Source organism: Carya illinoinensis, chromosome 15, assembly GCF_018687715.1.
Source record: "Carya illinoinensis cultivar Pawnee chromosome 15, C.illinoinensisPawnee_v1, whole genome shotgun sequence".
NCBI lineage: Eukaryota > Viridiplantae > Streptophyta > Magnoliopsida > Fagales > Juglandaceae > Carya > Carya illinoinensis.
Genome location: NC_056766.1, coordinates 40,879,993 through 41,024,171, shown reverse-complemented (window position 1 = coordinate 41,024,171; position 144,179 = coordinate 40,879,993). Strand labels below are relative to the sequence as shown.

The 144,179-nt window shown below is 33.9% G+C and overlaps 9 protein-coding genes, 1 long non-coding RNA gene and 1 other non-coding gene across 113 annotated transcripts; 3 read left to right on the top strand and 8 right to left on the bottom strand.

Annotated features, from left to right (window-relative positions):
• Nucleotides 1-29,272: 29,272 nt before the first annotated feature.
• LOC122297703 lies at nt 29,273-30,207 on the bottom strand. The gene is made up of 2 exons (XM_043107843.1): nt 29,909-30,207; nt 29,273-29,869 (listed from the first exon to the last, which is right to left on the bottom strand). The coding sequence occupies exons 1-2, from the start codon at nt 30,030-30,032 to the stop codon at nt 29,316-29,318; spliced, it is 678 nt and encodes a 225-aa protein (XP_042963777.1). The 5' UTR covers nt 30,033-30,207; the 3' UTR covers nt 29,273-29,315.
• Nucleotides 30,208-37,694: 7,487 nt separating this feature from the next.
• Nucleotides 37,695-54,005, bottom strand: LOC122295761 (SAGA-associated factor 29 homolog B-like). 35 transcript variants are annotated; one of them, XR_006238263.1, is made up of 9 exons: nt 53,683-54,000; nt 52,766-52,819; nt 52,420-52,573; nt 51,645-51,710; nt 39,810-40,056; nt 39,562-39,746; nt 39,317-39,388; nt 38,599-38,935; nt 37,695-38,135 (listed from the first exon to the last, which is right to left on the bottom strand). XR_006238263.1 is itself a non-coding variant. In XM_043104981.1 (7 exons), exons 2-7 carry the CDS (start codon nt 52,913-52,915, stop codon nt 41,732-41,734), a joined length of 516 nt encoding a protein of 171 aa, XP_042960915.1. In that variant the 5' UTR covers nt 52,916-53,008; nt 53,098-53,643; the 3' UTR covers nt 40,523-41,731. The 35 variants fall into 35 exon arrangements, 15 of the variants coding, with proteins under 15 accessions (XP_042960925.1, XP_042960924.1, XP_042960926.1 ...); XR_006238250.1 differs by lacking the exon at nt 53,683-54,000 and adding exons at nt 52,236-52,249; nt 52,890-53,627 and having other exon boundaries at nt 39,562-40,056; XR_006238261.1 differs by lacking the exon at nt 51,645-51,710 and adding an exon at nt 52,236-52,249 and having other exon boundaries at nt 39,562-40,056; nt 53,683-53,995.
• Nucleotides 41,015-42,281, top strand: LOC122295771. Its single transcript, XR_006238269.1, has 2 exons — nt 41,015-41,250; nt 41,557-42,281. It is a non-coding gene; the product is annotated as an uncharacterized LOC122295771 (long non-coding RNA).
• LOC122295759 lies at nt 47,073-51,460 on the top strand. 4 transcript variants are annotated; one of them, XR_006238246.1, is made up of 4 exons: nt 47,091-49,915; nt 50,054-50,133; nt 50,733-50,813; nt 50,925-51,460. XR_006238246.1 is itself a non-coding variant. In XM_043104980.1 (3 exons), exons 1-2 carry the CDS (start codon nt 47,824-47,826, stop codon nt 49,803-49,805), a joined length of 525 nt encoding a protein of 174 aa, XP_042960914.1. In that variant the 5' UTR covers nt 47,073-47,823; the 3' UTR covers nt 49,806-49,915; nt 50,054-50,318. The 4 variants fall into 4 exon arrangements, 1 of the variants encoding a protein (XP_042960914.1); XR_006238245.1 differs by having other exon boundaries at nt 50,922-51,460; XM_043104980.1 differs by lacking the exons at nt 50,733-50,813; nt 50,925-51,460 and having other exon boundaries at nt 47,073-47,850; nt 49,308-49,915; nt 50,054-50,318.
• A 10,214-nt stretch (nt 54,006-64,219) lies between the features above and the next one.
• LOC122295754 (disease resistance protein Roq1-like) lies at nt 64,220-78,119 on the bottom strand. Of its 44 annotated transcripts, none has more exons than XM_043104945.1 (19): nt 77,977-78,119; nt 76,482-77,595; nt 75,832-76,122; nt 74,880-75,722; nt 74,190-74,772; nt 73,201-73,791; nt 72,974-73,053; nt 72,249-72,594; nt 71,934-72,013; nt 70,870-71,053; nt 70,061-70,230; nt 69,804-69,931; nt 69,279-69,346; nt 69,112-69,225; nt 68,446-68,814; nt 67,327-67,919; nt 66,778-66,946; nt 65,277-65,356; nt 64,220-64,702 (listed from the first exon to the last, which is right to left on the bottom strand). In XM_043104945.1, exons 2-5 carry the CDS (start codon nt 77,472-77,474, stop codon nt 74,209-74,211), a joined length of 2,691 nt encoding a protein of 896 aa, XP_042960879.1. In that variant the 5' UTR covers nt 77,475-77,595; nt 77,977-78,119; the 3' UTR covers nt 64,220-64,702; nt 65,277-65,356; nt 66,778-66,946; nt 67,327-67,919; nt 68,446-68,814; nt 69,112-69,225; nt 69,279-69,346; nt 69,804-69,931; nt 70,061-70,230; nt 70,870-71,053; nt 71,934-72,013; nt 72,249-72,594; nt 72,974-73,053; nt 73,201-73,791; nt 74,190-74,208. The 44 variants fall into 44 exon arrangements, with proteins under 44 accessions (XP_042960879.1, XP_042960878.1, XP_042960887.1 ...); XM_043104944.1 differs by having other exon boundaries at nt 69,112-69,207; XM_043104953.1 differs by having other exon boundaries at nt 69,112-69,346; nt 70,047-70,230.
• LOC122295756 (disease resistance protein TAO1-like) lies at nt 77,665-81,107 on the bottom strand. The gene is made up of 4 exons (XM_043104974.1): nt 80,968-81,107; nt 79,873-80,166; nt 78,636-79,763; nt 77,665-78,543 (listed from the first exon to the last, which is right to left on the bottom strand). The coding sequence occupies exons 2-4, from the start codon at nt 80,131-80,133 to the stop codon at nt 78,445-78,447; spliced, it is 1,488 nt and encodes a 495-aa protein (XP_042960908.1). The 5' UTR covers nt 80,134-80,166; nt 80,968-81,107; the 3' UTR covers nt 77,665-78,444.
• Nucleotides 80,158-81,933, bottom strand: LOC122296941 (disease resistance protein RUN1-like). Its single transcript, XM_043106737.1, has 2 exons — nt 80,968-81,933; nt 80,158-80,166 (listed from the first exon to the last, which is right to left on the bottom strand). Exons 1-2 carry the CDS (start codon nt 81,931-81,933, stop codon nt 80,158-80,160), a joined length of 975 nt encoding a protein of 324 aa, XP_042962671.1.
• LOC122295758 (disease resistance protein RPV1-like) lies at nt 81,830-84,577 on the bottom strand. The gene is made up of 2 exons (XM_043104979.1): nt 84,045-84,577; nt 81,830-82,087 (listed from the first exon to the last, which is right to left on the bottom strand). The coding sequence occupies exons 1-2, from the start codon at nt 84,575-84,577 to the stop codon at nt 82,045-82,047; spliced, it is 576 nt and encodes a 191-aa protein (XP_042960913.1). The 3' UTR covers nt 81,830-82,044.
• Nucleotides 84,578-115,079: 30,502 nt separating this feature from the next.
• Nucleotides 115,080-118,210, bottom strand: LOC122295766. The gene is made up of 2 exons (XM_043105003.1): nt 117,613-118,210; nt 115,080-115,297 (listed from the first exon to the last, which is right to left on the bottom strand). Exons 1-2 carry the CDS (start codon nt 118,097-118,099, stop codon nt 115,176-115,178), a joined length of 609 nt encoding a protein of 202 aa, XP_042960937.1. The 5' UTR covers nt 118,100-118,210; the 3' UTR covers nt 115,080-115,175.
• Nucleotides 116,271-131,301, top strand: LOC122295747 (disease resistance protein Roq1-like). 23 transcript variants are annotated; one of them, XM_043104868.1, is made up of 11 exons: nt 116,271-116,929; nt 119,662-120,766; nt 121,310-121,600; nt 121,710-122,618; nt 122,726-123,332; nt 124,785-124,933; nt 125,026-125,136; nt 127,166-127,737; nt 128,836-129,080; nt 129,950-130,029; nt 130,639-131,301. In XM_043104868.1, exons 1-5 carry the CDS (start codon nt 116,409-116,411, stop codon nt 123,302-123,304), a joined length of 3,405 nt encoding a protein of 1,134 aa, XP_042960802.1. In that variant the 5' UTR covers nt 116,271-116,408; the 3' UTR covers nt 123,305-123,332; nt 124,785-124,933; nt 125,026-125,136; nt 127,166-127,737; nt 128,836-129,080; nt 129,950-130,029; nt 130,639-131,301. The 23 variants fall into 23 exon arrangements, with proteins under 23 accessions (XP_042960802.1, XP_042960801.1, XP_042960792.1 ...); XM_043104867.1 differs by having other exon boundaries at nt 127,157-127,737; XM_043104858.1 differs by having other exon boundaries at nt 125,213-127,737.
• Nucleotides 123,895-124,000, bottom strand: LOC122298024. The gene has a single exon (XR_006239081.1). It is a non-coding gene; the product is annotated as a small nucleolar RNA R71 (small nucleolar RNA).
• Nucleotides 131,302-144,179: the final 12,878 nt, after the last annotated feature.

Below are 144,179 nucleotides of genomic sequence, written 5' to 3'. Positions count from 1 at the left end.
AATTAATAAAATAAAAATTTGAATTTTTTTTTCCTTTCTTTTCTTTTCTCTTCTTTTATCAACAATTCAACCACAAACAGAAATATTCAATTGTGATAATCAAGCAATTGAATTCAAACACATAAAAATTGACAAGGAAATAGAAGAGAATCAATGAAACCCTAGAAATTTCAAACACTAGATGGTGCAAATTTTGGCAGCCCTCAAACAAGGGATTTAGCCACCCTATGATGATGAACATGAAACCCAAATGATAGAGTAATTTGGCAGTCCTAGGGAAAAATGAATTTCTGCACTTTTTTTTTTTGCAACCCTAGAACAATGAAACCCTAGAATTAACGATAAAATAAATAAAAGATAGAATCAGACCTGATTGGAAACCTGGCTCTGATACCAAATGATGTGAACCTCAATCGACTCGCTTTGAGACCTAACAACAATATTGGAAAAACAAATCCAAGAAAGCCAAACTCAAGTCTATGAATAGAGAATCTAGACCCATTGAGATCTCGTTTCAAGAGCCTAGATTATATTAAAATTTAGACTCGTTGAAGAACCCGTCTCAAGAACCTATATTACAAGGAAGAACAGCACAAAAGTTGTGATTTACCTTTGATAAGTTTAGAAGTTCAATCAAGAACAAGAGGAGTAAACTCAACTCACAATGAAAATTTAATATTGTCTAATCTTCTCAAATGAGGCTACAAGTAATTTAAATAACAATCCCCAAAAATTCTAAGTGAATAGTACTGCAGGTACTGTAGCGTGAACAGTGCCGAGCTACAGCACTTCTAAAACCCTAGTTCACATAAAATAATAACTTTTCAAATATACCCTTGGCCAATATACAAGGCCTACCCAAAAACCCTAACTCATTAGAAATATGACGTATGTGGGCTAAGCATCCTTAAGCCCATTTATTCTAAACTAATAATAAATTGAAAGCCTTAACAAAAATAGGCCCTATCTCTAAGTCATGTCTTCCACAACTTGTATCAAGTAGATCAAAACTGGTTATCCTTCCTTCAAGCCCATCTTGAGTGTTTGGCTCTTCCTAACTTCATCCCAAGTGGTTTACACCAATCCTTGCATTACTTCCTTGATCTTCTCAGCTCTTAATCTTGTAATTAGCCAATCTGGAACTTGCAAAGGATCTTGAAGGCTATCTCCACTTGTTTCCCATCATTAGACTATATAATAGACTAATAGTATTAGTAAAACTGTATAAGTATACTGTATACCTATATATTAGTATTAATTATAGTGCTTAGTATAACTATATAATAGTATTAATAGTAGAATATTAGCATAGCTATATATTAGTATTAGTTATACTGTTATAGTGATTTAGTATATTATAAATTCTATATTATAATTTATACTATAACTCTTATAATATGTTAATATATTAATATATATTAGTACTATATATTATAGTTATACATTAAAGAATATAATAATACATTCATACTAAATATATAGTTATACTTATAGTGATTTAGTTATTAACTTATTATGATTAGTACAACTATATAAACTATAATAGTATTAGACTATTAATATAGCTATATATTAGTAATATTAGTTATGGTGAATCAGTAATTTAATATCACTATATAAGTATTAATTATAGTGATTAGTATAACTATATAAGTTATAGTATAGTGATAATTATAACTGATAATATAGTAATAGTCTATTAGTATAGTAATATAGTAACAAATTATAATATTATTAGTCTATTAGTATATAGTAATAGTTTATTAACTTATTTACTATAAGTTTATAACTATTAAATAATTTAATATATATACATATAGTATACTACGATATATATATATTAATATATATATATATATTAGTATAAATATAATACTATTAGTCTATTAGTATATAGTAATAGTTATTAACTTATTTACTATAACTAATAACACACTATTAACTTTTTTACTATAACTATTAAATAATTTAATATATATATACACACATATAGTATACTATGATAAATATATTAATATATATATATTAAGATAACTGTACAAGTATATTGTATAGTTATATATTAGTATTAATTATAGTGATTAGTATAACTATATAATAGTATTAAATATTAATAGTAGATTATTAATATAGCTATATATTAGTATTACTTATAGTGATTTAGTATAACAATATTACAATAGTCTATATCAAACTATTAGACTATTATTAATAGTATAAATATTAATATTAGTATATAATTATAAATATTAGTATTAGTTAATAATTATATAATTAATTTATATATAAATAATATATGAATATATAAATAATTATATTTTTTATTATTTTACACTCGGTCCAGTCCGGTCCGGTCCAAATTTCAATGGACCAAATGAGTTCGGTCCATTAATTTCGGTCCGATCAGGTCTGGTCCCAAAAAAGCCGGTTCGGATCGGCCAAATCTCACCCCTAGCTCTTACATGATATTATTGCCACGAAAAAGTTGCCAATCAGTTTTTTGTTAAAAAAAAAAAGAAAGAAAAAAGAAAAAAGAAATGAAGACAAATTGAACTGTTTTAGTTAATTTATTAATGATTTAGGATCTTGTTTGACAACCGAGCTGAATGTCTCGGCATAGTCGACACCTTCTTACTGGTGGAAACCCTTGCTGACGAGTCTTGCCTTACTTCTTTCGATGGAGCCGTCATCATTGTACTTAATTCATAACACCCACCTACAACTAATAACATTAGAGGAAAGGGGAGGGGGAACAAGGGACCAAGTGTTGCTCTAAAGAAGAGCTTGAAACTCCCTGCTCATGGCGTCACGCCACTCAGAAAATCGTGAGGCAATGCTTTATGGTGATGGTTCTTTAGGGACATCAATGGTGAGAGTAAGGTAGTGATGAGATTTTGGGTAAGGGATTTGGCCATGGGTGAAGGATTTCGGACGAGAGTTATTGGTTTTAGATCGTGTAATGATTGGTGAGCGTGAAGGAGGAGGTGGAGGAGAAGGAGGAGGTGGTGGTATGGGAGGGTTTTGAGTAGACGAAACTAGTTGAGAGGATAAATCTGGTGGAGGAGATGAATCTGGGTGAGAGGATGAAGTTGTTTGAGGGTTAGGGTTAGCGTGCGTCGGGGTTGAGGTAGCAGATGAGTCTGTTTGAGAAGAAGAAGGTGATGAGGGGCCGACTAGAGTGGGGCTGGAATGAAGAGACAGTGGGCTTAGAATATGTGTTGGATTTGGGCCCATGGCAGAAGGAACGAAAATAGGCAAAATGGTATGGGTTTGTTGAGATGGACTAGAGCCCGAATGTGAGTGAGAAGAATAGGGAAAAGAATTCTCATTAAAAATGACATCTCTCGAGATATATATATAGCCAATTTGTGGGAACATGTAAGCACTTGTATCCTTTGTGTATCAGACTATATCCAAGAAAGAGACAAGAGAGGGAGGGAAAATGGATTTTGTGATTGTTATAAGGCTGAAGATTGGGCTAGCATTCGGACCCAAAAACTTTGAGAAATGAGTAATCTGGGTCTTTGTTAAAGACAAGGAGATGCGATGATTTGTTGTGAAGGGAAGGTGAGGGGAGAAAATTGATGAGATAAGTTGCAGTATGAAAAGCATTGGACCAAAATTGTATGAGAGAGATGCCGTTAACCATAAGCAATAGCTTATAAACTTTCCTTTAATTCTCTCTTTCCAAAATAATTCATAACTTCCAAAACTAAATCCCAAAATATTATTAATGATAAATATAATATATATTATTTTGAAAATATTTCCAACAATCCCCCACCATTTTTCAAAATACATCCTAGTTAGAATAGGAAAACTTATACATAAATGAATGTCTCTTTTGGACTTGAACCTTCACATAGTGAAAATACATCAAAGCTAACCAAAATGGCATAGTAGACATGCTTTGAACGAGCGATTCTATACGATTAGCCGGATATATCTCACATATAAATTTTATTGTCTTTGGGTAGTTCATATAAGTCGACACATGGATTGGCCTTGTGTCTATATCCTGGTTTCATGAGTGCTCTAGTGACAAAGCCTAATTCGCATAGGAGGCGGCACCACCCCCGACACTCATATAGGTAGACTTATCAAAAGTGTCCCGTAATAAAACACTTTAACATAACCATGTTATAAGTCTATTAAGAGCTTATTGCTCAGCCTCTCCTTTTCATTACAGTACCAAGCACTTAAACCTTGGGATGGTAAATTAGTTTGAAAAACTAATTTAATAACATGGTGCTTGCAAACCACGAGCATATAATGTACTTTATTCATTGAACTCAAGTCATGATATATTCAAGAGTTGAGTTGAGTTTCCATTATTATTGATTTTATTGTTTTGGCTTTAAACACATCCCTTTAATGTCCCACATCAATTCTTTTGCAAGTTCTTTAGTTAATGGATGTGCTAGTTCTGGCATTATCTCGTAAAATCAGTTGTAATTACTCCATCTGTGAGTAATTTCCTTAACATATGTGTAGACTTGCCACTGCCATTATAAATATGGCTTAGGCCTGTGACAATACAACCTAATTGTCACAATGCAAAGATATTGGTGGTATTGATTTTGGCCAAATCCGATATCTCTATCAATATTTTCTTAGCCACTTTGCCTCTTTGCTATAAGAAGCCAATGCTATAAACTCAGTCATTGAGTTATGCATGCTTGCTTCTTTGATCTCAGGAGATTACTCCTCCACCAAGGGTAAATATCCACCCACTGTTTGATTTGTGATCATCATGCTTAGTTCCCAAGTGGCATTTATATTCCTTCTATAACCGAAGGAAACCTCATTCTATAACCGAAGGAAATCCGCTGTACTCAATACCATAATCTATGATATTTCTCAAATATCATAAAATGCTTTGTACAACTATCCAAATAGCTTGGTTCTTTGAAGGCATTATATAAACATAACAATATATAGAAAAATCACATAGAAGTCACACATTTTTTATTTGTTTGCATGCATATTCATAAATAAAATCTAAATTATCCATATCAACTAGATTTTTAGCATTCGTGTGTTCTAAACAATAATGTTGTAAATTAAGCAAAACCTTAATTATTAATAACAAGTTTGAATATCCCTTCGCTTAAATATCTCTTCCACACGAAATTACCCTTTTTGGTCTTACAAATTTATCTAACCTAAAAACCAATTTAAACCCAAACTTATTCAGACGACTACCAGATATAAGATTCTTTCTAATTTCTGATACATAATACATGTCATTGAGAGTAAGAACTTTTCCGGAGGTAAACTCCATTTTTATTGTCCCTTTGCCTTTAACTACGGCAGTGGATAAGTTCCTCATGTATAGAACATGTATATCTTCTATTGGCTCATACCTCTTGAACAAAATCTTGTCTTTATAGACATGCCTCGTTGCTCCTGAATCAATCCACCAGGAGTTATCTCCTTCAAGAGTATCGGTCTCAGAGATCATAGCCTCAAAATTATCTTTAGAACCAGAGTCATGTTGTTTCTTTTTAAGAAAACGACATTCCCTTTTGTAATGACATTGTTTGCCACAATATAAGCAACTTACTCCTAGATTCTTCTAATTTTCATTTTGGAAGTGACTTTGTTTTCTTCCAAAATTATTCTTTCTCTTCCAGTTTTCATATCCGAATTCACTGGGTTGTTTGGGTTGGTGGGTCTTTCTTTCCTCTACCATGTGCATGTTGGAAGTCAAATAGTCATGCTCTTCATTATTGTATATAAGCCTTATTTCTTCTTATATACAAAGATGTTGGCCTAACTCTTCTAGAGACATTTCTTCCCTTCTATGTTTCAAACTTCTTTTATAGTTTTTCCGTGATTGAGGAAGTTTATCAATAATGGATGAAACAAATATGGACATCCATTTTCATGTTATGTTGAGAGAATTGATAAAAAAAAATATGCATAATCTCACTGAATTGTTCAACAACATGCCTAGAATCTATCATATTATAATTTAGGGGTGTACAACAAACCGGGAAACCGGCCGTGACCGACTCAGACTGGCCGCCGGAGGCCGGAACCGGCTGAAACCACCAAGGAACCGGTCGGTGGGCGGCAACGTTTTAGCAAAACCGCCTATCGTCGGTTCGGTCGCGGTTTGAGGCCGGCTCAAACCGCTGAACCGGCCGATGTAATATTCCTCTTTTTTTTTTTATCAATATGAAACGACGCCGTTCCACTTAAGTTTAAGTAGAACGGCGTCGTTTTACTTTTAGGTCTGTGTTTTACACAAAGATTAAACGACGCCGTTTGTTATTAAACCAAACGGTGTCGTTTTGTCTATAAGGTGAGTAAAAAAATTAGAACGGCGTCGTCTGGTATTAAACCAAACGGCGCCGTTTAGATATAACCCATCGTCTTCTTCCTTTCTCCTTTCCGTTTCTGCGTTTCTAACCCTCTCTCTCTCCTCTGCAACTCTCTCTCTCTCTACTCTCTCAGACGAACGACGCCGCCGGAGGGGAACCGAGAACCGACCGTAAACCGCCAGAAAACCGCCGTAGTCGATACGGCCGGTTGTTCTCCTCCCCGTCGACCGGTTACGGTCGGTCCGTCCACCGTTTTCCCTTTCATCGGTCGGCGGCGGTTCTGCCCAAAAACCGCGCCGAAGGGGTCGGTTTTCACCCCTATTATAATTGAAGAATTTTGCAGTCAAAAATTTCTTACTTGTAGCATCTTCTTGGTCGAGGCCAATAATTTTTCTCTTTATTTTTTTTAATAAAAAAATCTATTTCATGTTGTAAACCATATTATAAATCAAATTAAGTGAAATATTATTATTTATTCTTATTTTTGTCTTCTCTAATCTTATATATTGGTAATTAAATTAATAATCACTTAAAAGTTAAGATTTATATCTTAACTATATTTTTCTTTATTTTTTGCAGTAAATGAATTTAATTTTGATCTAGAAAAAATTTATTTTTGATTTAAATTTTATCATTTAATGCAATTTGATGTAATGCATTGAAGATATTCATTTAATTAGAAACATATATGATTAGAAAAGATTAAAAATAAAAAGAACAACAATATTTCTAATTTTAAAGGGTACTGCAACATCCCAAGGAATGTAGCCCGAATACCAACCGAATGAAGTCATTTTTTATTTTTTTATTTAATTTTTTATAAAATATTTTTTTAAAAATAAAAAAATCACAATATTATTAAAAAGAATTTACTTAATTACTAAGTAAAAAACATAGAGAGAGATTCGAGACACTTTTTGGATCTCAAATTTGGATCCAATTTCTAGAAAAAGCTTTCAGGAGGGAGGAGGTGGAAGATGCTTTGAAAATGATGGGACCTCTAAAATCCCCAGGACCAGATGGGTTTGGAGCTTGTTTCTTCCAATCCTTCTGGCATATTGTTGGTGATGATGTGTGTAGTGCTGTGCTTCAGTTTCTTAATGGAGGAGAGATGGATCCTGCTCTAAACTATACCTATATACCCCTTATTCCCAAAGTGAGTGATCCAAAAACTGTCCATGACTTTAGACCAATAAGCTTGTGCAATGTGATGTACAAGCTTATAGCCAAAACACTTTCCAACAGATTAAAGAAAGTAATGGATGCTATTATCTCTAGAAGCCAAAGTGGCTTCATACTAGGGAGATTAATTTCAGATAATGTGATTGCAGCCTATGAGGTACTTCACTCTATGAATTTAAGGCAAAGAAGTAAGGGTGGGAGCATGGCTTTAAAACTGGATATTTCTAAGGCCTATGATAGGGTAGAATGGTGCTATCTTGAGGTAATAATGAGGAAGATGGGCTTCGGTGAAAGGTGGATTGGGTGGATAATGAAGTGCATATCATCTGTCACATATGTTGTTTTAGTTAATGGCAAGCCAGGGGAGACTATTGTGCCTTCAAGAGAATTAAGACAAGGAGATCCATTATCTCCTTACTTATTCCTTTTGTGTGCTGAAGGACTAAGTGCTTTGCTTAATAAGGCTGAAAGTAGTTCAGAACTAAAAGGTGTGGCAGTGGCTAGAGGAGGCTCAAGGGTTACCCATCTGTTATTTGTAGATGATTGCATCATTTTTGGGAAGGCTAGTTGGGTGGAATGGAGGAAGATAATGGATATTCTTGGGACTTATGAAGCGGCATCAGGCCAGAGCCTTAATAAACATAAAACCACAGTGTTTTTTAGTCCAAAAGTCAAAGCCTCTGTGAAGGAAGGAATCATAAGAGAGATGGGGGCCAAGCAACAGAGTTGTTGTGAAAAATACTTGGGTTTGCCAATTACAGTTGGTAGATCAAAGTATAACTCTTTTAGAGTCATCAAGGACAAAGTGTGGAAGAAGCTTCAAAATTGGAAAAATCAGTTCTTGTCTCCCTCAGGGAAGGAAGCATTGCTAAAGGCAGTTATACATTCCATCCCAACTTATTATATGAGTGTTTTCAAGCTTCCAAAGAAGTTATGTAAGGAGATAGCAGCACAGATGGAAAAGTTTTGGTAGGGCTATAAGAAAAAGGATAGTAAAATACAATGGAGAAGCTAGACCAAGATGGGGGTTTGGAAACATGGTGGTGGATTGGGATTCCGAGAGTTTGAGAGTTTCAATAAGGCTCTTTTGGCCAAGCAATGCTGGAGAGTGTTAGTGAATCCACAATCTTTGGCTGCAAGGATATTGAGAGACAAGTATTTCAAGCATGGGAATTTCTAGATGCAAAGTTGGGTTACAGGCCTTCAACTATGTGGAGAAGCTTATGGGGTTCTTTGGATTTACTAAAGGAAGGATTGGTGTGGAGAGTTGGTGATGGGGAAAACATCAATATATGGGGTGATAGGTGGATACCTAAGCTATCTACTTTCAAAATTCAAACTCCTAGAAACTCCTATCAGTTGATGCAAAGGTTAAAGATTTAATTGATGGGGTTACTAAGACATGGAAAGAGGAGATGATAAGGGAAATTCTTGATGAAGAAGAGGCAAAACTAGTCTTCAGTTTACCAATTAGTCCTTCTGGTAAACCAAATAAGTTAATATGGGCCCCTACAAAAAATGGATAGTTTAATGTAAAAAGTGCATACCACCTAGAGATGAGTAGGAAACATAGAGGAAAGGGGGAGGTATCGAAAGGTGTAACAGATATTTGGAAGAATATGTGGAAACTAAACATTCCTGGAGTAGTTAAGATGTTTTTATGGAAAGCACTGAATAATTGCTCACCTACAAAGTGGAATCTGGCTTGCAGGAAGGTTGTTAAGGATTTTTTCTGTCCAATATGCAAACTACAGAAGGAAACAGTTACACATGCTCTTTGGAGTTGTGGTGGGACTATGGATGTATGGGCAGACAAAGCAAGTCCAGTACAGAAATGGGCATCTACTGAAAGAGATATGCAAGATCTATGGGCAAACTGGTGTGAAAAGATGCAGAAAGAGGAACTGGAGGTTATGGCTGTAGTGTTGAGGAGGATATGGTTAAGGCGAAATCTCTTTGTTTTTGAGAATAAATTTGAAGGGCCTGATGTGATATTTAGGCATGCTGCAAACAGTTTATTTGAGTTTCAGCAAGCTCAGAAACAGAATGCAAGGTGCCAAATGGTTGGAACAAGGCAAAGAGACTTTTGTAGATGGAAAGCTCCTGCAACTGGTTAGATGAAAGCAAATTGGGATGCAGCATTAAAATTAGAAGAAGGGAGAATGGGAGTAGGTGTAGTGATAAGGAATGAGAATGGGGACCTTATGGTATCTATGTGTTATCAAAAGTAGAATGTATGCAGTCCTTTGGTAGCTGAGCTTCAGGCATTATGGTGTGCCTTGCAGATTTGTGAAGATCTTAATTTGACAGAGGTAGTTTTTGAAGGCAATGCATTGAATATAGTTAAGGCTGTTAATAATCCTGAGACTAATTGGGAATGGCATGGTCAACTGGTTGAAGATGTCAAGGATATACTGAGGAACAGACAATGTGGAAGGTTATACATACATATAGAGAATGTAACAGAGTAGCTCATTTTCTTGCTAAATTTTCCTTAACTGTAAATGAGGAGCAAATATGGATAGAAGAAGGTCTTGCAGGTATTCAATACTATGTAATGAAAGACAAAACTGTAATGACTACAGATGAATGAATATAAGATACAAAGGTTTGTTTTCAAAAAAAAATTCGGATCCAATTCATTTTCCAATTTGAAAATATCTTTTACACCATTAAATAGATAAATAATAATAATAATAATAATAATGAATGATTGACTTGAGAAGAGGCCCACTACAGTGCGTGCTGAGAAAGTTTGGCTGCGTTAATCTTTGACCAAGGCATATGTTTAATTTCTTGTACAGGTGTCAGCCTGTCACGCGTTCTTTACGCCAACAAAAGGGAGTTTTTTTGGTTTGTAGTTTTCTCAAATAATTAAAACAAAATAGAGGGAGGGAGGGGGAGGAAAAAATAAAAAAAGATTCAATTTTTAAAAAGTTTTCTACGATTTAAAAGAACTTTTCATTTTATCAAATAAGCGTAAAACCTTTTTAATAAGGCTAAGTGGGGTTACGCTTTTTTATGTTTACATGATGCCAAATTATACAAATATAATTTATAAATTTTTCTTAAAAGCTTTTAAATAAAATACTGAAAAATTCCAACTTTAAAAACCAAGAGATATAAAACAATAAAAAAGAGGTTATATCTATGGAGTGATGTTATTAGTCTTCCTACATGCATCAAAAGTGTTTTTGGACTAAAGCACCTTGTGATGAAAGATTGCCTTCATCTTAAAGAAATTCTGAGCTTCCACCCAATATAGAGTAGGTGCATGCTAATGGATGCATCTCATTGGATTGAAGCACCTTCTATTGACGGATTGACTGCAACTTTAAGAAATTCTAGAGCTTCCATCCAAAAAAAAATTCCAATTCAAAATCAGCAACTTAGGAGAACTAAGATAGATTGAATTGTTCGAATATCATGACATGTCTCTGTTTTTTTTTTCTTTTTTACATGTTTGTATGTGTTTTGATTTATAATTTTATGATTGAGACTTTGTGATATATGTTTGACAGGGACATCTAAATGGCTATTTTGGCAGCATTATATTTCTAGGAGATATGATTCTTGAGCGGTTCAACCACAGTAAGAAGGCTTCAAATAATTCTAAATCATGTGAAATAGATATCAATGGAAGTGATCTAAATTTGGATGAGATCAGAGGAATAGCTATGTGTGGTGTTATTAAAGCAAATTTTGAAAGCTCTGCATTCGATCTCTTTCATTTCCTAGTGTTGAGATCACTATTAATGGTGTGCACAACTATTACAACGAGAAATGCTTGACATAGGGATTTCAAAATCTAGAGATCATGTATAGTTGAAGTACTTTGCTCTAGATCAGCCTTTTAAGCTAAACAGGTAAGGTCTAAATATTGAGTTTTCTTGTAATTCAAGCTCATTATACATTAAAAGTTGCAGAGTCCATTTGCTACATAAGCATGTAGAGAACACAAAAAATCATTCAGATGTCCTCTACCTATGAACATGATTACGACTTGAATCTGACTACCATCGAAAACACAACATGAATGATCAAATCACTCATAATATGAATGATCAATCTACCAGTTTTTCTTCATTACCCAAAATGCTTGATTTGGTCTTGATTAACTTTCAAATCGCGCTCCCAAAACTAAAATATACAAAACTAGTTTTGTTCCAAAGTTGACAACTCAATATGGTGGTGTGAGGTCGATATGTGATCCTACTTTGTGTTGGCATGCATTTTAATTATGTACAAAATACTAAAACACATGCACTCTTTATTTTTCCTTATTTCTTAGGAATATTGCTCATCATATATACCACCATTTGCTCAGAAACACAGCTTGATCTTGGCCATTTTCACTTGAGGATGGTGAAAGCTAATTAGTCTAGACAAGTGGCACGACCTTCTCGCATGGAAATTTTGTTATCAAAGACGTAGTGTCGGATGGATATTGCACATAATGTTCTAGTGCAGGAACATGATCTCAAAGATATTGTTCTAATCACAGATCAAGGAGTTTCAACTCCAAGATCTACAAATTGCCTTCAAGGAACGTGTACCATAACCGATAAAGGGTTGATCATACAGAGTTTGATTCATTTTGAGCATTTTATTTCAGCATGCTTTTCGGTCTAAACATTCATAAAATGTTTCGTCTGTTGATTTTACATCCTTTCATAAATTTAATACTGGTTAAAAAATTATCAAAACGTATGAAAATTATTCTACTCCTTTCTATTCCATTCCCTCATATGCTCCCAAACGAAGTAGATATGATCATGATCTCCTAAAAATATCGTAAATAAAAAGGTGATAAAAATTATGATTATCGTAAACAAGTTGAACCATTTCATTATTATTGATATAATTCCCATGTTATCTCATTATCCAAACATGTCCAAAATTTAAGAGAAATATTGTTCTTCCTCTTACATTTTTTCTCTAATCATACGTGTTTTAAATTAAAGGAATAACTACTTAAAATGCATCACGTCAATATGTACATAAAGTATGATGCACTTTCAATTAGAAAGTGATATCAAGTGCAATGTTGGTGGAACAATCTAAGGTTTAAAATTGAAAGTTATTCAGAGTAAGCAATCCTCAAAAGTGGTAGAGTCCATTTGATATACAAGAATGATGATTTCATGGATCGTATTCAATCTTTAAAGAGATCGGTGCCGAGATGATGGTGATCCACATATTGTACTTTAAAAAAGATACCGAGATTGGAAGCCATCTTCAAAAGCGTAGGACATATATATATATATATATATATATATATAACTTTACTTGAATTTGCATCATAGAAAGGTGAGATCGACGTTCCACATTTTTTTCAATGCAAGTCAAAATAAATGAAATTGCAAATTTTGAATAGATTAATATAATGATTAGAGTCAATGTGAATGGTGCTTAATTTGTTTGTGGATCCATCTCTGGTCACAAATCTCGAGTGGACGTACACGAATATTTAGAGGAATATTGATGCGGAAGGGATGCTTATGGCTCTAAGCAAACTGGAACATGAAGTGAGTGATCAGGTGAGTAGTATAAATATAAGTTTTAGCCACGATGAGATGATTGTAGATGGCAATACAGATCAGGATTAGGGAGAAAATTACATTATTCATTGGGCTTGCAATTAGGAAATTTAGATTTGGGCTAAAAAAAAAAAAAACCCTTCCAATAATAGTCTATGAAACTTTGCTGAAGTACCTTCAACTTGGTGGGAGTGAAACTATTTCTTAAGATGATATTGTGCTTTCAAACAATAATTTAGATTTGCTTTTAAACAATATTTTTCTTTTCTTTTTGGTTTCTTTATTGTTAATTAAAATAAAATAAAATTTTTGTCTCTCATATTGAAGGTTGAGTCTTCTCTTTTTACGAAGGGTGAAATTAAATCTCTATTTAAGTAGAGTGATGTCTCTTAGACATTCCTGTAGACAGTATCAACAATAGTAAAAATTAAACCCATCACGAAAAAAAAAAAAAAAAAAGATAATGTAAAATAAGAAACTACGCATGAACCAAGAGTTTAGTTTAACATTTATTTTTGTTAGATTTAATTGTTAGATTAATATCTTTTATACCATTAAATAGATCAATAATAATAATGATGATTGAATGATTGATTGACTGACCTTGAGAAACGACCCACGGTGAAAAGTAGGGATGAGAGTCAGTAGGTTCGGACCGGCCAAAGTCCGGTCCGGTCCGGTCCTCATTTGGGAGGACCGAATGAGTTCGGTCCGAGGGTTTCCCACCCCAAACCGAATCGGACCAAATGAAAAATAAATAAATAAAATATAATTTATATAAATAATTTTATAAATTAATTATATAATCTAATATGGTATTAAAAAAAATAATACTAATAGTCTAATATTATAATATACTATAGTTATACTTATACTAATATAGACCATATAGTTATATTAAATACTATAAGTAATACTAATACTAATATAGTTATAGCTAAATCACTATAAATATAACTATATATATTTAGTATGAATGTATTATTATATTCTTTAATGTATAACTATAATATATAATACTACTATATATTAATATATTAACATATTATAAGACTTATAGTATAAATTATAATATAGAAATTATAATATATTAAATCACTATAACAGTATAACTAATACTAATATATAGCTATACTATTAGTCTACTATTAATACTATTATATAGTTATACTTTTCCCTATAATTAGTATTAATATATAGCTATACAGTATACTTATACAGTTGTACTAATACTGTTAGTCTATTATATAGTCTAAGACTCTTAAGTCTAATATAGGTTATATGGTTATAATTAATACTAATATTATTAATACTAATAATGTAGAAAATAGTTATGCTAACTGATTGATTTAACATAACTAATATTACTAATATAATATAGCTATACTAAATTACTAATAATCTAATACAAATACTATTATATATATATAGTTATATTAATCGTAAATTCATAGTAACTAAATCATTATAAGTATATAACTATATATATTTATTATCAATGTATTATTATATTGTTTAATGTATAACTATTAACTATAATATATAGTACTAGTATATATTAATATATTAACATATTATAAGAGTTATGGTATAAATTATAATATATCATATTATGTATAATTTATAAATTTATAATGTATTAGTATAGTTAACTTAATATGTAATATGTTAGTATTAAATCACTATAACTACATAAAGTATTAGTAATCTAGTACTTAATATAACTACATAAAGTATTAGTAATAAGAGTATTACTATTATTTAATATAGTATTACATATAGTACTAATCAATGTGTGGTGTTTGAAGAGATATAGTAATACTAGTATATTACATATAGTATTACTATTATTACATATAGTTATTAGTTATAGTATTAGTACTAGTATATTATTAGTTATAGTAAATAAGTTAATAACTATTACTAATTTACTATATACTAATAGACTAATAGTATTAACATATTACTAATATATATATATATTAATATATATAATAGTGTTGAACCCAAGGTTTCAAGTTTCGTAAATCTACATATGGATTTTGATGATAGCAAATGAATTCAAAGAATAAATGAGTCTCAAGCTCAATGTGTCTACATAATGGATTCAAGCACATCAAGGAACCAAGTATGAGCAAGAAGGGAACAAGTTCACATTAAAGTCATAGAGTAATGTTGTAAATTTCTTAAAAATTAGAAATTAGGATTAAGGCTCAAAATTAATATTTTATCATAAAGCATTAAAATACATTTTTCACATGTGTATGAATATTTTAAAAATTAAATTTAAAAATCTTGAAAGATGATTGATTGTCATCTTTCACATGTGCATGACATGATTAAATGTTTGAACTTTGAAAATATTAAAGATGATTGATTGTCATCTTTCACATGTGCATATTTTATTTGAATATTTTCAAAAGTGATTGATGCTTTTTTTGACATATGCAAAAGGTAGATGATTTTGTTTGAAAAATTTGAAAAGTAAAGTGTGCTCCTTTTGTCATATGCAAAAAGTAAAAAGATTAGGTTTGAAATATTTGAAAAGTAAAGTGTGCTCATTTTGTCATATGCCAAAAGTAAAAGATTAGGTTTGAAGTTTTTGAAAAATGAATGATGTTGTTTTTTACAATTGAAAAAGAAGAACCTTTTATTTGAATTTTTTGAAAAAGTGAATGATGTTGTCTTTGACATATGAATCTTTTTAAATTTGAATATGAAGTCTCATATGCTAATAAATAGATCATTTGAGAACTTCACATTCATAACACCAAGAGCATACAACATTCATTCAAAACTTTCATTATCTTTTCTCTAAGTATTGAGCCTTAATCCTTATTCATTTTGAGAGAGATATAGTTTGCGCTGTATTGTTCTTATTTCACTCATTGATGAGTGTTTTCTGATAACCTACCCACTATCAGCTCTTGTATCAGTAAAAGGATGTGTATAACCCTTGTGCGTGTAGAAAGTGTTCTACATAGGGAATAGTTGAATTACTATGTGTAAGGTGATTGCAAGTGTAGAGGGTGTTTTGTAGTGGTGTTATTCAAAAGTGTAATAGGTTTCTATCTCCACCTAAAGGAGGTTGAATAGTGAATTTGGAGATCCTCAAGGGGTAGCTTGAGGCGAGGACATAGGCAGTGGGGCCGAACCTCGTTAACATACTGAGTTTGCTTCTCTCTTACCCTTACTCTTTATATTTATTGTTATTTCGTATTTTGTTTATATTTTATATTTGATTTATAATTGTTATTTTTTTTAAATACAACTTAATTCACCCCCTCTTGTATTAGTCATCTGGGCAACAATTGGTATCAGAGCTAGCTGACATGTACTGTTCATACAGGCAGATCACTCATGGGAACTCTCGCTTATGACTGTGTCACCGAAGAGTCACAAGCAAGACTCTCCGACCATGGGTGACTGTGCACCGAGAGAGACGGTGGCCAGCTAGTCTGGTAGGTACAATTGTTAGGTGACATAGGTGCTGCCTATGATCAGTAACAATTGGTATCAGAGCTGAGAGCTCTATTATAAGATTAACTATCTTTTGAGTTAAGATTTTATGGCTAACATTGTGAAGGTCAATCTAGCAGTCGGCTTCCACTCTTTTGTGGAGACAATTTGTGACGCCCCCAAATCCCCACGCACGGACACGGGGAAATCGAGACGTCCGGATGGTGACAACCCGGGTCACCACCCTAACGACGAGTGCCAAGTGTGTGCAAAAGCAACATATGTGCACAAAGAAACACGCAGCGGATAACGAAAGCCATATAACTAAGTACCAGAATTTTTCTTAATATAATACAAGCTGTTTAAAACATACATAAATAAAATATTACAAGATACAAACATAGATTTAAAACCAAATACAAAACATAACATCAGCAACCTGGCAGAGCCGCATCCTCGGGCTCAGCCTCCTCTTCCTCATCCTCAAAACCTGCACCAAAATCTACGGAACCAAAAATGGTACCGCAGGTAAGTAAAATCCAAACACCACCAGATAAAAACATATAGAACTCAAACAATATGCATGAAGTATGCCCAATGCACAAAACCCATAAAACCATATTTTTCCACACACGCCAAAAATCCCATTTGGCCCAAAACATATCCTTTCCAAATATCACGCCAAAAGTCACATTTGGCCCATATCCATCTCAAACCATTATCCATTTTATCCGTATGCACCATGACCTCCCCTAGGGGTCATCCGCACACCCTGGCTCCAGTGCCACACCGCAGAGTACCACCACGCATGTGACACCTAACGAGCGATGCCCAGTTCCACGCCCCGCGTGTTCGTAGCCAAGCATCCTCTAGCCCTCGCTAGCATAGGGCCACGGAGTCGGTGAGTAGAGCGATGCCCGGTTCCGCGCCCGGCGCGTTCGTAGCCAAGCATCCCCTAGCCCCGCTCCCGTCGTCGCCCAGCGACAACCCAGGGGACGTCACTCAGTTTATTCCGCTCCCGAGTGACCAGAGGAGCTCCACCGAGATAATACCTCATCCCGGCTTGGGGTCGTGATACACACGCACTCGTAAGTCCACTTACGCCAATAAACAGGCTTTTCACACTTAAACAAAAACACACGTGCATGCACCATGTAATGCCATATCAATGCACAAAAATAACCAACCAACATAAATCAATAAAACAAGCAACTCCGTCCTCCATCCATCCGACCCCCGAACTCCTCGGACTCAGTCCGGAATCAACCAACCAGCAGATAAATTATTGAAAGAGCAATATATATTTAAATCTGAAAATAGGGTTTGGAAAATACTTACAGCGCTATACGGTATTTTTAAAAAGCTTGCGGCGTTGCAAACGGCGGAGAAAAAGCAACGTAACAGTGAAAATTCACTGTGGCCGTGGGTTGTAAAATACCCACTTTTGAACGGGGACAAACCAGAGCTTGGGATTGATAGGGAAAGGTCTTGAGATATTTATGAAGCTAAGGGAAACGAGTTTTGGCCGTGGGTGGAGGTGGAAACGGCGGAGGAAGGTCAAAAAGGGCTAAACGGAGTTGAGCTCGTGGGAGCTGCTCCGGCAACGGATCGAGGCCGGAATTGGGTGGGTTAGGTCGGCAAGAGGTAGGGGAAGAAACTGTGAAGAGATGGTGGCCGGAGGTGGTGCGACGGCGCCAAAATCGGTGAAAGACCGTGTGGCTTGGCGGAGCTTGTGGTGGCTAATGGTGGCTCGGATGGAGGTGAAACTTGGTGGGGATGTTCACCGGTGAGAGGGGAAGAAAACTGGGTGGGTGGTGTAGGCCACGCCGCTGGCGAGCGGCGGTTCTGGGCTGCGAAAGCAACCGGCGACATGCGAGAAAAACAGGGCAGGTGCCGTGACTTCCAGGGGCTCGTGGCAGCTAACGGCTGGTCCGATGGCTCTGAAAATTGGTGGGGATGATCTCTGGTGGAAGGGGAAGAGAATGGTGGTGGTGGTGCACTACACGGTGGCCGGACGGCGGCGCACGGTGCTGGTAAACAGGCAGCGACGGGAAGGGGAAAAGAGAAGGAGTAGCGCGCGGGGAGAGAGGAACCGGGGAAAAAGAAGGAGAAAAAGAAAGAAAAGAAAGAAAAGAAGGGAAAGAAAAAGGAAAAGGGAAAAAGAAAAAGAGAAGAAAAGAAATGAGGTCCAATCCTCACTCCGGAAACCAAAACAGATCCGCCGAAAACGAGATTAAAAACCGTAAAACGACTAAATAAATAAAACACAACATCCAATAAATTAAAAACCAATTAAAACGCATTAATTTAAAATAAATAAACCAATATATTAATTAAATTAAAAACACTCCTTCAGTGAAAATACACGTAAAAGCGGGTCATCACATCCTCCCCCCCTTAAAAACAAATTTCGTCCTCGAAATTTGCAAGATCAACCATCAGCGCCAAACGGATACAGGATACAACTCTGAACATAATTGAGAGATACATATCATCGACAACTCCCAACAAATCCAATGGTTATTATCTTCACACCATAAATTGCTAATATCGACGACACCTCTGCTTTACCTTCCGAATTTTCATCCTATACCAACCTTGGTAACCTAATAGCCACTTCCCAAAATTAACCATCAATAAATAAAATTTGCACGACCAAAAGATTAATCTCCCATTAAAACTTCGAATCATTACTAATTCCTCAAAATCAACACAAAATTTGAACTTCTAAGAATCTCCAAAAATCATGCTTTCGCGCGCACTCGGATAACTCACCAAAATACATAAAGGCTATATCCTCAAAAATTAATATCATGAAGAACAAGCTCAATCCACACCTAATCACAAGAAAACTTTTACCACATTTCCATAGAAAATCATATACTTCCAAAAACCACAAATCTCCACTCATTCTTCAGTTGGCCATCACTGCCCTAAACGAAAACCAACATTCCTAAAAAATACATCCATTGATTGATGACGGAAACCAGTACTAATCAACCTCCAGGCCCCAATTTGAAAACACATAATATCATCCCAAAATACACCTGTCTCTTCTAAAGATAAGGAACATCTCCAAAAGGCCCAAGTCCTTCCCAGCCAACCAACGAGAGCGCCTATAACCTCTATCCGATATCCCACACTTCAAGCTCATTATAAACTACCATTGACATCACCTAGACATAATCGAAATGCTCTTGGTAACTCACCCACCTACTTGTATTCTCAAAAACTCTAGTTTTAGCATAACTAATTCCTTCAATATTACATCACAAATAAAACTCAAGACAGGCCATACTGTTTAAATCTCCAATCCATCAAAAACTATTAAACAACATTCATGGATCCTACTGCTTTATTACTTCATACATATGATCATGCTACCCACCTTTGATCCATAAGTTTCAACTTCCAAGATTTATTACTTCATACATCACACATGGTGACCTAACGATCTCTTTTCAAGTTAAATAACCATATCCCCAATTCTCCCAACTGGATACTTGATCTCCAAAGAAAAGTATAGCCTCACCAATTTAAATTCCTATGACTTCAAGTCGCAATTAATTCTCAAGATAAACGCAACAGTCGTTTCAATCCATCATCCCAATGGTAACCCGCTTCGACTGCACATTCCGTTCAACTTACCAAACGACTCAAAGCCAAAATCTCTTGAATTTAATATTACCACACAGGTTCCTCTTCAACTCCTACCAAGCCAAAAATAGATGAGACTAGAACCCGCACTCCCCGAAATCCATACGCACTTACCATTACTACTCATCGATCTCATGTACTCTTAGCCAACACCACAAATCATTCAAACGTACAAGTGATCCATTATCACATTTCCATCACCTGAACTTATATCCTCAACTCAGCAAGAATCATTCCTGAAATCAGCAACTAGCCATTGCTTAAAATTTGATACCGAGAAGGACCTTAAACCTACTAAGAATCCATTCCCAAAAGTCTACGGATCATATAGCCTCAAATTCAATCGTATTCAATACCAACACAAAATCTACTATTTCCAACACCCTGATGGACCTATATCTTTTGAATCGATAAAAATCATTTCCTAAAATCTGCTACTACAACCTCGAGTTAACAATAATTATTTTCTAAACTAGCTCGATATCTTCAATCCTCAAAGAAATACACGAAATAGATCATTACCGCCAATCCTCAAAGAAATCTACTCTAGAAAATTTTCATATCAATAACTCAACTCTAATCAACCCCATTTTTAATGATTACAAACTAATCACTCACTAGAGTAGATCAAGCTACAGCACTAAGTCTGTAAAACTAAGAACTCAATTCTTATTATAAGTCAGTCCTTCGACTCTGCAATTCTAAAACCTTAAATCAAATAAGAATCATCTTCCGGAACTTCTAAGATCAAAGAACTTACATCCCATAATAGAACAATCGACTCCCAAATCTTTCAAATTCTAAAACATTAATAGATAATAAATCATTTTCTGAAATTCTCAAGATTGGTAACTTTAATCCGAAACATTCACCTTAAAAGCTTGTAAAATCTAAAGCCCCAAACTTTAAAACTTTGCTGAAACTTCATAAAATCTATCCTTGAAATTGTTGAACTTATAACCTACTACGTTATAGACCATTTCATAAACTCCACGGAACCAAAGAACTCAATTATTCTACTTCCCTAAAAGATCACCCAGATCATGCCATTCTCTCCAAGCCTCGATAAAAAAAAAAAAAAAAAAAAAAAAAAAAAAAAAAAAAACCACACAAGGCGTTCATCACTAAAGATTAGATTAGACCCCTACCTGCCATGACTCTAGCATTCTGAGTCTCCGCAGCCTCGCCTCCCATGGTACCAAGAGTCACTGCATACATTCGAGCCCGACCTAAAAGCCTCTGGTTAGATCTATCACTGCGACGAGCTCCACGACTTCCTTGAACTCTAACGGGGCACTCACGAGCAATATGTCCCACTTGGCCGCATCGGTAACACTGGGGTCCACCACTTAGCCGACACTCGCCCTCATGAGCTCTATTACAAATTCCGCAAATTGGCACCCGTCCTTCCATATGTACACCTGAGGACGCTTGTGGTCGAGTCCCGGTCCGCTGAACAAATTTCTGAGGCGAACCCGAATTACTTCCTTCACCAGAAAAACTCCGCCTCTTATGTCCTGGAGGGGAGCCCATACTCAAATTATTCTCTCTACAAGAGTGGCCACATCCACTAAATCTTGAAAAGTGGATATCCGGTGGCTGACCATCATTCTGCGCATATCAGGACGCAGACCCTCCTGGAAACGCTCGGCCTGCATTTCCTTCGAGGCGATGAGGTGGGGAGCAAATCGCCCCAGTTCTATAAATCTCCGGGCGTACTGTTCCACAGTCATGCTCCCTTGGACCAAGCTTGAGAACTCTCTTGCTTTTTGCCGCCTCACGGAAGCGGGAAAGAAGTGATCATTAAATTCTTTCTTAAAGCGCTGCCAGGTCACAGCAGCAAAAGACCCCAAACCTTAAATAAAATTCCCTTAAACATATCCTTAAAGTTCGTTGAGCCTACCCTATCCTATACTATTGCCTCGTTACATAAATTCTACAAAACCTTGACCTCAGTCATCTTAAGCGACTTAAAGCTAATTCCTCTCCTCATTGCTACGTGAGTTCCCACCTTACAAAGATTGCCTAAACCATGACATTCCCTTCAGACCTCAACATCATACAAGCAAACCACATCGCAAAAATTTCAAGCCTACTACACTAAATGTTCATGCCTAATAATAGTATCCTCGATTATATCGCATTCCTGCCACAACACAACCTTTGACCCCCTTTAAGAAAAACAAATAAAACCAACAACATAAAACCAAAAACCAAAAACACAAAATCACATAGCAAGAAACGAAAGAAACCAGCATGAAATAACACAACTAAATAAATAAAGACAAGCAAACAAGCTCAAATAAATAAAACAGATAAAACATGTCAAATAGAAACTATACTTAAAATAAATTTTAAAACACAACTTTAAAAATATTCTGGTACTACCTACGGGACATGTGGTTTTACCCAGAGCCAAACCGCTCTGATACCACCTGTGACGCCCCCAAATCCCCACGCACGGACACGGGAAAATCGAGACGTCCGGATGGTGACAACCCGGGTCACCACCCTAACGACGAGTGTCAAGTGTGTGCAAAAGCAACATATGTGCACAAAGAAACACGCAGCGGATAACGAAAGCCATATAACTAAGTACCAGAATTTTTCTTAATATAATACAAGCTGTTTAAAACATACATAAATAAAATATTACAAGATACAAACATAGATTTAAAACCAAATACAAAACATAACATCAGCAACCCGGCGGAGCCGCATCCTCGGGCTCGGCCTCCTCTTCCTCATCCTCGAAACCTGCACCAAAATCTACGGAACCAAAAATGGTACCGCAGGTAAGTAAAATCCAAACACCACCAGATAAAAACATATAGAACTCAAACAATATGCATGAAGTATGCCCAATGCACAAAACCCATAAAACCATATTTTTCCACACACGCCAAAAATCCCATTTGGCCCAAAACATATCCTTTCCAAATATCACGCCAAAAGTCACATTTGGCCCATATCCATCTCAAACCATTATTCATTTTATCCGTATGCACCATGACCTCCCCTAGGGGTCATCCGCACACCCTGGCTACAGTGCCACACCGCAGAGTACCACCACGCACGTGACACCTAACGAGCGATGCCCAGTTCCACGCCCCGCGTGTTCGTAGCCAAGCATCCCCTAGCCCCGCTCCCGTCGTCGCCCAGCGATAACCCAGGGGACGTCACTCAGTTTATTCCGCTCCCGAGTGACCAGAGGAGCTCCACCGAGATAATACCTCATCCCGGCTTGGGGTCGTGATACACACGCACTCGTAAGTCCACTTACGCCAATAAACAGGCTTTTCACACTTAAACAAAAACACACGTGCATGCACCATGTAATGCCATATCAATGCACAAAAATAACCAACCAACATAAATCAATAAAACAAGCAACTCCGTCCTCCATCCATCCGACCCCCGAACTCCTCGGACTCAGTCCGGAATCAACCAACCAGCAGATAAATTATTGAAAGAGCAATATATATTTAAATCTGAAAATAGGGTTTGGAAAATACTTACAGCGCTATACGGTATTTTTAGAAAGCTTGCGGCGTTGCAAACGGCGGAGAAAAAGCAACGTAACAGTGAAAATTCACTATGGCCGTGGGTTGTAAAATACCCACTTTTGAACGGGGACAAACCAGAGCTTGGGATTGATAGGGAAAGGTCTTGAGATATTTATGAAGCTAAGGGAAACGAGTTTTGGCCGTGGGTGGAGGTGGAAACGGCGGAGGAAGGTCAAAAAGGGCTAAACGGAGTTGAGCTCGTGGGAGCTGCTTCGGCAACAGATCGAGGCCGGAATTGGGTGGGTTAGGTCAGCAAGAGGTAGGGGAAGAAACTGTGAAGAGATGGTGGCCGGAGGTGGTGCGACGGCGCCGGAATCGGTGAAAGACCGTGTGGCTTGGCGGAGCTTGTGGTGGCTAATGGTGGCTCAGATGGAGGTGGAACTTGGTGGGGATGTTCACCGGTGAGAGGGGAAGAAAACTGGGTGGGCGGTTCTGGGCTGCGAAAGCAACCGGCGACAGGGGACAAAAACAGGACAGATGCTGTGACTTCCAGGGGCTCGTGGCGGCTAACGGCTGGTCCGATGGCTCTGAAAATTGGTGAGGATGATCTCTGGTGGAAGGGGAAGAGAATGGTGGTGATGGTGCACTACACGGTGGCCGGACGGCGGCGCACGGTGCTGGTAAACAGGCGGCGACGGGCAGGGGAAAAGAGAAGGAGTAGCTCGCGGGGAGAGAGGAACCGGGGAAAAAGAAGGAGAAAAAGAAAGAAAAGAAAGAAAAGAAGGGAAAGAAAAAGGAAAAGGGAAAAAGAAAAAGAGAAGAAAAGAAATGAGGTCCAATTCTCACTCCGGAAACCTAAACAGATCCGCCGAAAATGAGATTAAAAACCGTAAAACGACTAAATAAATAAAACACAACATCCAATAAATTAAAAACCAGTTAAAACGCATTAATTTAAAATAAATAAACCAATATATTAATTAAATTAAAAACACTCCTTCAGTGAAAATACACGTAAAAGCGGGTCATCACACAATTACTCATTCTGGAAAGTTAGAATAAGAATATTCCTTCAGGCTCAAGTTCGAGAAATCTGGAAATGCATTGTAAATGGATCTTATATTCCAACAAAAGTGGTTGATGGAGTAAAGGTCATAAAGGAAGAAGAAGAGTTTGATCATGAAGACAATAGACTTTATACTTTGAATTTAACTGTTGTTGCGACTAAACTCTGACTCAAATTAATGAACCAAAAATTAAGTGCAGTTTTACCTGCAAGTATACAGGTGTTGTAGTATCTTACAGGATCGAATCCACAGGGATTGACTTTTGTGATAAAGAAAATAAATTCAGACAATGAAACGAAATTACTAAAAGAAACGTACTATCGAATATAAAGATGTGGAGAAAGACTAAGGTTTCGAGGATCCGTCTAATAATTTATGATATTGTTTCCGATTGATTTACTTCAATTAAACTAGAATAATGATTCCGTTTAATTGGAAGATTTAGCATTTAAGATCAAGAAAAACAGACGCTTATGATCGAGTGTGAACGATTGATTGATTAAAACATTTACAAATCTATTTGAATACCACAGGGATTCCTCAAGCATTCACTGTATTCGAAAATCACAATGAATCAAGACGAGTATATAGATAATCAAAATATCCAATAATAAAATCTTTCAATCGATCAAGCTCGTAGAATAAATTTTACGTGGATTCGGAAACAATATGTAAATCATTAAACTTCACCTCTAACCTTAGTATGAAAATTTAGCCAAACATATTTATTACAAATACTATAGAAATTAAGTAAACATTATCCATGATAATATTAAAATAAAACTCAAGCTAAAATGAAAACAATTTAGATCATAAAACAGGAAATTGAATAAAAAAAAAAACTCCCCTAAAGACCAGTCCGTTCCGTAGCTCTTCTTCCGTCCAAGACAGTCCGTTTGCTTCAAACCAGCTCCTTCTTTTTCGTCTAAAACCAAACTAGCTCCTTCCTTTTTCGTCTAAAGCCAGCGGAAGACCCCATTTAATCATGCACCGACCACTTCTCTCACATCCAAGTAAATCCAATGAAATCAGAAAATATACCAGCTTCTAATCCCACCGACTTTCCTCTCTACTTCCCTCTGCAATCATCCCAACTCTATCCTTCTCTTTTCATCCTACGTACCCCACGTTCCCTTCTCTCAACAGCCGGTCTCACTCCAGCTAGAAGGATTCTACTCTCCTCCTTTCTTTCCTTTCTTAAACCAATCGGCACTTTCTTTCTCTACCAAACCGACCCCACACATCACTTCTCACACTCACTATATTCATGCACTACTTTCTTTCACTTTCAGCACAATTCTACTTTAGACCGACCCCACTCCTTTCACTCCTTCAATCTCAGCTGCACCTTCTACCATCAACCAAGAAGCCAATCAAATTATTCCATTCTCTCATCTCACCTTCTTTTCTTTAATGAGGGCCCACGTAAATTCCTATCTCAACTAACACAATTCCCTTCCACTCATTACTCTCCCTCTCTACTCACTTTTTCTCCTTTCCTATCTCTTCTTTCCGTGTCTCTTCCCCCACCTCTCCCCATGTGTCCGTCCCTCTTTCTTCTCCCTCTTTTGTCGTCCTTTCTTTTTATAGCAGAAAAATCAATAGCCGAACCTCTTGAAGAATCATTTAATTCCACTAATTCCACCGGTTGGTCCCGCTCAAATCATGCACTGAATATTTAATTAATCCCAGCTAACTACTCCACTTAGCTGCCTCTTGAAAAATCATTTAAATATTGAATCAATTTCCTTCAATTCCGGTTCCACTCTTCCACTAACTTTGTTGAAAATTCATACACACTCATCCACTCTCCTATCATTTTATTCCACAGCCTTTCTTCTTTCAACTTTTGCACCCCTTTTTCCACACGTATTTCCAGCTCATGCACCGATTCCTCTCTCCCTTCTTTCACTTCTTTCACTCACCTGCACTTCACTTTTCAGTAAAATACAATCTCATCACTTTCCAGCACAACACTTCCTTCTTTCTTCTCAGCACATGTCAACTCTTTGTATGACATTGATTCTTCATTTTGTGTCTTCCTTTTCAGCTGCCAAGCTTCCTCTCAATTAGTATGCATTTTTTATCATAAGTTCCAACCGGATCTCTTTTGAATTTTATTTAAACTGAAAATAAGAAGAAAGAAATAACACTCAAAAATAAATTATCAAAAATAGACTATATATGTGAGGAAATATTGTCTCATTAAATCATAATTAAGCATAAACATGATATCAATCAATTAAAAATCACAACTCGTATTTATGCTTATTAATCATTTTTTTATCTAAAACCAATAATAGTGTCACGAAGAATTTAAAATATATTGGTTTTAAATAGCTAAAACATGCAATATTTCAGCTCAATCACACCCTCCAACTAGCTTTTTGCTAATCCTTGAGCAAAATAGTGAAAAATTAATTGAGATGAAAATGTCATAAAGCTCGAAATTCAAACAAAAACAATCAAACATAATTCTGAATTCTCACAAAAAATTGATTCGTGACTATTCAACACCAGGAGTTGTATAAGGAAAGTCTCAACAATTGTTCACATAGAATTAGGGCAAATGTCTCAGAACTCGGATATGTGTGTGTGGCTAAACTTCTGTGTGTTCCTCACTAATAAACATGATTTATCATAGGATTTTTCAACCTTAAGATTAATCATTATTGATTCTAACTACCTCAAAGCCTAAGGGACTAGCAGTTTTCACGCCAACTCTGTTTAAAGGTTGAACATTCAACCCCCAAAGTTTTGGGTAACTGTTTCTAGCCCTTTATTCAGGAAAAATTACATGATTTTTTTTTCTTTTTTTTTTCTTTCTTTCTTTCTTTCTCTTTTTTTTTTTAATTATTATTTTTTTTTTATTTTTTATACGGCTCGGTAGTCCTGCAGTTTACTTCTCCTGTTTTAAATCAATGAACATTAATGAGGAACACTACAAGTGTAAGCATGTGCAAAATGTTCTTTCAAAACTTGCCCTTCATTCTATATAAATCATACTAATTCTCATTTTTGTAAATATCGCATCCCGGTGTTTCAAGTCACTCTTCAACAAAATATGATGCATCATAAGTCATGTTCTATGCTTAAGGTTGAAAATAAATCTTCACAAAATAATTCCGCTCAACTACTCCACCAAGATACTCAAATTTCACAAAAATGCCAGAAGTGTGTGTTAATTATTTTTGTTTCAATGTCCCTCACAATTTATTTTTTATTTTTTATTTTATTTTAATTTATTTATTTATATATATATATATATTTTTTTTTAGGTACTAATAAATTTTCAACAGAAAACCCTCCCCCCAACTAAATGTGACATTGTCCTCAATGTTCAGTAATTGAATGTTTGATGATGTATGTTATACAGACATGAATTGGAGCAAGATAAACACTGTAGAACATATATTGAGATGAAAATGATTAAACAGAGAGGAAAAAAAATTTCACCTGAGATATTCGAGTGTACACAAGGAGTAGATTTCTGTCAAAGTTAAAAACACAAAAAGCAAAAGAAAGAAAAACAAAACAAACAAAATGCAAAATGCAAAAAGCAAGCAGGATCCTCCAGAGTAGTGGACTCAAAACAAAATAAACAAAATGCAAAACAAGCAAGAAAGAATTTTTTTTTTTTTTTTTTACATAAACTTGAGGTTCTTAGCCTCCTGTTTGAGACGCTCATTCTCTTCATACAGTATCATGTCATCCCTATTCATGGGAACTGGCAAGCGGAATGAAGAATCTAATAGAGATTTCAACCGTTTATTCTCCTGCCGAATGATTCCTTCCCTTATGTGAGACTCTTGAACAATTCGTTGAAGTACAACAATTTGTTCTTTAAGCCTTTCAACCTCATGGTTTTTGGCTTGTACCCGCTGGGAAAAAGCAACAATGGAGGATGAGTAGCGAGTCCCAAGACTCACCAAGTCATAGATAGCATCGGAGTCTGACTTATTAGCCATACTCGTATTCTCTTGTTGCAACATGGCACCAATGGTAGCTGCAGAAAGGACAAGAGGTTGAGATGCAGAATGCCTCATGGATGGATCTAGAGAAATGTTAGAAGAATGAGCCATTGACAAAGGAATAGAAGGCTTAAAACGAGAATGTTGACAGAATGCAGATGAGTTATAGAGATGAGAAGAAAACTTGATGCGGATTGGATGAAGTTCAGGACTGATTTTATAGAGATAGCACAAAGAACCAGACGAGCTATCATCCAAGTCAAAAAGTAATGTGATTTCGGTGAAAATGACATTTCTTAGAAACTTGGAGCCTCCAATCTCGTTTGTCAACAACATCAGGCGATTTTTTTCAAATCTCCAGCTACACTTGTTAGGTCACGGACGGATCCGATTATTTTTTCAACTATCTACAGTGTCTACTAACGCACCGTTTTCTTCAGTCCACACCCCCCAACTAGTGAGAGACATAGTCCTCAATGAATCGAACGAAAGAAAACAAGGTGCACAGAACTCAGCAAGCAAAACAAACAATCAACATGAAATATAAAATCAAAGCAAATAAAAACAAAGCAAGTAAAGAAAACTGTAAAGGAGGAAAAACAAATCAAGACACTTCCCTGGGATTTACAATGTACGGCCCACTCCATCGGGATTTGCAAAATTTTTGAAACTGTTTTCTTTGCTCGGAGAGAAATCGACGTTTATTTTGGGTGGACCATTCAGAAGGCATTTGCTTAGTCTCTTGAAGTGGTAAAGAAGAATCTGCAAAACAATCAAAAAATTCAAAGTCATCTTTATGCAACGGAACCAATCGCTGAGGAAAAGGAGCAGGTATAGGACAATGAATTTTCTCATGCTCATCAGAAACATGCTCTCCATCTTTATTAGAAGGGTTAGAGACCTTACCAGAATTGTATGGCTCATGTGCTGGAATGTCTACCACCTTACCGCTTCTTAAAGTAGTCACCGCTTTGACCGACTTTAAGGTAGGATCCTCACTTATTGCTTGCACTTGATGAGGCTGCCCTTGTGGATTTGGTTGTGACTGTGCAGGAAATTTACCCTCCTCTTGGGTACTTAAAGATGTAGTTAGCCTTGTGAGGGAACTCCGTATGTCATTAATTGCCAATGAATTCTGATTGTTGAGTGTTGCTTGAACTTGCATGAACTGTTGAAGTGTCATACTCAGATGCTGAACTGTATCTTCAAATCCCTTCTTTTGCATTGGAGGTGCTTGAATTGCCAGTTGAGAGGGCTCCGGGGCCAAGGTTGCTGAAGTTACATGTTGGTCACCCCTCCAACTGAGATTTGGGTGGCTCATCCATCCTGGATCATAAGAATTAGTTTAAGGACCAGAATCATTAGATTGGTCCAATAACACTTCCTTGAAAGCAGGGATCGTGGGATATTCATCAGTTGAATGCCCACGATCCTCACATATGTCACCCTTCTCAGAAAATTTAGGGACAGCATGCACTTTATTTACTTTCTTCAATTCCACGGCTTCCACTTTTCTAGGCAACAAAGTTAATTTCGCACACAAATCTTCATCTTCATTTAAAGTATATTTTCCATGACTAGACTCAACTTGCCTAGACCTATCATGCACATCAGTTGTGTCCCAAGTTTGGGCATTTCCAGCAAGATAATCAAAATATTCAAACGTCTCCTCAGGCTCTTTGTCAAAAAAATTTCCATTACACATGGTTTGTACAAATTGGCGCATTTTAGGTGTCAAACTTTCATAAAAAAAAAACTAATCACACGCCAATGTTCATAACCATGGTGTGGACATGAATCTAATAGATCTTTGAATCTTTCCCAACATTAATAAAAAGTTTCAGAATCCTTTTGAGAAAAATTCATGATCTGTCTTTTCAAAGCATTTGTCCTCTGTATTGGGAAGAATTTTTTCAAAAATCCTGCTTGCATCTCTTGCCATGTACGTATGGTTCTAGGTCTCAATGAATTCAACCATGTTTTAGCTTTATCTTTTAAAGAAAATGGGAACAACTTAAGCCTTATAACCTCCTTAGTGCAAGTCCGGTCCATGAATGTAGAACAAACCTCTTCAAACTCTTTGATATGCAAATAAGGGTTCTCAGAATCCATGCCATGAAAATGTGGAATTAATGGAATCATTCCAGGTTTGAAATTAAAATTGTTTGCATTCAAAGGTTGAATTATGCATGAGGGTGTGCTAGTTCTAACAAGCTGAAAATATTCTCTAAGTGTCCTGTTTGGATTCCCCATTTCTCTATCATGATTCTCATTTTCAGCCATGATGCTATCAGTGTCTGATGATGATTCTACAGAAGATGATGCAGAGCTAAAAGATGTCAATGATTCTGTCCTAAACAGTCGAGATGTATAGTCTCTAGTCCAACTAGTCATACAAACAAGAGCAGATAATCAAAGACCATGAAAAATAAACAGAGAGAAGGGAAAAAGATTAGATGTCACCCAGGCTGTGAAAAGGTTCACAGCTCCACAACGTCCTCTCTTCTCAATCTACCCGTTTGATCACGTTGCCACGAGATCATTCGTCATAGAGGATCGAGTACATTCAAAAAGTAAAAGCAAAAATGCAAAACAAGCAAGAAAGTAAAAGAAAAAAATTTTTGGAACGAGATTACCAAATGGTATGAATATGGAAGCAATGTTACATGATCTGTTTTCCGTAAAAAAAAAAAAAAAATTGTACCTGCAAAAAGAATATGAAAAACAATTAGCAAAAGTTTACTAAAAATTTTTTTTTCTAAAAAAAAAAAAAAACAATTATCACACGTTACAATCCCCGGCAACGGCGCCAAAAACTTGTTGCGACTAAACTCTGACTCAAATTAATGAACCAAAAATTAAGTGCAGTTTTACCTGCAAGTATACAGGTGTTGTAGTATCTTACAGGATCGAATCCACAGGGATTGACTTTTGTGATAAAGAAAATAAATTCAGACAGTGAAACGAAATTACTAAAAGAAACGTACTATCGAATATAAAGATGTGGAGAAAGACTAAGGTTTCGAGGATCCGTCTAATAATTTATGATATTGTTTCCGATTGATTTACTTCAATTAAACTAGAATAATGATTCCGTTTAATTGGAAGATTTAGCATTTAAGATCAAGAAAAACAGACGCTTATGATCGAGTGTGAACGATTGATTGATTAAAACATTTACAAATCTATTTGAATACCACAGGGATTCCTCAAGCATTCACTGTATTCAGAAATCACAATGAATCAAGATGAGTATATAGATAATCAAAATATCCAATAATAAAATATTTCAATCGATCAAGCTCGTAGAATAAATTTTACGTGGATTTGGAAACAATATGTAAATCATTAAACTTCACCTCTAACCTTAGTATGAAAATTTAGCCAAACATATTTATTACAAATACTATAGAAATTAAGTAAACATTATCCATGATAATATTAAAATAAAACTCAAGCTAAAATGAAAACAATTTAGATCATAAAACAGGAAATTGAATAAAAAAAAAAACTCCCCTAAAGACCAGTCCGTTCCGTAGCTCTTCTTCCGTCCAAGACAGTCCGTTTGCTTCAAACCAGCTCCTTCTTTTTCGTCTAAAACCAAACCAGCTCCTTCCTTTTTCGTCTAAAGCCAGCGGAAGACCCCATTTAATCATGCACCGACCACTTCTCTCACATCCAAGTAAATCCAATGAAACCAGAAAATATACCAGCTTCTAATCCCACCGACTTTCCTCTCTACTTCCCTCTGCAATCATCCCAACTCTATCCTTCTCTTTTCATCCTACGTACCCCACGTTCCCTTCTCTCAACAGCCGGTCTCACTCCAGCTAGAAGGATTCTACTCTCCTCCTTTCTTTCCTTTCTTAAACCAATCGGCACTTTCTTTCTCTACCAAACCGACCCCACACATCACTTCTCACACTCACTATATTCATGCACTGCTTTCTTTCACTTTCAGCACAATTCTACTTTAGACCGACCCCACTCCTTTCACTCCTTCAATCTCGGCTGCACCTTCTACCATCAACCAAGAAGCCAATCAAATTATTCCATTCTCTCATCTCACCTTCTTTTCTTTAATGAGGGCCCACGTAAATTCCTATCTCAACTAACACAATTCCCTTCCACTCATTACTCTCCCTCTCTACTCACTTTTTCTCCTTTCCTATCTCTTCTTTCCGTGTCTCTTCCCCCACCTCTCCCCATGTGTCCGTCCCTCTTTCTTCTCCCTCTTTTGTCGTCCTTTCTTTTTATAGCAGAAAAATCAATAGCCGAACCTCTTGAAGAATCATTTAATTCCACTAATTCCACCGGTTGGTCCCGCTCAAATCATGCACTGAATATTTAATTAATCCCAGCCAACTACTCCACTTAGCTGCCTCTTGAAAAATCATTTAAATATTGAATCAATTTCCTTCAATTCCGGTTCCACTCTTCCACTAACTTTGTTGAAAATTCATACACACTCATCCACTCTCCTATCATTTTATTCCACAGCCTTTCTTCTTTCAACTTTTGCACCCCTTTTTCCACACGTATTTCCAGCTCATGCACCGATTCCTCTCTCCCTTCTTTCACTTCTTTCACTCACCTGCACTTCACTTTTCAGTAAAATACAATCTCATCACTTTCCAGCACAACACTTCCTTCTTTCTTCTCAGCACATGTCAACTCTTTGTATGACATTGATTCTTCATTTTGTGTCTTCCTTTTCAGCTGCCAAGCTTCCTCTCAATTAGTATGCATTTTTTATCATAAGTTCCAACCGGATCTCTTTTGAATTTTATTTAAACTGAAAATAAGAAAAAAGAAATAACACTCAAAAATAAATTATCAAAAACAGACTATATATGTGAGGAAATATTGTCTCATTAAATCATAATTAAGCATAAACATGATATCAATCAATTAAAAATCACAACTCGTATTTATGCTTATTAATCATTTTTTTATCTAAAACCAATAATAGTGTCACGAAGAATTTAAAATATATTGGTTTTAAATAGCTAAAACATGCAATATTTCAGCTCAATCAACTGTTATGAATTTATTATATAATGCTCTCAATGGAAATGAGTTTAATAGAATAATGACTTGCGCTATGGCAAAAAAATTTGGGATAACTTGGAAGTTACTTATGAAGGAACTTCGTAAGTCAAGGAATCAAAAATTTATATTCTTACTCATGAATATGAAATGTTTAAGATGAATGATGATGAATCTATTTCTAGTATGCACACTCGTTTTACTAACATCATAAACAGCTTGACAGCTCTTGGCAAAGTTTATTCCAAGGTGGAGATAGTAAGAAAAATTCTGATCAACTCTCTACCAAAACGCTGAGAATCAAAAGTGACAACGATTCTTGAAGCTAGAGACCTCAAGAAGCTCGAAATGAATGAACTCATCGGGTCACTTATCACCCATGAGTACACATTGAAAAGAGGAGTTTTTAAAAAAAAAAAAAAAACAATGCTTATTGCATCTTATAATTTCTATATATATATATATATATATTTTTGTGAGTTAAGCGGCCCTCTAAATCTTTCATTTCAAAACTTCGATAACTATTTAGTCTCACGTAGCAAATTTAAATTATTTTTTTAAAAGAAATTGTCAAAATTCACTCATCAAATAAACTTACATCCATAACCGGATACATTCTGGAATGTAATTATATAAAATATTACTCATAAATTAAAATAATACATTTAGAGCTCCGCTAATATAATATTTCCTTTTGTGATTGGTCTTATCTTCATTATTGTTGAAACTCTCTATAAATAAATGTCTAAGAGACATCATTCTGTTTCAAATGTCCAAGAGATATCACTCTGTCTAAATAGAAACTTAACCTCATATTTCATAAAAATAAAAGATTTAATCTCTACAGATAAACGTCTAAGAGATAACGAGTATTGTATAATAATAACTTATGACAGTTTTACAAAAATCTTATACTTTGGTCATAAACTTCTTGGACAACTTCTCTTTTATTCATGGTGATGGCCCTCTTCTCGATTAATATAATTTATATGAAATATTAAATTTTTTTTATAATAAATTTTTTTTAATAATATAATATATTATATTAATTTATAAATTTGTTTTTATATTATATCGTATTAATTTGCAGTCGTTTGCATTCCAGCTGGTCCTCAACTGTCGGCAGTAAGGGCCAAGAGGACAACAGGACTTTTGTTGGGTTTGGAACTTTGGTGGCACGTTGCTTGGAAGGGGTGTAGGCCCCTAATGTTCATAATTTTTATTTGGAAATTTCGAAATAGTCCCTTAATATATATATATATATATATATATATATATTTATATAATGTCTTTCTTTTGACGCCTTGAAAACATTTTGTGTGTGTACACATCTAGTTTCCCTTGAGAATCTTAAGGGATGGTATATATCAAGTATATATCAATTTTAATAACTTATTGGTAAAGGAATGAATGAGACCGGAGAACTTCTTGGCAACTTCCTTTCTTCTTTTTATTTATTTGTTTATTCATTTTCGATTTGTTATTTGGTAGTCTAATGCAAATTTAGAATTAAGTACTTTTTATAACTTTTTTTATAAACTAAATATTTCCCTATAAAGAATACCATAAACTAAAACATTATGCAATGAAGCTTAACGAAGCTGAATCAACCAACTAAATAGTTGTAATCAAATATTTAGATCAAAGCGTTTAAGCATATTTGTCAATAAATAAATAGAGAAATGATTTAATCACAAAGATATTCTATAAAAGTATATTTATAAATTAAAGTAAATCTAATATAACATATAAAATTATAGCAGTTTGTGAATTTATTTTTGTGAATCTTTTTATAACTGTAACACTTCTCAAATAAATATAACTCTAGTATTACTATATTATAAAGTTTCATAGGCGATGGAAAAATAAAAAATAAAATCCAAACCCTTCCAAGTTTTAATCCATGAAATATTTACCTCAATTGACAATATAATTTCTGTATTATATTTAGTTATTATATTAGGGGCTGTTTGAATTCAAAAATCATTTCATATCATCTCTATTTTAACAAATTTTATTTAAATTTCATCTAAAACTTTCTTATCTTATCTTATCTCACTATCCAAACAATGTAACTCTTAATAGAGAGACATAAAGATAGCATAGGAGTTGAGAAAGCTGAAATGAAAGTAAGAGCTCAAATAGGTTATGGAATGGTGCTGGCAAATGATAATGGCTGGAAGGGGCCAGAAGGTCAAGCAGACTTGATGATTATAATGAGGACTGCACAATAATATCGCACGACAACTTTACAAAAGAATAATGATACATTTTCACATACCTTCGCTGTCACGGTGTTGGCCACAAGCTTCTTCAGCAATTTTCCTTTTATTTAGTATGCCTCTTCTCGCTTTCATTCATTCATTTCTAATAAGTAACTAGAAAATTAAATTTATAAATTAATATAATTTTTATGGTATATTAAATTTATTTTATAATAAAAATAATTTTATAATTTAATATATTTTATTACATCATATTAATCTATAAATTTATTTATTTTTACATGTTAGAATCCGAGAACTCAAAGCTAAGCCAAAGTGGCTGAAAAGATTTGTGTTGATAAGAGTGGATATGGTTTGCATTCAGCTTATCCTCAACAGTCGTAGTAAGAGGACAAAAGGACTTTTGTTTTTGGTTTTCTTTTTTAGATATAAGGACGTTTGGTTGGGTTTGGTGGTATGTCGCTTTGAGTTTGAAGGGGTGTAAGCCCCTCAATGTTCACAACTTTTATTGGCAAATCTTGAAATAGTCCTTTAAGAACAATCAAGAAAGATTATGACTATTTTTAACAAGAAACTGAAGAATGTTATTTGGCAGATGCATATAAGGTTTTACCTGAAGCCCAGTAGGAAAGGTTAATGTATTCTATAGATTCCATTGTACAATCAAATTGAGAAACGCTTTGATAAAGTGATTCCATTGTTTCTAATTGCGTTCAAACAAATATGGAATGTCATATGTTTAAATTTATAGATTAAGAAAAAAAGAATCTATAATAAAAGTCCAGATCATTATATTTTAAATAAAAATAATTATAATGTTTCTAATCATATATGTTTCTAATTAAATGAATAATCACTCAAATTATTTTCTCATGTACTATATTTATATATTGGTATAAAATGAGAAGATCAGAATTAAATTATTTTCTCATAGCTTTTCGATGCTACCGCAAAATATATACCATGTACATAAAGTAAAATAAAATTTTTATTTTATTTTTTTAATTTAACAAAACTAAAATTAGCATTTTTAGTTTACGTAGAGATCTCATAATACTAAAGTTTTTAAATTAATTAATATGCTTTTTTGTTGTATATTATAATTTCTTTTATTTTACTTTCCTTTCAAAACATTTTAACATATCACATCAAATCACAATAATTGATAAATTATAAGATTTATTTTTATAAACTTAACAATTAAAAAAAATGAATATCATGATATCTTATTGAAAGTCTCAAAATGGATAAGTAATAATTGTTTTGACACAAATTAACCATATTGCTAAAATTAAATGAAGATATATACTTGGTTTGGGATTGGAGTATATGAAGGAATGGAATAGAAAGGAATAGAGAAATCATATTATACGTTATATATATAAGAGGATGATAGGACGATGATAAATAAAATATTATTTTCTTTAAATATATAAATAGCTCTAGAATGTGCTTTTGGTTTTTATTTTTAATTTTTGAGTTTTTTTAATTATTATTATTTTACCTTTTCTCTTATTGAAGATTGCTAGAGGTTTGACTATTATTATTATTATTTATCTATTTAATGGTATAAAAGACATTAATCTAACAATTAACTCTAACAAAAATAAATGTTAAGCTAAATTCTTGGTCCACACATACTTTCTTAATTTACATTTTTTTTTTTTTTTTTTTTTTTTGTGATTGGGAGTATAGGAGGGAATGGAATAGAAAGGAATAGGATGATTTTCATACGTTTTGATAATTTTTTAATTAGTACTAAATTTATAAAAATGTAAAATCAACAGACGAAACATTTTATGATTGTTTAGACCCAAAAGCATGCTGAAATAAAATGCTCAAAGTGAATGAATCAAAGTCATGTAGGATCAACCCTCTATTGGTTATGGTACATGTTGCTTGAAGGCAATTTGTAGATCTTGGAGTTGAAACTCCCTGTGATTAGAACAATATCTTCGAGATCATGTTCCTGCACTAGAACATTATGCGCAATATTCATCAGACACTACGTCTCCCATAACAGAATTTCCATGCAAGAAGGTCGTGCCACCTGTCTAGACTAATTAGCTTTCACCGTCCTCAAGTGAAAATGGCCAAGATCAAGCTGTGTGTTTATGATCAAATGGTGGTATATATGACGAGCAGTATTCCTAAGAAATAAGGAAAAATAAGAAGTGCATTTGTTTTAGTATTTTGTATACAGATTTAATATGCATGTCAACACAAAGTAGGATCACATATAGACCTCATACCACCATATTGAGTTGTCAACTTTGGAACAAAAGATGAATTATTACGGTCCGACCATGTGAAGATCAAAACTAGCTTTGTATATTTTAGTTGGGAGCACGATTTGAAAGTTAATCTAGAACAAAACAAGCATTTTGGGTAATGAATGATGAAAAACTTGTAGGTTGATCATTCATGTTATGAGTGGTTTGATCATTCATGTTGTGTTGTCGATGGCAGTCAAATTCAAGTTGTAATCATGTTCATAGGTAGAGGACATCTGAATGATCTTTTGTGTTCTCTACATGCTTATGTGGTAAATGGAATCAACTTTTAATGTAAAATGAGCTTGAATTACAAGAAAACTCAACATTCAGACCTTACCCGTTTAGCTTAAAAAGCTGATCTAGTGCAAAGTACTTCGACCAGCATGATCTCCAGATTTTGAAATCCCTATGTCAAGCATTTTCTCGCTGTAATATTTGGCATGCCATTAATAGTGATCTCAACACTAGGAAATGAAAGAGATCAAATGCAGAACTTTCAAAATTTGCTTTGATAATAGCACACAGAGCTATTCCTCTAATCTCATCCAACTATAGATCACTCCCATCAATATCTATTTCACATGATTCATTATTATTTGAAGCCTCCTTACGAACCACTCAAGAATCGCATCTACCGGAAATATAATGCGGCCAAAATAGTCATTTAGATGTCCCTGTCAAACATATATCACAAATTCTCACCCATAAAATTATATATAAAAACACACAAACATGTAAAAAAGAGAAAAACACGGACATGTCATAACATTTGAGCAATTCAATCCATCTTAGTGCTCTTAAGTTGCTGATTTGACTTCAAACTTTTTTTGGATGGAAGCTCTAGAATTTCTTAAAGTTGCAGGCAATCAGTCAATACAAGGTGCTTTAATCCAACAACACTTTTGATAGATGTGGGAAGACTAATGGTATCTTCCAAACTACAAAGGTAACATATTGCCTTAAGGAGACCTGATTTTGATTCAAATGTAGCAATGAGAGTGATTCTCCACTTGATGAAATTTCATATTCATTTGTAGACAAAGCAGAATGCATACCACTTCCACCTTCTTTCTAAGCACGCCAAGCCCTGAATAAGCTCCAAGAGAAAGTATCTTTAGCTGCTGCAACTGAAGAATGTAGTTTAGATGTCCCCGCCAATTTCAAACATATATCACAAAGTTTCAACTATAAAATTATAAATCAAAACACAAACATGTAGCAAAAGAAAGAAACATCAGAGACACAGAGAAAGGGGCAGGGGAAGATATGGAGAGAGAGAGAGAGAGAGAGAGAGAGAGACCTCAGTCAACGAAGGATTTTCCACATGATTTGCTATATTCACCAACATTTCATAGCAATCGAGCAATTCAATCCATCTAAGTGCTCTAAGATGCAGGCAATCCGTCAACACAAGGTGCTTTAGTCCAAAAACACTTTTGATGCATGTGGGAAGACTAATAACATCACTCCTCGATTGATATAGATCTTCCAAATTACAAATTAAGTAATATAGTGCCATAAGGAGACTTGATTTTGATAAGAGGCTACCTTCATAATTCAAATGTGGCAATGAGACTGATTCTCTGTCACTTAATGAAGTTTCAGATTCAATTGTACTCATCAACATGATACAAACCCCACCAAGTGCCCACCACCAACTAAATCCCACCCATGCTGCGGAAAGGTCGGTCTCATCTGACTATGAACACCCAAGTCCAAGTTCTAAATCCCAATCTTCATTTTAAATCATCATCAGCCTCCTCCAAGTCCACAATGCTCAAGGTTGAAGATCGATCTTTGTGGGTTTAGAAAAATCATGAATAAATAATGATCTTGGAATTAGAATAGTAATAATGTTGCAAAAACATTAACAATTTGCAGTGATTTATATCGCTGCAAATAGTCTTCGTTGACGTCACAAATGTATACATACCAACCATGGTTAATTATTGTCGGTAAAATTTTTCTCGGCGATTTTCTCTCTGGAAAATCTCAGTTATAATACTGAATTTTGGTTGGAAAATCTTATTTGCAGCAAATATACCACAGCAAATAAATATTTGAGGTGGTAAAAGCGACCCAAATAATAATTTGCAACCAAAAAAATGATATTATCCACTGTTATTGCCGCAAATACTATTTGCGGCAAAATAATTTTGCCGCAAAAGCCAATGAAAACTAAAAAAAATCTTACAAATGAATATAAAAGAAATTTTTTCACTAAAAAAAATCTTACAAATGAATATAAAAGAAATTTTTTCTACTTTTAATAAAGGGAAGCACGCGATAACAAATATCAAAAAATTAGAAACAGTTTATAATTAGTAATACATAGAAACCAAGACATGACAATAACAAATAAACATCCCCAACTTGTGGGTAAGGAGGGAGGGAGGGAGGGAGGGGGGTAATATTGTCTCTACAAACATGCAATTACATCTAGTTTAAAGTTCGAAAAGCTTATTCTAGGAGAAACAAACTTTTTTTCATGAAGAGCTCACAATTCCCATGAAAAAAAAAGCAAGAGGAACAAGCCAATAGTTTATGGTTTATAGTTTAGAGTTTGGCCTAAAAAAAACATGAAGGCCTTATAGTTTATAAGGAACAAGCCAATAGTTCCTTACAAACTATAAGGCCTCAAAGACTCTGTTTTTAGACCAAGACCAGATCTGTAAAGGGAGATTTAAGTGCCTTGAAAATTATGTTTTACAGACCTAATGACCATAAAAAGGGTAAGTTGAACAAGGTTAGAATTGTACAGCATTACATAAAAGGAGTTATAATTTTCTTGGATTCTTTTTGGGTTAACCAAATTGGATATGTATTGCACCTGATTTCTTATCCCTTTTTCGCCTTTTCAGCTTTCTATGAGACTATCACCTCTTCCCATATTGGAAAGGATGCTGGATGAATTGTTATATTAGGCATTAGAAGGTCACCATTAAAAGGCTGAAGTTAATGACCTAATTTATGTGTGGAGGGAAGAAAGGTAATGTGCGTGGAGCTGGTTTTCTTAACATTTGTGGCAAACACATGCATTGAGATGAAATTAATTAATTTCTGTGCAAGTTAAGGGAACCTTGATTTTCTTTTTAATCATACTCTAATTGTTGATCTTCTTGGGCTGCATTTGTCAAAATAGAGGGTAATTGCTGAAAGTTCTTGGTTTGAGAAGTGACACAAATCAAAGGTCCTAAAACTCTGGATTGGATTATTATCATACATTTGTACCTGTCTCAACATTATAATGAACATTTGAGGAAATGATAATTCCTGCTTACTGGTTACTAATCAGGTCATGTACTAATGCATAATGAAAGACTTCTACATTAGTATCACCAATATTGGCCTGCCATTTTGTGGTTATCTTGCTGGACCTCTTGTGTATCTAATCGTGCCTTACTTGATGGCTAACCGTACATGGCAGAGGCAGTGGTGGAGCTAGGATTTTATTTCGGTAGGTGCAAAATCTAAATAAAATAAAAAAAAGTATGAACTATCTTTCTTTTGTAGAACATTTCTTCAATTATAATGACAATAAATCCTTTACACTTCTTCATATGAGGATGCATTGCTACATCCAATGGATGCCAACTGCAGACATGCCGCTGTTCTCCTAGCACCCCCTCCCTATCTTGTTGATGTAGGATATGCAAAGTATGTGTCACAATACTGTTTCATTCCAAAAGATTGAATTTATTATCAATACCATAAAAATAGACATGTAAGAGTCTAGATTGTTAAATGGGTTCTGCTCCTGAAGATCTGTCAGGTAGGAAATGCAGTTGGCAGAGTTTCATTAATCAATTTTCCTCTAGAAAATCCTACATATATATTATTTTTTTTATAAAATTATTTTTCTTATTCTTGTTCTGTTAGAAAATGTGTACAATGGATGAATCCGTTAGTTATTAATGCTTGCTAAATATGTTATAATTATAACAAGATATGTATAATTAGTTAGTAATTGGTGATTTGTATTTAAGCTTTCTAATATTGTAATCCGTTCTTGCCTGAATGGCAAAGAAAGAAAAAAGAGTCGAATTTGTTAATTCCTTACCAGGAATCAATTACTAATTGTTGATTTGTACAAACAAGTGCATTCTAATGTCTTGCCCAAAGTGAACATGAATTAAAACATGAATTAATGTTCTTTTAAAAAAAAAAAATCTTATTTTCCTAGTCTTTCTCTCCTATTTCTAAATATTTTATTTCCACCCTTTGATCAAATTAGCCCCAAGTGTATGGCTCGGCTCCTTCAACCATTAGTTCAGCTACAAGACTGACAATTTCTTGGTCCGAATGCCTTGGCCTTGAGTTTTCTCTTTATTATATAGACTATACCACCGAATATTATACATGGAAAGTCAGCTATATACAATAAACGGTGCCTAACATTCTTACGGTGCCTAACATATTCTTCCATAATTCAACTAATACGGTGCCTAATATATTCTTGTTGACAGCCCCCCTCAAATTGATGCCCGTAAATCAACAAGCATCAATTTGTTACTTAGGAAGTAATGTCGATGACGAGTGAGAGCTTTGGTGAAGATATCAGCAATTTGTAGTTCAGTAGAAATATGTGGAAGAGTGATAACACGAGCTTCAAATGCTTCACGGATAGAGTGACAATCGACTTCAATATGTTTCGTGCGCTCATGATAGACAGGATTGGCTGTGATCTGAATAGCACTTGTATTATCGGCATGTAGAGGTGTGGGATCAGTCTCTGAAAAATCTAGCTCAGCAAGCATACCTCGAAGCCAAATAATTTCAGAACAAGCTAAAGACATTGCCCGGTATTCAGATTCCGTAGATGACTTAGAAACTCTGTCTTGCTTCTTACTCTTCCAAGAGATCAATGCATTACCTAAGAACACACACCAACCAGTGATAGAGCGACGTGTATCCGCACAACCAGCCCAATCAGCATCGCTATAAGCGGCAAGTCGAGTAGAGTTGCTAGCCGGGAAGAATAAACCACGGGCAGAAGTGCCCTGAACATAGCGTATGATCCTACGAACAGCAGCCAAATGAAGATGACGAGGAGTCTGAAGAAATTGACTAACTTGCTGTACAGCAAAAGAAATGTCTGGTCTAGTAATGGTGAGATAAACAAGGCTACCCACCAACTTTCGATATAAACTGGGATCAACAAGTAAGTCACCCTCCTCTTTGCGAAGCTTGACATTTAATTCCATAGGTGTATCAACAGAAGTAGCCTCCTGTAGGCCAGCTGTAGCCACCAAGTCACTAGCATACTTATGTTGATTGAGTGAAATACCAGAAGGACTACGATGCACCTCAAGACCAAGAAAATATGTGAGAGATCCAAGATCTTTCATATGAAAGGACTCTAAGAGATGAGTTTTTAGCTGGCCGAGTAAGACAGAATCGGAACCAGTGATCACAATATCATCAACATAAACTAAAAGAACAACAATACCCATGTCTGATTTCCGAAGAAACAATGAAGTATCATACTTGCTTTGTTTGAATGAAAATTGTAATAAAGTTGTGCGGAATTTATCAAACCAGGCCCTTGGAGCTTGCTTGAGACCATAAAGGGAGCGACGAAGCTTACACACATGTGAAGTCGGAGAGGTGAACAATCCCTGGGGTGGCTTCATGTAAATACACTCTTTAAGATCACCATGAAGGAAAGCATTCTTAACATCCATCTGATGTAGTGGCCAATCATTGGAAGCAGCAAGAGCTAGAATCAGACGAACAGTAGTCATTTTAGCCACAGGAGCAAAGGTCTCTTCATAATTGACACCATATTCTTGATTATTCCCAAGTGCAACAAGTCGAGCTTTGTAACGTTCCAAACGTCCATCAGATTGGACTTTGACTGAATAAACCCATTTGCAACCCAGAGGAACAATGGTAGGAGGACATGGCTCAATGTCCCAGGTGTGATTGGCCTCTAACGCAGCAATTTCTTCTTGCATAGCTTGTCGCCAACAATCTTGTTTGACAGCATGTGAGTAGCATGTGGGAATATCAAAATTGGATAACGTAGCAGTAAGAGCAGAAGCAAACCATCCATACCTATCCGGAGGTACTGACACTCGAGAAGAGCGACGTGCCAAGTGCTCTGAGGGTGTTGCAACTGATTGGTCCTGGAGTATGGTAGGAGCAGATATCGGTGGAGCCACCGGAAGAGACTGTGGACTGGAGCGTCTTGTATACACAAAACCTGGTCTAAAGCGAGAACTGACGGGATGATGATCTGAGAATGGCTGTTCAAAGGAGGGGAGAATCACAGTAGAAGAGGATGACACAGAAGACACAGGAAAGAAATGTTGATTTTCAAAGAAAATAACATTTCTAGAAATCCGTGTACGACGTAAAGTATGATCATAACACACAAATCCCTTTTGACACACATTATATCCCAAGAAAGCACAACGGACAGATTGAGCAGATAATTTATGTCGCTCATGAGGAGTTAAATGCACAAAACATACACAACCAAATGTACGAAGGTTATCATAACTAGGTTGCGTAGCAAATAAGCGGAAATAGGGAGACTCCATATTTAAGACTTGAGAAGGCAAACGATTAATCAAATAAGTAGCTGTTTTCAGAGCCTCGACCCAAAACATGGATGGAACAAAAGATTCTAACAAGAGAGTACGTACCATATCAAGGAGATGACGATTTTTACGTTCGGCTACTCCATTTTGTTGAGGAGTAGAGGGACATGAACATTGATGAATAATACCCTTAGAAGCCAAGAACGTTTGAAACTCAGTTGACAAATATTCACCACCGGAATCTGTGCGTAATGTTTTAATAGAAGTAGAAAATTGATTGTCAACATACGCTAAAAATTCAGTAAAAATACGAAAGACCTCAGATTTAGAGCGAAGAAAGTAAACCCAAGTAAATCTGCTATGATCATCAATAAAAGTCACATAGTATTTAAACTTTTCATGTGAAGAAACAGGAGAAGGTCCCCAAACATCACTATGGATAAGATCAAAGCAGTGAGATGCTCTACTAGCATGCAAAGGGAAAGGAAGAGTTTTGCTTTTACCAAGTTTGCAAGAATCACATTCAAGAGATAAAGGAGAACGAATTTTATTACCAAGCAAACTAGAGTTCAATACATGAGATAAGATTTGAGTATGGGGATGACCTAAACGACGATGCCATATCATACTAAGATCTGAAACATTATTACAGGCAAAAGACTTAATAGAAGAAACTGGAGAAAAATTGGGAACAGACAAAAATAGTGGAAACAAGCGCCCCACTTTAGGTCCCTTCGCGATCGGCTCCCCCGTTACCTGGTCCTGCACAATACAACCATCACCAGAAAAATTAACAGCACAATTATTATCAACTAATTGGCCCACAGAAATAAGATTCGTAGAAAGCTGAGGAGCAAGAAACACATCAGTGAGCTTCGAAGAAACATCTCCGACAGCAGCTATGGGCAAAGAGCTGCCATTAGCAGTCTGAATAGCTGATTGACCAGCGTAGGGCCGGACATGGCATAAAGCAGTGGGATTATTAGTCATGTGATTGGAGGCCCCCGAGTCCACGTACCAGAGTTTAGTAGAATTGTTACCTTGGAATCCCATTGCTGATAATGCTGAAATGAGCATCTGTTGCACCATGTCGGGGGTGCAGTAATTCAATGCAGGAGGTGCAGGATTAGAGGTTGCTGCGGGCGAAACAGTAACCGAAGTCTGAAATGCTTGGGCCTGATGATGCTGAGGGCGAGTACGACACTCTTTGATAATGTGACCCTTCTTCTTGCAATAAGAGCAGAATTTCTTAGAACAATTGGCAGCAATATGCCCATATTCCTTGCAGCAGAAACATTGCAAGTTTTTAGAATTGATAGAGAGTCCTCGTCTGTGTGCAACATAAGCTACAGTTGACATCCCAGAACTGCCATGAGATTGCTCCAGAATAGCTTGAGTATTAAGACGTTGTTCTTCACGAAGTAACTCTCCAAAACAAATATCAAGAGAGGGAACAGGAGATCTGTTCAGTAAAGCGGAGTGAACAGATTCATATTCCGAACGTAGCTTCATAAGAAACTGATCACGTCGGCTAGTTGCATGAAGAGTCTGAATAGTTGAAAGAGCGTCAACAGGAACATCCGCGGTAACCAAATCAGCATATTCATGCCAAAGAGTCAGAAAGGCTGAGTAGTAGTCCTGGATAGAAAGACTACCTTGTTGAAACATGGCAATCGCATGTTCTAACTGAAAGCGACGAGCATCATTGTCCTGATGATAAACCCTCTTCAAGTAAGCCCACATAGATTGAGCGGAGCGATGGGGTCGCAAGTTGGTGACAATATGAGGCTCCACGGAACCAAGAAGCCAAGACATGATGCGTGCATCAAGTACAGCCCATGACGGAGAAGACCCGACATCCTGAGATGGTGTAGAAGCAGAGGGTTTGGCGACATCCGTGCCATCAATATGACCCCAAAGGTCTTTGCCTTTGAGAAAAAATTCAAACTGAAATGCCCAAGTAGAATAATTTGTGCCCATAAATTTAACACACACAGGGGCAGAATCCATTGGAAAACAAATTGCTGAGACAAAAAATAGCACTAAAGATGACAGATAAAAAATAGCACTAAAACAATAACACTAAAAAATAGCACTAAAAAAAATAGCACTAAAAAATAGCACTAAAAAAAATTAAGAAGCTTAAAATAAGCCCTTCTCGTTTCAGACCCCAAGAAGTCAAAAGGCTGACCCCTTCCCCAATACACAAACAAAAAAATATACTAAATCTAATACCCTCTTCTTTTTATATATATATATATTCGGTGCTTTCAATATATATATATTAAAATGTAAGATATCACAATCCTAGCAAAAGTATATATATATATATATATTCGGTGCTTTCAATATATATATATATTAAAACGAGATATGGGGTTTGAAAAAAAAATGCTTTGTTGGAATGATTGACCGAGGCTGGGAATAATTGACCGAGGCTGGGATTAATTGACCGAGTGGATGATGATTCTGCAGAACCGAGTGGATCCAACGCAAAGAGGAGAATACGAAGCCAAGAACAGAGTGCCAAGAACCGAGGGACCTGCAGAACACGAAGCCAAGAACAGAGTGCCAAGAAACTGCAGAACACGAGATAGAAGAGAGAAACCGAGAGGAGAGGGACCTGCAGAAAGACAACTCACAGAGTGCCGAAAGACACAGACCAGACCGAAACACAATAAAATTTCTGTAAGAAAACAATTTCTGTAAGATCACGCTACTAGACCGAAACACAAGAAAATTTTAAGAAAGCTCTGATACCATGACAATTTCTTGGTCCGAATGCCTTGGCCTTGAGTTTTCTCTTTATTATATAGACTATACCACCGAATACTATACATGGAAAGTCAGCTATATACAATAAACGGTGCCTAACATTCTTACGGTGCCTAACATATTCTTCCATAATTCAACTAATACGGTGCCTAATATATTCTTGTTGACAAAGACAACCTACACAGCCACTTGCTTTTCCATTCCTCTCTCTGCCACATATTGAAGTTTTTCAACCACACCAAATGCTAAACTCTTGGCCAAGATATTCGGTAACTGTTTAACTCTCTACCTCACTCTTTTATGGACTGTTATATTCATTTGGTTAGATGATGTTGTGTTTTGAGTGTATAAGTAGAGGAATATCATGGTTTGAACTTGTGAAATCACGAGCATGATTTGTCAAGGGGCTTATGAGTTTGAGAAAATATTTGTGAACGTAGAAACGAGAAATTAGTTCAACCTACTACTTGATGAGGTAGAATAAAATTCTGCTCTGTTTTCTGTCTAGGCAATTCGGTTTGTATTAGAGTTTCTACATTTAGCTCTATGATTTCCTTTACCTGAATCCCTTTTCAATAGGTTTAAACCCTCCATTTTATACATCAAACCATTAGAAATCAGTGTTTGTTTGTGAGCCACCTTCTCAAGCTTAAACCAACGTGAACAACCATAGATTAGACCAAACCGGTAAAATCTGCAGCAGTGAACTAACAACCTATTTCACCTCTTCCTTAACTACTCAACTCAAGCCTCGTGTAGCTATTGAACTTGCCTCATTCTAGACCACCTCAAGAGGTAGCACAACCACCATAGAAGCCACCAAAAACGCAGGTAAGATCCCTCTTTTAATTCTGTCCAAAACTGTAGCATAGCAGCAAACTCTTTCTGCAACGCGTTTCCTCCTCTAAATTTATGCAATTGATTCCTTCCTACTAGTTTCTGTTTGGTTGACTCTCTAGCTTGTTTATCTCCATTTGATCACTTCTAAATCCTTGCTTGTGTAATTAGGAATGTATTAGAAAGAGGGAAGGTTTGAAAACAAGAAAATACACAAGCTCTTCGCTGTCCTTCTAGTGCAGAAAAAATTCAGCAACTTCAACCCTTGATTCCTATTAAGTTTCAGCACCTTAGTTTGCTTTTATTTCATCTCTTCAACTCAGTCTCAATATGTGACATTAGGGCTACCAAATGACCTTACAATCTCAGACCAAAACCAGATCTATGTGGCTGAAACTAAGGGGAACAGCAACAGACACAACAACGGCAGAAAGTTGTAAGAGACAGAAGCAGCACTAATAGTTTCTCATTTTGTTTTCCCTCTCCTTCTCACATGTTATCTCTTCTTACTCCAAGGACCCCCCCTCATCTATACAATATATTCTAGTCCAGTGGATGAAATACTCGAGCTCAAAATGAAGCAAAACAGAAAACAAAAGCATCCTATCTGCAGCAGCAGTTTTCATATTTGAACCCCTCATTGTTTACTCTAATTTCTAATGCTTTTACCTCTTACTTCCTCTTAACTCAAGCCTCCTCACCTCTAACTTCATTTGGTTGAGTAGTAGAAAGTATGGTGGAGGAAATGATAATTTGGAGCAAGAAAACATCTATGTTAGTTGCTTTACATGTGAGAAACTAACCCCTCTATTCCAGTTTCTTTCTGTTTCGTATATATGCCATATTTGATAGCTTGTATTTGTTTTCTAACATATACATGGTTTAATAGGAATGCTTTTGGGAGAAAGATTCAAGTAGGATTATATATCCAGGAAGTAGGATTCTAGAGTGGTTCAAGTATTGCAAGGAGACTACTTCATATAGTAATTCTATTGAAATAGAAATTGATCATAATGCGTCCATGTGTGGGCATCAGATCGTGGCATTAGTTTTGTGTTCTGTTGTGGGACCACTTGATAAAATGGAAAATATTCCTATCCCAATAAACAGCCAGTGGACTAGAGATTATATTAGTCTACATCCATCAATGGACCCACATCATGTATGGCTACAATACATAGCTGGAAATTCTATTGATGAGATGTTGTCAAAAAGTTACAGGAAGGGGAACAATATGAGGTTTACATTTGGAAGTGATTCAGACAGAGCAATCTTCAAAAGTGCTGGGGTCCATCTAATATACGGGAATGACTATTTGATTGATCTTAATATTCAACTTTCACAGAGATACCGAGTTGATGGTGAGCATAACTTGGAACCCGATTAGAACCCACAACAGAAGAAGCGGGGATCTTTAACCAGCTCTAGCAGTATGGAATTCAAGGATGCTAATGATGATTTAACTAATGAAGATTTGGATTTAGAACTTCGACTTGGGTACGTGATAATAACCGAATTGGATAGAATTTTACTAAATTAAATGAAGCATTATCTCAATCATGTTAATTCTTATATTTTTATTTGTCTTAAAATATTAATTTTTGTTACTTAAATTTGAACTTTATCTTAATGAAGGAATTGAAGTTTGGAAATGAATCAAAGTTGCAGAAGGAATCAAAGAAGGGAAAGAATTGTAACCATGACAAACTTCAATGGTAACAGACTTGTAGCTATTTTGACGTTCTGAGAGGAATGTAATTTTTAGTTTTCTTTAGTTTCATTTTAAATATGGATTTGATATTTATTTACGTTCATATTTTAGAATTTATTTTCATGAACATGCCTAGCTAAATTTTCAACAAAGGTTAAGTATGAAACCTCTTTACAGATTAGTAATATTATTTATGAGATTGAATTTTTTTTCCAATTATTGATGTGTTCAACGATTTATTATTCTTGCTTCATATCAATTGAGAGGGATACAATTATTGATATAAATTCAATCATATTTTCATGATTTAGAATAATTTTAATCAGTTGAGAGCCCAATTCATAATTTTGTTAAAAATAAAATTATCCATTAATAGTTTTTTCATTGTTTAGATTAATTTGCATATTTAAAATTTATTTTAGTTTTTTATTGTGATTAGCTTAATAAGTTAATTATTTCTTGCTTTGATTCATTAATTGTTTAGTTCTTAACTTCTTATTTTATTTTAGAACTTATTTTATTTTGAACTAGATTAGAATTTATTTTAGTTTATATACTAGTCCCGTGGATACGACACAAATGTAGATTTATCGTGGCTTTCAGGTGAAGAGATTGAAGGACATGATTGCATCTGCTAGTCGTTTGTGGGGTTTTGTTTCTTCCAGTTCACTTCTCTGAGATCTAGTGAGCATTTCTTTTAATTTTGGCTTTGGATTGCTGGGGAAAAGTAAAGTTGTTGCTTTTAATAACTAAAATCTAGCTTTTTTGTTTGCTACTTTACTTGTTTTTCAGCAGTCTGGATAGACCAAAAAGATTCCTTTTGGTGTTGTAGGGGTTGCAGTTTTTCGGGATCAAGATTGGTTTTTTTCAAGTTTTGTGATCGAAAAGTTTGGATCACTTATGGCGTAGGTTGTTTACACGTAAAGTTGTAGTTTACTTGGTTTTAGTTTATAAATAGGCATGTTTAGATTGGTTTTATTGATTTATTTATTTAGCTTAATGTATAGGTTGTTTTTATTTTACTGAATTTTGATGCTTGGGATAGTCATTTTTAAGGACTCAAAGACTCTGTTTTTAGACCAAGACCAGATCTGTAAAGGGAGATTTAAGTGCCTTGAAAATTATGTTTTACAGACCTAATGACCATAAGAAGGGTAAGTTGAACAAGGTTAGAATTGTTCAACTATAATATAGGATTCGTAATCTACTAATATTCCTGGCCTTGAAAATTAGATAGTCATTTTCCGCTATAATATAGGATTCGTAATCAAGAGTGAGTAAATGTAAAGGCAATGTATTTGAGTACTTGGTTGTAAACATTATTCTCTTGATTGCAAATATTCTGTACTTGAGAATGAATAAGCAGTTTCAGTTTTGCATTTTATTTTCATGTGGCAGTTTTGCACAGTGGTACTTTTATCTTTCCTAACAGATGAATATGTCCTATTTTGATTTGTATACATCAAAATGGTAAGCACATGGTGAATTGCCCTTGGTTAAAAAAAGGCCACTCACAAAGCATTACACGCTTGCGGCAATGAAGAGACAACCTCCATATCAGCTCCATCTAAACTAGCTTCCCTGTTTGGGTATTGGCATTTGTATTAGTAATGTTGGAAAGAAGACTAGATGGAGTTGAGTTTACTTGCATAGACAACATCATCAAAATCAAGTAATAATCAAAATCCTAGAGCCAATGGAAAGCATTCATAGCAGTTTAAGGTACACAATCTTCCTGATAAAAAACTGAGCAGCATTTCCTAGCCATAAATATAACCCATAGATTTTAACGCTTAAACGCTTCTCCACTGGGAATACATTGATTTGTTTCCTTAAAAATGTTGAGAAAATGGTTTACTTTGTCAAATGTTTACTATTTTGGTGACTGCTGGTAAATCAAATTACCTGAGAAGCTGGTAAAAATCTGTGAGTCAGTTGAGACTCATGACCTACCCTAAAAGAGAATAAGAATGGAAAATAAATACTCCTTTCTGATTTGCAGTAAATCATTTTGTGTTTATTTGGTCCCCAAAGTCCATTCAAGAATGCAATTTTTCCAAAAAGTCGGGATGCTAAGGATGAACCACATAGATGGATATTACTTACTCATCTGTCTTTCTCTGAAAATATTTCAAATGGTTGAGAGTACCACAAACATGCACAATACAATTATTAGTTAGTTCATGATAAGCTTGTTTAGTCAAAGGGCAAGAACCTACAGAAGAATGGAATTCATATGAAATGAACATAGCTTCCGTTATAGCAGACCAAGGGGGAAGGAAAACATTACCTTGCGGTTGTTATTGACAACAGTTGCCTTATAAAGTGCAGTTGTTCCTGGATAGACAGCCAGCACTTGTCTTCCAGGAGGGAAATCCTGGGCAGTAGAAGGGTCATTTCTCTTGGGGAAAGGAATAATATTCGACATGGGCAGCTTGTACTTCCTGAGAACAGCAAGGAAAAAGGAGAAAAAATGTCACTCTCAGATGAATTATTCAATCATCCAGAAAACTAAAATAAATGGAAAGGTGTAGAACAAATTTTCCACCCTCAACTATAAGGTATTTTATACATTGTACCCTCAAACCAGAAGTTAAAATCCAGCTGTCAAATGAGAGTCAATAAAAGATAGTTACCGTTGGCCACCACCCTCATCATCATCACCCGGTTCCTCATCTAGTGCTTCAAATCTGCACATAGAATTACTGGCGAAAAAAATAATTGCAAGAATCCACAGAATAAACAAACCAAGTGACTCACAAGCAGCTAGATGTCAGTTGCTGCATGAGCTCATTCAAGTTTATACAATAACCGAATCTAGGCAATCCCTAATTTCCTCCCTCCAACGAGTCCCCAGGAGGCTCAAGCCATTGTATTAGCTATAGTCAACAGATTCGAGGATTAGCAAAAACACTCGAAAATGCCGTTGAAAGTTTAGTTCTATGCTCCAATTAAACAATTAACACACCTGAGTTCTTAGCTTCTCATGATAGAATGAGATTCCAGTCCCTCCTAGGGAAGGACCAAAGAAAATCTAACAGGAATTAAGAATATAAGAAAAACTTGCTTTAAATTCAAAGTTCAAATGAAAATTGGAAAGTTCCTCCAACAAACGAACAAAATTTCAATCTGATATGAAAATGAATCTATTTATCTCATCAACATGTTGGAATATGTGCCTATCTACAGTTCAAGTCTTAACAGCAAGTCCAGATGCATAGCTTTATGTGGCTAGTAGAATATGTATTGGAATGTATATAAAGAAAACACTAACAACAGAAAAGCTAGGGATATTTACAAAAAGGGTATTCATAAAACTTACAAGAATGAAAGCTTAATTAAAGGTTAAAAATATATGGCTCATAATGGATAGTAGAATATGAAATATACAAAAGTAAATGACTAACTAAAGAAAATCTAGAGACATTCGCAAGATAGCTATTATCATTGAAAGCTTAAAAAGATAAAAGCTTAATTTTTTTGATGAAAGCTTAATCAAAAGGTTACAGCGTTCAGTCATGTTTTTGAAAGAACAAATAGTAGAATCATATACCTGTCCTTCTTCGTTGTTACCCTGAAGGTTCGAAAGGCAGAAGAGTATCAATTTGACCTATCAACAAGGTGGAAAAGCTGCAGCCGAGAAACAATCGAGTTATATATGCTGAAAAACATGTTTCTTACCAAAATAACATCAAAATAAAAGGAAAGAAGAAAGTAAAGTGAAGATGGAGGAGCGTCGCCTGAACAGAGAGACGCCGTCGCAGGGTGGCGCTGGGAAGAGACGCGAGTTCCTGGCGAGGGAGGAGGGTGCATTTTGTGGCGGGATGGATGCAAAATTCGAATGTTGAAGAAAAGTAAAATTCATCTGGATTAAAAAAAAAAAAAAGAAGAAGAAAAAGGAAAACGGTTGATGCGCTAAAATAGCTAATTAGCAGTGATACGGTTAACCCTATCACTACTCATTAACCGTATCACTACTTATTTACTATTAGAAATCTTTTATTTTTTTATAATTTTCTTTTAAATATTTTTTTAACATTAGTAGGTATTAAGAAAAAATTTTTAAAATATATAATTATATTAATAGTCACTTTCTTAATCATTAAGTAAAATAAAAAATTAAAAAAAATCAAATACAAAATAAATAGTAAATAGGTAGTAAAATAGTAGTAATCCTATAATTTTCCTCTATATGTAGTTAAACTCATGAAAAAAATATTTAAACTTTAAGAATTAGGGTTTTTCCCCTTTTTCTTTATTTAATTGTGATTTTAACGCGGTTTAGTGTTGCCGCAAATAGTTAAATAATCGTCGCAAACAATTAAATATCAAAACTAAAATCTAGCGATAAAAATAAATCTTCGTAAAAGACATAAATGTGTTCAAATTGATTTTTTCTATCTAAATTAATTGCCGCAATATACATTTTGTCGCAAAAGGTATATTTTTGTGATGAATTCCTAATCGTTGCAAATAAAATATAGAAAATGAGGTATGTTTTTTGCATCGAGAATAAAATGCCACAAAAATACATACAACTGTTCACTTACCCGAATCGCACCCCTAGCAGCAGAAAGTTGCAACGAGGTAAAATTGGTCTCAAAAGACGAGTTTTAGCGTCAATTTCTCTAGGGACGGAAATTATTTGGTCACAAAAGCTCTATATTCTTGTAGTGTCGAACATCCCTGAAAATATTGATAAATTAGAAAGATCGATATTTCTAAACCTCTGGAACAATCTCTTGAACAAATTTAGATTCGCTTCCACCATTGCAAAAGGATCACAAGAAAAATGGAGATGATTTAGGCACAATTTTATTCTCATGTAATTAAAGATATTATTGGTCGGGCACGAAGAAAGTTACATTCATATCCACGTCGACTTGAATCTCAATCCTCCTATGGGCTAGGTTGGTCATAAGTTAAGTACTAAATAAGAAAAATGATCACTAACAACTGTTAAAACTTATGAATTTTGAAAGGAGAATCATATCCTTGTCGACTTGGGAATGCTACTATATTGTTCTAATTATACCACTCATTTTGACCTATTGACTTGGCATTTTGTCATTCTTTGTTCACTGTTTTCTTTGAACGGCAGTAATTTTTTTTTTTTCAGTACCTGGCATTACATGTTAAAAAATATAGGAAGATAGTCTCCCCCTCCAAAAAAAAAAAAAAAACTACCATCATTTTTAAATTATAATTTATAACATATGCTTAAAAAAGTATTGATTTGCATTCTAAAGTACTATAGATAAACTTTACTTAATTTGTACCTCCCAGATTAATACCACCATATATGCAATTTAATGTGTAAATATATGCAATTTCTTTGGGTAGAAATTAGATTTTAATTTTTTTAATTTATGGTGTAAAATAAGGAAGACCGTAGTTTGTGTGAAAAGTACTATTTTAGTTCGTAAAAACATATCGATATGAACATAATTTTTTTTTTTTTTTAACTGAGGGCTTCTCACTTCTGCATTTTGGTGCGTAAAGATTGATGTTAAAAATACACCTAGATTTTGACTAAAACAATTCAATTTGTCTTCTTCTTTTCTTTTTTTTTTTTTAATTTTTTGGTAATGTTCTCATCCAACTTGACATAGATCTATATATTACAACAGTGACATCTTAGTTTCAGAATATGTCAATAGTGACAAATTGACATGCATCATAACTCCATTGACAGGTTAAAGAAGAGGAGGAGACCCTTGGGTAAGGCAATGGAAGAAGTCATTTTGCAAGTAAAGTAAGGATCATCATCATCTCGATATCTCTTTAAAAGTTGAATATGATCCATGAAATCATCATTCTTGTAAACCGCAGATCAATGATCCCCTCCCCTTGCCTTGGCTGTATCTCAATAGAATTTGCGGCTACGTATTGCAGCCATACACCATGTGGGTCCGTTGAAACGCCACTCAAGATAGTAATAGGAGCGAAATCCACCATAAAGGGTCCCACAACAACACACAAAACTATTGCCACAATCACAGTAATTGCTTGCAATCTTTCAAATTAATCTGATACAATCCAACAAGTCCTTCTATGCATGGAGGAAGGCTAACAATACCAATCTCAGATAGATTTAATTTGCTCAAACTTGAAGAGAAATTATAGGTCCTAAATAAATTATTTGATTTTGCAAATGGAGAAACAATACTCTGTATACATGGCATACTTGATGAAATTTCATTTTTCTGTATACATGGCATGCATGGATTGTCCATTATGCCCCACATCCTTTACAAGATTTACAAAATTTGGACAATTAATGACGCCAACTTTCTCTAGAAGTTCCAACTGAAAAATGTTTATTGGAAGATACACAAGGCTTTCGCACCCATTCATAAATAACAATTGTAGCCTAGTGAGGTATGTAATGAAAGAAGTTAGCTCCTATATCGAGGTACCCTGTATTTATTTGCGTTTTGCTCTTTCAAATTTTATTTATTGGGATTTTTTTTTGGGGGGGGGGGGGGGGGGGGGGGGGTTTATGAGGTCTTGTCTTGCCTTATTAGTCTTAGGGCTTTAATTTTCTTGAGTTAGCCAGATATAGGTATATAATATTAAGGCATATTTCAAGAAACAGAGGACATGAAGAAGAAATTTGTAGATAATGAAACAGAAAAAATTGACCCTTTCCTCGGATACTCTATATTTTTTGGTGGATTTGGTGAAATATACTATCATGAAATTCATGGCTTTGGCCATCTTTGCAAGCACGTTGGGACTCAATTGTATCATGTGTTCTATTTGCTCTGCACCCTAGTGGGAGAATGCACAAGCATTGTATCAAATACTATAACATAAGTTTTCTATTTTTTTTAATTGTAACTCCATTGACATTTAAAGAAGAGGAGGAGGAGACTCTTGGGAAGGCAATCGAATAAGTCATTTTGCATGTAAAGTAATGGTCATCATTGTCTCGGTATCACTTTGAAAGTTGAATACTATTCATGAAATCACCACTCTTGTAAACCATCCCCTCCCCTTGCCTTGGCTGTATCCCTATAGAATTTGCTTCCCAATAGAATTTGCAGCTATGTATTGCAGCCATACACGATATGGGTCCGTTGAAGCGCCACTCGAGATAGTAATAGGAGCAAAATCCACCGTAAAGGGTCCCACAACAACACACAAAGCTATTGCCACAATCATAGTAATTGCTTGCAGTCTTTCAAATTAAGCTGACACAATCCAACAAGTCCTTCTATGCATGGAGGAAGGCTAACAATACCAATCTTAGATAGATCCTAAATAAATTATTTGATTTTGCAGATGGAGAAACAATACTCTGTATACATGGCATACTTGATGAAATTTCATTTTCCTGTATACATGGCATAGATTGTCCGTTATGCCCCATGTCCTTTACAAGATTTACAAAATTTGGACAATTAATGACGCCAACTTTCTCTAGAAGTTCCAACTGAAAAATGTTTATTGGAAGATACACAAGGTTTTGGCACCCATTCATAAATAACAATTGGAGTCCATTGAGGTATGTAATGAATGAAGGTAGCTCCTATATCGAGGTACCCCGTATTTATTTGCATTTTGCTCTTTCAAATTTTATTTATTGGGATTTTTTTATTTTTTATTTTTTGGGGGTTTATGAGGTCTTGTCTTGCCTTATTAGTCTGTATGTAGGGCTTTAATTTTCTTGAGTTAGCCAGTTATGGGTATAAATATTAAGGCATATTTCAGGAAACAGAGGATATGAAGAAGAAATTTGTAGATAATGAAATAGAAAAAATTGACCATTTCCTCGGATACTCCTTTATATTTTTTGGTGGATTTGGTTAAATATACTATCATGAAATTCATGGCTTAGGCCATCTTTGCAAACACGTTGGGACTCAAGCGTATCATGCGTTCTATTTGCTCTGTACCCTAGTGGGAGAATGCACAAGCATTGTATCAAATCCTATAACATAAGTTTTCTATTTTTTTTTTAATTGTAACTTCAATTTGGAAAAAAGAAGAGCTGAGAAATAAAAATATATTTCTAAGTGAAACATACCATATATTCTTCAAGTACATAACGAACACTTTCATAAAACCATATCATACTTCGTCTGTTAGGTTTTTTGGGTGATTCTTCAAGTACGAGATTCATCATCAAGAGGTCATATCTACCAATAGTTATGAGGCATTTATCAATGAGGTTTTTGATACCAGAATTTGGAAAGAAACCACACTTGCGTAGTATTTTAGGGACTTATTTCCTATTTTGTCCTTTGAAGAAACAATTAATGTCAAGGAAGATATTTTGCTCATAATCATGTAATTCATGGTAACTTAAAATAGTTCTTTTTATTTGGAATTTGTTTGTACTTCTCCAATTCGCTTTTCCATTGATGTATATCTCTTCCAAGTAGATATAAGCCTACCATAGTTGAAGCGAGTGGAAGGCCACTAGCATATTGCAATGCAAGTTTTGTGAGTCCCACAAAACCATCATCAGGTTTGTCACATTTGAAGGCATGCCAGGAAAAGAGCTTAACATCAATCAATAGGATCCAATACATTCATAGGATATTTCAAACCAACATCATGCTTATCTAGTAGATGCTCATCTCTTGTTGTTATGATTATTCGACTTCCTAAACCAAAACAATTGCAACTTCCACATAGTTTTACTAATCGGTCTGGACAATCAAAATCATCAAAAACCAAAAGAATCTTTTTACAGATTCCAATCTCTCATCAAGTATTTCCGGAAACTCAAAACTTAAAAAAAGGGACAAGAAATGGAATTTGAAGTTTAATGGAGAAGCAAATTAAGCCATTGTATATATGTTGTCATTAATCTTTGTTCCCTATTTTTATTCATTGAAGTAATTTTTTTTCAGTACCTCTCATTAGGGGTGTATACGGAACAGGCGAACCGACCTCCACCGATGGCAACCGACCTCCACAGACGGCTACCGACCGCCGGACGCCAGAACCAGCGAAGAACCGGTCGGCCGGCGGTAGAAATTAATAGAAACCGACTTCGGTCAGCTCGGTCCTGGTTCGACCACATAGAAAACCGGTAAACCGACCGACCTTATATATATATATATATATATATATTATATACCTTACATAAAACTACGCCGTTTCATATGAAACGGCGTCATTTTGTTTAAATGTGTGAGAAAAAAAATAAAAGCCAATGACGCCGTTTGGTCTCAATCAAACGACATCGTTTGATTGGGAATGGGTTAGGGTTATTCCCCTTCCTAGTCCCCCCCCCCCCTTTCCCTTTTCTCTTCTGCCACCCCCAATCTCTCTCTCTCTCTCTCTGTTCAATGGCGCCACAGACGAACCAGTGACTCCCTCCAGCCTCTGTGAGTATTCTGACCCCCATATCTGTTATACTTAATATACTTAATAATCTGTTATATAAATTATTTTGCCCATGGTATATGATGTCCAAACTTTATACATTGTTGTGGCTGGTCATTTCGTTTCAAGGGCATATATTGAATTACTTACAGGTCTTGCGACATAGTGAGCCCGGGAAATTTCTCATTGGCTTCCTGTTACTAATTCCCTATTTACATGTTTGCTTTGATATTATTAACAAGAAAGTAGAGCTCCATTAAGCTTTGATTCAAACTTCTTTCTATCAATGATTTTGGTGGAATGCATCTTTGACTACCTATAAAAAAAAAAAGTATATATATAATCTGTTAATATATAATCTGTTATATATATACAGCTAGATAGAAAATGTTGTGTCTTGATGTACAGACAAGATGGAACTCAACCTATTTGATGTTGGAAGCGGCTGAGAAGTTTGAGAAGGCTTTCAGGGGGATAGAGAGTGAGGATTATAATTTCCTCTCTTATTTTGATGATGGGCACATGGGATCTCCTAAAGCTACGGAGTAGGAGACAGTGCGGGTGTTTGTCAAGTTTTTTGAGATGTTTTATGAAGCCACTACTAGATTTTCTGGATCTTTATATGTGACAGCCAACACTAATTTTTTAGAGATTTGTGATCTCCAAACTGAATTGATTATGCTGAGCGAGAATACTAATACTTGTTTGAGGAGTATGGCCATAAACATGAGAACCAAATATGATAAGTATTGGGGGTCATTAGATAGGATGAACTTGTTCATGTTAATTGCTGTTGTGCTTGATCCACGAAACAAGTTAGGGCTTCTTACTTTCCATTTGAAGAAAATTCATGATGAGTTTCGTGCTGAGGAGTTGGTTTCGAATGTGAGACAGCTATTAACAGATTTGTATACAGAGTATAATGCTACATTCGATTCCATCACGAGTACACCAGTTTCTCAACCACTTCCAACATCTAGATCCATGAATGAAGGAGATGGCAAACGTGAGACCAAATGGTTCCAGGAGTGGTATAGGGCATCTTCCGCCATGGGACCTAGTATTACCAAAACTGAAGTGGATCGATATTTATCATATGGTTGTGAGGTACTCAGCGCATCGTTTCACTTGTTGACTTAGTGGAAAATAAATGAGGCTAACTATCCTATACTTACGATGATTGCACGAGACTTATTGGCCATGTCTGTTTCCACGGTTGCATCCGAGTCAACATTTAGTACGGGAGGTCGTGTGTTTGATCCTTTTTGGAGTTCGTTGGCTCCGAGAACTGTTGAGGCACTTATCTGCACTCAAAATTGGTTAATACATCCGTCAACACCCATTGATATCTGAGAGGCTATGGATAATGTGGAGAGCTTTGTAGTAGAATCGGGTAATGTTTTCTTTTTTTTCATTGTAATTTAATTTTGCATATTTTTCATAATATGAATTCACTAACATTTGATATTTTATTCTTATTTATTCTTATAGAGTTGACCACACAATCGAACGTGACAAGTATTGACGATTGAAGATTGGAGGCTTGAAGCAATAATGAGCGAACATGAAGATCGATATTCTTAATTTTTTGCATTGTTGCTATGTTTAAGTCTTTAAGACAATTTGTTTTCATTTATTTATGTTATTTTTTTACTTGCATTTTTGCTATGCTAAGATAACTTGGCTTGTTTTTCAAATTTGTAATATGTAATACTAAATATCTAGTGAAGTTATTTTTATTTATTTTTAATTATGTAGTAAGCAATATAGTAATTAGTTAGTTAATATGATGAATGCTTTAGTTATTTATTATTTTTATTTATTTTTAATATGATGAATGATGAATTTACAAGAGCTTGGATGATGAATTGAATTATTAGTTAAGAACAAAAACTTAAAAAGATATTGGATGATGAATTCAGGAAAAAAAATACATATATATATAAAGAAAAAAAAAACCCAAACATGTATCGGATAAAAGGCCCAAAACAAGACCCAAACCGAATTACCAAACCGGAACCGGCCGGTTTTCTCCCCCATGCATGGTTGGTTTCGGCCGGTTTAACTCAATATTCTTGAAGTGCCGGTCAGTTTCGATTTAGGCAGAAAACCGAAACCAGCCGACAGCCCTACCTCTCATTTAACACTTCTTGTAACTTAGATTATAACGACGATTTTTTGTTGTCATACGAAGTTTAGTAATTCTTCATAATGAAATTAAGCAAAAAAATGAGAGAGAGAGAGAGAGAGAGAGAGAGAGAGAGAGAGAGAGAGAGAGAGAGATATTTCAATTCAAGTTCCGCTACATCTAATTTTCTAGGTAACATGTAACATCTCAACAATCAGACACCCAAAAAGCATTGAGAGTAGCCAACCATAAACTTTGGGGGAAAAAAATGAAGTCTTGAAAAATATGTGGTTAGTATTTTTGATACCTTGTATGATTTTCTTGTCTTTAGTTTCAAGAAAGGTCTTGCATAAGAAAAGCCAAAAAAGTTGTATTTCTTCGTTTTTTTTTTTTTTCCTCTATTGGTTTATTTTTATTTTGTTTCTTACTTCACCCTCTTGTGGGTTGCTGAGAAAAACTAGGGGTGCTACCCGCATATGCGGGGGCGGGGGCACCCCTTCCCCGCACCCCACCCCCCGCATATGCGGGGGATGAAGATTTCATCCCGCACCCCGCCCACTTCAAGAATCCCATATTTCAATGGGCTAAAAAAAAAATTTTGTGTCTAAAAATATTATTTTTAGACACAAAAATTTAAAAACTAATAATAATAATAATTTATATAAATTTATAAATTTATATATATAATAATAATTTAAAAACTAATAACATAAAAATTATGTTACTAATTTTTAAATTTATTGGACTTGTTTACAAGAGTCACAAGAGAGTGAGACTTCTGTTAAGTCCCACATTGCTCAAGTAAGACTCTTGTATGGCCTTAGAGTTCTATATAAAGGAGGCCTAGGGTGCCCATGGCATATGCAATCTTGTGATGAATAAGTCTCACTCTCTTGTGACTCTTATGAACAAGTTTTAACAAATTGTAATATATATTTATATATATATATATATATACAATTTGTAAAATAAAAATATACAATTTGTAAAATAAAAATATATATTTATAAATATAAAAATATATATTTATAAATATAAATATAAAGTGCGGGGCGGGGGAAAAGCTGGGCGGGGGAAAAGCGGGGCGGGGTTGAGCCCTCCCCGCCCCCAGCCCCCGCTTAGTGTTTTTCATGCAGGGCGAGGGACCCCGCCCCGGCATGTGCGGTGCAGGGTACCCCGTCCGCCCATGCGGAGGCGGGGGGGACGGGGGCGGGGTAGCGGGGGGCGGGCCCCTGCTGCCCACCCCTAAGAAAAACTGATATGGAAGGAAATAAAATTGAGGTAATTTGAAATATGATTTCTTTCTAATACAATTAATGGAAATTATCTTTTGGGAGGGTTAGAGGATTGTGGGTTCATATCTTAGTCTCTACTGTGTTCCAACCTTTCCCATCATCCAAATTGACTATCGGGGGCGAAACTGAAGGTATACAGTAATGTCATAAGTTCAATCGTATTTTTCTCTAGTTTGGGACTATTTTCTATTAAAATTTGTTCTTCATTTTTATTTAGTTTTTTTATATCCCTATATCCTGTTTCCGTGTTTGTTAAAAATTTACCCTATATTTATTTGCGTTTTGCTGTTTCAAATTTTATTTACTGTGATTTTTTTTTTTTTTTTTTTTTTTTTTTTGGTTTATGAGGTCTAGGCTAGCCTTAGTAGTCTTTATGTAGGGCTTTAATTTTCTTGAGTTAGCCAAATATGGTATATAATATTAAGGCATATTTCAGGAAATAGAGGAAATGAAGAAAAAAATTGACCCTTTCCTCGGAAGTCTGGTATAGCATACTCCTTCATATTTTTTGGTGGATTTGGTTAAATAGCTTTGGCCATCTTGTAAATACACTTCCATTTGCACTTTTTTGTTTATCAATGAGCCAATGTTCTTATTGATTTTGCCATTTGCAGACAGAGGAGGAACTGTCGACTGATTTTGAGCCACCAAGAATGAAGGAGCCAAGGAAAAACCTAGTGAGTGGTGGAAGTGATGAGCAGCACCACTTCAAGACTGCAAGCTTATTGGTATCCTTTTGTGAACTATGCCCATCAGACTCTCCAAGACTGCATGCTGTGTCTACATATTTAATCCTTCACAGTAAAACATAGCCAAATACTAATACAAAACTTGGTAAAAAGACAAAGACCATTGCATTTGACACTGCTTTGCAATTCACAACTGGTTACATTAACATGAACAATTTAACCAAAGGCTACTTCCTGGTTATACAAAACAGAACAATATCCTGGTTACATCATAATGAGCAATAAGTTGTTACAATTCACCAATTGTCTTGTCCACCATGAATGTTCTTGATCCTGAGAAATCAAGCCACAACTTGCTATACAGTGAAAACCAACAACTCAAAAGGCAAAATTTTCTCTTTTCGTCACCACAATTGTCTGCCAAAAATCCTAATTTATAATTCATGAAAGTATGAATCGGTAGTACATAATGATCTTAACCACGAAAATTACTAGAGTTTGGAAAGGCACACAAGCCATAAGTTTTCTTTTCTTTTCTTTTTTAAGAAGAGGACGGTACCCCAATTTTATTGATTGTCCTCACTTATGGCGGAGGAATACCGTGGTAACAAGCAAGACACATGTGATTTACAAATATTCAAGAAAAACCATCCCAAGCATCAAAATCCAGTAAAATAAAAACAACCTATACATTAAACTAAATAAATAAATCAATAAAACCAATCTAAACATGCCTATTTATAAACCAAAACCAAACAAACCACAACTTTACATGTAAACAACCTACGCCATAAGTGATCCAAACTTTACGATCACAAAACTCGAAAAAAAACCAATATCTTGAACCTGAAAAACTGCAACCCCTACAACACCAAAAGGAATCTTTTTGGTCTATCCAGACGGCCAAAAAACAAGTAAAGTAGCAAACAAAAAAGCTACATTATATTTATTAAAAGCAACAACTTTACTTTTCTCTGGCTAGCAATCCAAAGCCAAAATTAAAAGAAATGCTCGTAATAAAGGAAATTCCATACCCCACTAGATCTTAGAGAAGTGAACTGAAAGAAAAATCCCCACAAATGACTAGCCAGATGCAATCATGTCCTTCAATCTCTTCACCTGAAAGCCACGATAAATCTACATTTGTGTCATATGCACGGGACTAGTATACAAACTAAAATACATTCTAATCTAGTACAAAAAATTAAGTTCTAAAATAAAATAAGAATCAAAGCAAGAAATAATTAACTTATCAAGCTATAATCACAATAAAAAACTAAAATAAATTTTAAATATGCAATTTAATCTAAACAATGAAAAAACTATTAACGGATAATTTTATTTTTAACAAAATTATGAATTGGGATCTCAATTGATTAAAATTATTCTAGATTATGAAAATATGATTGAATTTATATCAAGAATTTTATCCCTCTCAATTGATATGAATCGAGAATAATAAATCGTTGAACGCATCAATAATTGGAAAAAAAATCAATCTCATAAATAATATTACTAATCTTTAATGAGGTTTCATCCTTAACCTTTGTTGAAAATTCAGCTAGGCAAATTCATGAAAATAAATTCTAAAATATGAACGCAAATAAATATCAAATCCATATTTAAAATGAAACAACAAAAAATTAAAAATCACACTGCTTTCAAAACGTAAAAATAGCTATAAGTCTGTTACCGTTGAAGTTTGTTCTGGTTACAATTCTTTCCCTTCTTTGATTCGTTCCTCAACTTTGATTCATTTCCAAACTTCAATTCCTTCATTAAGATAAAGTTCAAATTTAAGTAAGAAAAATAAATATTTCAAAACTAAGAAAAATATAAGAATTAACACTATAACATTGCAACTAACATAGATGTTTTCTTGCTCCAAATTATCATTTCCTCCACCATACTTTCTACTACTCAACCAAATGAAGTTAGAGGTGAGGAGGCTTGAGTTAAGAGGAACTAAGACGTAAAAGCATTAGAAATTACAGTAAACAATGAGGGGTTCAAATATGAAAACTGCTGCTGCAGATAGGATGTTTTTGTTTTCTGTTTTGCTTCATTCTGAGCTCGAATATTTCATCCACTGGACTAGAATATATCGTATAGATGAGGGTCCTTGGAGTAAGAAGAGATTACATGTGAGAAGGAGAGGGAAAACAAAATGAGAAACTGTTACTGCTGCTGTCTCTTACAACTTTCTGCTGTTGTTGTGTGTGTTGCTGTTCCCCTCAGTTTCAGCTACTTAAGATCTGGTTTTGGTCTGAGATTTTAAGGTCATTTGGTTGTCCTAATGTCACATATTGAGGCTGAGTTGAAGAGAAGAAATAAAAGCAAACTAAGGTGCTGAAACTTAATAGGAATCAAAAGTTGAAGTTGCTGAATTTTTTCTGCACTGGAAGGACAGCCAAGAGCTTGTGTATTTTCTTGTTTTCAAACCTTCTCTCTTTCTAATACATTCCTAATTACACAAGCAAGGATTTAGAAGTGATCAAATGGAGATAAATAAGCTAGAGAGTCAACCAAACAGAAACTAATAGGAAGGAATTAATTACATAAATTTAGAGGAGTAAACGCATTGCAGAAAGAGTTTGCTGCTATGCTACAGTTTTGGACAGAATTAAAAGAGGGAACTTACCTGCGTCTTTGGTGGTTTCTATGGTGGTTGTGCTACCTCTTGAGGTGGTCTAGAATGAGGCAAGTTCAATAGCTACAAGAGGCTTGAGTTGAGTAGTTGAGGAAGAGGTGAAATAGGTTGTTAGTTGACTGCTGCAGATTTTACTGGTTTGGTGTAATCTATGGTTGTTCACGTTGGTTTAAGCTTGAGAAGGTGGCTCACAAACAAACACTGATTTCTAATGCTTTGAAGTATAAAATGGAGGGTTTAAACCAATTAAAAAGGGATTCAGGTAAAGGAAATGATAGAGCTAAATCTATAGTAGAAACTATAATAAAAACCAAACTGCCTTAGACCAAAAACAGTAGTAGGTTGAACTAATTTCTCTTGTTTCTACGTTCACAAATATTTTCTCAAACTCATAAGCCCCTTGACAAAGCATTCTCGTGATTTCATAAGTTCAAACTCATAGGCCCCTTGACAAACCGTGTTTAAACACTCAAAACACAACATCATCTAACCAAATGAATATAATAGTCCATAAAAGAGTGAGGTAGAGAGTTAAAACAGTTACCGAATATCGTGGCCAAGAGTTTAGCATTCGGTGTGGTTGAACATCTTCAATATGTGGCAGAGAGAGACCAATTAATGGCCATAAGTTGCCGACTTGTGGTTTGAACAAAACAGAGGAGGAATGGAAAAGCAAGCAGCATGAACAAAGGGCTATGTAGGTTGTCTTGGGGCTGAACTACCATAAAGGAAGAACAAGAAAAAAAAAAATTCAGACTTTGTTCAACCAGATTGAGTATTGCTTTTTAATTATAAACAGTAAATTGAAGAATGACAAAGTTTTCCTCCAAACTGGCTTATAATTAGGACTATTGGTATAATTGGACAATGTGATAGTGCTTCTTTGCATTGAAAATGATGTCAGTGAACGCATTGAAAGTGATTACACAACAGAGGCGGATATGATATATATGTATGTATGTATGTATGTATGCATGCATGCATGACCAAAATGCTATGTTTATAAAGAAACATATACAGAGGGCCTACCAATTCATGAACTAATATACATGCACATGTGAGCAAACATATTTTAGAAAGGAGATCAGTGTACCATGTAGATGAACGGCCAAGCTGGCCTTCTGCACGGTCAAAATGCTAAGAGCTTCTCTTCCTTCCTATATATGGTAGTAAGCCACCAGAGGAAGCAGATTCGGGTGTCTCAACCTCCCTAGCTTGCTCATATGCTCTTGAAACTCCTCTTTCCCCAAATTATTCATTTGTTTGAACTGCTTCACAACCATCACCTGTCCATTGTGCAAGGCAGCCTTGTAAGAAGACACAAAGACCCAAATGATCCACTGCTCAATATCTCAGCTGAGGCTTCTAGCAATTCCTGCATATCAAACCTCTCCCTATCTTCCCTGACAAAGGCCAGCTTCACATTCTCAACCTTCTTGGTATTTCCACTGTAGTTTGTTGAGTCTTGCCCTGATTCGTTTGATTCCTTTATGCCTGATTTCTTTTGCAAGTTTAATGGCTGTACTGGAGCCTTTGTCAATAAAGAAGGTTGCCTCTTGTGGTTGATGAAGACCATCACACCTATTCCGACTGTTGCCATCGTTGCAAGTATGACAATCACTAGGATGCTTGGAATTGAGCCTTCATCACAATTACCCACGGGCATTCCACATAGCTCTAAATTTCCTGCCATTGATAGGACAAACCATCACTGCCTGAATGTTTTCACACATATTTACCCTTGTATATATGCATATGCGGGCTTTAGCCATTGTTTCATGTGGGTTTTCAGTTCTTTGGAGGATTAAGTTGGCTAATCAATGTCCAATATCAATGTGGAAAGTGCTAGATGCTAGTGATGCCTTGATATGATCATATATGTTCATACATTATATTCAACTCAAAAGTTTTGAGTATATAGATATAGATCTAACAATTAATCTTATACCATAACAATATAGAATCCAATAGATCACTTATAGGCTTAATCTATATTTTAGTTCAAAGCATAAGACTGCATATTTGTAACTATTACTTTGTCACTTAAGAGTTTGTCAGAAGCAGCCATTTTCTGATAACTCTGTGAAGAATAAATACAACTGAAGAAACACGTTTGTGTAAGTACATATACATGTGCATGCACATGATACATTATATATATAGATATATATATATATATATATATAGATGATCTCATAAAAAGTTGACTCACCAGAGAAGGAGCTTGAATCCATCCCAATTCATTGCCTGATACGTTAAAAGCACTCAATGAATTCTGTTGAAAATCTGGTATCTGACCATCAAAATGGTTATCCTCAAGCTCCAAAAGCTTTGGCAAGGTTAAAGTTTTTCTTCATAAAGCTTTTAGTTCTCGAATTCGACAGTAACGCGAGCAAGTCCACATCAATGAAACCATTTAGTCCCATATTCTCGAGTCGTAAACCCTTAACTTTTCCTTTCCCACAATGAACACCAACCCAATTTACGTTATGCTCAGAACATGGTGTTGTTGAGCCATTTCAGCTGATTAATGCGTCATTGGGTTGAAGGGAGGCCTTGAACTTCAGGAGGGTTTCTGATTCTGATGCCTCAGAAGAAGAGACCACAAATATGAAAATGAAAGCTTAAATACAAATCACCAATTACTAACTAATTACACATATCTTGTTATAATTATAACATATTTAGCAAGCATTAATAACTAACCGATTCGTCCATGGTACACATTTTCTAACAGAACAAAATATGTAGGATTTTCTAGAAGAAAAGTGATTAATAAAACTCTACCAATTTAACAATCTAGGCTCTTACATGTTTGTGTTTATGGTATTGATAATAAATTCAATCTTTTGGAATGAAATATTATTGGGTCACTTACTTTGCATATCCTACATCAACATGACAGGGAGGGGGTGCTGTAGGAACAGTGGCATGTCTGCAGTTGCATCCATTAGATGTAGCAGTGCATCCTCATCTAAAGAAGTGTAAAGAACTTATTGTCATTATAATTGAAGAAATGTTCTACAAAAGAAAAATAGTTCATACCTTTTTTTAAAAAAAATTTATTTAGATTTTGCACCTATCGAAATAAAATCCTAGCTCCGCCACTACCTCTGCCACATACAGTTAGCCATCAAGTAAGTCGTGATTAGATACAAGAGCTCCAGCAAGATAACCACAAAATGGCAGGCCAATATTGGTGATACTAATATAGAAGTCTTTCATTATGCATTAGTACATAACCTTATGATTAGTAACCAGTAAGCAGGGATTATGTATGACAATAACCAGTAAGAGTTCATTCTAATGTTGAGACGAGTACAAATGTATGACAATAATCCCATCCAGGGCATTAGGACCTTTGATTTATGTCATTTCTCAAACCAAAAACTTTCAGCAATTACCCTGTATTTTGACAAATGCAGCTCAAGAAGATCAACAATTACAGTATGATGAAAAAGAAAATCAACAACAATTTAGATTCCCTTAACTTGCACAGACATTAATTAATTTCATCTCAATGCATGCGTTTGCCAGAAATGTTAAGAAAACGAGCTCCACGCACATTACCTTTCTTCCCTCCACACATAAATTTGGTCATTAACTTCAGCCTTTTAATGGTGACCTTCTACTGCCTAGTATAACAATTCATCCAGCATCCTTTCCAATATGGGAAGACGTGGTAGTCTCACAGAAAGCTGAAAAGGCGAAAAAGGGATAAGAAATCAGGTCCAATACAAATCCTATTTGGTTAACCCAAAAAGAATCAAAGAAAATTATAACTCTTTTTATGTAATGTTGTACAATTCTAACCTTGTTCAACTTACCCTTCTTATGGTCATTAGGTCTGTAAAACATAGTTTTCAAGGCACTTAAATCTCCCTTTAAATATATGGTCTTGGTCTGAAAACATAGTCTTGGAGGCCTTTGAACATGTTTCAATATTCCTGGTGTATATATATGTACTGAAATTCCAGTAAAGTGGTCGAGGAGATTGCTGCAGATTCCACAAGCATCCAATGAATGCAAGTTTTGAGCTATTGCAAAACAATTCGAGATAGGTTCATTCTATGTTCACTTAAACTAAAAAATACATTTGAAAGAGTACTAATTTTCCATAAAAATGTTCTCTAAGATACATGGAATGTCAATGGATGCTTATTCACAAGTCACCATGAGATAATGCAATTGAAGTTCTAAACATGCTAATAGTGAAAGAATTTATTCCACAAACTTTTTTCATATCTGGTTTTGATTGACAAATATGCATGCAATACTTCAAAACATGCCTTGAGCATTCATGCCTTATGACGTCAAGTAATATGACATAATCATGCTTCTTTAAAGGAAAATCAATCTCTCTTCATTGTTGGAAGTACATTAGGCATACCAATAAGCCTTCTTCAAACGTTTATTTTTTCATCCCCTTTCCTGTTCTAGATCATCAACTCCATAAGAAATCAAGGCTCTTACCTAAGAGGACTTTTATCAAAACCCGAGAAGAAAGCTAAAAAGGTGAAAAAGGGCTAAGAAATCAGGTCCAATTCAAATCCTATTGGGTTAACCCAAAAAGAATCCAAGAAAATTATAACTCCTTTTATGTAATGCTGTACAATTCCAACCTTGTTCAACTTACCCTTATGGTCCTTAGGTCTGTAAAACATAATTTTCAGGGCCCTTAAATCTCCCTTTACAGATCTGGTCTTGGTCTAAAAACAGAGTCTTTGAGGCCTTGAACCCGTTTCAATATTCCTGGCATATATATGTACTGAAATTCTAGTAAGGTGGTCGAGGAGATTGCTGCAAATTCCACAAGCATCCTGTGAATGCAAGGTTTGAACCATTGCAAAACAATTCGAGATAGGTTCATTATGTGTCACTAAAACTAAAAAATACCTTTAAAAGAGTACTAATTTCCAATGAAAATGTTTTCTAAGATACATGGAATATCAATGGATGCTTATTCACGAGTCACCATGAGATAATACAATTGAAGTTCTAAACATGCTAATAGTGAAAGGATTTATTCCACGAACTTTTCTCATATCTGGTTTTGATTGATAAATATGCATGCAATACTTTAAAACATGCCCTGAGCACTCATGCCTCATGACGTCAAGTAATATGACATAATCATGCTTCATTAAAGGAAAATCAGCCTATCTTCATCGTTGGAAGTACATTAGGAATACCAATCAGCCTTCTTCAAACATTTATTTTTTTCATCCCTTTACTGTTCTAGATCATCAACACCATAATAGCTCAACCAAATATCACTTTAGAAGTGATTAAGGGCTCTTACCAAAGAGGACTTTTATCAAACCCGAGGAGAAAACCAAGAGTGGTAATTTTTAACAAAATTATCAATCAGGCACTCAACTGATTAATACTATTCTAGATCATGAGAAAAATATGATTGAATTTATATCAAGAATTTTATCCCTTTCAATTTATATGAAGCAATAACAATAAATTGTTGAACGCATCAATAATTGGAGAAAAAATCAATCTCATAAATAATATTACTTATTTTTAATGAGGTTTCATCCTTAACCTTAGTTGAAAATTTAGCTAGGCGTATCCATGAAAATAAATTCTAGAAAATCAACATAAATAAATATCAAAGCAATATTTAAAATGAAACTAAAGAAAAATAAAAATTCCACTGCTCTCAAAATGTAAAAGCTACAAGTCTGTTACCCTTCAAGTCTATTATGGTTATAGTTCTTTCCCAACTTTGATTCCTTCCGCAACTTTGATTCCTTTCTGAACTTCAATTGCTTCATTAAGATAAAGTTCAAATTTAAGTAAGAAAACTAAATATTTCAAGACAAAAAAAAAAATAAGAATTAACACTACATAATTGTGATAATGCTTTATTTAATTTAGCAAACTTCTGTCCAATTCGGCTATCATCACATACCCAAGTGGAAGTTCTAAATCCAAATCTTCATTAATTAAATCAATTAGCATCCTTGAATTTCCATAATGCTAGAGCTGGTTGAAGATCCACACCTCTTCTGTTGTGGGTTCCAAGTCATGCTCACCATCATCTCGCGGATATCTCTTTGAAAGTTGAATAGGATCAATGAAATTGTCATTCCCGTATATTAGATGGACTCCAGCACTTTTGAAGATTGATTTCTCTAAATCACTTTCAAATGTAAACCTCATATTATTGTTCCCCTCCCTGTAACTTCTTGACAGAATCTCATGATCAATAGAATTTACAGCTATGTATTGTAGCCATACACGATCATGTGGATCCATTGAAGTCTGTAGCCGCATCTCATGATCAGTTCTAATCTGCTGGCCGTTTATTCTTGTTCTGATGCAAAAACACAAAACACAATGCCACGATCTGATGCCCAAAACACATGGAAGCATTATGATCAATTTCTATTTCAATAGTTTTTATTTTTAACAAAATTATGAATAAAGCTATCAGCTAATTAAGATTATTCTAAATCATGATAAAAACATGATTGAAGCATGTCAAGAATTTTATCCCTCTCAATTGAAAGCATCGACAATTGGTAAAAACCAATCTCATAAATAATATTACTAATCTTTAATGAGGTTTCATCCTTAACCTTAGTTGAAAATTTAGCTAGGCATATTCACGAAAATAAATTCTAAAATATGAATGTAAATAAATATCAAAGCAATATTTAAAATGAAACTAAAGAAAAAAAAATTTGACTGCTCTTAGAATGTTAAAATAGCTACAAGCCTATTACCGTTAAAGTCTGTTATGGTTATAGTTCTTTCCCAACTTTGATTCCTTCTGCAACTTTGATTCCTTTTCGAACTTCAATTCCTTCATTAAGATAAAGTTCAAATTTAAGTTAGAAAAATAAATATTTCAAAACTAATAAAAATATAAGAATTAAAACTATATATATAATTGCAATAACGCTTTATTTAATTTAGTAAAATTCTGCACAATTCAGCTATTATCACATACCCAAGTTGAAGTTTTAAATCCAAATCTTCATTAGCATCCATGAACTCCATTAAACCTAGAGCTGGCCGTTGAAGATCCCCGCCTCTTCTGTTGTGGGTTCCAATCAGGTTCCAAGTCATGTCATACTCACCATCATCTCGGTATCTCTTTGAAAGTTGAATATTAAGATCAATAAAATTGTCATTTCTATATATTAGATGGACTCCAACACTTTTGAAGATTGCTTTCTCAAAGCCAACTTTCAAATGTAAACCTCATATTGTTCCCCTCCCTGTAACTTCTTGACAGCATCTGATCAATAGAATTTCCAGCTATGTATTGTAGCCACACACGATCATGTGGGTCCATTGAAGGCCGTATATCACAATCAAAATATCTCTATTAATCAGCTGGCCGTTTATTGTGGTGATTAAAGTACCCCCCGTAGGTCCCACGACAAAACAGAAAACTAATGCCACAATCTGATGCCAAAACACATGGACGCATTATGATCAATTTCTACTTCAATAGAATTACTATATGAACTTGTCTCCTTGCAATACTTGAACCACTCTGGAATCCTACTTCCTGGATATATAATCCTACTTGAATCTTTCTCCCGAAAGCATTCATATTAAACCAAGTATATGTTAGAAAACAAATACAAGCTATCAAATATGCCATATATACGAAACAGAAAGAAATTATACCTGAACCTCCAGTCCAGAAAATCAATCAAATATAAACTAAATAAATTATAATCCAGTCCAGAAAAATAAGTTCTAAAATAAAATAAGCTAAGCACTAAAAAATCAATGAATCAAAGCAAGAAATAATTAATTTATGAAGCTATATAATCACAATAAAACAAAATAAATTTTCAAAACTAATAAAAATATAAGAATTAACACTATATATATAATTGTGATAATGCTTTATTTAATTTACTAAAATTCTACACAATTCGGTTATTATCACATACCCAAGACAATTCGGTTATTATCACATACCCAAGTCGAAAGTTCTTCATTAATAGCCTCCTTGAATTTCCATAATGCTAGAGCTGGCTGAAGATCCCCGCCTCTTCTGCTCGGGGTTCCAATCGGGATCCATTGTCATGCTCACCATCATACTTGAAGGTAGAATACGATCACTCAAATTGTCATTCCTGTATATTAGATGGACTCCCGCACTTTTGAAGATTGCTTTCTTTCTATCACTTCCAAATGTAAACCTCATATTGTTCCCCTCCCTATAACTTCTTGACACCATCTGATCTATAGAATTTCCAGCTATGTACTGTAGCAATACACGATGTTGGTCTTTTGAAGGCCATATGTTAGCATGTGTAATCGATTGGCCATTTATTGAGATAGTAATAGTTTCTATTCTACATCCCACCGGAAGAGTTCCCAAAACAAAACACAAAACTAATGCCATGATCTGATAACCAAAACATATGGACTCATTAGGATCAATTTCTATTTCAATAGAATTAGTATATGAAGTAGTCTCCTTGCAATACTTGAACCACTCTGGAATCCTACTTCCTGGATATATAATCCTACTTGAATCTTTCTCCCGAAAGCGTTCCTATTAAACCAAGTATATATATGTTAGAAAACAAATACAAGCTATCAAATATGGCATATATATGAAACAGAAAGAAATTAGAGATCATATAGATCAGACGTGTATACCTGAACCAATAATGGATTTGGTGCTTGATTCCCGACATTCACATCCACTTTATTGCACTCTGATAGGTGAATCAATTTTAGCCGTTTTAACTCGGTTATACCAAATGAGGATTCTGTCGATACATGAGGAAAGCATTGCAATAACATGCATCCTGTAACATCTACCTGTTCTAAATTTGGTGGAAGGTGTACAATTTCCTCAAGTTGCTTGCAATCTCTCAAAGGAAGGTAAGACAATCCAACGAATCCTTCAATGCATGGAGGAAGGCTAACAAAACCACAATCAGATAGATTTAAATAAGCCAAACTGGATGAAATTTTATTTTCTTGTGTACATGGCATGGATTGTCCATTATGCCCCACCTCCTGTCCAAAATTTACAAAATTTGGACATTTAATGACTGTAACATCCTTTAGATGTTCCAACTGAAAAATGTTTATTGGAAAAAGCACAAGGCTTTTGCACCCATTGATAAATAACTCCTCGAGTCCAGTGAGGTATGTAATGGATGAAGGTAGCCCCTGTATTACAGTGCTTTCTATCACGACCCGCTTCAAATGTTCCATTTCACACTCAATTTCAGGAAAGTTTTCAAGGCTTGTACAACCTTCAAGCTTGAGTAATTCTAGAGATCTCAACTTGAAGCTACTTGGCAACTTCTTGAAATTGGAACATCCTTCCAATCTCAATTCAACAAGCTTATCCAAAAATCCAACAGAATCATGAGCCTCAGCTAATCTTGTACATCCATCAAGAACCAACTCCTCTAGATTTGGGCAACTTGAAAGATCTAATATATTTGTCAAGTATCGACAATAACTGAGATCTATACGTGTCAAGTTCTGTTTAAAAAGAAGAAAATAAAGGAAACATATAAACAATTAAAGGAAATTTGCATCATACCTTAAATGTAAGACAGATCGACATGATATTGAAAATAAAAATACTTACCTTAGATTGCAATCCCGTGCCGAAATCAGTAATATTGCTTCCTTTGATGTTTAAAACAATGAGTTTCTTTCCATGAAAAGAAGATGGCAAAAACTCCAAAGAGCAACCGAGCCAATCACAAACTCTTAACTCATTAGAGAGATACTTCAATCCACCACAAAAAATTTCCCTGCAGGATATAATTTTTAATATTCTGAGGCTTTCCATTTTTGCAAACACCTCAGAACCCAAACGTATCATGCAGTCCTCCCAAGGCAAATCTATCAATATGCCTTCAATTTGCTCTGTTCCCTAATGTGAGAATGCACAAGTGTTACTCAGTTTAAAATACTAAAAAGTCATGTATACTTCTTTTATTTAATACGTATTACTCAGTTTAAAATACTAAAAAGCATCAGATAATCATAGCATTTTGCCTTTATAGGAAAAATATGGGAAAAAGGGGAATTGGTTTTTATGATTTTCTTTATACTTCTTTACTAAAATTATTTTATTTTCACATTGAGACAATATTTTATGTGGAGGGTACATATGTGTGTATATAATAATTTATATGTATTTCTGGATCCATTTCTTTTAATTTAATAGTAGCTTCATTTGAGAAAAAAGAGAACTCGGAAGTAGAATTATATTTCAAGGGCAAATCTGACCTTATTTTTCTCAAGTACTTCACGGACATCTTTGTCAAACCATAATCTACTGCACTTGCCAGGTTCTTTGGGTGATTCTTGTCGAACAATTTCTCTTCCCATATCTTGTAGTAAGTCATGCATCCACAAATATTGGTTACCATCATATTGATCAATTGTTATGAGACATTTATCATTGAGCTTTTTGATACCAGCATAGGCACTGAAACCACAACTGTCCAGTATTTTAGTGACATATTCTCTCTTGTCTCCTTTAAAGAAACATGCAATGTCAAGGAAAACCTTTTTTGTAGAATCATCTAATCCATCATAACTTATTTTGAGTTTTTCCTGGATTTCTTTTTCTGGAATTCTTTTGTACTTTTCCAATTCACTTTTCCAATAACATACATCTTCTCCATATAGATTTGAGCCTATCACTTTTAAAGCAAGTGGAAGGCCGCCAGCATAATGTAGTGCATCCTCTAAGAGATCCGCAAAACCATCAATATGTTTGTCACTTTTGAAGGCATGCTGGCTAAAGAGCTGAAGGGCTTCATTGTGATCCATTTCCTTCATAGGATATTTCAAACTAACACCATACTTAGTTAGTAAACCCTCATCCCTTGTTGTTATGATGATTCGACTCCCAGAACCAAACCAATCGCATCTTCCACATAATTTTTTTAATTGGTCCAAATGATCAACATCATCAAGAACCAAAAGAATTCTTTTACGACAAAGTCTTTCCGTTATCAAATTGATTCCTCGATCAACGTTACTAACTTTCAAACTTGAATCTTTAAGAATGTCAGAAAGAATTGTCTTTTGCAACTTTACGAGACCACCTTGATCTTGTTTTGAAGATTCTCTAACATTTGCAAGAAAACAGCTACCTTCAAATTGATTAGTAATGCGGTTATACATCTCTTTTGCAATGGTTGTTTTACCAATTCCACCAATACCGAAAATCCCTATCATGCGTACGTCATTCTCCTCAATACATAATAGCATATTAATATCTTCTACACGAGACTTTATTCCCACTGGATACTAAACAACATGCAAATATGTACAATCTAATACTATTTTTGAGACCTCTTGAACAATTTGTTCCATAAATTTAGATTCGTTCCTGCCAATGCAAAAGGATTAAAAGAAAATTCAGGCATTTGAATTCCTTGTGTTAAAATACATGGGAACATGATCTACACATGCATAATTTTATTCTCATGTAATAAATGACTTTATTGGCAGGGCACAAGTTAAATACTAAATGTAGGAAAATGACCCCTAACATTTGAACTAGACTAATGTTAGATACAATTTTAAGTTGTACAAGCTCAGCACACTCACTTTGAAAAAATGTGGGTTCCACCATTAAAAACAATAATTTTTACATGTGGGGCCCAGATTAATCTACTATTTTTAAATAGAGTGCACGAGACTTGCACATCTTAAAAACATATGAATCTTGAAAGTGTAACAATTCGCATGGCTAGTTGTAGTACTATACTTAAGTAGGCTAGAGCTAGCCGTTGAAGATCCCCGCCTCTTCTTTTGTGGGTTCCAATTGGGTTCCAAGTCATTCTCACCATCATCTCGGTATCTCTTTGAACGTTGATTATTAAGATCAATCAAATTGTCATTCCTGTATATTAGATGGACTCCGACACTTTTTAAGACTGCTTTCTCTGAATCACTTTCAAATGTAAACCTCATATTATTGTTCCCCTCCCTGTAACTTCTTGACAGAATTTCATCAATAGAATTTCCAGCTATGTATTTTAGGCATACACAATGTGGGTCCATTGAATCCCGTAACCGCGTATCATCATTTCCAATCCGCTGGCTGTTTATTGAGATATTAAAACCACACAAACTCCATGTTAGAAGAGGTCCCACAACAAAACACAAAACTAATGCCACGATCTGATGCCCAAAACACATGGACGCATTATGATCCATTTCTACTTCAATAGATTTACTTAATGAAGTAGCCTCCTTGCAATACTTGAACCACTTTGGAATCTATACTTCCTGGATATATAATTGTACTTGAATCTTTCTCCCGAAAGCGTTCCTATTAAACCAACTATATTTTAGAAAACAAATACAAGCTATCAAATACGAAACAGAAAGAAATTAGAGATCAAATAGATGAGACATGCATACCTGAACCAATAATGGATCTGGCGCATGATTCCCTACATCCACTTCCACTTTATTGCATTCCGATAAGTTAATCCTCCTAAGCCGTTTTAAGTCAGGTGTACCAAATGAAGATTCTGTCGATACATGAGGAAAACGTTCCAATAACACGCATCCTATAGCCTCAAACGATTCTATATTTGGTGGAAGGTGTAGAATTTCTTCAAGTTGCTTGCAGTTTCTCAAACAAAGGTAAGACAATCCAACAAATCCTTCGATGCATGGAGGAAGGCTAACAATACCACTACCAGATAGATTTAAAGTCCTCAAACTGGATGAGAAATTATATGTCCGAGATAAATTATTTGATTCTGGTAAGAAATTCTTTAGACCGGAACATCCTTCTGCATATACCTCTTCTACATTTGGTGGAAGGTGTAGAATTTCTTCAAGTTGCTTGCAGTATGTCAAATCAAGTTTAGATAATCCAACAAATCCTTCGATGCATGGAGGAAGGCTACCAATACCACTACCAGATAGATTTAAAGTCTTCAAACTGGATGAGAAATTAAATGTTCTAAATAAATTGTTTGATTCTGGAGGCGACAATTCCATAATTGATGATATTTCATTTTCCTGTGTACATGACACAAATTGTCCATTATGCCCCACCTCCTTTCCAAAATTTACAAAATTTGGACAATAAAGGATGCAAACATCCTGTAGATATTCCAACTGAAAAATGTTTACTGGAAAATGCACAAGGCTGTTGCACTCATTTATATATAACGTCTCGAGCCCAATGAGGTATGTAATGGATGAAGGTAGCTCCTGTATTACGCAACTTTTTAACTCGACACATCTCAAATATTTCATTTCACACTCAATTTCTGGAAAGTTTTCAAGACTAGTACAACCGTCAAGTTTAAGGAGTTCTAGAGATCTCAACTTAAAGCTTCTTGGCAAATTCTTTAGGCTGGAACAATCTCTAAAATCCAATTCAACAAGCTTATCCAAAAATCCAACAGAATCATGAACCTCAACTAAACTTGTACATCGATGAAAAGACAACTTCTCTAGATTTGAGCAACTTGAAAGATCCGATATATTTGTCAAGTATTCACAATAACTGAGATCTATACTTGTTAAGTTCTGTTTGAAAAGAAGAAAATAAAGGAAATGTATTAACAATTAAAGGACATTTGCAGCATACCTTAAAAATAAGATAGATCGACATGATATTGAAAATAAAAATACTTACCTTAGATTGCAATCTCGTGCCTAAATCTCTAACATTGCTTTCTTCGATTCTGAAATCAATGAGTTTCTCTCCATGAAAAGAAGATGGCAAAAACTCAAAAGGGCATTTGAACCAATCAAGAACTCTTAACTCATTAGAGAGATAATTCAATCCATCACAAAAACTGACGTCATCGAAGCTTCTAACTATTAATATTCTGAGTCTTTCCATTTTTGCAAACACCTCAGAACCCAAACGTATCTTGCTGTCCTTCCAAGGCATTTTTATCAATATGCCTTCAATTTTCTATGTTCCCTAATGTGAGAATGCACAAGTGTTCTATCAAAAATCAAAGATAAATTCCCTATAATTCAACACTACTTACGCAAGTGTTCATGAACTATATATAAGTTGAACAAGCTACGATTATATGTATTTTTCTTACAATACGTGTGTACATCACTATTTCATTTATTAAGAAGGAAATAACAAACATAGGCCTCACCTTTCTTCATATGGTGTTTCTATTTTAGATTTCAAAAGCAATAGCCTTATTTTTATCATTCAGATTTCTAGAAATGAGTGTGTACGTTCAAATGTCAAAGTCATTTATACTTCTTCCTTTTAATATGTATTACTCAGTTAAAAATACTAAAACAGGGTCAGATAATCATAGCATTTTGCCTTTTTAGAAAAGAAAAAATCTAGTTGCAAGCACAATTGTGCACTAATATGTACACCACTTTATTGTGATTAGACAAAAAGTAAATTTTATTAAAAATAGTACTAATTTAAAATTTAAGTATGAAGGAATCAGTATTGGTACGCAGATTAGTACGCGACTTTGCTTGTATGTAGCAAAACTCTTTAGAAAAATAGAGAAAATGTGAATTGGCTTTCATGATTTTATTTGTACTTCTTTATTAAAATTATTTTATTTACAACATTGAGAAAATATTTCATGTAGAGGGTACGTACGTGTGTCTATATAATAATTTATATGTATTTCTGGATCCATTTCTTCTACTTTAATAATAGCTTCAGTTGAAAAAAAAAAAAAAAAAAAAAAAAAAAAAAAACTCAGAAGTAGAATTATATTTTTAGGTAAAATCTTACCTTATTTCTTTCAAGTACTTCACGAACATTTTCATGAAAGTATAATCTACTCCGCTTGCCAGGTTCTTCGGGTGATTCTTGTCGGACAATTTCTTTGCCCATATCTTCTAGTAAGTCATGCATCTCCAAATATTGGCAACCATTATATTGATTAGGATTAATAGTTATGAGACATTTATCATTGAGCTTTTTGATACCGGCATCGGCAAAGAAACCACAACCATTCAATATTTTAGTGACATAATCTCTGTATTCTCCTTTGAAGACACATGCAATGTCAAGAAAAATCTTTTTTGTATAATAATCTAATCCATCGTAACTTATTTTGAGTTTTTTGTGGATATTTTCTTCTGAAATTCTTTTGTACTTTTCCAATTCGCTTTTCCAAAAATCTATATCTTCTCCGTATAGATTTGAGCCTATCACTTGTAAAGCGAGTGGAAGGCCGTTAGCACACTTTAGTGCAAGTTTTATGACATCCACAAAAGCATCATCAGGTTTGTCACTTTTGAAAGCATGGTGGCTAAAGAGCTGAAGAGCTTCATAGTGATCCATTTCCTTCATACGATATTTGAAATGAACACTGTGCTTAGTTAGTAAACCCTCATCCCTTGTTGTTATGATGATTCGACTACCAAAACCAAACCAATTGCATCCTCCACATAATTTTTTTAATTGGTCCAAACAATCAGCATCATCAAGAACCAAAAGAATTCTTTTACGGCGAAGTTTCTCCGTTATCAAATTGATTCCTCGATCAACATTACTAACTTTCAAACTTGAATCTTTAAGAATTTCAGAAAGAATTGTTTCTTGCAACTTTACGAGACCACCTTGATCTTGTTTTGAAGATTCTCTGACATTTGCAAGAAAACAATTGCCTTCAAATTGATCAGTAATGCGGTTATACATCTCTTTTGCAATAGTTGTTTTTCCAATTCCACCAACACCAAAAATCCCTATCATGCGTATGTCATTCTCCTCAATACATAATAGCTCACTAATATCTTCTACACGAGAGTTTATTCCCACTGGATACTCAGCAACATGCAAATATGTACGATTCAGTACTATTTTTTAGACCTCTTGAACAATTTCTTCGATAAATTTAGATTCGTTCCTGCCAATGCAAAGGGATTAAAAGAAAATTCATGAATTTGACTTCCTCACGTTAAAAGACATGAGAACATAATTTACCGCATAATTTTATTCTCATGTAATAAATGACGTTATTGGCGAGGCACAAGTTAATTTTATTCTCATTAGAGTAATGCTAGAATAATCTTAAGTTGTGCAAACTTCACGCACTCAATTTGAAAAAATGTGAATTCCATCATTCATAAAATAATTCTTACATGAGGGGCCCAAATTAATCTACTTTTTTAAAAAAGAGTGCATAAAACTTACACACTCTAGACGATAACTATCAATCTTTTTTGAACTAGCAATCGTTAAAAACATATAAATTTTAAAAGTGTAACAATTCGCATGGCTAGCTGAAATACTATACTAAAACTATCATCGTAAGTGGTGATCGAAGAAGGTGTAGAGATTGTCTTTATCAAATTCAAGACTTAGAAAAAGGGAAAATAAATGGGACTTTCAAAATAGTGGAGAACCAAAGCCATGTAGGTCGTCATTCTTTGTTCACTGTTTTCTTTAATCGTTGTAGTAATTTTTTTTTAGTACCTGACATTTATGTGTTAAAAAAATACCACCCATATTCAATTTAAACCATGCTAAAGTTTTGTAAAGTATTAATTTGCATTCTAAATTACAGATAAATTTTAATTAGTTTATACCTTCCAAATTAATTTGACCATAAATATCAAGAATGTGCCGCTTGACCAATTTAATGGGTAAATCATAAATGTATGCAATATCTTAGGGTTTATGGTAAGAAAAAAACCGTAGTTTGAGTGTGAAAAGTGTTATTACGTAAACAAACATCAATATGAACACAATTTTTAGAGTTGAGGGCTTTCCAGCCCACAACTAAGGCCCCAAATCCTTAGGAGAAGGCCTGCCCATCTCCTCAAAACGGTGTCGTTTTGTCCCATTTCACACAAACCCAAACTCCTCCCTCCTTCCCTCTCTATTTCTCCCTCGCTGTCTCCGTCAGTCTCTCTCTCTAAAATTCTTGGGCCGCCAGCCACTCTTACCACCTCTAGTTTGCGTACTTCTCCTCCCGCCGTCTCTCACTTTCCCTTCTTCATCCTCTGTCTCCGTCACTCTCATTCTGTCTCCATCACGAGTTCTCAAGCTAACGGCCACCCAGCTCTGCCTTCCCTCTTGGTTTCCCCTCCCTTACTCTCTGTCTCACCCTCTCAGTTTCTCCTCTCTCTCTCTCTGAGCTCGGGACGCTTGTGATCATCCATAGATTTTCCCCTCCGTGTGTAAGTGACTCTCGGACTAACCTTAAAAATCACTGTTGATGGAAATTGTGAATTGTAATATGTGAAGTTATGTCTTGTGGATGTTTATTGGGGGTGATATATGTAGTTGTCATGTGGCTGACAGTTCCATGTGAAGTGTTGGGATGCATTGTGTAATTTTGTGATGTGGTCGAGTGCCTCGTGGAGTGTTTGACGAATTCTGTCCAATTGTTCATTTTGCTTCATAAGTGTTGTGGTGTTTTCGTATATTAAATCTTGTTGTCGTCATGTCATATTGAGTGAATTTTTTCCTCATTCAACTGTTGTTCAACCAGGAGTATTGGAATTTCTGATTATGGTACGGATTTACGACTTGTGAATGTGTGCTGGAAATTTCCCACCCTTTTTACTGAATTACAGCTTCTCACTATATATATATATATATATATATATGTATATGTATATCTTCAAAGGAAGTAATCCGATCAAAAGTAAATTATATTATATATCTCAAATTTCTTTGTTTTTCAAATTAAGAATATATGGAAACAAAAGTTGTTGAAGCCTAGTCTCAAGCGAAGGATTTAATTCTAACGCATGCACACGCACGATATAATATATACATACATATATATGTATATCGTCATATCAAAGCTAAAAAAATATATGAATCGATAGAGGGATAAGAGTTATTGGAATTACTCGTTGATCTGTAAATGAAAACCGGATAGATCGGCAGCTTGTTTTAAGGCAGTCTTCCACCTCTGAACTTTAGCATCATCCTTCAACGCGTCTTTATGTTCAGCCAACGCTGTTTTTAATTCGAAACTATTTATTTGGTGTCGTACTGTAGATGGCTCGACTTTGTAATAGACTGCTACAACCTTCTGTTGCTTTGATTCTTTACACCTTAGGATTTGCAACAGCTCATCCAAACACCACGTAGATGACACATATTTTTCAGAAAATATAATGATCGAAACCTTTGACTCTTCAATGGCCTTTAAAAGTGCCGGTGAAATTTCTTCACCTTTTCTCAGCTCCTTGTCATCTTTAAAAGTGTTAATTCCCTTTTGATGCAGAGCACTATGAAGATGACCAGTAAAACCATAATGGGTATCCTCACCTCGAAAGCTCAAGAATACATCATAACTCCATTGAGAGGGTAAAGAAGAGGAATTGGAGGAGGAAGCAGAGGAGAGTAGTACTTCTGGCGATGAGTCGGAAGAAGTCATTTTGAATGTAAAGTATAACTAGTTGCAGATAGATCGTGAATGGTGATGGAGCTCCTTTATGAAAGAAGCCTATATAGCGTTGCGTACTGGAGGAGGAACTTCTCGGCAACTTCCGCGCGTGTTGCATGTAATGGAAAGCATTAATTGATCAATGAATGTATCATCAACCGACATTCGCGTCGGTGGGAAATGAAAAGTCCTTCTGAATGGTAGAGGGTCTCTACTTTCTTTTTTGTTTTTTTGGGAGTAAAAAACATATATGACAGCTGTACAAGAAAACATATGCTTTTGGTCAAATAAACGTGGAAGGAACTTCTTGGTGGGCGTCTTCTCGGTGTCATCATTCATTATTATTATTATTATAATTATTATTTTATCTATTTAATGGTGTAAAATAGGACATTTTAAATTTAAAAGAAATATTGTTTTTCCTTTTATTTTTAATCTTTTCTAATCATATATGTTTCTAATTTAAATGAAAAATAAGTTTTTTTCTAATCATATATGTTTCTAATTTAAATGAAAAATAAGTTTTTTCTAGATCAAAATTAAATTCTTTTCCTGCAAAAGTGAAAAAATTATAGTCCAAGTAGAAATCTCATAATAATAAAGTTTACAAACTAACATATATAATTTTTTGTTATATATGAAATTGTATGGTTGTTTTTATTTTATTTTTAATTTAATAAAATTCTAATATATCACATTTAGAAAGAATGTCATGATATCTTTTTGGAAAATTTCAAAAGAGTCTCTTACTTTTTTATTTTTTTGAGTTCCAAGATTTCGAAATAGTCCCTTGCTAAAAAAGCGAGACCTCACTATATATGCCTCTTTTAAAAAAAGTTTTACAGTTATTATCAACTTTCTTTCTTCTCGAGCTCAATTATTCGTTAGTATTTTTAACTATTTAATGCTATAAATTAGGACATTTTGAAATATAAAAGAAATAATATTCTTCCTTTTATTTATTTATCTTTTCTAATCATATATTTCTTTTTAATTAAATGAATAATCACTCATGAAATGGACTACATCAACGTGTATAGCATGTAATGGCAAAAGTTAAAATTCAAATTAAAATTGTTCATAATTCAAAATTTAAAGTTTGAGGGATAGTATATATCAATTTTATTTTTTTTTCGATTTGCTATTTGGTTGCCGATCGAGATCTAATTCAAATTTTAAAATCTAATGCAAATTTAGAAAATAACTTTTTTATAAATTTTCTTTTATAAACTAAACATTTCTATTAAAAAAATAATATAAATTAAAATATTATGTTATGAAGCTTAACGAAGTTGAATCAACTAACCAAATAGTTGTGATCAAATAGTTAGATCAAAGCTTTGTATAGATGGAAAATAAAGTTAATGTAAACATCTTCAGATCTAAAGTTCAAGCTTTGTATGTTTACAAGAACGGATGGGAGGAGATGAAGAGGGTGAAGATGAGGAAGAAGCTCCTACTTGTCGGCAACTACTTGTCAACCTTCAAAGTTGGTGCCACAGCAATCGATTTACTCTCTGACATTTTTCAAAGAGAATATATTATGGGGTCCTACAAAAAAGCGTGAAGCCATCATACTCTTGACTTCAGCAACGTCTTTTTCGATGCTGGGTCGACTCTCTCTTTCTAGTTCTCGAGCTCAATCATTCATTATTGTTTTTAACTATTTAATGATGTAAATTTGGGCATTTTAAAATATATACCAACATAAATTATTTTAATTTTTTAATTGAACACAAACTAAAATTAACATGTTTAGTTTAGGTAGAGATCTCGTAATAGTAAAGTTTAAAAATGAATTAATATGGTTTTTTCTTGTTTCTTTTATTTTATTTCATTTAAAAAAAATTTAAAGTATATTAAATCAAATCATTTTAATTTATAAGTTATGTGATTTCTTTTATAAATTTAACAGTTCAAAAAAGAATAACATGAAATATTATTAGAAAATGTCGAAATAGATCATCAGTAACTATTGTTTATACACAAAACCATAGTGCTGAAATTAAATGATGATATCAATAACGTCAAGATATCATGGATCCGTTTTCTCGAGAAGAAAAAGCCTATTCTGCCGGGAAACTTCGCTTGATAAAATATATTTTTATATATATATTTCGCGACCAAATATTCGACATCGAGTCTCGTATACAGTAAAAATGAAGCTCTTTCTTAGCAACTTCCAAGAGAGTCAAGCGGTCAGTCTTTCATTTTCTAGAAAAGTGGGTATCAATTTAAATTTATAAATGATATGTTGAATTTATTTTATACATATTAATTTATAAATTATAAAAAATAATATATCTTTGTGACTAAAATATATATAAATATATATATATATTTTTTTTTTCTGGATGTTTAGAATCTGTCGGTGGAGAACTCAAAGCCACGTGAAAGAGGGTGAAAAGATTTGCATTGGATTCTGTTGATAAAAGCAAGTATCGTTTGAATACCATGAACAGTCGGTATAAGAGGACAAAAGGACTTGACTTGGGTTTGGTGGTCATGTGACATGTCGTTCGGAAAGTACGGGTTTTCACAATTTTTATTTTTTATTTTCCATCCATTAGTCTACTCTACTACTTCTACATCTAAATTTGTTTCTACCGAACAAATCAAATATCTACTAAATATATTAGTTATATATATATATATATATATAAACAGCCTGATTGACAACAATATTCTGTGTCCAATCTCACCTCTTTTTGAATTATAATTTTACAAGAATCTTGTGGCGACACTCTTCTTGACCATTGAATATTTTCTATTATGCCCAAGATGACACAAACAAATAGATTAAGTGTATTCTAGACTCAGTTAACACAATAAAAATTCTAAAAGAAGATGAACATCACTTCCAGATTTTTGCTATTTTGACTATGGATAGTATATGGTTCCTTAGAAATAAGGTCCTTCATGAAGCTTTAAATCTTGATTTACCTGAATTTATTTCTTCCACCAAAAGAATGTTTAAAGAACACTGTGATGCTTGGGGCAATAATCAAATTAATCCCAGCAACTCATCATAGCCTCTCCCGGTGGATCATTGCATTCTTACCTTTGATGTTGCGGTCAGAAAAAAAGAAAGTACAGTAGCAGCTATCTGTAGAGCACCAGATGGTTCTATTATCTTTGTGATTACAAAGCACATTTACAACACAAATCCTAACCAGGGTGAGGCTACAGCGATGCTAATAGGAATCTAAGAAGCAAATGAGTACCAAAATTCAGAAATTATTGATTGCAGGGGACTCACTAAACACATAGTTGTCAAAGATCAAAAGTATGTCTCAGATTGGACTGCACAACCAATCATTTAAGATATGCAGGTTGCTCTCAAAGGATTTCAAAATTAGGAGCTTAGGAAAATATATCGAAATGAAAATTGATGTGCGCGTTCTATTGCGCAGTGAGTTGCCTCTAAATTTATATTTGGAAACATTCTCCTCATTGTAATCCCTCTATCCTTATTAGATTTTCATAATGGAAAAGATCTACCTGTGATGTTTTAGTTTGTAAATGTTATCTGTACGAATACTTTCATATTTCTAATAGTAGATGTTGTTTTTTTTTTAAAAAAGACAACAATATTCTGTGTCGGTTGGGATCCTTTGGTCTGGTTCTCAATCTAGCCTGTTTGTATTTGAACAAATCATCTCAATTTATTTTATTATTATTTATTATTATTTATAAATTTTAACTCACAAATTTCTTACTATTTATAAATTATTTCAGATCATCTCTAAATTCAAACGGGGATATCTCTCTTATCATATATCATACACATAATGTAATTTAATTTTACATGTTAATTACTAGGTTTAGGATGCAGCCAATAACAATATTACTAGGTTTAGCCGATTGAGATCTAATTCAAGTTTTAAAATCTAATGCAAATTTAGAAAGTAGCTTTTTATAACTTTTCTTTTATAAACTAAACATTTCTAATTAAAGAATAATATAAACTAAAATATTATGTAATGAAGCTTAATGAAGTTGAATAAACTAACCAAATAGTTGGGATCAAATAGTTAGATCAAAGCTTCCAACCATATTTGTGAATAAATAAATAGAGAAATGATTTAACTATATACATAATTTGATATGGTATGTTATGTAGTAAAACTATTTTTATAGTAAAGTAAATATAATATATCATATAAAATTAAATTAATTTGAGAATTTATTTTTATGAATATCTTTATAATTATAACATTTCTAAACTAAATGTAACTCTAGAATTATAAAACTAATATGCAAGGAAAAAATAAACAAAATAAAAAACCCAAATTCTTTAAAGTTATAATCTATAAAATATTTAATTATCGTATTATAATTTTTAATGGGGAGTGTACAGTAATAACGCGTGACAACTTTACAAAAAGTAAAACATTATGCATTGGCCAGAAATTTTTCAGCAACTTTTCTTTTATCCAAGGTGGTGGGTCTCTACTCGCGTGACAGCTAATTCTTTACCATTGCAGCATTGGCCACAAACTTCTTCAGCAAGTATTTCATTTTTACCCATCCAAGGTGGTCGGCCACTTGTTGTGGTCAATCAATCCTCATTACTACTTTTTAACTCTTCAATGTTGTAAATTAATTTGAACGTACATTTTGAATCTAAGAGAAATATTGTTGCTCCTGTACCTTTTGACTTATTGACTATATATTATTAGAAATGATGTGACTATTTAATTTAGACCAAGGGGTTGATCTTCATTAGGAATTAGGTTGCTTTTTAAATTATATTTTGAATTACTAATTATTAATTCTATATGCAATTCTCACTACTTAAACATTAGAGGTCTATTTGCGTTGCCGGTTGCTAGATAGTGGTCATCTGCATGCATTAATATATATGTGAAAAAGGAAAGATTAGAATAAAGGGTGGTCATCTGAATAGTGGCAACTATTTCAGATATTGGTTCTCTGGTGTGGAAAGTTGGGAATTCATCAGTCTTTTGTTAAAAAAAGAGATCCTAAATCATGACCTAATAATCCCTGATACTGATCACATTCAGCCAAATATAAGTTTATAAAAAGGTCAAATTTTTATTAGTTTGAGTGAAAGTATATATCAATTTTAATATCAATGACGAGAAACTACTTATTAATTGGTAACTTCCTTGTGACATCATGGAAACAGAACGTAAAGAAAGACAAAGAATTCGGTGAAATTATAATTCTTTACAAAAAGTGTAGGGGTCGGTAAACGACTCAAGTTTTGAATACCGTTTCAATAGCTATTTCGGTTAAAATACTGAAATCAAATATTTTAATACTGATACTATTTTAGTGTTCTGTTTCAAAATAATCTATATAGATAAATTATTTGTGAATAAATAAATAGAGAAATTATTTAACTATAAAAATGATTTTATAAAAGTAAATTTACAAACACACATGATTTGATAAATAAATAGAGAAATTATTTAACTATAAAAAAGATTTCATAAAAGTAAATTTACAAACATACGTGATTTGATATAGTATATTACCTAGTAAAGTTACTTTTATGGTAAAGTAAATCTAATATATTATATAAAATTAAATTAATTTGGAAATTTTTTTTATGAATCTCTTTATAATTATAAGATTTCTAAAATAAATATAACTCTAAAATTATAAAATTGCTATGCGAGGGAAAAATAAAAGGATAAAAATCTAAATTCTTTTAAAGTTATAATTCATAAAATAAGGTCTAGATTGGTTAACTAAAATTAAAAATCTTATCTCATCTTATTATTATAATTTTTTCAAATCTCTATATAAAATATAATAAATAATTTAATTTTTTCAAATCTTAATATAAATTTAATATTAAAAAATTATATTATAATAATATTATATTTATTATTATTTAAAACATTTCATTTTATTTATTACATAGGACCTTAGTTACTGTATTAGAAATATAGTGTACATAAGAGTTGAGAAAGTTAAAATGAAAGAACGTCACAATGTCAGATAAAGATGAAGTAGACTTGACGAAGAGTGCCCAATAATAACGTATGACAGCTTTACAGGAGATAGAAACATAATGTACATAAGAGTTGAGAAAGTTAAAATGAAAGAACGTGACAATGTCGGAGAGAGTCAGATAAAGATGAAGTAGACTTGACGAGGAGTGTCCAATAATAACGTATGACAGCTTTACAGGAGATAGAAACATAGTGTACATAAGAGTTGAGAAAGTTAAAATGAAAGAACGTGACAATGTCGGAGAGAGTCAGATAAAGATAAAGTAGACTTGACGAGGAGTGCCCAATAATAACGTATGACAGCTTTACAAAAAGTAAAACCTCATGCATTGCCCACAAATTTCTTCAGCAACTTTTCTTTTGTTGGTGGACCTCTTCCCTTACCAAAAGCGTATACATTGCGGCATTGGCCACAAACTTCTTCAGCAAGTACTTCCTTTTTGCCCATCCATGGTGGTCAGCCACTTGTGGTCAATCATTCCTTCTTACTACTTTTTAACCCTTTAATGCTGTAAATTAATTAGAACGTACATTTTGAATCTAAGAGAAATCTTGTTCTTCCTTTTACTTTTTGACTTATTGATTATATTTTGTTAGAAGTGATGTGACAATTTAATTTAGACCAAGGGGTTGATTTTCATTAGGAATTAGGTTGCTTTTTAAATTATATTTTGAATTATTAATTATTAATTCTATACGCAATTCTCACTAGTACTTAAAAAACATCATAGGTCTATTTGCGTTGCAGGTTGGTGAGAAAGGAAAGATCAGAATACTTAAGAAAAGATATTCACTAATTAGATATATCTCTTCATGTGTAAAGTTAGAAATTGAATCCTTTATTAAGAAAATAGATCACATTCTAAATCATGACTTGATATATTTGACTATAAACACTAATTCAATTTTCCTGATGGTGAGATCTCATTGGGCCAAATACAAAGAATTTCATGAAAGAAAATGATGAGCAACTTCCTCAATTATTATACAAAGAATCTGTTACAGATAAGTTTTACTTTTATCTTTGGTGCGGAAAATTCTTCCGCCATTCTTTTCTTTTTTTCTTTATAATAAAAATAATTTTACAATTTAATATACCACATCAAGTCACATAAGTTTGTAGATTTACTTTTGTATAATTCTTTTGTGATTAAAGTATTTTTCATTTATAAATGATAGGATTTCTTTAATAGATCATTAATAATTGTTTAGACACAAATTAACCATATTGCTGAAATTAAATGAAGATATATACTTGGTTTGAGATAAGAGTTTATGAAGGAATGGAATAGAAAGGAATAGAGTAATTATACTATATGTTATATATATATATAAGAGTACGATGATAAATAAAATATTATTTTCTTTAAATATATAAATAGTTCTATAATGTGTTTTTGGTTTTTATTATTAATTATTGAGTTTTTTTTAATTATTATTATTATTATTATTTTACCTTTTGCCTTATTGAGTGTACATATTTTGTTAGAAATATATGGTTCCGTGCATTATATATATATGTGTGTGTGTGTGTGTGTGAGAAAAAGAAAAGATCAGAATAAAAGGTTGTAATCTGAATTGGCATAATTAATTTATGAAAAATTTTATAAACCATACTATTATCCTATTTACTTTTCACTAAATAAGATATGACATATTTACTATCAATAAATGATTATTTATTACATATTTTTTTATCATTAAATAGCGATAAATACATCACATTATGTATGGTAGGATATAAATAGAATAGTAATATAGTGTATATCATTACTCTTTATTTATTAATTAATATTAGAGTTAATTAATAAAATTGTCATCGAAATAGAATTCGGTGAAAAAAAATCATGAGCACTTCCTCAATTCCTTTCAAGGGAATTGAAGTCATTACTGCTGTCAAGCGAATGTTTTTGGAGTTACAAACGGCCTATGCATCGGTCAAAGAAGGCGGCCACAAAATTCTTCAGCAACTTCCTTTTTACCCATATGGTGGGCCGCTTCTCGAAGTCAATCAATCAATCGTTCAATTATTATTATTATTATTATTATTCTATTTAATGGTATAAAAGACATTAATCAAACAAAAATATAATTTTATTTTTAATCATTTCTAGTCATATATATTCTTAATTAAATTAATAACCACTTAAAATACACTATATTAACATCCATAACATGACATAACAAAATTCAAATGATTCTTAAATTAAAATTAAGTTATTTTTTTTATTATTTTATGTTAGTACTGCAAAATACCATATAAAACAAATTTTTTATTAGAGCAAAGAGTAAAAAACAGAAATTAGTTTACATATATATATATATATATATATATATATATATATATATATCTGCAAGTTCATAGCTCCCTCTACCTTTTTAAAACTGTAAAAGAAGCATTTAATGAGATTATGGTCAGGATTGAAAAAGAAAATGGGTGGTTGTTAAGTTAAGCTAAGCTAAACTCTTGGTCCAGGCATACTTTCTTATTTTACTCAATTTCTTTTTTTCCTCACTTTTCTTTTTATTTAAAAAAAAAAATAGTTAATGCAGGCTTCATTTCATACAAAATTTTGATTTAAATATATATATATATATATATATATATATAACGTTTGTATATAATGTAGCAAGTAAGAATTCTAAATCTGCTTCGTCAAATCTTATAGGGGAAATCTAAAACAATCCTATACATTTTGTTAGTGGATCTTACTTCTATCTTTTTTTTTTTTTTTTGTGAGTTAAGCGACCTTCTAAATCTTGAAATTTTTGTGAGTTAAGCGGCCCGTTAAATCTTTCATTTCAAAACTTCTATAAGTATTTAGTCTCATGTAGCAAATCTAAATTATTTTTTAAAGGAAATTGTCAAAATTTATTCATCAGATAAACTTATATTCATAACCGGATATATTTTGGAATGTAATTATATAAAATATTACATCATAAATTAAAATAATATATTTAGAGCTCTATTAATATAATATTTCCTTTCGTGATTAGTCTTATCTTCAATATTGTTGAAACTCTCTATAAATAAATGTCTAAGAGACATCACTCTATTTCAAATGTCTAAGAGGTATCACTTTGTTTAATCTCTACATGTCTAAGAGATATCACTCTGTTTAATCTCTACGTACAAACGTATAAGAGATAATGAGTATTGTATAATAATAACTTATGACAGTTTTACAAAAATCTTGTACTTTGGTCATAAACTTCTTGGACAACTTCTCTTTTAATCATGGTGATGGCCCTCTTCTCTATTAATATAATTTATATGAAATATTAAATTTATTTTATAGTAAATTTTTTCAATAATATAATATATTATATTAATTTATAAATTTGTTTTTATATTATATCGTATTAATTTGCAGTCGTTTGCATTCCAGCTGGTCCTCAACTGTCGGCAGTAAGGGCCGAGAGGACAAGAGGACTTTTGTTGGGTTTGGAACTTGGGTGGCACGTTGCTTGGAAGGGGTGTAGGCCCCTAATGTTCATAATTTTTATTTGGAAATTTCGAAATAGTCCCTTAATATATATATATATATATATATATATATATATATATATATATTTTATATATATATATATATATATATATTTATATAATGTCTTTCTTTTGACGCCTTGAAAACATTTTGTGTGTGTACACATCTAGTTTCCCTTGAGAATCTTAAGGGATGGTATATATCAAGTATATATCAATTTTAATAACTTATTGATAAAGGAATGAATGAGACCGGAGAACTTCTTGGCAACTTCCTTTCTTCTTTTTATTTATTTGTTTATTCATTTTCGATTTGTTATTTGGTAGTCTAATGCAAATTTAGAATTAAGTACTTTTTATAACTTTTTTTATAAACTAAATATTTCCCTATAAAGAATACCATAAACTAAAATATTATGCAATGAAGCTTAACGAAGCTGAATCAACCAACTAAATAGTTGTAATCAAATATTTAGATCAAAGCGTTTAAGCATATTTGTCAATAAATAAATAGAGAAATGATTTAAGCACAAAGATATTCTATAAAAGTATATTTATAAATTAAAGTAGATCTAATATAACATATAAAATTATAGCAGTTTGTGAATTTATTTTTATGAATCTCTTTATAACTGTAACACTTCTCAAATAAATATAACTCTAGTATTACTATATTATAAAGTTTCATAGGCGATGGAAAAATAAAAAATAAAATCCAAACCCTTCCAAGTTTCAATCCATGAAATATTTACCTCAATTGACAATATAATTTCTGTATTATATTTAGTTATTATATTAGGGACTGTTTGGATTTAGAAATCATTTCATATCATTTCTATTTTAACAAATTTTATTCAAATTTCATTTAAAACTATCTTATCTCATCTTATCTCACTATCCAAATAATGTAACTCTTAATAGAGAGACATAAAGATAGCATAGGAGTTGAGAAAGCTGAAATGAAAGTAAGAGCTCAAACAGGTTATGGAATGGTGCTGGCAAATGACAATGGTTGGAAGGGGCCAGAAGGTCAAGCAGACTTGATGATTATGATGAGGACTGCACAATAATATCGCACAACAGCTTTACAAAAGAATAAAGGGTGGTTATCTGTATAGTGGCAACTACTTCAGATATTGGTTCTCTTGGTGTGGAAAGTTGGGAATTCAGCAGTCTTTTGTTAAGAAAAGAGATCCTAAATCATGACCTAATAATCCCTGATACTGATCACATTCAGCCAAATATAAGTTTATAAAAGGGTCAAATTTTTATTAGTTTGAGTGAAAGTATATATCAATTTTAATATCAATGACGAGAAACTACTTATTAATTGGCAACTTCCTTGTGACATCATGGAAACAGAACGTAAAGAAAGACAAAGAATTCGGTGAAACTATAATTCTTTACAAAAAGTGTAGGGGTCGGTAAATGACTCAAGTTTTGAATACCGTTTCAATAGCTGTTTCGGTTAAAATATTGAAATCAAATATTGTAATACTGATACTATTTTAGTGTTTTATTTCAACTATAAATTATTTGTGAATAAATAAATAGAGAAATTATTTAACTATAAAAAGGATTTCAGAAAAGTAAATTTACAAACATACGTGATTTGATATAGTATATTACGTAGTAAAGTTACTTTTATGTTAAAGTAAATATAATGTATTATATAAAATTAAATTAATTTGAAATTTTTTTTATGAATCTCTTTATAATTATAAGATTTCTAAAATAAATATAACTCTAGAATTATAAAATTGCTATGCGAGGGAAAAATAAAAAAATAAAAATCCAAACTCTTTTAAAGTTATAATCCATAAAATAAGATCCGGATTGGTTAACTAAAACTAAAAATCTTATCTCATCTCATCATTATAATTTTTTCAAATTTTTATATAAAATATAATAAATAATTTAACTTTTTCAATTTTTAATATAAAATTAACATTAAAAAATTATATTATAATGATATTATATTTATTACTATTTAAAATATTTTATTTTATTTATTACGTAAGACCTTCGTTACTGTATTGTAGTTCTTAATTGGGAGATAGAAACATAGTGTACATAAGAGTTGAGAAAGTTAGAATGAAAGAACGTGACAATGTCGGAGAGAGTCAGATAAAGATGAAGTAGACTTGACGAGGAGTGCCCAATAATAACGTATGACAGCTTTACAAAAAGTATAAACCTCATGCATTGCCCACAAATTTCTTCAGCAACTTTTCTTTTGTTGGTGGGCCTCTTCCCTTACCAAAAGCGTATACATTGCGGCATTGGCCACAAACTTCTTCAGCAAGTACTTCCTTTTTGCCCATCCATGGTGGTCGGCCACTTGTGGTCAATCATTCCTTCTTACTACTTTTTAACCCTTTAATGCTGTAAATTAATTAGAACGTACATTTTGAATCTAAGAGAAATCTTGTTCTTCCTTTTACTTTTTGACTTATTGACTATATTTTGTTAGAAATGACGTGACAATTTAATTTAGACCAAGGGTTGATTTTCATTGGAAATTAAGTTATTTTTTAAAATTAATCAGATGAAAATTTTGAGTTTTAAAATTAAATATTAAAATATTAAATTTTAATATTATTATTATTTTGGAATTTAAAAAAGTAAGAAAAAAGTTGAATTGTTTATTATATTTTGTATGAAAATTTGAAAAAATTGTAATGATGAAATGAGAATTTTATATTTGAGATGAAAATTCTTTGTGGCCAAACAATACCTAACTTTCATCATTGTTGATCATATATTTTCCCCCAAGGCAACAATAATCAAGGAGTAAAAAATTCAGGTCCTTGAGTCGTCATCATTACTTATCGTTTGTAAACGATTGTGATTATCACGCAACATGCGAATCTCTTAGGGTTTATTTAGATAGTAAATTAAAATGAAATGAGTTGAGATATTTTATAAATAATTATAAAATAATTGAGTTGAGATAAAATAAGTTACAAATATTTTATGGGATTTTGTAAAGGGAGAAAGAGAAAAGTTTAATAAAAATATTATAAAGTTAAAATATTGTTAGAATAGAATTTTTTAATATAATCTTTTTTTGTGATTTGAAAAAGTTGAATTGTTTTTTTTTATCTTTTGAATTAAATAATAATTAGATAAAAAAATAAAAAAAATATGAAATTGAAAAGTATTTGTATTTGTGACATTTAGATATCGTGATGAAATAAGATTAGATGATACGTGGGCTTTCATTATCTAAACCATGGGTTAGATTTTAATTACATGAGCTTAAAGTATTTTGTTTAATTATCTAGACAAACTTTTTATTACAACAAAAAGTTCGAAAAAGAAATTTTTTTTTATTAATTCATTTTTTTTAATTTTACTTCAAATAAATTATAACGTATTATATCAAAAGCTCAATTTACATATTAAAGATGAGAAACTTCCTTGCATAGAAAACTAATCCAAGTTAATGGTCAACATTACAGAAAGTATATGAATTTGTGGAAGAAAGATGTGAGAAAATACTTTGGCAACTTCCTAATATATATGTGTATCTAATTTAATTTATATATATATATAGGAAATTAATTATATTAGGATAAATTACACATGATTGATCCTCCCTCTAATATATATGCAAGTTCACAGTTTCTTTTGTATTTTTAGAATTGTAAAAGAAGTATTCAATGGGATTATGGGATTGAAAAAGAAAATGGATGGTTGTTTAATTGCATTTTTATTCTATTTCGCATACTTTCTTATTTGAGAACTATACAGATACAAAATGATTATACAAAATAAATCTACAAACTGATGTGGTTTCTTAAAATCCATTATATCTACTTTATAATAAAAATAACTTTACAATCTAATGTACCACATCAATACACATCAGTTTGTAGATTTACTTTTGTGTAATTCTTTTGTAGCTAAAATATTTTACATTTATAAATGATAGGATTTCTTTTATAGATCATTAATAATTATTTAGACACAAATTAACCATATTGCTGAAATTAAATGATGATATATACTTGGTTTGGGATCGGAGTTTATGAAGGAATGGAATAGAAAGAAATAGAGTAATTATATTATATGTTATATATAAAAGTATGATGATAAATAAAATATTATTTTCTTTAAATATATAAATAGTTCTATAATGTGTTTTTGGTTTTTATTATTAATTATTGAGTTTTTTTAATTATTATTATTATTATTTTACCTTTTGCCTTATTGAGTGTATATATTTTGTTAGAAATATATAGTTCCGTGCATTATATATATAAATATGTGTGTGTGTGTGTGTGAAAAAGAAAAGATCAGGTTGTAATCTGAATTGGCATAATTAATTTATGAAAAATTTTATAAACCATACTATCATCCTATTTGCTTTTCACTAAGTAAGATATGACATATTTATCACTATTAAATAATTATTTATTACATATTTTTTTATCATCAAATAGTGATAAATACGCTACATTATGTATGGTGGGATATAAATAAAATGATGATATAATGTATATCATTACTCGTTATTTATTAATTAATATTAGAATTAATTAATAAAATTGTCATCGAAATAGAATTCGGTGAAAAAAATTATGAGCAACTCCCTCAATTGCTTTCAAGGGATTGAAGTCCACGCATAATTAATATCTCAACTGCTTTCAAGCGAGTATTTTTGAAGTTACAAACGGCCTATGCATCGGTCAAAGAAGGCAGCGACAAAATTCTTCAGCAACTTCTTTTTTACCCATATGTTGGGCCGCTTCTCGAGGTCAATCAATCAACCGTTCAATTATTATTATTATTATTATTATTATTCTATTTAATGGTATAAAAGACATTAATCAAACAAAAATATATTTTTATTTTTAATCATTTATAATCATATATATTATTAATTAAATCAATAATCACTTAAAATACACTATATTAACATCCATAACATGACATAACAAAATTCAAATTATTCTTAAATTAAAATTAAGTTATTTTTATTATTATTTTTTGTTAGAGCAAAGAGTAAAAAATAAAAATTAGTTGACGTATATATATCTACAAGTTCACAGCTCCTTCGGCTCTTTTAAAACTATAAAAGAAGCCTTCAATGGAATTATGGTCAGGATTGAAAAAGAAAATGGGTGGTCGTTTATCGTTAAGCTAAGCTAAGTTAAACTCGTCTAGGCGTACTTTCTTATTTTACTCAATTTATCTTTTTCCTCGCTTTTCTCTTTATCTAAAAAAGAAAAATGGTTAATGCAGGCTTCATTTCATACAAAATCTTGATTTAAATATATATTTATATATATATATATATATATATATAACGTTTGTATATATTGTAGCAAGTAAGAATCCTAAATCTGCTCCGTCAAATCTTATAGGGGAAATCTAAAACAATCCTATACATTTTGTTAGTGGGTCTTATTTCTATCTTTTTTTTTTTTAAAAAAAAAAAAGAAAGCCAAATAAGAGCTTAACACTTAAAATTGTTCCTCATGAAAGTGAAAATGATGAAGATGAGAAAAATGACGATAAAGATGAAGAACTTGCAATGATAACAAGAAGAATTCAGAAGTTCTTAAAGAAAAATAAAACTCCTTCGAAGAAATCCTTCAAAAAGTTTTCCAAAAAAGATTCAGGTAAAAATGACACTTTAATTTGTTATAAATGTAATAAGTCTGGTCATATCAAGCCAGATTGTCCATTGCTAAAGAAAGATCGAAATAAGGGCAAGAAAGCAATGAAAGCTACATGTGATGATGATTCAAGTAGCTCAGATAGTGAAGCAAGTAATGGAGAATCAGCAAATCTTTGTCTTATGGCTACAGATGATATTGAGGTAACAAATCTTGATAATATTGAAGATCCTTCATATGAATAATTGCAAAATGTTTTAAAAGAGGTATATGAGGAACTTGAAAAATTGGGTATTAATTATACTGTTTTGAAAAAGAAAAATTCTTATTTAACAAACGAAATTGATATTTTAAGAAAAGAAAGCATCGTTTTGAAAGATGAAAATCTTGAGTTGAAGAAGAAGAAAAATGATTTAGAAAATATTGTTGAAAACTTTACGAATGAAAAAAGAAATTTTGAAAAACTTCTTAGTAGTCAAATATGTGTTTTTGACAAGACATGCTTGAGATATATGCCAAAACAAAAATACAAACCTTATAAAAACTTCTTTGAGAATCCTTCTACATCAAAGTCTAATATTCAAAATTCTTTTCATAAAAATAATTTTGTCAAAAAAAGATACTATTATAATTATTCAAGTTCTTCATATATGTCACATGCTATTGACAATTTTTATAATAGAAATGGTCATAACTATCATACTTGTCCTATTAGAAGAAAGCATACAATAACTAATACTATATGGGTACCTAAAAATATTATTTCTTCTAATACCAATAAATAAATGACCCAAAGAATTTGGGTACCAAGAAAAATCATTTTAATTGTTTTTATAGGTATGCATGAAGTCCTCCACAAGTAAAAAACAAATGGTTTTTAGATAGTGGATGTTCAAGACACATGACGGGAGACAATACTAAGTTCTTTTATCTTAAATCTAAAGAAGAATGACACGTGACATTTAGAAACAACTCGAAAGGGAAGATCGTAGGAATAGGTAAAATTGGTAATGAATATTCTCTCATAATTGAAGATGTTCTACTTGTTGAAGGTCTAAAACACAATCTTTTGAGCATAAGTCAATTATGTGATAAATGATTTATAATTACTTTCAAAATGGATAAGTGTATTATTTTGAATGATCATAATTGTAATATTTGTTTTATTGCTTTTAGAAGCAACAATATTTATACAATCGATTTTGAAGAAATTATCTCACAAGATGCTATTTATTTTTCAGCTCAAAATAAAACTAGTTGGCTATGGCATAGAAGACTAGGTCATGCCAATATGGAACTTATTTCCAAACTTTCAAAAAATGATCTTGTGAGAGGTTTACAAAAAAAAAAAAAAAAAATTCTTAAAGACAAAATTTGTGATGCATGCCAATTTGGTAAACAAACAAAAACTTCTTTTAAAATCAAGAAACATATTTTCACTACTAGACTACTGCAACTGATACACATGGATCTTTTTGGACCAAATAGAGTTGCAAGTCTAGGAGGAAAATATTGTGCATTTGTTATTGTTGATTATTTCTCTAGATATACATGGGTCATCTTTCTTACTCATAAAGATAAGGCACATAATGTTTTTACCAAGTTATGCAAGAGAATTCAAAATGAAAAGGGCTATACTATTGCAAGTATCCAAAGTGATAGGGGAAAATAGTTTGTTAATAAAAATATTGAAACATTTTGTGATGAAAATGGTTTTGCACATAATTTTTCTGCTCCTCGAACTCCTCAACAAAATGAGGTAGTAGAGAGGAAAAATAGATCTCTTCAAGAGATGGCAGGAATAATGCTCAATGAGGACAACTTGCCTAGTTATTTTTGGGCCGAAGCGGTAAGTACTGCATGTTATATTATAAATAGAGTTATGCTAAGGTATAAGTTAGATAAAACCTCTTATGAGCTTTGGAATGAGAAAAAACCCAACATTAGTTACTTTCATGTATTTGAATGCAAATGTTTTATTTTGAATGACATGGATAATTTAGGCAAGTTTGATGCAAAATCTGATAAATGTATCTTTTTCGGGTATTCTACTAATAGTAAAGCTTACAGAGTATTCAATAAAAAGACTTTGACTGTACAAGAATCTATGCATGTAGTATTTGATGAATCTAATTTTCTACTCTCAAAGAAATCTATTGATGAAGAAACAGGAGGTATAAATAATACGAAAATTCTCAATCTCAACAAGAGAACACAATAGAGGAAGTTCAACATGGAAACATCAGGAAAGATCATCAGAATTTAATACAAGATACAACCAAACAGTAGAAATTTGTGAAAGATCATCCAGTGGAACAAATTTTGGGAGAACCTTCACGATGTGTAAGTACTCGATCATCTCTTAGAAATATTTGTAATTATACTGCTTTTCTATCTCAGATTGAACTCAAAAATATTAATGAAGCACTTATTGATGAATTTTGGACTCTAGCTATGCAAGAAGAGTTCAATCAATTTGAAAGAAATGATGTTTGAACACTTGTTCCTAAACTCAAAAATCATACTATTATTGTAACAAAATGAGTTTTTAGAAATAAGAAAGATAAGTACGGAGTCATTACTAGAAATAAGACTCGACTTATAGTCCAAGGTTTCAACCAAAAAGAATGAATCGATTATGATGAGACATATGTACCCGTCGCAAAATTAGAAGCTATTCGAATGTTACTTGCATATGCTTGTTATAAAGATTTCAAACTTTTTCAAATGGATGTTAAAAGTGTTTTCTTAAATGGTTTTATAAATGAAAATGTATATATTGAGCAACCTCCAGGTTTTGAAAATCATATTTCCTCAAATCATGTTTTCAAACTCACAAAAGCACTATATGGACTCAAACAAGCTCCTAGAGCTTGGTACGAGAGACTCAGTGGTTTCTTGATTGAAAAAAGTTTTTCAAAAGGAAAAATCGATACAACTCTTTTCATTAAATATGAAAATGATGATATTCTTTTGATTCAGATTTATGTTGATGATATAATATTCGGTGCTACTAATGAATATATGTGCCATGTTTTTGCTAAGACTATGCAGGAAGAATTTGAAATGAGCATGATGGGAGAACTTACATTCTTTCTCGGATTGTAAATTAAGCAAGTAAAAAGTGAGACATTCATCAATCAATCAAAATATATTAAGGAATTACTAAAGAAGTTTGGGATGGAAGGTGTTAAGGAAATTGGAACACCAATGAGCCCATCAACTAAACTTGATAAAGATGATACCGGTAAGCCAGTTGACTCGAAGGTATATCGAGGTATGATTGGTAGCTTATTATATTTGACAGCTAGTAGACCATGTATTATGTTTAGTGTGTGCTTGTGTGCACGCATTTAATCATTTCTAAAAGAATCACATTTAATTGCAGTTAAGTGCATTCTTAGATATTTTAGTGGTACAATTAACATAGGGTTATGGTACCCTGAACACACATGTTTTGATCTAATTGATTATGCCGGTTGTAAAATAGATCGAAAAAGCACTAGTGGAGCATGTCATTTCTTAGGTCATGCACTAGTTTCCTGGTTTAATAAAAAACTAAATTCTGTTGCACTATCTACTGCTGAGGCAGAATATGTTGCTGCGGGTAGTTGTTGTGCATAAGTTCTTTACATGAAGCAACAACTTGAAGATTTTAAACTCATGTATAATCACATTCCAATCAAATGTGATAATACAAGTGCTATAAATCTTTCAAAGAACCCAATACAACATTCTAGAACTAAGCATATTGAAATAAGATATCATTTTCTTCGAGATCATGTGCAGAAAGGCAATATAGTACTAGAGTTCACAAACACACACGATCAGTTAGCAGATATTTTCACAAAATCTTTACCAGATGATAGATTATGTATGATTAGAAGAGAAATATGTATGGTGCATGCTATGAATATCTCTTAAAAGATAGACCAGAGTCAATAAAAATAGAGAGAAGTTTTTTAAGTACTTTTACATAAACTTGAATTTCTTAGCCTCATGCTTGAGACGCTCATTCTCTTCATACAATATCATGTCATCCCTATCCATTGGAACTGGCAAGTGGAATGAAGAATCTAATAGAGATTTCAACTGTTTATTCTTCTGCCGAATGATTCATTCCCTTGTGTGAGACTCTTGAACAATTCATTGAAATAAAACAATTTGTTCTTTAACCATTTCAACCTCATAGTTTTTGACTTGTAGTCGCTGGGAAAAAGCAATAATAGAGGAGGAGTAACGAGTCTCAAGACTCACCAAGTTGTAGATAGTATCGGAATCTGACTTATTAGCTAAATTATTATTTTCTTGCTACAACATGGCACCAATGGCAGCTGCAGAAAGGATAGGAGGTTGAAGTGCATAATACCTCATGAATGGATCTAGAGAAATGTTAGAAGAATGAGTCATTAAGAAAATAATTGAAGGCTTAAAGCGAGAATGTTGAAAGAATGCAGATGAGTTATAGAGATGAGAATAAGATTTGATGCAAATTGGATGAACCTTGAGACTGATTTTATAGGGTATCAGATTGGTGAAAATGATCATTTTTTTAAAACTCAACCCTTAATCTTATTTGTCAACAACATCAGGCGATTGTTCAAATCTCTAGCCACACTTATTAGGTCACAGGCGGTTCCATTTTTTCAACTATCTACAGTGTCTACTAATACACCGTTTTCTTCAGTCTATTTACTTGCTGCGGATCCTTTTTAATGATGCCAAAATGGAGAGAAGTTTTAGACTAGAACATTGACATTGTTTGAATTGTTAAACTTATTATATATGTTTGGAATTATATTTATATTTTTACTTGAAAAACTAACGCATATTCTCAGGGGGAGTTTGAGTATTAATATAGGCTTCAGGTTCTATTAAGTATTTGTCATCATCAAAAGGGGCAGATTGTTTAACCCAAGGTTCAAGTTTCGTAAATCTACACATAGATTTTGATGATAACAAATGAATTCAAAGAATAAATAAGTCTCAAGCTCAAGTTGTCTACACAATGGATTCAAGCACATCAAGGAACCAAGCATGAGCAAGAAGGGAACAAGTTCACATTAAAGTCATAGAGTAATGTTGTAAATCTCTTAAAAATTCAAAATTAGAATTAAGACTCAAAATTAATATTTTATCATAAAACATTAAAATACATTTTCCACATGTGCATGAATATTTTGAAAATTAAATTTGAAAATCTTGAAAGATGATTGACTGTCATCTTTCACATGTGTATGACATGATTAAATGTTTGAACTTTGAAAATATTAAAGATGATTGATTGTCATCTTTCACATGTGCATGTTTTATTTGAATATTTTCAAAAGTGATTGATACTTTTTTTGACTTATGCAAAAAAGTAGATGATTTTGTTTGAAAAATTTGAAAAGCACACTTCTTTTGTCATATATAAAAAGTAAAAAGATTAGGTTTGAAATATTTGAAAAGTAAAGTGTGCTCCTTTTGTCATATGCCAAAAATAAAAAATTAGGTTTGAAATTTTTGAAAAATGAATGATATTGTCTTTGACAATTGAAAATGAAGAACCTTTTATTTGAATTTTTTGAAAAAGTGAATGATGTTGTCTTTGACATATGAATATTTTTAAATTTGAATATGAAGTCTCATATGTTTATAAATAGATCATTTGAGAGCTTCACATTCATAACACCAAGAGCATACAACATTCATTCAAAACTTTCATCATCTTTTCTCTAAACATTGAGTCTTAATCATTGTTCATTTTGAGAGATATATAGTTTGCGCTATATTCTTATTAATTCACTCATTGAAGAGTGTTTTCTGATAACCTACCCACTATAAGCTCTTGAATCAGTAAAAGGGTGTGTATAACCCTTGTGCGTGTAGAAAGTGTTCTACACAGGAAATAGTTGAATCACTACGTGTAAGGTGATTGCAAGTGTAGAGGGTGTTCTACATGGATCTTTTGTAGCGGTGTTGTTTAAAGGTGTAATAGGTTTTTATTTCCATATGAATGAGGTTGAATAGTGAATTTAGGGATTTTCAAAGGGTAGTTTGAGGTGAGGACGTAGGCAGTGGGGCCGAACCTCGTTACGTAGGCAGTGGGGCCGAACCTCGTTAACATACTGAGTTTGCTTCTCTCTTACCCTTACTCTTTATATTTATTGTTGTTTCGTATTTTGTTTATATTTTATATTTGATTTATAATTATTATTTTTTTAAATACAACTCAATTTACTCTCATATTTTATTAGTCATCTGGGTAACAAATAGTATACTATATATATATTAAATATTTCACAATATAATTATATAAATATTAAATAAAATGTCATAAAAAAAAAGTTAACCGTAAATCGACCGGACTGGACGGAACTCATCCCTCTGAAAAGGAAGTTGCTGAAGAATTTTGTAGTCGCCTTTTTGACTAACGCATAGATTTCTTTTGTGGGTAACGAAGCTGTCACGTATAGGCTTTTTGCATATTCAGTGCACAAAATACTTTAAGCTCATGCAATTTACTTTAAGCTCATGCAATTAAAGTCTAACCCCCTGGTTTAGATAATGAAAGTCCACATATCATCATCTCCATACTTAAATGTTACAAATATAAATATGTTTTAATTTTTAATTTTTTTATATAATTATTACTTAATTATTATAATTTTTTTAAAATTTTCATAAAAAAAAAAGTGATTATTAATTTAATAAGTGTGGTAGGTTATTGATTATTGCTATTATTATTGATTAAATAAGTGATTATTAATTAAATTAGCAATAAATAGGATTAGAAAAGACAAAAATCAGAAAAAATAATAATGTTTCACTTGATTTGATTTATAATGTCATTTCCAACACCAAAATCGAATACTTAGATTTCTCTATGGAAGACCTATCCCTCGAGGAGGGGGTTCCAAGTGGGATTCATCCACGGTAAGGGTAAAAGTACATCTGCGGCTACTTGAGATGGAAAATTTTATTTTGTAATCCTCCTATTTATTATTATGAGTAATGTTATATCCCGTTATAGAGTGTGTAAATGTTACGTAATCACTTTGAAAAATAGTGAGGTCTATAATTAAAAAGTTAGTTTTTTTTTTTTCATGTGGATCCCATATTAATTCATGTTTTTTAAAAAGATTCTGCGACACTTGTACAACCATAACTATAAGTATTATTTCTCTATTATTAAATCACCCATAACATGAGTGATCAACCTACCAGCTTTTCTTCATTCACTAACCAAAATGCTTGATATTTTCTTGATGAACTTTCACATCACACCCCCAACACTAAAATCTTTAAAATTTTTATCTCAAATTCAAAATTCTCATCTCATTATTACAATTTTTTCAAATCTCTATATAAAATCTACTAAATAATTTAACTTTTTCAAATCCCAAAACAATAATAATATTAATTATAATATTTTAATATTTCATTTTAAAACTTAAAATTCTCATCTTACTACCAAACCATACCTTAATCTTCACTTGGGATACTCTAATAATTCCTGTTTGTTCCAAATTTGCATACAACTCAATATTCTGGTGTGAGGTCTAAATGTCATCCTACTTTTTCCAATAAGATATTATGATTTTTTTTTTACTGTTAAATTTATAAAAAAAAATACATAGTTTATAAATTAATGTGACTTGATTTAATATATATTAAAATTTTTTAAAATGAAAATATAAAAGAAACTATAATATAAAAGAAAAAACCAAACTAATTAATTTTTAAACTTTATAATAACAAGATCTCGTAAACTAAAAATGTTAATTTTAGTTTTTGTTCAATTAAAAAAATTAAAAAAAATATTTTAATTTATGTACATAGTATAGATTTTGCGGTAAGAAAATAATTTAATTCTGATCCTATTATTTTATAATTATATCAATATACATGTCGTACATGTTGAAGGAGTGCCTGCATTTGAGTGATTATTTATTTAATTAAGAAAAGTTATATTTATCATTCTTATATTATACATTATTTTTTATTTTATTTTTTAATTTTTTCTTTTCAAATGAATAATATATGAATAATGAGTAAAAAAAATTAATTAATTTTAAAAAATAAAATATAAAAATAAGGATAATGTATCATGTAAGATAAAAAAAAATATTTCTCAGTGTTTGGGTGTCGAGAGTGTCTCAACACTTTTCAATAGTCTCCACTATTATTTATTATTTTATTCTAATTTTATTATATTTTTTATTACTATTTATTATTTTATTATTGTTGGTTTTATGTTTAACTTAGTGGTCAAGCGGTTAGTTATCACCACGTCTGCAATGTCCTTTTATTTTGGTATTTGTTAATTGTTGATTTAGTCTTACTGTCATGTTATAGCAAATGTAAAACGTGGGCTATGTTTCTGTTTTCAGTTTCCTTTGTAAGGCTATTTAATAGCCATAGTCTGTTATTTCAATGCAGTTGAGTATGTGCGATTTCCTCCATCTTCTCTGTTTTATCCCTTTAGTCTCTATTTTCTAACAATTGGTATCAGAGCCCCATACCAGGGGCCTGATTAAATAGAAGCAGCAGTCTTCTAGGAGTGATTTACAAATGACGACAGAGAGTTCATTTGTACAGCCAGCTGTTCCAAAGTTTGATAGGTATTATGATCATTGGGCGATGCTCATGGAGAACTTCTTGAGATCAAAGGAGTATTGGGGACTGGTGGAAAATGGAGTTCCTGCAGCAGCAGAAGGTGCTGTTTTCACTGATGCACAGAGGAAGCATATTGAAGACCAGCAGTTGAAAGATTTGAAAGCAAAGAACTATCTATTTCAGGCATTAGATCGTTCCATCCTAGAAACCATCCTTAACAAGACGACTTCGGAGGATATTTGGGACTCTATGAAGCAGAAATATCAAGGTACATCACGAGTAAAGCGTGGAAATCTGCAAGCTCTTTGAAAGGAGTTTGAAGTTCTTCATATGAAGATAGGAGAATCTGTGAATGAGTATTTTTCTCGCACTCTTACCATCGCCAACAAGATGAAAGCAAACGGTGAAGATAAGGGTAATACTGCTGTTGTTGAGAAAATTTTAAGATCCATGACTCCTAAGTTTGATTATGTTGTGTGTTCTATTGAGGAATCTAAAGATATTGATACTCTAACCATTGATGAACTGCAAAGTAGCCTAATTGTGCATGAACAACGCATGAGCTCCCATTTTGAGGAAGGACAGGTCTTGAAGATTACTCATGGTGATCACTCGGGAGGAAGAGGTCGTGGTCGTGCCAACTATAGAGGAAGAGGAAGAGGTCAAAACAGGAGGTCTTTTGATAAAGCCACGGTGGAATGCTATAATTGTCACAAGCTAGGACATTTTGCATGGGAATGTCCAAGCAAAGAAATAGAGGCAAATTATGCAGAGAATCAAGAAGAGATGTTGTTAATGACATATGTGGATCTGAACAAAGCTAGTAGAGAAGATATATGGTTTCTAGACTCTGGTTGCAGCAATCATATGTGTGGAAAGAAGGAGTATTTATTTCTCAGATCTTGATGGAAATTTTCGAGATTCTGTGAAGCTTGGCAACAACACAAGCATGGTTGTTTTAGGAAAAGGAAATGTCAGGCTGCAAATGAATGGCATAACTCAAATCATTACAAGTGTATTCGATGTACCCGAGCTGAAGAATAATCTGCTAAGTATTGGACAGTTGCAGGAAAAAGGTCTTACTATTTTATTTCAGCATGGCAAGTGTAAGGTGTTCCATTCACTAAAAGGTTTGATTATGGATTCGAAAATGTCCTCAAATCGAATGTTTGTCTTGCATACTTTATCTCAGCCTATATTATCCACTTGTTTCAACACAATCACAGAAGATATTGTACAGCTTTGGCATTGTCGGTATGGACATTTGAGTTTTACAGGTTTAAAAACTCTTCAGCAAAAACAAATGGTAAATGGATTACCACAATTTCAATCTCCCTCCAAGTTATGCAAGGACTGCTTGGTGGGGAAACAACACAGGGATTCGTTTCCAAAAAGGAGTACCTGGCGAGCTGCAGAGATTCTTCAGTTAGTGCATGCAGACATTTGTGGACCCATTACACCCATCTCTAACAGCAACAAAAGGTACCTGCTTACTTTCACTGATGATTTTAGTAGAAAAACATGGGTTTATTTTTTGGTAGAGAAATCAGAAGCCTTTACTATTTTCAAGAATTTTAAGACTCATGTTGAGAAGGAAACCAGTTCTTTTCTGAAAAGCTTGCGAACTGATCGAGGAGGTGAGTTTACATCTCAGGAATTTGTAACTTTTTGTGCTGTAAATGGTATACGACGACAGCTAACAGCTTCATATACACCACAACAAAATGGTGTTGCGGAACGCAAGAATAGAACTATCATGAATATGGTTCGAAGCATGCTGGTAGCAAAGAAAATTCCCAAGACTTTTTGGCCTGAAGCAGTAAATTGGACAGTGCATGTTCTGAATAGAAGTCCAACTTTGGTAGTTCAAAACAAGACTCCAGAAGAAGCTTGGAGTAAAGTTAAGCCTTCAGTTGATTATTTTAGAGTTTTTGGATGCATTTCTCATGTTCATATTCCTGATAATAAGAGAACTAAGCTAGATGACAAGAGTTTCAGCTGTGTTTTGTTGGGAGTTAGTGAAGAATCAAAGGCTTACAGACTTTATGATTCAGTTTCGAAAAAGATTATTATTAGTAGAGATATTGTATTTGAAGAAGATAAGCACTGGGATTGGGATAAGAAGTATGAAGCAGGTATTATATGTGATTTGGAATGGGGTGATTCTGAAGAAGAAGTAACTGTAAATGAAGAAGAAAATGTTGATGCTGATGTAGAAGAAAATGCAGAAGTAAATGAAGATGATGGTGCTGCTGAAACAGTTTCTCAAGAAGTAAATGAAGGTGCTGCTGAAACAGATTCTCAGTTTGCAACAAGAAATCGTAGACCACCTGTATGGATGAGAAATTATGAAACTGGAGAAGGTCTTTCCGAGGAAGAGAATGAAGTTCAACTTGCAATGTTTGCAGTTGCTGATCCTATTTATTTTGAAGAAGCAGTTAAAAGTGAGAAATGGAGAACAGCTATGGATGTTGAAATGGAAGCAATAAAGAAAAATGGTACTTGGGAATTAACAGAATTACCTAAGGGAGGAAAGACAATTGGAGTAAAGTGGGTTTATAAGACCAAGCTAAATGAAAATGGAGAAATAGAAAAGCACAAAGCCCGGCTTGTAGCGAAAGGTTACACACAACAATATGGGGTGGATTATACTGAAGTTTTTGCACCTGTGGCACGTATGGAGACAATCCGTTTGGTGATTGCACTTGCAGCTCAAAGAGGGTGGTCCATTTATCAATTGGATGTGAAATCTGCATTCTTACATGGTGAGTTGAATGAAGAAGTCTTTGTAGAGCAGCCTTGTTGTTATGTGCAAAAAGGAAATGAGCAAAAAGTTTATAAGCTAAAGAAGACACTTTATGGGCTTAAGCAAGCACCCCGTGCTTGGGATAGTCGCATAGAAGCATATTTCATGAAGGAAGTGTTTGAAAAGTGTGACTATGAGCATACTTTATTCATCAAGACTAACAAGGAAGATAAAGTTTTGATTGTAAGTTTGTATGTCGATGATCTAATCTACACTGGAAATGATGAATCAATGTTTACAGAATTTAAACATTCCATGAAGGATGAGTTTGATATGACTGATCTTGGTAAGATGAGGTACTTTCTTGGTCTTGAAGTTTTGCAAAAATCTGATGGTATTTTTGTTAACCAGAAAAAATATGCATCTGAGGTATTACACAGGTTTGGAATGGATAAAAGTAATTCTGTCTTTAATCCCATTGTTCTCGGTTGCAAGCTTGTGAAGGATGAAGGAGGAGTTAAAGTGGACAAGACTTACTATAAGCAGATTGTAGGAAGTCTCATGTACCTTACAACCACTCGACCAGATTTAATGTTTGTAGTAAGCATCATTAGTAGGTATATGGAGAATCTTACTGAATTACATCTACAGATAGCAAAAAGGGTGTTGCGTTATTTAAAAAGAACAACTGACTTTGGGATTTTTTATAGAAAGGGAGGAGATGATGAGCTTGTTGCCTACACTGATAGTGACTATGCTGGTGATTTAGAAGATAGGAAGAGTACATCAGGCTATGTTTTTCTGTTGAGTTCAGGGGCAATTTCTTGGTCATCGAAAAAACAACCAGTAGTGAGTCTATCTACCATAGAGGCAGAGTTCATTGCTGCAACTTCATGTGCATGTCAGGCAGTATGGCTTAAAAGAGTTTTGGGAAAACTGGATCAAAATCAAAGCAAGTCATGTGTAATTCAATGTGATAGTAGCTCTGCCATCAAGCTTTCAAAGAATCCTGTGATGCATGGTCGAAGCAAGCATATAGATGTTCGTTTTCATTTTCTTAGAGATCTTACAAAGGATGGTATTGTGGAGTTGGTGCACTGTGATACACAAGATCAACTGGCTGATATAATGACTAAGTCACTCAAGCTGAACACTTTTGCCAAGCTGCGAGAACAATTGGGAGTCTGTTCTGAAAATGATGTAAACTGAAGCTCATAGCATTCAGTTTAAGGGAAGAAATGTTGGTTTTATGTTTAACTTAGTGGTCAAGTGGTTAGTTATCACCACGTCTGCAATGTCCTTTTATTTTGGTATTTGTTAATTGTTGATTTAGTCTTACTGCCACGTTATAGCAAATGTAAAACTTGGGCTATGTTTCTGTTTTCAGTTTGCTTTGTAAGGCTATTTAATAGCCATAGTCTGTTATTTCAATGCAGTTGAGTATGTGCGATTTCCTCCATCTTCTCTGTTTTATCCCTTTAGTCTCTATTTTCTAACAATTATTACTTTATATATATATTTTTTATTAATATTCATAATATACCTTAACAGTTCTGAACCCCAAACTAAACTAAATTGGTAAATTCATGTAGTACTTGCTCGGAGAAGTTTGTGCCGCGTTCCTTCTATGACCAACGCACTAACGCTTTTTGTGGCCCACCACGTGAAAAGTTGCTAAAGAAGTTGGTGGCCAATGCATGAGGTTTTACTTTTTGTAAAGCTGTCACGCGTTTGTAGTGTACACTCAACATCATGATGGTCAAGTCTATTGTATCTTCTGGCCCTCTCTGCCACTTTTATGCTCTTTATTTCAACTTTCTCAACACTTACGTACACTATGTCCCTGTCTCCTATTAAATTATAATACAGTAACTAAATATTTCATGGATTATAGGGTTTGGGTTTTTATTTTTTTACTTTTCCATCGCATAGCAATTTTATAATACTAGAGTTATATTTATTTTAGAAATGTTATAATTATAAAAATAATTTCATAAATTTATATAATTTAATATTTTATATTAATTTACTTTATCATAAAAGTAATTTTACTAGATAATATACTATATAAAATTAGGTCTATTTATAAATTTATTTTTATAAAATCTCTTTTATTGTTAAGTCATTTCTCTATTTATTTATTTACAAATATGCTTGAATGCTTTGATCTAACTGTTTGACAACTATTTAGTTGGCTGATTCAACTTCGGTTAGCTTCGTTACATAATATTTTAGTTTATATTATTCTTTAAGTAGAAATGTTTAGTTTTTAAAAGAAAAGTTATAAAAAGCTACTTTCTAAATTTGCATTAGACTTTAAACTTGAATTAGATCTCAATCGGCAACCAAATAGCAAATTTAAAATAAATAAACAAATAAAAATAAAAGGAAGAAATGAAGTTGCCACTTCCATTCATCTCTTTGAATGGATCCCCATAAACAATCCTTAATTTGAATGTAGCGTTATGATTGACATGCTGGCTAGTAAGCATGGTTGTTGCCAAGAAGTTGCCGAGAAGTTTCTCTCTCTGACCCACTTCTGAGATATTTATGTATGGGGGAATTAAATTGAGATGAAGCATGAAGGTCTGACATGGGGAAAATTGGTGAAGCCCACCTAGCCATGTCCATCGGTGTATCCTATGAATTTTGATTGACATGCAGGTGATTGCCGAGAAGTTTTTACATAATTTTATGATGCGCTGTGATGATATGTCTGATCATAATTGATATCATTTATATTATAACTATTCTGTTACATATAATTTGTTTTTACATATTTTTACATATTTTATTGATATAATTAGTTATTTTATATTAAAAAAATTTAACCAATCACATTAATAAAATAAATAAAAAATACGAAAAATATGATTACGAGTTTTTGTTATCCGAATATTAAATGGAACTTGTTTTTGTAAAGTAGGGGCAGGGGAGCTCATGTGGGGACTCAACCCACATTATACGTCGTTTTTGAACAATAATTACTGTCAATGTCTAGTAGTGTCAACTGTAGACTTTGGATTCCTCTTTATTGATTTCTGAAGATTTAGCACGTTTCCATCTCTCATTTCTTTACCCACATCTCTATAATGGCACCTCTGTTATGATCATTTATCACACACACAAAGGAGAAGACCACTTCTTCAATGGCCTTGCAAGGAGCTTCTTCTCGCTCACTTCCGCTTCAACTTCTTTCATCCACCAGCGGACTCACAATGTATTCTTGAGCTTTAGAAATAAAAGATATTCGCTAAAAATTTATTTTTCATCTATATAATGATTTGAAAAAAAGCAAAATCAATACTTACATAGATGACGAGCTCAAAAGAGGAGAGGAAATTTTGCAAGCATTTTTTCAAGCTATTGAAGGATCAATGATTTCCATCATTGTACTATCTAAAAATTATGCAAAATGAAGATGGTGTTTGAATGAATTGTTGAAAATCCTTGAATGTAGAGGTACAATAAAACAAATTGTTCTACAACTATTTTATGAAGTAGATCCATCATATGTAAGACATCAAAAGAAAGTTTTAGAGAAGCGTTAGCAAAACTTAAAGACAGGTTCAAGGGCAAGGTAGAAGTCTAGACGTGGGAGGCAGCATTAGAAGAACTAGCCAATATGTTGGGGTTAGAATTAAAGAAGAACAATGATAGGGTTGCTACCCTCTTACTACTCATTTACTACTTTTTTTGTATTTGATTTTTTTAAATTTTTTTGTTTTACTTAATGGTTAAAGAAGTGATTATTAGTAAAATTATATATATATTTTTAATTTTTTCTCAATAATTAAGAATGCTAAAAAAATACTAAAAAGAAAATGATAAAAAAGAAAAAAATTTTAAATACATTATAAGTAGTAAATGAGTAATAATCCTATCACTACCCATTAAAGAATTATAGGTACTTCTGATTTATTTGACTATATAACTATATATGTATGCATGCATGCATGCGTGTTTGTCTATATGACGTTAAAGCGAACTTTATGAAGAAAATTGAGACAATTACGGCAACGATAAAGATATCATACCACCATATTAAATTCACCTAAAATTTATTGGAGAAACTGAGCACATAAAAAATTCAAATCTAAATCTAAGAATAGAAAAAAACTTTAAATAAGTAGTAATTTTAGATATAGATATAAAGACACACAAATACTCTTAAATTATAAGTTTCAATTTTCACATATATATTAATGCATGCTGATACGGACGTATTTTGTACCCTGGCCTGCAAATGGCCCCACCAACCTGCAACACAAAAAGATAGGGGAGGTTCCATGTGGTCAGAGAGACCTCTAATGTCTAAGATATCATGACATTCTTTCTTGGACATTATATACGTGATTTTATTTATTTGAATTTTTAAGTTTATAAAAAAATAATTCTCCACTTATAAATTAATATAATTTGACGTGATAAATTAGAATTTTATTAAATTTAAACTAAAGTAAAAGATACTATATAATTTCTTATACCATATAGTAAAAGATACCATATAATTTTATAAATCAATCTCCCAGTTTTTCTTCATTCATTACCCAAAATGCTTGATTTGGTTTTGATTAACTTTCAAATCACGCTCCCAAAACTAAAATATACAAAGCTAGTTTTGACCCTGTAATAATTCCTCTTTTGTTCGAAAGTTGACAACTCAATATGGTGGTGTGAAGTCTATATGTGATTCTACTTTGTGTTGGCATGCATTTTAATTCAACTCAGTTTAAAGACACTTTTGATTTTATCAAACAAGTGTAAATTAATGACCATTTGGTTATGCAATTCAAATAAGATAAGATGACATATTTTGAATAGTAATGAAGTTTTTAACTTAAAATGAGATGAAATAATTTGTTAAAAAAAATATATATTTGGATAGTGAAATGAGATAAAATAATTTTTAATTTTTGATAGTTGAAAAATGTGTAAGTATCACTATTTCATTGATAGTCGAATTGTGAACTATTCATATACTGTTGATTATCAATTTTTAATGTTTATTACTGTTTTTTTTAATAAGTAATTTCATTACTGTTTATTTAAGTAGAAGTTTTAAAAGTTTAGAAATAAAAAATATTGTGTTTAGATAGAGAAATAAATAATAACAAAAAATATATTGCCATTGAAATTTATAACAAATAATAATTTTTCCCACCGACGGGATCGTGTATCATGAGTAAAAAGCTGGCAGGACACGTTTCTTTCAACTCCAATAATAATTATACCAATTCAGATGACAGCTTTTTATGATGCAACGCGGAAGTTGCCAAGAAGTTCCTCCTCATGCAACGAGACTTATATAAGGAGCTCCATCGTCTTCCTCGATCCATCCATCTCCAATTAATTATACTTTACATTCATAATGACTTCTCCCAACGCATTCCAAGGAGTCCTTTCCTCTCCCTCCTCCTCCAATTCTCCTGTTTTAACCTCGCAATCAACTCACGATGTATTCTTAAGCTTTCGAGGTAAAGATACACGCAATAATTTTGCTGGTCATCTTTACCAAGCTTTGGTTCAAAATGGAATCAACACTTATAGGGATGATAAGGAGCTGGGAAAAGGGGAAGAGATTTCACCTGCGCTTTTAAAGGCCATTGAAGAGTCAAAGGTTTCGATCATTATATTTTCTGAAAACTATGCGTCATCTACGTGGTGTTTGGATGAACTGTTGCAAATCCTAAGATGTAAAGAATCAAAGCAACAAAAAGTTGTAGCAGTCTATTACAAAGTCGAGCCATCGACAGTACGACACCAAAATGAAAGTTTTAAAGAAGCGTTCGCTAAACATGAAGAAAAGTTCGATGATGCTAAAGTTCAGAAGTGGAAGACTGCCTTAAATCAAACTGCCAAGCTATGCGGTTTTCATTTGAAGATCGACGAGTAATTTCAACAACTCTTATCCCTCTGTCAATTCATATATTTTTTTAGTTTTGATCTGATTACATCCTTTGACAGTATATAATATATATATATATATATATATATATATATATTTATATCCCCTCAGTAAGACATGACAATATCAAGATTTAAAATACGAAAACACTACAACACTTAAGAAGCAAAATGAACAAATGGACAGAATTCTTCCAACACTCCACGAGCCACTCGCCCACATAAATTACACAATTCATCCAAATACTTCGCATGGCACTCGGCCACAGCCACAAGACAGAATTTCATGAGCATCACACACCACACTTTACATATTTTATATATTTATTTTTATTCCGCTTCATCATAAAAATAAGAGATTTGCTATGCATCAACCACTATTCTCTTTCTCATCACACACTTGTAGCTTTTTTATGAAGTGTAGGGGTGGGTACATGGATGTTTTTCATAGAGTGTGTAGTGTGAAGTGGTGAATAGTAGCTGATGGAAAAAATGTCTCTAAAAATAATCTATTTACCACGTATTTGTTTTAAAAACGGAAAAAAAAAAAAATTTAAAGGAAGAATGGTGTGTGGTACTTTGATAAGTAAAATTATTCGAATTTCACGTATCACAATTCACAATTTACATCAAAAATTATTTTCAACGTTGGTCCAAGAGCCACTTACACACGAAGGGGAGAATCTCTGGATGATCACAGGCGTCCCGAGCTCTGCTGCTTCCTGTGGTCATTCCCGTCTCGTAAGCTGAAGGCGCAGTGGTCTCTTGAATGGGTGTGGTGGGTCTTAGGTAGAAATAAACAGATTGTGTGTGCTGCGGAGCTAGAGAGAGAGAGAGGAGAAACCGAGAGGGTGAGACAGAGAGTGAGGGAGTGGAAACTGAGAGGGAAGGCGGAAGTGGGTAGTCGTCCGCCTGAGAGAGAGTGTGACGGAGACAGAGAGAATGAGAGGGACAGAAGATTGACGGAGACAGACGCGGAAGGAGGGAAAGTGAGAGACGGCAGAAGGAGGAGAAGTACGCTAGTGAGAGGTAGTGGGGTGGTCGGCGGGTGGAAAATTTCAGAGAGAGACAGAGAGGCGGAGACAGAAAGAGAGAATGGAAGAGAGTGAGTGAGTGTGACAAACACAGAGAGTAAGGGCTCACCGTGGCCAGCATCTGGCAGACATGGCACGGCGAGGTGGCGGTAGCAAGGGTTTTCGATCCCAAAATGGGTGAGGGTTTCGTGTTACAGAGAGAGCGACGATCGAGAGAGATGGAGAGAGAGGATTACTGGAGATGCGGTGTCGACGCATGGAGGATGGTGGCAGCAGACGGCACAAAACAGAGAGGAGAAATCTGAGGGAGGGAGAGTGAGACCGAGAGATGAGAGGGAGTAGAAAGACAACGAGAAGCCGAGGGAGGGAAGAGAGGTGGTCGCGGAGGGGGAGGTGGCTCACGCTAGTTATAGACCGAGAAACCACTTCACGAGCAACATAGTTCTCGTTTGTGATTGATGGAGGTCGGTGGCAGCTTGGGGTGGCAGAGAAGGGATGACACTCGGCTACGTTTGTGTTTGTGGGTGTGGTTGGTAGGCAGAGCGGTGCACAGAGGTCACGAGAGGGGGAGGAAGGCGACAGGGCATGAGGGAGAAGAGATCAGCGAGAACGAGACACAGGGGAGGACTGGGGAAGGAGAGGGGGACTAGGGTTTGTGGGAAATGGGACAAAACGAGGCCGTTTTCAGGGGATGGGCTTGCCTTCTCCTAAGGTTTTGGGGCCTTAGTTGTGGTCTGTGCTTGGGCTTTTGGGGCTGGCTTCACATTCCGTAAGACCAAAATGCAGAAACCTCGGTTCATAAAAATTTGTGTTCATATTGATGTTTTTTAAGCAATAACATTTTTCACACTCGAACTACGGTCCTTTTTTTTTTTTACCATAAATTAATATATATATATATATATATATATAGATAATTTCTACCCTAAGTAATTCCATACATTTATGATTTACCAATTAAATTGGTCAAGCAGCACATTTTCGATATATATTGTCAAATTAAATTGGAATGTACAAAATAAAATTTATCCGTCCTTCAGAATGCAAATTAATACTTTACCAAACTTATGGTATAAATTGAATATGGGTGACATTTTTTTTTAACACATATATGTCACGTACTGAAAAACATTACCATAACGATTAAAGAAAACAGTACTGAACAAAGAATGACAACGCACATGGCTTTGCCTCTCCACTATTTTCATAGTTCCATTTCTTTTACCTTTTTTAAGTCTTCAATTTGATAAAGACCATCTGATCTGCACCTTCTTCGATCAGCAGTTTCAGCACTTAGGATGATAGTTTTGGTATAGTACTTATAAAGCTAGCCATGAGAATTGTTACACTTTCTAAAAAAATTCATATGTTTATAAACTGTCGTTAGTTCAAAACATATGCATTCATTTTGAAACAAATTGGATAAATTTGGGATCTATATAAAGAAATTATTTTTTTAATATTGGACTTTACTTCTCTTTTTTTTTTTAATAAAGTGCGTGAAACTAGCACAACCTAAAATTGTATCTATCATGTATCTAGTTCAAATGGTAGTGATCATTTTCCTGTCAATAACGTCATTTATAACATGAGAATAAAATTGTGCATAAATCATGTTCTCATGTCTTTTAACGTGAGGAAGTCAAATTCATGAATCTTCTTTAAATCTTTTTGCTATGGTAGGGACGAATCTAAGTTTATCCAGGAGATTGTTCAAAACGTCTCAACAAGCTTACCAAATCGTTTTGACTTGCATGTGGCCGAGTATCCAGTGGGAATACAATCTCGTGTAGAAGATATTAATAACCTATTATGTATGGAGGAGAATGACGTACACATGATAGGGATTTACGGTATTGGTGGAATTGGTAAAACAACTATTGCAAAACAGATGTATAACCTCATTGCTAAGAAGTTTGAAGGCCGTTGTTTTCTTGCTGATGTTAGAGAATCTTCAAAACAAAATCAAGGCCGTCTCAGACAATTACAAGAGAAAATTCTATCTAACATTCTAGTAAAGTCACCAAGGGTTGATGATGATGATCAAGGAATGGAATTGATAAGGAATACACTTTGCCGGAAAAAAATTCTTTTGGTTCTTGATGATGTTGATTGTATGGACCAATTAAAAAGATTATGTGGAAAATGCGATTGGTTTGGTTCTGGGAGTCTAATCATCATAACAACAAGGGATATAAGTTTGCTAACTAACCATAAGGTGAGTGTGAAATACCTTATGGAGGAGATGAAAGGTGATGAAGCCCGTCAGCTCTTTACCCAGCATGCCTTCAGTAGTAGTACTGACAACCCGATTGATGGTTTTGCGGATCTCATAGATGAAGCACTACAATATGCTGGTGGCCTTCCACTTGCCTTAAAGGTGGTAGGCTCAAATCTATATGGACATGATAGAAAATATTGGGAAAGCCTATTGGAAAAGTACAAAAGAATTCCAGCAGAAGATATCCAGGAAAAGCTCAAAATAAGTTATGATGGATTAGATGAGCCTACAAAAAGTATTTTCCTTGACATTGCATGTTTCTTCAAAAGAAACAAGAAAAAAGATGTCACTAAAATACTAGATGATTGTGATGTCTTTCCCAAGTGCGGTATCGAAAAGCTCAATGATAAATGTCTCATAACGATTGAAGATGACCGACTGATGATGCATGACTTACTAGCAGATATGGGTAGAGAAATTATCCGACAAGAATCACCCAAAAAACCTGGCAAGCGCAGTAGATTATACTTTCACAAAGATGTCCGTCATATACTTGAAGAAAATAAGGTAAGATTCGCCCTAGAGATATAATTCTACTTCTGAGTTCTCCTTTTTCTCAATTGAAGCTGCTATTAAATTAAAACAAATGGATCCATAAATACATATAAATTATTATATAGACATGTACGTACCCTCCACGTGAAATATTATCTCAATGTGAAAATAAAATAATTTTAGTAAAGAAGTATAAAGAAAGTCATAAAAAGCAATTCCCCTTTTTCCCATATTTTTCCTATAAAGGCAAAATGCTATGATTATCTGATGCGTTTTAGTATTTTAAACTGAGTAATACGTATGAAACAAAAGAAGTATACATGACTTTTACAATTAAACGTGCTCACTTATTTCTGAAAATCTGATAATAAAAATAAGGCTATTCCTTTCGAAATCTAAAATAGAAACACCATATGAAGAAAGATGTGGCTTATGTATTTTGTTTCCTTCTTAAAAAAATGGGATGGTGATTTATTTTTGGAAAAAATATATATTTATATATATAATCTTAGCATGTTAAACTTATAGTTCAACACCTGTTCATTCTCACATTAGGGAACAGGGGAAATTGAAGGCATATTGATAGATCTGCCTCAGGAGGACTGCTTGATACGTTTGGGTCCTAAGGTGTTTGCAAAAATGAAAGGCCTCAGAATATTAAAAATTACATGCTGCAGGGGGATTTTTCGTGACGGATTGAACTATCTCTCTAAAGAGTTAAGAGTTCTTGATTGGCTTGGTTGCCGTTTGGATCGTTTGCCATCTTCTTTTCATGGAAATAAACTCATTGTTTTAAATATAAGAGGAAGCAATATTAGTAGTTTGGGAACGGGATTGCAATCTAGGGTAAGTATCTTTATTTTCAATCTCATGTCGATCTATCTTCCCTTTAAGGTATGATGCAAATTTCCTTTAATTGTTTATATGTTTCCTTTATTTTCTTCTTTTTAAACAGAAATTGACACGTATAGATCTCAGTTACTGTCGATACTTGGAATATATACCGGATCTTTCAAGTTGCCCAAATCTAGAGGAGTTGGTTTTTGATGGATGTATAAGTTTAGCTGAGGTTGATGATTCTGTTGGAGTTTTGGAGAAGCTTGTTGAATTGAGATTGAAAGGATGTTCCAATTTCAAGATGTTGCCAAGAAGCTTCGAGTTGGGATCTCTAGAATTACTTGAACTTGAAGGTTGTACAAGTCTTGAAAACTTTCCTGAAATTCTGTGTGAAATGAAACATTTGAAGCGTGTCAAGATAGAAAGCACTGTAATACAGGAGCTACCTTCATCCATTACATCCCTCACTGGGCTCAAACAATTGTATATGTATGGGTGCAAAAGGCTTGTGCATCTTCCAATTAACATTTTTAAGGTGGAATGTCTAGAGGATGTTACAGTCATTGAATGTCCAAATTTTGTATATTTTGGACAGGAGGTGGGGCATAATGGACAATCCATGCCACAGGAAAATGAAATTTCATTAAGTAAAGAATTTCTCCCATTGACGCCTCGAGAATCAAATAATTTATCTTGGACATTTAATTTCTCGTCCAGTTTGAGGTATTTAAACCTAGATAGTATTGGTATTATTAGCCTTCCTCCATTCATAGAAGGATTTGTTGAATTTTCTCACCTCAGTTTGAAGGATTGTAAGCAACTTAAAGAAATTCGATACCTTCCACCAAATATAAAATATGTAGAAGCTCGAGGATGCGGGTTATTGGAATGCTTTCCTCATGTATCAAAAGAAGTTTCATTCGGTACAACCGAATTAAAACGGCTAAGCTGGATTGACTTATCAGAGTGCGCTAAAGTGCATGTGAATGTAGGGGGGAATCTTGCGCCAAATCCATTATTGGTTCAGGTACACATGTCTCATCTATTTGATCACTAATTTCTTTCTGTTTCGTATATATGCCATATTTGATAGCTTGTATTTGTTTTCTAACATATATATACTTGGTTTAATAGGAACGCTTTCGTGAGAAATATTCAACTATGATTATATATCCAGGAAGTAGGATTCCAATGTGGTTTGACTATCGCAAGGAGAATATTTCATATACTAATTTTATTGAAATAGAAATTGATCGTAATGCGTCCATGTGTTTTGGGCATCAGATCGTGGCATTAGTTTTGTGTTTTGTTGTGGGACCTCTTCCAGCATGGACTTTGTATGGTTTTACTATCTCAATAAACGGCCAGCGGATTGGAAACGATGATATGCGGTTATGGGATTCAATGGACCCACATCGTGTATGTCTAAAATACATAACTGGAAATTCTATTGATGCGAATCTGTCAAGAAGTTACAGGGAGGGGAACAATAATATGAGGTTTACATTTGAAAGTGATTCAGAGAGAGCAATCTTAAAAAGTGTCGGAGTCCATCTAATAGACGGGAATGACAATCCTATTCAACTTTCAAAGAGACACCACCCGCGAGATGATGGTGAGCATGACTTGGAACCCGATTGGAACCCACAACAGAAGAGGCGGGGATCTTCAACCAGCTCTAGCATTATGGAAATTCAAAGAGGCTATGGATGATTTAATTAATGAAGAATTTTAGACTTGGGTATGTGATAATAGTTTAATTGTGTAGAATTTTACTAAATTAAATAAAGCATTATCACAATTATATATGTAGTGTTAATTCTGATATTTTTATTAGTTTTGAAAATTTATTTTGTTTTATTGTGATTAGCTTCATAAATTAATTATTTCTTGCTTTGATTCATTGATTTTTTAGTTCTTAACTAATTTTATTTTAGAACTTATTTCTCTGGACTGGATTATAATTTATTTAGTTTATATTTGATTGATTTTACCACCAACCCTCCATCATGTAAACCACTGCGGCACCCTTTGAGTTGAAGCTACAAATAATTAGACTACTTCCTACCTTTCATGGTGTCGAGAAAGATCCTTACATGCATGTAAAGGATTTTCTTCAAATTTATGCTACTTTTAGGTTCTAAAACTTCACTGATGAGTCAGCTCGTCTACGCTCGTTTCCTTTTTCTTTAAAGGACAATGCCAAGGCATGGTTTAACTCTCTCTGCCTTCTAGATCTATCACTTCTTTGGATATTCTCGTTACAAAATTTCTTTCTAAATTTTTTTCGATGCAAAAAACTAATGCTTTGAGGAGAGAGATTGTTGATTTTTAACAAGATGATAATGACAGTTTTATGAGTTGGGAGAGATTTAAGGACTTGCTTCTAAAGTGTCCCCATCAAGGTCTTGAGACACGAAGACAAGTGCACTATTTTTATAACAATTTAATTTAGAGAAACCGTAACATGATTGATTCGATGAATGATGATGAATTTTTGAGTTCGATGGATGATGAGCCATATAAGTTTCTTGAAAATTTATCTTAAAGCTCCTATCAATGGAATTTTCCTAATCATAGATAGACACTATCCCAGACAATCAAGAAATGAGGTTTGTCTAAAACAAGTGAAAATCATGCAGATATTAAGGTCAAATTAGACAATCTCACTCGTAAGGCAGAAGCTTTGACTCTAAGTAGAATCATGAATTATGTCAATCAAGTTCAAGATGAATTATATTCTCTCTGTGCTAGTATCATGTATATGACACAAACGTGTCCTTCCACAAGCTTATTCAGAGTTCTGTTTGCTAATTTTTCTGAGACATTCAATCTCAGTTGGTGGAATCATCCTAATTTTTCCTGGAAGCAAAATCAGCTTCCCATGAATTTATGTTGACCTCAGAATTTTTCTAATTATAATTTACTATTGCAAAATCATCCTAATTTTTCTATTTCTATCTGCTAACTTTTCATTATGTTTGTACTGTACTGTACTGTACTCATTTTGAGCATGTTGTTTCAGCATGTTTTGTGTCTATTACAATCATAATGCATCGCCTGTATCTGTATTCATGTGTTATTAATCCCTTATTTTTTTATCCCATCCGTTATGCAATGTTTTGCAATAGTAAGGGAGAAGTAATAAACTTTACCAACATATATAACATGAACTTTGTATTTTGATTTGCAGTTATTCATTCACAGGCTGTCTTAGTGCTTGATTTGGGCAACTTTGACCTTCCCTTTTTAGCCCCCCAAAGCTCAAATATTTCAAGAAATCACTGTTGTTCTCCCTCCTATACATAAACCCTAGCTGCAGGCCTCTCTTCAGTGATCTTGGTGAGTTTTCTTCAAGTTAGCTCTTTCCTTTTGGACTCAATTGTATCTCTCAAAGAACTCTTCTAATGAATTCTCTTGTCTTTCTTGAACAGTTTTATCATCAACTTCAATTGCATTATCTCATGGTGACTCGTGAATAAACATCCATTGATATTCCATGTATCTTAGAAACATTTTCACGGAAAATTAGTACACTTTTAAAGGTATTTTTTAGTTTAAGTGACATAGAATGAACATTTCTCGAATTGTTTTGCAATGGCTCAAACCTTTCATTCATAGGATGCTTGTGGAATTTGCAGCAAAGTAATCTCCTCGACCACTCTACTGGTATTTCAGTACATATATAAATAACATTACCAGGGATATTGAAACAGGTTCAAGGCCTCAAAGTCTATGTTTTTAGATCAAGACTAGATCTGTAAAGGGAGATTTAAGTGCCTTGAAAACTATTTTTTATAGACCTGATGACCATAAGAAGGGTAAGGATAATAAGGTTAGAATTGTACAGCATAACATAAAAGAAATTATAATTTTCTTGGATTCTTTTCGGGTTAACCAAATAGAATATGTATTGGACCTGATTTCTTATCCCTTTTTCACCTTTACAGCTTTCTATGAAACTGTGATGACCTCTTCCCATATTGGAAAGGATGTTGGATGAATTGTTATACTAGGCATTAGAAGGTCACCATTAAAAGGCTGAAACTAATGACCAAATTTATGTGTGGAGCGAAGAAAGGTAAAATGTGCATGGAGCTGGTTTTCTAAACATGTGTGGCAAATGCATGAATTTAGATTAACTTAATTTCTTTGAGAATCTAAAATGTTGTTGATTTCCTTTTTTGTCATACTGTACTTGTAGATCTTAGTGGGCTGGATTTATCAAAATACAGGGTGATTGGCCTGCCATTTTGTGGTTATGGTTTTGTGAAGGTTTTTCATTTTCCTGTTTGATTTGGTACGAGCATTCTTTGCTGGGACTTTGTTTTCAGTATTTCAAGGATGGTATCGTTTGTGAATTAGTATTGCATTAAGCTTTGAAGAAACAACAAAAACAGAGGAAATAAAGAGAGTGCGCTCTAGATGCTCGACACAATGTCTCAAAGGAAGTCAGATTCTCATTTCTATTCTGTGTATTTCATTTTCATGCCTAATACATCAGCTTTACAGCACATATATATAGGGTAATTGCTGAAAGTTTCTGGTTTCGGAAATTACACAAATCATAAATCCTAAAGCTCAAATAAAGAGTGCACTCTAGGTCCTTGACACAATGTCTCAAAGGAAGTCAGATACTCATTTCTATTCTGTGTATTTCATTTTCATGCTTAATACATATGCTTTACAGCACATATATACATATTCGAGTAAGAGCAAATCAGATTATAATCATTGATCACACGGTTCACATTTATTCAGTTAGTTATAGAGGAATATTCTGGAGACTTTACTGGGGTCATGCTTAAGTCGTGCTTGTAGGATTTTCTTCTAGAAGCTTTAATGCTGGTAGTGCCTCTTGTTGCAGCATCTTCTCTTATGAGGATTCTGTTCCCTCAATAAGATTGGATTTTGAGTTTTGTTTCTGTTTGGATATAGGAAGCATGCATGTTGTTAGGTTGTGAAATTGTTTCTATTCTCTGCTTTATGATCATTGCTTTGCATTACTATTCTGTTTTTTCTCATGAAAAGTTCATCTTTCTAGTGAGTGTATATATATATCTATATATATAATGTATCATGTGCATGTACATGTATATGTACTTATACAAACGTGTTTCTTCAGTTGTATTTATTCTTCACTGAGTTATCAGAAAATGGCTGCTTCTAACAAACTCTTAAGGTACAAAGTAATAGTTACAAATTTGCAGTCTTATGTTTTGAACTAAAATATTGATTAAGCCTATAAGTGATCTATTGGATTTTATATTGTTCTGGTAATTAAAATAGAGAGTATTTCCTGTAAGATTAATTGTTAAATCTATATCTATATATATACTCAAAACTTTTTAGTTGAATATAATGTTTGAACATACATGATCATCTCAAGGCTTCATTTGCATCTAGCACTTTCCACGCTAATATTGGACATTGATTAGCCAACTTAAACCTCCAAAGAACTGAAAACCCACATGAAACAATGCCTAAAGCCCACATGTGCATATATACAAAGATAAATATGTGTGAAAACATTCAGGCAGTGATGGTTTGTCCTATCAATGGTAGGAAATTTAGAGCTATGTGGAAAGCCTATGGGTAAATTGTGACGAAGGCTCAATTCCAAGTATCCTAGTGATTGTTATACTTGCAACAATGGCAACAATCGGCATAGGTATAGTGGTCTTCATCAACCACAACAGGCAACCATCTTTATTGACAAAGGCTCCAGTACAGCCATCAAACTTGCAAAAGAAATCAGGCATAAAGGAATCGAACAAATCAAGGCAAGACTCACCAAACTGCAGTGGAAATATCCAGATGGTTGAGAATGTGAAGCTGAACTTTGTCAGGGAAGATAGGGAGAGGTTTGATACGCAGGAATTGCTTAAAGCCTCAGCGGAGATATTGGGCAGTGGATCCTTTGGGTCTTCTTACAAGGCTGCCTTGCACAATGGACAGATGATGGTTGTGAAGCGGTTCAAACAAATGAATAATTTGGGGAAAGAGGAGTTTCAAGAGCATATGAGCAAGTTAGGGAGGTTGAGACACCTGAATCTGCTTCCTCTGGTGGCTTACTACTATAGGAAGGAAGAGAAGCTCTTAGCATTTGACTGTGCAGAAGGCCAGCTTGGCCGTTCATCTGCATGGTACACTGATCTCCTTTCTAAAATATGTTTTCTCACATGTGCATGTATATTAGTTCGTGAATTGGTGGGCGCTCTGTATATCTTTCTTTATAAACATAGCATTTTTGTCATGCATGTATACATACATATATATAATATCCGCCTCTGTTGTGTAATCACTTTCAATGTGTTCACTGACATCATTTTCAATGCAAAGAAGCATTATCACATTGTCCAATTATACCAATAGTCCTTCTAATTATAAGCCAGTTTGGAGGAAAACTCTGTCATTCTTCAATTTACTGTTTATAATTATAAAGCAATACTCAATCTGGTTGAACAAAGTCTGCAATTTCTTTTTTCTTGTTCTTCCTTTAAGGTAGTAGCATTTAATTAATTGTCGTCACCCAACTACTATATATATATATATATATATGCTTGGACACACATATTCACTTACTACCTGTGACCAACCGGTCCTTTTTCTCTCGATTGGTCACAAATCTTGTCTTTACGTTTTAAATCTCGAATCCTTATTTTTAAGTTTAGCAGATAATTTTTAAATTGAGCTAGTGTTTTAAAATCTTCTATATATTTTTATGAGTCCAAAACTTTTAATGGGATATTTTAATATTATTGAACCAAACCTAATTTTTGAAGTAAGCCTCTTTCATTTTGGAGCCTCGAAAATAATCAGGCCCCTGTGATGGGGCTTTGATACCAACGGTAAGGAAATATAGATTGAAGAGGTTGCATAGATAGAATGGAGGAAATAGTCTTAATCATTTCAATAACAAACCTGGCTGTTAAATAGCCTTACAGAGAACTGAAATAAATAACTGAAAGCAATAACATAGCCCACATTTAATAACAAACGTGGTAGGAAGACTAAATCAACAAGTAACAAACATCCCAACATAAAAGGAAAATACATATGTGGTCATAACTGACCACTTAAGCAATGCATTTAACATAACTCAACAGTAACCAGGATATTGCTCTATATGGTGTAACCAGTTGTTAATTGCAAAGCAGTGTCAAATGCAATGGTCTTTGTCTTTTTACCAAGTTTTGTATTAGTATTTGGCTATGTTTTACTAAGAAGGATTAAATATGTAGAGACACGGCATGCATGCAATCTTGGAGAGTCGGATGGGCATAGTTCACAAAAGGATACCAATAAGCATTCAGTCTTCAAGTGGTGCTGCTCATCACTTCCACCACTCACTAAGTTTTTCCTTGGCTCCTTCATTCTTGGTGGCTCAAAATCAGTCGGCAGTTCCTCCTCTGTCTGCAAATGGCAAAATCATTCTAGACCACCTCAAGAGGTAGCACAACCACCATACAAGCCACCAAAGCAGCTGGTAAGATCCCTTTTTTAATTCTGTCCAAAAAACTGTAGCATAGCAGCAAACTCTTTCTGCAATGCGTTTCCTCCTCTAAATTTATGCAATTGATTCCTTCCTACTAGTTTATGTTTGGTTGACTCTCTAGCTTTTTTATCTCCATTTGATCACTTCTAAATCCTTGATTGTGTAATTAGGAATGTATTAGAAAGAGGGAAGGTTTGAAAACAAGAAAATACACAAGCTCTTGGCTGTCCTTCTAGTGCAGAAAAGAAAAAATTCAGCAACTTCAACCCTTGATTCCTATTAAGTTTCAGCACCTTAGTTTTCTTTTATTTCATCTCTTCAACTCAGCCTCAATATGTGACATTAGGACTACCGAATGACCTTAAAATCTCAGACCAAAACCAGCTCTAAGTTTAGGGGAACAGCAACACACACAACAACAGCAGAAAGTTGTAAGAGACAGCAGCAGCAGTAACAGTTTCTCATTTTGTTTCCCCTCTCCTTCTCACATGTAATCTCTTCTTACTCCAAGGACCCTCATCCATACAATATATTCTAGTCCAGTGGATGAAATACTCGAGCTCAGAATGAAGGAAAACAGAAAACAAAAACATCCTATCTGCAGCAGCAGTTTTCATATTTGAACCCCTCATTGTTTACTCTAATTTCTGAATGCTTTTACCTCTTAGTTCCTCTTAACTCAAGCCTCCTTACCTCTAACTTCATTTGGTTGAGTAGTAGAAAGTATGGTGGAGGGAATGATAATTTGGAGCAAGAAAACATCTATGTCAGTTGCAATTTTATAGTGTTAATTCTTATATTTTTATTAGTTTTGAAATATTTATTTTTATTACTTAAATTTGAACTTTATCTTAATGAAGGAATTGAAGTTTGGAAATGAATCAAAGTTGCGGAAGGAATCAAAGAAGGGAAAGAATTGTAACCATAACAAACTTCAACGGTAAGTCGGCGGCAAACTTGTAGCTATTTTTACATTATGAGAGTAGTGTAATTTTTAATTTTCTGTAGTTCCATTTTAAATATGGATTTGATATTTATTTACGTTCATATTTCAGAATTTATTTTCATGAATATGCCTAGCTAAATTTTCAACAAAGGTTAAGGATGAGACCTCATTAATGATTAGTAATATTATTTATGAGATTGATTTTTTTTTCCAATTAATGATGCGTTCAACGATTTATTATTCTTGCTTCATATCAATTGAGAAGGATAAAATTCTTGATATAAATTCAATCATATTTTCATGATCTAGAATAATTTTAATCAGTTGAGAGCACGATTCATAATTTTGTTAAAAATAAAATTATCTGTTAATAGTTTTTTCATTGTTTAGATTAATTTGCATATTTAAAATTTATTTTAGTTTTTTATTGTGATTATAGATTAATAAGTTAATTATTTCTTGCTTTGATTCATTGATTGTTTAGTTCTTAACTTCTTATTTTATTTTAGAACTTAATTTTTTTGAACTAGATTAGAATTTTTTTGAACTTAATATACTAGTTCCATGCATACGACACAAATGTAGATTTATCGTGGCTTTCAGGTGAAGAGATTGAAGGACATGATTGCATCTGCTAGTCGTTTATGGGCTATTTCTTTCAGTTCACTTCTCTGAGATCTAGTGGGGTATGGAATTTCCTTAATGACAAGCATTTCTTTTAATTTTTGCTTTGGATTGCTGGGGAAAAGTAAAGTTGTTGCTTTTAATAACTATAATGTAGCTTTTTTGTTTGCTACTTTACTTGTTTTTGGTGTTGTAGGGGTAGCAGTTTTTCAGGATCAAGATTGGTTTTCTTCAAGTTTTGTGATCGTAAAGTTTGGATCAATGGTTTGTGTGTCTTTCCAAACGATGGTAATTTCTGAGGTTAAGATCATTAAGTACTATCGATTCATACTTTCATGAACTATAAAGACTGTTTTTTGGCAGACAATTGTGGTGACGGAAAGAGAAAATTTTGCTTTTGAGTTGCTGGTTTTTCACTGTTTGAATTGTATAGCAAGTTGTGGCTTGATTTCTTAGGATTGGGAACATTCATGGTGGACAAGACAATTGGTGAATTGTAACAATCTATTGCTCATTATGACGTAACCAGGATGTTGTTCTTTTTGGTATAACCAGGAAGTTGCCTTTGGTTGGATTGTTCTTTTTGATGTAACCCAGTTGTTAATTGCAAAGCAGTGTCAAATGCAATGGTCTTTGTTTTTACTGTGAAGGATTAAATATGTAGACACAGCATGCAGTCCTGGAGAGTCGGATGGGCATAGTTCACAAAAGGATACCAATAAGCATGCAGTCTTGAAGTTTTTCCTTGGCTCCTTCATTCTTGGTGGCTCAAAATCAGTCGGCAGTTCCTCCCCCGTCTACAAATGGCAAAATCAATAAGAACATTGGCTCATTGAAAAACAAAAAAGAGCAAATGGAAGTGTATTTACAAGATGGCCTAAGCCATGAATTTCATGATAGTATATTTAACCAAATCCACCAAAAAATATGAAGGAGTATCCGAGGAAAGGGTCAATTTTTTCTGTTTCATTATCTGCAATTTCTTCTTCATGTACTCTGTTTCCTAAAATATGCCTTAATATTATATACCCATATCTGGCTAACTCAAGAAAATTAAAGCCCTACATAAAGACTAATAAGGCTAGCCGAGACACACCCCCCCCCCCAAAAAAAAAAAAAAAAAATCACAGTAAATAAAATTCAAAAGAGAGACGCAAATAAATACAGGGCAAATACGATTGAACTCATGACATTACTATATACCTTTAGTTTCGCCCCCTGATGGTCAGTTTGGATTATGGGAAAGGTTGGAACACAGCGGAAACTAAGATATGAACCCACAATCCTCTAGTCCTCCCAAATGATAATTTCCATTAATTGTATTAGAAAGAAATCATATTTCAAACCTCAATTTTATTTCCTTTCAAATCAGTTTTTCTCAGCAACCCACCAGAGGGTGAAGTAAGAAAAAAATAAAAATAAACCAATAGAGGGAAGAAAAAAAAAAAAAAAGCGAAGAAATTCAACTTTTTTTGGCTTTTCTTATGCAAGACCTTTCTTGAAACTAAAGATAAGAAAATCATACAAGGTATTAAAAATACTAATTTGTCCAGCATATACTACTTTTCTAAGCAACCAAACACCAAAAGTTCTACAAATCAAGGAAATCTAGGAAACTATGAATTGAACCCACCCTAAAATCAAGTACTTACGTACGTACTATTTATGGTCCAGTTTAACAGAGACCGTGTAATGTTGGGATAGGAAAAGGAGATGGGAGTAGAACTAGAATTAGCAATAACAATAGGGGTAGACCCTTGGGGCTCGTATACCATGAAAGAACAGAGTATAGGAGAAAGAAATTTCACGCATTCACTATATGATCTGTACGAGTATATTTGGTAGTTGTAGGCAGTAATCTCTTAATCTATACAAGGTAACAAATCAACATTAAATATCTATCCGTTACAAATATTCAATATGCTGATATGCTGGAGCTAATATCTTGGAGACTTAAATAATGATTGATCTGGATTTACAGTAGCTTGAGTCGTGGGCATATCAGTAGCAACTTGATTCATGGGCATCTAATCTGTAAATTTATCCAAGAGATTGTTCAAGAGGTCTTGAGAATAGTACTAAATCGTACATACTTGCATGTTGCCGAGTATCCGGTTGGAATAAAGTCTCATATGAAAGATATTGATATGCTTTTATGTATTAAGATGAATGACAAGCATGACAAGAATTTTAGGTACTGGTGGAATTGGTAAGACAACTATTGCAAAAGTGATGTATAACCTCATTGCTGATCAGGTTGAAGAGACTTGTTTCCTAGAAGATGTTAGAGAATCTTCAAAACCAGATAAGGGTGGTCTCATCCAATTGCAAGAGAAAATCCTTTCTGAGATCCTAAGATATTCAAGTATGAAGGTTGGTCATGTTGATTAAGGAATCAATTTGCTAAAGTAGAGACTTCGCCATAAAAATATCCTTTTGGATCCTGATGAGGTTGATCATTTGGACCAATTAGAAAAACTATGTGGAAGATGCGATTGGTTTGATTTAGGAAGTCGAATCATCATAACAACAAGAGATAAGGGTTGACTAATTAAGCATAGTGTGTTGGTTGGCAAGCACAGTGGGTTATACTTTCATGAAGATGTTTGTGAGTATTTGAAAAAAATAAGGTAAGATTCGCTTTGTAAGAAATATGATTTTACTCTTGAGTTCTCTTTTTTTCTCAATTGAATCTACAATTAAATTAAACGACATGGATCCAGAAATATATGTAAGTCATATAGACACACGTACAGATCCTCCACATGAAACCAATTCCCCTTTCCCCATTTTTCTAAAGAGGCAAAATACTATGATTATCTCATCCTGTTTTAGTATTTTTTTTTTTAAAAAACTGAGTAATACGTATACACCATATAAAGAAAGATGTAGCTTATGTTTGTTGTTTCCTTCTTACAAATGGAATTGTAATATACATAGTTTGTAAAAAAAAAAAAATTAGATAATTTTAGAAAGTGCTGAATTATAGGGAATTTATCATCGATTTTTTATAGAACACTTGTGCATTCTCTCACTAGGGTACAAAGCAAATAGAAGGCATATTGGTAGATCTACCTCCAGGGGACCGCGTGATGCGCTTGAGTCCGAGGGTGTTTGCAAAGATGAAAAGGCTCAGAATATTTATAAACCGCAATGCAAGTTTTTGTGGAAGATTGAATTATCTGCCCAATGAGTTAAGAGTTATTGATTGGCTGGGATATCCTTTCCAGTCTCTGCCATCTAATTTTCATGGAAAGAAACTCCTTATTTTAAGGATGGATAGAGGCATGATTAGAGAGATAGACGTGAGATTGCTATCTAAGGTACGTATATATATATATATATATATATATATTTTAAAGGAATAATACTCTTTATTAAAACTCAAGCAAGAGTAGAAAATTGCATATAAGCTGGACTAAAAACCAGTTTAGGAGCATCCTCTTCTAACTCTAGAGATGCCATTGCAAGATTATGAGCAAACACATTACTATCTCTTTTAACAAACAGAACACTCAAACTAGACAAACAAGATAGTCTCAATTTAGTGTCACAAAGGATCATGCCCACCCTCTCCTATCTATCCAGTTTCTGCTCCAAGCCTTTGACAACTTGGCTTGAATCACCCACCAAGAGTACTGATCCAAGTCCAATACCAGCAACCAACTCTGCAGCATAAAAGGCTCCTTGAGCTTCAGCTAGTAAAGGATCAATTAAGTTTGCTTTTGAAATCCTTTTGGTGGCAATCACCCTACCCTCATGATCATGGGCTACTAGACAAAAACCTGCTCTGCCTTTGACCTCACTCAAGGCTGCATTCCAATTAATCTTTATAGTGCCTGGTGGAGGAGGGATCCAATTAACTCTTTCATCAGATATCACACGAGTGGAAGCCTTAGGAGTCTGTTGAGCAACTCTGAACTCATCAAGGAACTTCTCAAATTGCTTAGCTAAAACCGTTGGATGTGCAAATAAGTCCTCCAAGATAAATTGATTCTTCCTATACCAAATGCTTCTAGCTATTACTGCAAAGAGTTCCATAGTCTCCTAATCACAAGATAGGCTCAGTTCCTCAACAAGCTCACTAAATCTTTCTGTTCTGAGGGAACTTTTATGAAACACAGAAGGGCCCCTGACTCCAAACTTTTATAGCAGATTTACAGTTCCACAAAATATGGACCACAGTTTCTTCTTCACTCAAACAGATAGGACACATAGGTGAGTCACAAATTTTTTTCTTGAACAGGTTTAACCTTGTAGGCAATGACTCGAGGCAGGCCCTCCACATAAAATTCTTTGTTGTATTTTGGATTTTATACCTCCAACAGGTAGTCCGATCCTTCTCCTTATAAGCAACAAAAGAGGACTGACCACTAGCCAATGCATTCATCTCCTTTTGAAGGTGGTAAGCACTCTTAACTGTAAAAACCCCATCCATACTGCCTAACCATATCAATCTGTCTCTAGCACCAGTGACACTAATTGGGAGTTTCAGGATGGTAGCAGCTTCATCCTCCCCAAACACATCTCTCACCATCACCTTATTCCATTGTTTATCTGTCTGGTTTATAAGAGCAGCAACCTTTGCATCCACAGGCAGAATCTTAGTAGGAGACTGGATCCTATAGCTAGAAGGAGTGGGCAACCACCTGTCCTTCCAAATGAGAGTATCATGACCATCACCAATCCTCCAAAAAGAACCCTTTTCAACCAGATTTCTAGCATAACAAATACTCCTCTATATAAAGGAGGGCCTTGCACCCACTTTAGCCTTTAGAAAATTTGTAGAAGCGAATTACTTTACTTTAAGAACCTGTGAAGCCAGAGAATTTGGCTGCTGCGGTATCCTCCAACCCTGTTTAGCCAGTAAAGCAATGTTAAAACTCTCTAAGTCTCTAAAACCCAGCCCTCCTGCAGTTTTGGCCTTCCCCATTTGCTTTCAAGAAATCCAATCGACTTTATTCTCATTTTGTTGTTGATCCCACCAAAACTTATGCATAACTCTATTGAGCTCCCTTAGAAGTGCTTGAGTCAATTTAAAAACCCCCATACACTAGGTGGGGAGAGCTTGAATAACAGCCTTCAATAAAATCTCTTTCCCTACTTGTGAGAGCAGTTTTGTCTTCCAATGGCTCATTCTACTTCGAACTCGACCTAGGATCCCTTTAAAAGCCTGATACCTTGACCTACCAACAAGAGTAGGTAAGCCAATATATTTTTCATAGCATGATGTAGCTCTGATTCCAGCCATTCCAAGAATGTAATCTCTTGTCAACCTTTTTGTATTTGCACTGAAGAAGATGAATGTTTTGTCCTTGTTGAGTTTCTGTCCTGAGACCCTTTCGTAGAGAACAAGCAAGTTAAGTATCTTAGATCATTCCACTGCATTTGCTCGAAAAAATAGCAATCTATCATCTGTAAAAAATAATGGTTAATGCTCAACTTGCTTCTATCTTTGTTAGGCTTAAGCATTCTCAAAAGATGCCAGCTACCCTCCCTTTGAGAAGTGAAAGGGTGTCCATAAAAACAATTCAGCATTAGTTCCACACTGGCACACTGTCTGCTTCCCTCCTCATAGACAAAGAGATATGATTCTGAGAAAAATATTCCAAGGTAATGTCATCTATGCTATTCCACAAAAGGCAAGCCCCCCACTAAGTCCTCTACTCTCAACCACAAAACTTCTATCAAAACCCACTGAATTTCTCACTTCCTCCACTTTCTTCCTTCCACACTTTGTTTCCATTAAAAATACCAATTTGGGCCACTTTTTCTTCACTCACATGTGAAGTTCTCTAATTGTACAAGGGTTCCCAAGCCCTCTACAGTTCCAACTAAGGCCTCCACCAACCCAGTTTCATAACTGCTAGAGTCCACAACTAAAGCCTGCTTCTGTTTCTTACTAGACTTGTCCACTCTACTCAGTTCAGAATTACCACCTCTCTTCTTACAAGTAGGGGCCACAACCTCGGAAGCTATAAGTGAGTGGCAATTCACTTCCCTAGCCCATCTTTTCCATGTGGACCCCCTTGTCTTAGGCACTTTTCCAACACCACTTGGCTTGATTGATACTGTAGGCTCATTATTCTCACCAGACTTATTGGACTTATCCAACATTCCAGTCTTAGAAAAACTTTCCAATTCTAGTTGAGAGGTCTCAAAGTCCATGTGGCAATCAATACTTCCCTTTTCTGACCCACCAGGAGGCTCAACTAAGGAGAGATTACCCCATTTTAGACTCACTTCCTGCTTCAAAACAGAAGGTCTACTTTCCAAAGTTCCCATAAGGAAAATCCCAAAATTACTGGAAGCTTTGACAACTGTATCCACACTGCCAACTTTCTCAACATGGAACTGTTCCCCCCCCCCCCCCAAATCACTCGATTTTCCTTTTTCAACTCCTTCTGAATTGGATCCTCCTTCATGTCAGCCTTAGAATCCTCCACTGAATCATTCTTGCATAAATTGGCATCATCTTCTCAACCACCTTTGACTTCAGCCTCCTGCCACCTCTGTTGGTGGTTGTGTTTAGTAACACCACCATACTTCCTAACATAAAAAATATTAGTGTTCATTGGCTGTGCTCGAAGCCAATGACCATACTGTCGGTTCTTCACACCATCTCCTAGCTGCTCATTCCTCTGCCTGGAACACCCCCTCCATTGATGGAACAAGATGCCACACTAGAAACAAAAAGTCTACAACTTCTCGTATTTGAAAGAAATCCAGTGTTGTTTCCCCTTAAAACTCAGCCACCTACCTCTCAACAGAGGCTTATGGAGATCAACTGTCACCCTTACTCGAAGACACCTCCAGTGACGCCCCCAAATTCCGTTTGGGATTGGACGGACATTTGAAGCGTCGAGACATGTAACACAAGGTTACCTGCCCCCGTTCATGACATATAAGATGCAATGTTCCTAACATGCATCTAACATTATGCAATATTCGCAGCGGATAAATTATTTCTTTAGCAATACTATACACCAAATTGAAACTATCCCAAATGCTTAAAACATACTTGATATATAAAGACTCATTGAACAACTAAGATCATAACACTAGTCCAAAATGATTATGATCCAAAAAGTACTGGAGATGCAACTCCATCGTACAAGTAGTAATTTACGTTAACTACTATATTAACATTGACGTCGCATCGTCGCTCAGTCAACTGTGTCTAGTTGGTCAGCTCCTGATTCTCCTTCAGGTCTTGTAACAAAATCTACCATTCGGGGGGAATGGTAGTTGGGACTACTACAGTGAGATTTGATTACAAATCTCAGCAAGTTAACAAAAAACTTCCACACAAGCTAATGATGCATGGATGACAGTAAAAGTATAAATGCATAATCATAATTCATAAGTAATTAAAGCATAACTTGGCATACAACATAGCATAATTGACATAACTTAAATTGAAACATGAACTGAACTTGACTTGACATGAACTTGATCTGAAACTTGACTTATCATGAACTTGTTCTGAAACTTGACTTAACATGAAAAATACATACTCCACAGTTGTTGTGGCCCCATGTATTCTACGTGTAAATACATACTCCACAGTTGTTGTGGCCCCATGTATTTTACACAAACTTGACTTAACATGAAAAATACATACTCTACAGTTGTTGTGGCCCCATGTATTCTACGTATAAATACATACTCTACAGTTGTTGTGGCCCCATGTATTCTACACATAAATACATACTCCACAGTTGTTGTAGCCCCATGTATTCTACACAAACTTGACTTAACATGAAAAATACATACTCCACAGTTGTTGTGGCCCCATGCATTCTACACATCACAATGCAGTTAAATACATACTCTACAGTTGTTGTGGCCCCATGTATTCTACATAAACTTGACTTAACATGAAAAATACATACTCCACAGTTGTTGTGGCCCCATGTATTCTACGTGTAAATACATACTCCACAGTTGTTGTGGCCCCATGTATTCCACACATCACAATTGTAGTTAAATACATACTCCACAGTTGTTGTGGCCCCATGTATTCTACACAAAGTGAATGTACTCAAGATGAAACGTGACTGGAATACGAATGGACTGAAGCCCTGACGTAACATAACGTGACTTGAACATAACTTGAAATATATGACCAACTTGAGATAGAAGCATTTCGTAACATGGCATAACATATAATAGACAACATATTTAACATGACATACTTGCAACAGTGAATATTACATGACTTGACATACATGTAATAGATGGCATACTTAGCTTGACGTACTTGTAATGTACAACAATACAGAACATATTATGTAACAGATAAAATCTGATGATAGAATAAATTCTGTATAACAGACAATTACGTGATAACTTGGCATGGCAAGACATATATGATAACACACATACATACACTGTAGTTCTTTTACTTAGCACACATACACAGTAGACTGCTAGTAGGGCTGTGCAAATTTCCGATTATTCCGATTCCGTCCGAGCTTCGCTCCGATTTCGACTCCGACGGAGTCGGAGTGTTCGGAAATCGGAGTCGGAATCGGAGTAGTTCCGAAAATATTTTCGGAGTTCGGAGTCGGAGTCGGAGTTCAAAGTTACTCCGAATTCCAAACTCCGAACTTCGATAGATATACTTAATATATTTAATATTACAATAAATGTAAAGGTTGTTTAATTGGCCTAATGGTCATCTCCTTTTTTATTAAACTCCATTACTGGAGTTCGAGGCCCCCCAACGACAGGTGAACAAATGATTTTTGTGCAGCTTCCACGTGAATTTTGGTAGCTTTGAACAAATGTTCCCCAACCCTCTCTCATTTCTCTGTTAAACTGTTTTGTGCAGCAACTCTTCTAGGGACAACGTCCCTGCATCCTCGACTCCCCGCCACGGCCTCAGAATCTCAGATGATGTGGCATACAGTTGATAATATTAAAAAAATAAAAACAAAGACAAGAGATGGGTCTACGGTCACATTCTCTCCTCTATCGCCGAACTCGTCCCTGTAGTACAGAAGCTGACGCTGCCTGATGTACAAGGCTTCGGCGTCGATGAGGCCCCCATGGAATGTGCCGACTGGCGAGAAAGAAAACAATGAGGAAGGTCGGATCAAAGTGGATGCTGAAGTGGGTCTTCTTCATCATCTCACATGAGACATCTGAGTTCCCAAAAGCCACTCTCGTTTCCACTCCTTTCTCTGTAATGACTCGAGCTTGGAAACGCAGAATGGCTGTTCGAGAAACGTTCACTTCGAGATCTGAGGAAAATGTGGAGACAGAATTCGGTATTTGGTTTTGGGCGTGAGGGTAAAGAGATCAGAGAGGTAGACAAGGGAAAGGCCGAAAGGGAAGCAAAGGCCACAGGAGCGTTTCTTTTTTTTCTAGGGATTATGGAGATGTATGCTAGGGCGGAGGTCGGACCCCAATTCCGATCGGAAGCCATCGGAATTCCGATCGGAGTTCCTAACTCCGAACTCCGATCGGAGTCGAACTCCGACTCCTCGTCGGAGTCGGAGTCGGAGTGAACTTCCGGTTCCGACTCCAGTCGGAGTCGGAGGTCGGAAATGGCAATTCCGACTCCGTCGGAGTCGGAGCCCAGGCCTAACTGCTAGTAAGTTAAAAGTTAACTTACCTCGATCTCCGCATTTCTTATAAAACCTCAAGCGCGATCACGAGGAACTGTAATTAGTGATTTTAAAAGTTAGCACTAAATCACTAATAATTTGAAATATGGAAAAATACTAACTTAAAGAGTAAAATTTCCATTTTACTCTCTACATGTAGGAAAATGACAGTTTTACCCATAACTTAAGGATTTTGCATACTAACTCCAAAAGTTACCAAAATTTACATGCCTCATGTAAATTTTATCCTCAACTCAAATATCACTTTAGAAAAATTTAAAACTAATCACAACTATTAAAACTCCATAGGGCCGAAATTCTCATATGCTATTTCCATTGATTTTTGTTTCTAACTTGTTTTGATTAACCTTTTGATCTATGACTTATAAAGATGTGATCTTCAAACTAAACCATCACGTGGTTTAAAAAGATGTCCTAAAACATATATAAGCTTCTAATTCAAGATCACATGGTTAAAAATTAACCAAAACATAAATTTAGCTAAGAACATCCACACTTTGGCTTATTTGAATATCTCTTTACATAAAATTTCATATCTTTGAAACTAATATCAAATATATTCAAAATAATAATATAACATGTATATAAGATGCTTAGGATCCTCCAATAAAATTATCAAAGTCATTGGAATAGGTTTAGACCACCAAAGAGTTAAACTTTCTCAAAACAGAAACTGTTTTTCCTCTTCCAGTTTCTAAGTTTCTAAATCTAAGAAAATCTTTCATCAAAACCTTTAATCATGCAAAAATCCTCAACCAATAGTCATATATACATGTTAACAATACTCCATAAAAATTTCGGACCAATATCTATCCATTAGCTTGGTCAAAAACTCCAAACTATAACATATTCTCCAGTTTATCTCCCAGAATGACCTTTTTATAGTTTACATAATAGTTGACTGACCAAATGATCTTCAAATGGGACAAATAAGATATCCATATAAACTAGACTCAAAAAGGAACAACTTATATGAAGGAGACTTTACGATAAAACATTTACAAAAGCTTCGAAATGGGTGTGCAAAAGAACTCCTAAAAGCTGTCCGAGAGAGAGTGTTTGGTATTCTTTCAATGGAAAGCGTAAATGAAGATAATTTCGTGGGGAGGGGTGGCTGGAGATACTTGTGGATGAGATATGGAAGAGATGAGGCTGGAGTGAGAGTTAAGTGTAGGACTCTCTTACCCGAAGTGAGAGTTAAGTGTAGGACTCTCTTACCGGAGTGAGAGTGGAGTGTAGGACTCTCTTACCTAATAATATCTACAAAAATCAACTCAAGATATTTTTACCCAATAATATCCACGAAATTAACTTAAAATATTTTTATTCAATAATATCCACAAAATTAGCTTAAGATATTTTTATCCAATAATATCTACAGTTTTGAAGAGACGTTTCGCCCGAAATTATGAAAAAGTGTTATTGTGCCATAAGACCTTAAATAACCCTCCGAGTCTAATGGCACAAACCATAATACATTTTGACACTTCTAACTATCTCCAATAATAAAAAACACACTATAGTAAATAATAACACTAACTATGTAATTAGACAAAAACCTATATGATTAATGGATTCGTGAAAGCTTATAGAGTCTTTACGAGGTTCCTAAAGTCAATAGAAATTCCACAATTGAATTTCTAGCGGGCTGTTACAATCTCCCCTCCTAAAAAAAAGATTTCGTCCTCGAAATCGAAATAAGTAAGAAATAACAAGTTAAGGAATAGGTATTGCTTACCAACCTACTGTTTATCCCGTATATATCTACCTTTGAGATTATGCCATTTTTTTTTTTTTTAACTCTCTTACTTTAACCAACAATTATATTATACTTCTTTCCACAAGATTGGCCAAGTTGTATCGACACACTCTCCAAACCTAAAACTTCAAGTAAATAATCTTCCGAAACTCTTTTTTAGAAAAACATAGGCGATATACTTTAAGTGTTCTTGTAAATACCAAAGTTAGTAGAGAATTCATCAAAATTAAGCCGTTATCCTTTCTCTCTCTCTCCTTTTTTTTTTTTTTTTTTTTTTTTTTAAATCGGTGGCCCTCTGTTTTAGACCAGACAACTCTGATCCGCATGATTTTTATAGGTCTTCTGTAGCTGTCAGGCGCCGGATAGCTATGACACTACTTTGCTCTTCTGTAGTTGTCAGGCGCCGCAGCTATGATACTACATTGCTCTTCTGTAGTTGTCAGACGCTGCATAGCTATGACACTACTTTGTTCTTCTGTAGTTGTCAGGCACCGCAGCTATGATACTACATTGCTCGTCTCTTGTAGAGAAATGCTTCACGAGAGATGATTCGTCATAATTTTTCCTATAAAAGAATTATTCAGTTCATCTTCTTTCACATCTCATTTTCTTCACTTTTCTGAAATTAGTTTGCATTCTTACTCTGTAATCTCTTTCTGTTTTCTCATTTTGCAATGGCTCAGCAATCTTCTCATTACCAATATATGAGGTATTCTGCACCTCGTTCACTAGTTGTTTCTGCTTCTTCTGTAGGTGCTATTATGCAATCTAATAATAATCTGACTAATAAGTCAGATAATGAACTTATCTATGAGCTTGTGAGTCTCAGTACCCGATACTCATCAGCCATTGTCGCATATTCTCAGCGACTACAATCCAGGACTGGTGGGGTTGACAAACTCCACGAGAATATTGCTATCCTTCAACGGCTTCTTATGGAGTACAACATGAAGATAGAAGCACTAAAGCGAGATAACAGAGATTTAAAATCCTTGCTTAAATCTTCTTTTCGAGTGGCTACTCCTTTAGATAGGAAAGGCATGCAGATTTTTGAAGAGCAAGAGCGTTTAAGGATTGAGGCAAAGAGCCTCAAATTTCTGTAATTTTGCTTTGAGATAATAAAATAAAACTTCACAAATATTCATATTTGTGTTTCTATTTTCTGGTAGATGTTTTATGTGCTCCATTTTATTTCTTTCAGGGATTTTCATATATATGACATGATCCAATGACTCATATAAATATGCATTTAATCATGCATATCCAAACTCTCGGTAATCTTCAAGTTAATAAAAACCTCAAAGAGTTCTACTGGTCTAGGACTAACTTACTTCTTTATAATCGCAACAATCAGTCCTCTTCCTAGGTGGTACTTTGATAACTAACCAGTTAATGACTTAAACTTGAGACTTTATCTCTTATGATTGTCATAACTCTTCTATCCATCATGAGCTATCACTTATTCTAACTCTAAATGATTTGTTCCTAATGTTCACATAAATCCTCAAGACCAAGATTTTACTCCCCATATAACAGTCTCCAAAAAGAAGATCAATCTATGTATCCATAAAGATAGTGCTTTGCCAGAGATGATTTACTGGCGGCGTGGTAAAACTATTATCATAAATGAATCCTACTATGGCTAAAGTTTCTCCTAATCAAATTACTCTTCCAAACACAATTTCCATCGTATTCTCAGAATCAAAACAATTCTCCAAATATGTAGAATACCATTCATCAACCCTAAATATCCTTTCTCATATTATTAAAAGGTATTCTATATCTACATTGGTATGAACAATAATACTTCTAATGAGAATTGTTACTCTTACTCCTAGGGTAACAATTCAGCTTCCAAACTGAATTCTCAAGCACTATTTCAATTAATAGAAACAAGAACTCGTTTGAATCAAACAATGTACAATTTACCAACCCAAATGACTTGACATACTCCAAAATAACCATAATGCAATACTACCATCAATTGCAATCAAATCAACTTTAACTATGTTTAACCACACATAGGTCCTAGTAAAATACCAGTGACGATACCAGCTCCTGCAGTTCCTGGGGCGCCAACATCTACGTCTCTCTGAGTGACAGCATATACTCTAATGAGTATGTGC

Excerpts from the sequence above, each read along its gene's own strand:
- LOC122297703 (XM_043107843.1), bottom strand. The coding sequence starts at position 30,032 with ATGAGCCACCCAAATCTCAGTTGGAGGGGTGACCAACATGTAACTTCA. Across the intron at positions 29,870-29,908 it reads GAAGGGATTTGAAGATACAG|TTCAAGCAACACTCAACAAT; the intron begins TTCAGCATCTGA and ends AGTTCATGCAAG.
- LOC122295759 (XM_043104980.1), top strand. The coding sequence starts at position 47,824 with ATGCTAAACTCTTGGCCAAGATATTCG. Across the intron at positions 47,851-49,307 it reads ACTCTTGGCCAAGATATTCG|GAATGCTTTTGGGAGAAAGA; the intron begins GTAACTGTTTAA and ends ATGGTTTAATAG.
- LOC122295761 (XM_043104981.1), bottom strand. The coding sequence starts at position 52,915 with ATGCAGCAACTGACATCTAGCTGCTT. Across the intron at positions 52,574-52,765 it reads GATGAGGGTGGTGGCCAACG|GAAGTACAAGCTGCCCATGT; the intron begins GTAACTATCTTT and ends TGCTGTTCTCAG. Across the intron at positions 41,934-51,644 it reads CCGCAAGCGTGTAATGCTTT|TATTGTGACACATACTTTGC; the intron begins GTGAGTGGCCTT and ends GGAATGAAACAG.
- LOC122295754 (XM_043104929.1), bottom strand. The coding sequence starts at position 77,474 with ATGCTATTATGTATTGAGGAGAATGACGTACGCATGATAGGGATTTTC. Across the intron at positions 75,723-75,831 it reads GCACGGGATTGCAATCTAAG|AACTTGACACGTATAGATCT; the intron begins GTAAGTATTTTT and ends CTTTTTAAACAG. Across the intron at positions 74,773-74,879 it reads CAAATCCATTATTGGTTCAG|GAACGCTTTCGGGAGAAAGA; the intron begins GTATACACGTCT and ends TTGGTTTAATAG.
- LOC122295756 (XM_043104974.1), bottom strand. The coding sequence starts at position 80,133 with ATGCCTTGGAAGGACAGCAAGATACGTTTGGGTTCTGAGGTGTTTGCA. Across the intron at positions 79,764-79,872 it reads GCACGAGATTGCAATCTAAG|AACTTAACAAGTATAGATCT; the intron begins GTAAGTATTTTT and ends CTTTTCAAACAG. Across the intron at positions 78,544-78,635 it reads CAGATCCATTATTGGTTCAG|GAACGCTTTCGGGAGAAAGA; the intron begins GTATGCATGTCT and ends TTGGTTTAATAG.
- LOC122296941 (XM_043106737.1), bottom strand. The coding sequence starts at position 81,933 with ATGATAGGGATTTTTGGTGTTGGTGGAATTGGAAAAACAACTATTGCA.
- LOC122295758 (XM_043104979.1), bottom strand. The coding sequence starts at position 84,577 with ATGACTTCTTCCGACTCATCGCCAGAAGTACTACTCTCCTCTGCTTCC. Across the intron at positions 82,088-84,044 it reads TTTCATTTACAGATCAACGA|GAACGAATCTAAATTTATCG; the intron begins GTAATTCCAATA and ends TTGCATTGGCAG.
- LOC122295747 (XM_043104869.1), top strand. The coding sequence starts at position 116,409 with ATGACTTCTCCCAACGCATTCCAAGGAGTCCTTTCCTCTCCCTCCTCC. Across the intron at positions 121,601-121,709 it reads GAACGGGATTGCAATCTAGG|AAATTGACACGTATAGATCT; the intron begins GTAAGTATCTTT and ends CTTTTTAAACAG. Across the intron at positions 122,619-122,725 it reads CAAATCCATTATTGGTTCAG|GAACGCTTTCGTGAGAAATA; the intron begins GTACACATGTCT and ends TTGGTTTAATAG.
- LOC122295766 (XM_043105003.1), bottom strand. The coding sequence starts at position 118,099 with ATGCTGGCCACGGTGAGCCCTTACTCTCTGTGTTTGTCACACTCACTC. Across the intron at positions 115,298-117,612 it reads AGAGATTCTCCCCTTCGTGT|GTTGGTGGGGCCATTTGCAG; the intron begins GTAAGTGGCTCT and ends TTTGTGTTGCAG.